The 112,202-nt window shown below is 39.6% G+C and overlaps 3 protein-coding genes across 6 annotated transcripts; 2 read left to right on the top strand and 1 right to left on the bottom strand.

The window, feature by feature from the left end:
- Positions 1 to 6,375: 6,375 nt before the first annotated feature.
- Positions 6,376 to 31,942, bottom strand: SOX30 (SRY-box transcription factor 30). 2 transcript variants are annotated; one of them, XM_026510870.2, is made up of 5 exons: positions 30,931 to 31,942; positions 28,854 to 29,093; positions 27,215 to 27,394; positions 20,353 to 20,845; positions 6,376 to 6,757 (listed from the first exon to the last, which is right to left on the bottom strand). In XM_026510870.2, the coding sequence occupies exons 1-5, from the start codon at positions 31,940 to 31,942 to the stop codon at positions 6,376 to 6,378; spliced, it is 2,307 nt and encodes a 768-aa protein (XP_026366655.1). The 2 variants fall into 2 exon arrangements, with proteins under 2 accessions (XP_026366655.1, XP_026366656.1); XM_026510871.2 differs by lacking the exon at positions 20,353 to 20,845 and having other exon boundaries at positions 6,639 to 6,757.
- A 31,065-nt stretch (positions 31,943 to 63,007) lies between these two features.
- Positions 63,008 to 70,407, top strand: THG1L (tRNA-histidine guanylyltransferase 1 like). 3 transcript variants are annotated; one of them, XM_026510872.4, is made up of 6 exons: positions 63,008 to 63,255; positions 64,004 to 64,180; positions 64,916 to 65,085; positions 65,900 to 65,988; positions 67,643 to 67,750; positions 68,744 to 70,407. In XM_026510872.4, exons 1-6 carry the CDS (start codon positions 63,065 to 63,067, stop codon positions 68,903 to 68,905), a joined length of 897 nt encoding a protein of 298 aa, XP_026366657.1. In that variant the 5' UTR covers positions 63,008 to 63,064; the 3' UTR covers positions 68,906 to 70,407. The 3 variants fall into 3 exon arrangements, with proteins under 3 accessions (XP_026366657.1, XP_044244483.1, XP_026366658.1); XM_044388548.3 differs by lacking the exon at positions 63,008 to 63,255 and having other exon boundaries at positions 64,089 to 64,180; positions 64,920 to 65,085; XM_026510873.4 differs by lacking the exon at positions 63,008 to 63,255 and having other exon boundaries at positions 64,114 to 64,180; positions 65,011 to 65,085.
- Positions 70,408 to 72,334: 1,927 nt separating this feature from the next.
- LSM11 (LSM11, U7 small nuclear RNA associated) lies at positions 72,335 to 87,195 on the top strand. The gene is made up of 4 exons (XM_026510874.4): positions 72,335 to 72,821; positions 79,336 to 79,475; positions 81,376 to 81,459; positions 81,929 to 87,195. Exons 1-4 carry the CDS (start codon positions 72,377 to 72,379, stop codon positions 82,337 to 82,339), a joined length of 1,080 nt encoding a protein of 359 aa, XP_026366659.1. The 5' UTR covers positions 72,335 to 72,376; the 3' UTR covers positions 82,340 to 87,195.
- Positions 87,196 to 112,202: the final 25,007 nt, after the last annotated feature.

The raw sequence follows: 112,202 nt of genomic DNA on the forward strand, positions 1-112,202 counted from the left end.
GAAATTGTTTCCATGCTTATATTTATTATTGGTATAAAAACCCTCTGTTCAATCTCTCTCCATGCCTTTATCTATGTGTTGGGACCCATTCTCAAGGAGTTCAACATTTATAGTAAGCTTGAACTTGGAAAGGCATTAAGCTATTCGCTCCTAAGTGACATGAAGAGGAAAGGAAAATGGACTGTTGATGGGAGGAAAATCCTGACACTCTCCTCCAGGATGTCCAAGTGCCATTTTGTCAACCAGTGCCCAGTGGGCTTCAGAATCACCTGGGGGAGGCTTTAAAAGGTACAGTGCCCAGTTCCCATCCTCAAATGTTCAAATTCTGGCGGTCTGGGGTGTTTAAGCTTTGGGGTTTTTTTTTCCTTTTAGTTTTTTTATGGGCAATCAAATGAGAAGCACTCTTGCCAGCCAGTCTATGAATTCCATCAGTCACTGAGGCTGAGAGTACAGAGCTGTGCCTATTGCTCTGCTGGTCACCATATTTTTATGTTTCCAGTTTCTAGGATATTTGACTCCATTGGCCCTCAAGGAGTTTAGAATCCAGCAGGATATATGAACAAAGGTGTTGTGGGGGAAAAAGCAGGAATAACTTAGTCTGTGAGGGTTAGAGAAGACTTTATGGAAGGGAAGAATCCTGGATAAGTTAGAATTCGGTTCAGCTGCACATGACAGAAAACATAAAATTATAGTGGGTTAAACTAGATAGAAATTTCTTTTTCTGTCATATAAAGATCTTGAGGAAAGTAATCCTGTGCTGGTATGGTGGTTTAGATTTCTCTCTTGTTTTTTCACCATTCTCAGCATGAGGCCTATACAGTCTGAGATGATTGCTCAGATTCCAGCCCTCAGTTCTGTATTCCCCTGAGCAAGAAGGACAAAGAAGCAAAGAAGGGCATAACCTCTCCATTTAAGGGTACATTCTGGAAGTTGCACATGAAAATTCCTTTGACATTTTATAGTCCAGAACTTGGGTACATTCAAGAAATGAAGCATATCTAAAAATACAGAATTCTATTACCAAAAAAGAAAAGGAAAGCATTGGGGAGACAACTGGAAGATCTCTAAGCTGAGATATGAAGAATGATCAGCGATTAGGGAGGGTAAGTCACAGAGTAGACTCAAGAAGAGCGGACTAGTGTGTCTCCTTCAGCAGGATGGGACACCATGCCACACTTTGCTTTCCACATGCCCTGGGCATCATCCTTCATATTGGGACCTGAAGTCCAGCTAGAATAAGCCTACCTACCCTGGCCATTCAGTGCTCAGTTCTAAAATGACTTTTAAAATGATATCAAAATCCCTCATGTCACTGGGATAATAGCCACTCAAAAGTACCCCCACTCCCTCTGGTCTGTAAGAGAGCTCACTTTGAAATCACATCATTGAAATTACTAGGACAAATTACTGAAACCAGTTTGGGAAAAAAAACTACAATCCTAACTCTTTCATGTGGTTAATTATGGCACATCTGCCTGAAGCAATATTGTGCAAGCATGAAAGGTAATCAATTATAAAGTCAAAGAGCATGAAAAATAGCTCATGATAAAACATTGAGGAAGTACACAATAGTGTGTGCTTGTGTCGTGATTATTATTATGTGAAAGAATGTGTATAGGGACAAATATTAGAAAGAACATCATAAAACAAAAGCAACTATTGCGTGGATGAAAGCTTTTTCTTTTCTGAAAACCAGTGTATGGTTACATTACCTTTATAGCAGATACAATTTGAACTAAGTCTCACAAACTTTACTTGCTGTCAAACGTAGGTGTGCTTAAGAATTACCCGAGGAGCTTATTAAAAGTGCCCATTTCTGGATTCTAGCCAGAGAGACTGTAATTCTATAGATCTGGAGAATGACTGCATTCTTAACAGCGTCCCAGATCGTTTTGTGGGAAGTGGTGCACTGACCACATTCGAAAAACTCTGTCCTAACCAGTGTTTCAGAGACACCTAAAAAAGTGTAGAGTTGAGACATTATTTGTGCCAAAGTAGCCCAGTTTTGTGTTGGACTGAAGACTATGCCCAGTAGGCACGTCTGGGTGGCTCAGTCAGTTAAGGGTCTGCCTCAGCTCAGGTCATGATCCCAGGATCCTGGGCATCAGTCGGTTAAGTGTCTGCCTTCGGCTCGGGTCATGATCCCAGGGTCCTGTGACCGAGTCCCACGTCAGGCTCCCTGTTTCTCCCTCTGCCTGCCACTCCCCCTGCTTGTGCTCACTCTCTCTAACAAATAAATACAATCTTAAAAAGAAAAAGACTATGGCCAATATTCCTCTACCTTTGCTGGGGAAAATAGCGAGAACATTTAAAGCAAAGACTCTATATTAACAAAAATTCTTTCCCTATCTGGATTATAAAATGAGATATCACTAAAAGGTACAGCTTTGATTATTTTTCTTTTAGTCTTCCAGGTAAACGTGGAGCTGTCTGATTAAAGCACACAGGTATTAAGAGTTACGTATCTCCAGTTCTCTCACAGACCCTACACATCCTGTAACTTACCCCACTCCATGCCTTTCTATTAAACCTGACACAAGTTCGACTGTACTCTGCTTTTGTGAGAGAAGCACCATGATCTCAAACTCTACATTCGGATAGTACAGTCTGCATAAGCCAGCCCTCTGGATGATTCTATATTCATTTTAGTCCATTGGGTGACCAGCTTATCTCCGTTTGCCAAAGACTTTCCTGGTTTTAGCACTGAAAGTCCCATGTTCTGGGACTCCCTACCCCACAGCACTGGGCAAACTGGGATTGTTGGTCACTTTACATCTTTCCATTGTCTATGGCCTACATACTTAGCAATAGCTGAAAAGACATTCCCCGGTGGGGGGCTTGTGAGCCTCCACAGACAGAGTCTCAGGGAACACAGGAAAATGCTTAGCTTTTTGAAGATACTCCCTTGAAAAAGAATACAGGCGAGATGCTGTTCAATATTTTTAGAAATAAAACATTTCCCTGGCTTCAGAAAAGGAGCCAGAGATAGAAGGGTCTAGCAAGCAGAACCCCCAACTTCCCTATAAGCATTCATCACTCAGTAAGTTTACTAGCATTTATTTATGTTAAAATCATCAGAAAGGAGACAGGTAAGGTTGCATCAAGTAGTTAGAATGCAGAGTATAGAGACAAGGGGTACATATCTGTCTAGAGGATGTGGAATTTTTCAAGAAGAATTAGACAAAATGTAACTCCTTATACGCTTGTTTTTAGAAAGCTGATTTTATTATGAAGCCTTTGGAATTTCTCTAAAATTCAAAAAAGTATAAATGATTCAGAAAGCTAAAAATATGATGTGCTTCAGCAATCTGTTCCAAAATGTAGGCCAGAAATTTTTCAGAATTACTCTGCCCACATCAAAATTATACTACTTTAAAATATTGCAAGTAGTTCAGAGACTCCCCAGAATTTCAACTTCTGTTCTAAACTACAACTTTCAAATGTAGCTTATACTTTTGGCTCAGGAATAATCCTACTGACAGCTGGTTTACACTGTAAAAATATACTTGTATGGGAATTTAGCACATTTGCCCACTTGAATTCTTGGACGCAATATCAACTTCCATTAAAGAGCCAGTTTAGTAGAGAAAGGCAACTTACAACTGTAAGTTTCAGTTCTTCACCCTTTTAAGATCATCAAATACTTAGTGCAAAAAAAAAAGTTTATTTAGCCACTGATTTCTTTCAATAAAGGATTTAAGGTGATCAATGCAAGAAACCACATGTGAAGTCAACAACTGAAAACCAAAGCTACCAGCTATAATTGTATTAGCATTTTCCGAAGTGGATTTTTTTTATTTTAATGTTTTTTTTTTATATTATGTTAGTTACCATACAGTAGCGGATTCTAAGAGATGTTAACAGGCATTGTTAAAGCAAAAAAAGGAGTCTTAAGCCAAAAAGTTTGGGTAGCACTGAGATAAACATGATTCTTCACTGCAAGACTTTTTGAGAATATTTACAATGATAACGGGCATTCACACTCTCCAAGGTGGGGGAATAGCATGTGTTTCCGAAACTTAAATATTGTCAGAATCTCTAAAAGGCTTGGGTTCCAACTAACATATTTAGAAAAACACCGCTCTTGCCTTTCTAAATTTGATAACTAAGCTACTTGGAAATTGGGATTATATTTATTTTTGTTTTATTTTCTCTGAGAGTTTTCTTAATTTGCAACTAGCCAGAGCAGCTTTGTCCTGAGCATAGAAAGTCTGACATTTTAAACATATTGACATTTCAACACACTTTCAAAGAAGGCTATTCTTATTACAAATATTACCTCTGATCTATAATAAGGACAAACAAGGCAATGAAACCTATTAGGAAGTGCTTGTGGTTCTCAGCTCAGAGAATTTCACTGTGATGACTTGGAGAGGCAGATGAATTAGTGCCAATGGGGCAGGGCTTTGTTTAGTCTGTAGATCTCGAGTCAGAGCCAACTGTGATTTAAAGAGCTAGAAATGAGCAGATATGGGCATTTGTAGCTAGGCGTGCTTATTTGCAATTGGGTTACTTTTCTACATAAGAGCTACCCATATTTTCCAGCCCAAATTATACTGTGGATCTGTACAGAATCTAAACTCCTGACTTCTGATTCCAGCACTGTTGCCCATCCTCAACAGCCATTAAGGAGAAGGAAGGAAGGAATTGGTGGTGCAGGGCTAGCCTGAAGACAGGTAGTTAGGAAACACTTAACTATGTCCTATAACATTTAGCTGCCTTACAAAGGGATTCCCCCAATCAATTTGTCTATAAGAATAAGGTCTGTCATCAAAACCCAGTTTAGTCACTATGGTGTTATTAAAATGAGATGGGATAAAATGGGTCAAACTGTCACACATATTTTTCCTTCATGGTGTAAACATCAATTGAGAAGACAACTAGATGTTGCTTTAGTTCCAACGTGAGGTTACACAGTTGCTCTCTCCACCAAGATATTCAAGTTTTGTTCTTTAACCACATTGAAATGACATTGCACAGAGTAATAAAGACTATAAAATATGAAAATAAAATTTTTATTGGGAAGAGGAAATCTTACAGTCAAATATTGGGCTGATGTATTAACAACATTTCCTTAAGGAACAAATACAGACTTAATAAAGGAAGAAGTTGGAAACTTAGAACAAGTTTCCATACAAAATTTCCAAGTAGTTTTAAGTAACAAAATCTCAATTTGCATAAATTATACAGATCATTGAGGGAAAAGTGTATTGGTTTGTGGCTATTTCCGATCCTCAGTTCAGGTGCTTTGTAGATCTCTTCTACCATGATCCCAATTCTGGTGGTCCTGATCCTGTTCTAAATAAGTTCTCTCCATCCGTAGTGGACACTTACACAAGGACACATCACAGGAAGGATTTTTATTGCTTCCTGTGAATTAAACAAATTCCATGTGCTCTTACATGAACTCCATGGTTTTAAAGACAGCTGCTTGCACCAAATCTGGAGGAGCTCTTCCATTTGGGGGGGTGCTTAAGTCCCATGTACAACATGTGTAAAGAGTTTGGAAATGGCATCAGAGTATATGCACAACATCTTTGTTGATGCAGTTTCGAGTCTCGTGTAAGCTAATAGGATCTGTGCAATTCTGGAGACTATTAAGTAAAAATAAATATCTGCACGTGGTATGGAAACCATCCTCATTTGAACAGTACTCGTTTTGCTTATTTCTATCCCCCAAACAGAAAACATCCAACAAGAACAATTTTATCTATGTTTATTTAATTATAACAAAAGTAGAACAATGCATACCAAATGGAAAAAGAAATCCAAAAAAGATGATGAAAATGTTTAGGAACAGAAATGACTAATTTAGCTGAAGGAATTACCCAAGTGCCATGAAAACACATTTGCAACTTATAATTGGTTATTAACGTAAATTAAATTTAGTAACGGAGTCTCAATTCACTACTAAAAATTATCAAAATATTTTCAAACTGTTACATAAAAACAGACAATATCGTAAGTATTACATAAACACCAAACAAAAAAAATCATATGAGTAAAATAAATAAATGTATCTGAGATAAAATACAAATCACACTTGTCATGCCAGATATATACTTCCAATCCCCTCAATATAATTGTGAGGATTCAGTATTTTGCACATTCCAAGATAAAGTAATGATAATATATGTTGATACAAATTTCAGCCACAAAAATAAACTATCTCATATCTTAAATACTCCTACGATGAAACATCAGGACTCCAGTTTCACTAATCAAAACTTTATGAAGGTATAAATTGTTTGATATGACTCCTCAAATCATGGCTGAAAACTCTCAGCAAAGTATCGTAGGCTTTTTTTTCTCACACCAACTGACCCAGAATATATTTTAAGAAATGTTTATTTTCTGTGCATATTTGTTTTAAAATTATAAATTTCTGAGCACTTTTTCTTCTTCCTCCTCATCACTGTCAGTGACATTGACTTGCTGGATGCTAGAGGGAGTTGATGTTGGGGCTGTGAAGACATTCTCCAAGGCTCCAATGTCCAGCTGAGGCATGGGACTTAAGTATTCTTCCCCACCGTGGCTATGACTGTTATAGTAAGAGGTCCCATCCATGCTCTCACAACTCCGAGAATCTTCACTGTGTGTGCGTTCATCTGGGTAGTCTCTAAAAGGATAGTCTCTATTTAAAGCTGAAAACATAGCCTCATGTTTTTGGTACCTGTCTTCATAATAACCAAGGCATTCTGGCATTGAACTTGGAAAATTTCCATAGCCAAAGGGAGGCCGACTATAAGGGCACGTGCTGTAGCAGAAAGACAAAAAAGGAATTAGATCATACCTTGCCCCCATGCTGCCTTGCATACAGACTAATTGAGCAAGTTTAACTGCATTGTCTTTGGGGCCTGGAAAGTTCCCAAGATAACTTTCTGCAACCACTTCATGTATTCATCTGCTCTTTTACTATTATCAAGTCCCAACATAAAATAAATGGCAAAGTAAGCTTGTGACTCACCAGAGCTATTATCTAGTATCAAACTTGGGCTTCTTACCTTTGACAACCTTGATAAAGAAAAATTGCTAATCTGGGCTTTCCTCTCATGACACCATGTAACGTTTTGGAAATGTAGGCATGTGTTATATTGTGCTAAAAATCAATACTTAGTAAGTAAAAACAATTGTTTTTACTAGTATTTGAAACAAAACTTACCAGGGGGATATATAATTGGGTTGGAATCAATAGCTACTCATCAACTGCATTTTTCACAAAACTAGAATAAGTAATTCTTGAAATTTGTGTGGAATGATGAAAGACTCTGTATAGCTAACACAATCTTGAGGGGAAAAAAAGCTGGAATATCACAATTCCATATTTCAAGATATACTACAAAGCTATTGTAATCAAAACAGTATGGCACTGGAGCAAAAATAGACATATAGATCAATAGAACAGAACAGAGAGCCCAGAAATAAATCCATGATTATATGGTCAATTAATTTATGACAAAAGAGACAAGAATATACAATGGGGAAAAGGCTGTATTCAATAAATGGTGCTAGGAAAACTGAACAGCTACATGTAAAGAGAATGAAACTGGGCCACCCTTGAACACCATACACAAAAATAAACTCAAAATGGATTAAAGACCTAAATGTGAGACCTGAAACCATAAAAGTCCTAGAAGAGAACACAGGCAATAATTTCTTTGACAACGGTCATAACAACATTTTTGTAGGTATGTCTCTTAAGGCAAGAGAAACAAAAGCAAAAATAAATGATCGAGACTATATCAAAATAAAAAGCTTCTACACAGCAAAGAAAACAATCAACATAACTAAAAGACAGCCTACTAAATGGGAGAAGATATTTGCAAATGACATATCCAATAGTATCCAAAATATAAAAAGAACTACAATTCAACACCAAAAAACAATCTGATTAAAAAATGGGCAGAGGACCTGAATAGGCATTTTACCAAAGAAGATATACAGATGGCCAACAGACACACAAAAAGATGCTCAACATCACTCATCACCAGGGAAATGCAAATCAAAACCACAATGAGATATCATCTTACACCTGTGAGAATGGCTAAAGTCAAAAAGACAAAAAAATAACAAGTGTTGGCAAGGATGTGGAGAAAAAGGAACCTCATATACTGTTGGTGGGAATGTAAATTGGTACAGCTACCATGAAAAACAGCATGGAGGTTCCTCAAAGATTAAAAATAGAAATACCATATGATCCAATAATTCCACTATGGGATATTTACCCAAAGAAAATGAAGACACCAATTCAAAAAGATATACACACCCCTATGTTTATTGCAGTATTATTTATAATAGCCAAGAAATGGAAACAGCCTAAGTATCCATCAACAGACGAATGGATAAAGATGATGTATTTTATCATGAATGAAAGAGGAGAGATCACAAACAACACTGGCAAAATACAATTATAAGAACATATTATAAGCAACTATATGCCAACAAATCAGGCAATCTGGAAGAAATGGATGCATTCCTAGAAACATATAAACTACCAAAACTGAAACTGGAAGAAATAGAAAACCTGAACAGACCCATAATGAGCAAGGATACTGAAGGAGTAATCAAAAATCTCCCAACAAACAAGAGCTCATGGCCAGATAGCTTCCCAGGGGAATTCTACCAAACATTTAAAGAAGAATTAATACCTACCTTCTGAAGTTGTTTGCAAAAATAGAAACAGAAGGAAAACTTCCAAACTCTTTCTATGAAGCCAGCATTACCTTGATCCCAAAGACAGACAAAGACCCACCAAAAAGGAGAATTACTGACCAATATCTCTGATGAACATGGATCCAAAAATTCTCACCAAGATACTAGCCAATAGGATCCAACAGTACATTACAAGGATTATTCACCACAACCAACTGAGATTTATTCCCAAGCTGGAAGGGTGGTTCAACACCCACAAATCAATCAATGTGATACACTACATAAAGAAAAGAAAGGACAAGAACCATATGATCCTTTCAATAGTTACAGAAAAAAACATTTGACAAAGTACAGCATCCTTTCTTGATTAAAACTCTTCACAGTGTAGGGATAGAGGGTACATACCTCAATATCATAAAAGCCATGTATGAAAAGACCACAGTGAATGTCATTCTCAATGGGGAAAAAACTGAGAGCTTTTCCACTAAGGTCAGGAACACAACAGGGATGTCCACTATCACCACTGTTTTTCAACATAGCACTAGAAGTCCTAGCCTCAGCAATCAGACAACAAAAGAAATAAAAGGCATCTGAATTGTTAACAAAGAAGTCAAACTCTCACTCTTCACAGATGACATGATACTGTATGTGGAAAACCCAAAAGACTCCACCCCAAAATTGCTAGAACTCATACAGGAATTCAACAATGTGGCAGGATATAAAATCAATGCACAGAAATGAGTGGCATTTCTATACACTAACAATGAGACAGAAGAAAGAGAAATTAAGGAGTCAATCCCATTTGTAACTGCACCCAAAACCATAAGATTCCTAGGAATAAACCTAACCAAAGACGCAAGGGATCTGTACTCAGAAAACTGTAGAACACCCATGAAAGAAATTGAGGAAGACACAAAGAAATGGAAAAACATGGAACGTTTGTTTTTTTTGGTCATGGATTGGAAGAACAAATATTGTTAAAATGTCTATGCTACCTAGAGCAATCTACACATTCAGTGCAATCCCTATCAAAATACCATCAACTTTTTTCACAGAGCTGGAACAAATAGTCTTAAAATTTGTATGGAACAAGAAAAGCCCGAATAGCCAAAGGAATGTCGAAAAAGAAAACCAAAGCTGGTGGCATCACAATTCTGGACTTCAAGCTATATTACAAAAGCTATAATCATCAAGACAGTATGGTACCAGCACAAAAACAGACATATTGATCAATGGAATAGAATAGAGAACCCAGAAATGGGTTCCAGCTTCAACTCTACGGTCAACTAATCGTTGACAAAGCAGGAAAGAACATCCAATGGAAAAAGGACAGTCTCTTCAACAAATGGTGTTGGGATAATTGGACAGCCACATGCAGAAGAATGAAGCTGGACCATTTCCTTACACCATACACAAAAATGGACTCAAAATGGATGAAAGACCTAAATGTCAGACAGGAATCCATCAAAATCCTATAGGAGAACACAGGCAACAACCTCTGTGACCTCGGCCACAGCAGCTTCTTGCTAGACATGTCTCCAAAGGCAAAGGGAACAAAAGCAAAAATGAACGACTGGGAATTCATCAAGGGAAAAAGCTTTTCCACAGCAAAGGAAACAGTCAACAAAACCAAAAGACAACTGACAGATTGGGAAAAGATATTTGCAAATGACATATCAAGTAAAGGGCTGGTATCCAAAATCTATAAAGAACTTATCAAACTCAACACCCAAAGACCAAATAATCCAATCAAGAAATGGGCAGAAGACATGAACAGACATTTCTCCAAAGAAGACATCCAAATGGACAACAGGCACATGAAAAAGTGCTCCACATTACTTGGCGTCAGGGAAACACAAATCAAAACCACAGTGAGATACCACCTCACACCAGTCAGAATGGCTAAAATTAACAAGTCAGGAAATGACAGATGTTGGCGAGGATGTGGAGAAAGGGGAACCCTCGTACACTGTTGGTAGGAACACAAGGAAAACAGTATGGAGGTTCCTCAAAAAGTTGAAAATAGATCTACCCTACGACTCAGCAATTGCACTACTGGGTATTTACTCCAAAGATTACTACAAATGTAGTAATCCGAAGGGGCACCTGCACCCCATTGTTTATAGCAGCAATGACCACAATAGCCAAACTATGGAAAGAGCCCAGATGTCTATCGACAGATGAATGGATAAAGAAGATGTGGTAATATATATACAATGGAATATTACCCATCAAAAAAATGAAACCTTGCCATTTTCAATGACATGGATGAAACTGGGGTATTATGTTAGATGACATAACTCAATCAGAGAAAGACAATTATATGATCTCACTGATACGTGGATTTTAAGAAACAAAACAGAGGATCAAAGGGAAAGGGAGGGAAAAATAAAACAAGATGAAACCAGAGGAGACAAATCATAAGAGACTCTTAATCATATGAAACAAGCTAAAGGTTGCTGGAGGGGTGGGGAGGTGGAGGATGGGGTAACTAGGTGATGGACATTAAGGAGGGCATGTGATATAATGAGCACTGGTTATTATATAAGACTGATGAATCACAGACTTGTACCTCTGAAACCAGTAATACATTATATGTTAATTTGAAAAAAGAAAATGTGTTTTACACACACACACACACACACACACACACACACACAGAGGAATATTGTGCAGCCATAAAAAAAGGATGAGATCTTGCCATTTGTGACAACATAAAGAGACCTAGAGGGCATCATGCTAAGTGAAATAAATCAGACTGAGAAAGACAAATACTATGATTTCACTTGTAAGTGGAATCTAAAAAAAATAAATAAAAAGCAGAATCAGAACTACAAATACAGAGAACAAACTAATGGTTGCCAGAAGAGACAGGGGTGGGAGGTTGGGCAAAATAAGTGAAGGGGAGTGGGAGATACAGTCTTCTAGTTATAAAGTAAATAAGTCACAGGAACAAAAGGTATAGAATATAGTCAATGATATTGTAATAGCAATGTATGGGGACAGATGGTAGCTATACTTATTATGAACATAGTATAATGTATAAACTCATGAAGTCACTTTGTTGTACATCTGAAATTAATATAACATTGTGTGCCACCTATACTTAAAAAAAAAAAAAAAAAAAAAAACAAGGGTTCCTGGGCAGGGGGGCTGTGGCATTGGAACAAAGGACAACAACTTAACTTTGTAACTGACTCTCCATAATAAGTTAAAAACAGTCTTCCTATCAGAAAGATTAGAACGGATATTAAACTGTGGTTTGAAAGATCTTTTCCAAATAAAATTTTTGCAATGTGAACAACTGAAAAGATTATTTTGCTGTTTAACAAACTGCTTTTTTAAGGCAAGTCTAAAAATTCTGCCATCCAATCCCATTTGTTTTTTGTTTTTTGGTGTTTTTTTTTTTTTTAGAGTTTTCTCCCTTTCAAAGGCACAGAATAGGAATCATAGAAAGGGGTATATAAAAGTCCAAGCTAGAGTTCCCCGGGCTCATGGACTCCATCTAGTGACAGATAACATAAACGTAATAACCACACCCAGCAAAACTTACAAGTTGAGGGTTTTACTTCATGCTCCCACATTTTTTTTAAAAAAAGGTCAACTTTGTTTTCTTCCCTTTAAAATATAAGTACAATCGACATACTAGATACTATCTCAAACTCTTTGAAAATAAGGGGTATCTTGGGTGGTTTGGTATCCCATCCCCAAATCTCCCAGGTGCTGGGGCCTTGCCCATGTTAAATATCACCATAACGAGGCTAAAGTTCCAAAATGCTTCAGATTTCCTTTCCTTTTGCCACATCTTCCTTCAGGCATTTTTACTATAACACATACATCCGGAGCGCGTTATCCTTCTAGCTAGTGTGACTTTGCTCCTGTAGCTCTTCTACCCTCAGGTCCCTCCATCCACTGGATTACACAGATTCCTCTCCTCCACAAAGCCCTCCCTTCAGCTAGAAACAATTTAACCACTATTTGTTTTCAGGACTCAATGTCCTTATTATTCAAGACTTGGTGGAGAATTTAATTTTTAAAAAAGATCTAGAATTTAGGTATATACTAGACTATATACCTATGTGCTGAAGTCTATAATGCAAACTGCAAACATTACATGGCTATAAAGGTATGGTAAAAACACGTTATGTTCAGAAAACAGATCAATTAAGATCAGAGTAATCCTAGAAGGTTGCATGGATGAAAATGAATAAGTTTAGAATCAATGTGGTGTAGTGGGAAAAGCATCAATTAGAAGTATTAGAATGATAATATTAGCCAACATGTAATAAGCATTTACTATGTTCTCTAGGCATTAGCTAAGGAGTTTATGTGCTATCTCAATCATTATTTAGAACAACCATATGAGACAGATACTATATCTCCATTTTACACATGAGGGAAGAGAACCTTCAAGAAATCGAGTAATTTGCTCAAAGTCATATAATTAGCAAGTAGTGAAATAGAATCAGGCAAGCTAACTGTAGAACTTGTTCTCCTAACTACTGAGCCACACTACCTGAGTACTAGTTCTAGCTCTGCCACTTAAAAACCTGGTAACCTTAAAAAAACCTCAATCTTTCTGAGCCTTGGGCTCCTTATATAAAACAGATAATATCACCTGTTCTGCCAACTTAAAAGATCTGTCAGGAGGAACTTGAGAAAGGATATCTATGAGTACTTTAGAAACTAGAAACACTTTTAATGTATTATTATTGAGTCTTACAAGAAGTTACGTGTAATAATGTATTCAGAAACACACACATACATGTATGTTTTACATTGATTTTCAAAAAGAAAGAATGCAAAGATAGAACAAAATCTAACTGAAATGGTGGCATGTGGGAGGCAAGATGGAAGAGGGGAAGAGACAGGCAAAGAAGCTAGACTTCTCAGAATGGACTTTGTATTATCGTTTTGACTTTGAAACCATGTAATTACTTTACATAATTTTAAAACAAATGCAGTATTTTAAAAAGTAATCCCTAAAAATTAAAAGCAAATGAAAACAAATGAACCCCAGTTATATCAAGTTATAGTTGCCTTAACTACACACAGAAATATTATTTCAAGATACTTTAAATCTGATATTTTTATTGTGCCTTCCTGGTAAGATACACCATAAAGAGAAAAGAATCACAAACAAATCTTAAACTGCATTTGGTAATTTTATTGTTCATGATAATATCATGAATATCATGGTTTTGAAACTATTGATATAACTGTTTTGAAGCTATTCTCTCTACACGTATGCACACTCACACATATATCAGAAAAAGAACATGTTTAGTAAGATAAAGCAAATATGTTATTATCATTAGGAAGCAAGATTTTTAGGAGGAAAAGATACTAGCACGTAAAATCAAAGAACTTCATTTGAAACTACAATATTAAATTTATTTTGGAAATATCAATATATACTCATGAATTATTTTTCTCATTCAAAAAAATACATGTTTTCTCATATTTTCCACTGAAAATCTTTAGAGACTTTATTAATTTAGTAGCAATAAGCATGCCTATTGCCCAAATTGTGATTTCAGTAAAAGGAACCTGGATTTCTGGGTAAAATGTCTGATTCCAGGTCTGGTACGTGCAAAATGTACAAGATAAACCTAGGACATATTGTGCCAGAGAACAAAAAAAGCTATCAAAGATTAAGGACACAGGACCCAACCTGTAGCCAACTAGACAAATAAAAGACAAAAGGATAATTTGAGCATCAAAAGATATGATAATGACTGCAATGTATCAAAACATACCAAATATACAAAAATCTACTTGTTCATAATGGTATTCCTAAAACAAAACAAAACTCAGTGATATGAGGGGAAAAATCAAGAATTTATCCTACCCTTCTGTATTTCAGAGTAACCAACTGATGAGGGTAAGTCTTTCTCCAAAAAAAGCATTCTAGTTAATGAGTGAAGGAAGACTGAATCAGAAAATCACCACTTTGCAATCCCATGGCTCTAGGCAACAATCCCCATAGCTACTAAAATCATTACACTGGTATTTCTCAACCTTAGCTGACCATTACAATCACCTGGAGAAGCTTTTAAAAAATACTGCTGCCTGGGTCCTACACCCACAAAAATTCTAATTTATTTGGTCTGAACTCTTCAAGTGATGCTACTGTACAGCCAAGAATTGAGAAGTGATAATACCTGAACCGACAGATCATTCACAACATCACTATTAGAGAAAAACAGACTTTGTGTACCTCTTGATGTGATACAATGCAAATTACACAGCACTACCCATGAGGTATCATTGCCAAGAAAAGAGAAAGCAAGAGGAAAGAAAAAGAAAGAAAAGACAGGGGGAGTAAAAGAAAAAAAATTAAAACTGAATCTAATCAAGTTGCAAGATCTATCATTTTACAGGGAGAAAAGGGTAATAAGGTAACATGTAAATAATACCCAAGGATAAAATAAGCAAAATCCAGGATGAGGATAATGTGTTTCTTCAATGAATTCATGGCATTAAAAAATAATAAAAGAGGATAGAGTATATTTTAGCATGAAAGAGGCTTAAGAAACATAATCACATCCAATGTGTGTATCTTGCTTAGATCCTGTTTTATACGAACTGATAGTAAAAAGAGAGTTTGAGACAATGGAGGAAAATTCAACAAGTCAGTTAGTGGTTAGATGATAAGGAGTTATTAATTTTTCAGGTATGAAAATAGTAGGTCATTTTTTCAAGTCCCTAACTAGTAAATGACATACTGATGTATGTATGAAATTACATGCAATTATTTGCATCTATGCATTCACTTTAAATGCATTCACTTTAAAATACTTAAAACACTTCCCCCCCAAAAGCAAAAGAAATTAATGAACTAAGAATAGCTAAACTGTTGATAATTATTGAGTGATGGTTACATGGAGATTCAATATGCTATTCTGCTTTGCATATAAAAATTTCTGTAAGGCAAAAATACAATGTTATTCATTGCTTCTCTCACTTAGTAGTATGCATGTAAGTTTCCTCCATGTCTTTTCATGGCTTGATAGTTCATTTCTTTTTAATATATCATATTAATTTTAATTATATTAATATAATGATATTCCACTGTTTATAGGTAGCAGTTTTCACCTACTGAAGGACATCTTGATTGCTTCTGTTTTGATAACTATGAATAAAACTGCTATAAGCATCTGTGTGCAGGTTTTTGTGTAAACACGTTTTCTTTCTTTCTTTCTTTCTTTCTTTCTTTCTTTCTTTCTTTCTTTCTTTCTTTCTTTCTTTTTTTTTTGGTGGTAAATACCAAGGATCATGTGGTAAGAGTATTTTTAGTTTTATAAGGAATTGCCAAACTGTCTTCCAAAGTGACTGTACCATTATGCGTTCCCACTAGCAATGAATTAGAATTTGCTTTGTTCCACATCCTGACCAGTATTTGGTGTTGTCCATATTTTGGATTTTGGCGATTCTGATAGGTTTGTAGTGGTATCCCACTTAAACTTATAATTCCCTAAAGATATATGATGTGAAACATCTTTTCACGTGCTTAAATGCCATCTGTATATGTTCTTTGGTGAGCTGTCTGTTCAGATTTTTTGTCCATTTTTAACAGGTGGTTTTATTGTTGAGTTTTAAGAATTCAATATTTTGCACATTTTATATAACAGTCCTTAATCAGATACATCTTTTGCAAATATTTCCTCCCAGTCTGTGACTTGTCTTTCATTCTCTTGATACCACATTGTTTGATATAGTACCTTTGTAGTAAGTATGAAATCAGAATTGTGAGTCCTCCAACTTTGTTCCCCTTTCTCAAGATTGTTTTAAAACTATTCTGGGTCACTTATAATTCCCTATAAACTTTAGGGTCAGCTTTTCCATTTCTGTGAAAAAAAAGTCATTGGGATTTTTGAGAGGGACTGTATTGATTCTACAAATCACTTTGGGAAGTACAGTCTTCTTAACAATATTAAGTCTTCTAATGCATGAACATAAATACTTTTGTATTTATTTAGAACTTTCTTTTAGTAATGATTTATAGTTTTCAGTTTATAAGTCTTGTACCTCTCCTTGGTTAGATATATTCCTAGGTATTTTACTCTTTTTGATGCTACTTTAAATAGAATTGTTTTCTTAATTTCCTTTTTTGGATTTCTCATTGCTAGTGTATAGAAAATTCAAGTGATTTATGTATATTGATTGTATACCTGCAACTTATCATTAACTCTAATAAACTTTTGCAGATTCTTTAGAATTTTCTATATATAGGATTTTCCATACATAGGATCATGAGCAAAAAGAGATAATTTAATTTCTTTTGTTTTGGATGTCTTTTTTTTCTTGCTTAATTTCTCTGGCTAAAACTTTTAGTACAATGTTGAATACTAATTGTGAAAGCAGACATCCTTTTCTGGTTCCCAATCTCAGGGGGAAAGCTTTTGGTCCTTCATCAATGAAGATGATATTAACTGTGGGTTTTGTTCAAAGATGCCCTTTATCACGTTGAGCAAGTTCACTTCTATTCCTAGTCTGACGATTCAGTTTTGCAATCAGGAATTGTTTTTTATAACAAAAAGGTGTTGGATTTTTATCAAATGCTTTTTTTTCTGCATCAATTGAGATGATCAGTTGGTTTTGTTCCTTCGTTCTATTTATAAGGTGTATTACACTGATTGATTTTCAGATGTTGAACCACACGTACATTCCTGGGGTAAATCTCACTTGGTCTTAGTATATAATCCTCTTAATATGCTGCTGGATTCAGTTTGCTAGCATTTTATTGAGCATATTTTACAACTATAGTCATAAGATATATTGGTCTGTAATATTCTTTCTCTTGATATCTTTGTCTGGCTTTGGTAGCAGAGTAATGCTGGTCCTAGAAGTGTTCCCTCATATTTTTGGGAAGAATTTGAGAATTGGTTTTAATACCTCTTTAAATGTTTGGTAGAATTCACCAATGAAGCTATCTAGCCCAGGGCTTTTCTTTGCTGGGAAGTTTTTGATTACTGATTCAATCTCTTAATATAGGTCTGTTCAGATTTGCTATTTCTTTTTGTGTTAGTTTGGTAATTCACTTATTTGTCCACTTTATCCAGGTATCTAACTGGTTGGTGTACAATTATCCACTGTATTCTCCTACAGTCATTTTTATTTTTGTAAAGTTGGTAGCAATGTACCCAATTTCACATCTCATTTTAGTATTTATGATTCTCTTTTTTTTTCTTAGTCAATCTGGTTAAAGTTTCATCAATTCAATTGATCTTTTTAAAAAGCTAACTTTTGTTGATTTTCTTTTATTTCATTAAACTCTCTTTTGTTTTTTATTCTTTATTTACCTCTGATCATTTCTTTTCTTCTGCAAGCTTTAGGTTTTGTTTGTTCTTCTTTTTCTAGTTCCTTAAGTGTCAAGTTGTTGTTGATTTGAGGTCTTCCTTTTTGAATGTAGGTCATTGCAGCTGTAATTTTTCTGTTATTCTATCATGGTTGGAGAATAAACTTTGCATGATTTAAATCTTTTTAAACACTTTTGAGACTTGCTTTGTGATCTAACATACGGTCTATCCTATGTGCAATTGTCAAGAATCTATATTCCGTCATTGGGTGAAGCATTATATATGCCTGTTACGTAGTTGGTTTACAGTGTTGTACAGTTTTCTATTTCCTTATAATCTTCACCCATTTTGGAGGAATGATCTATCCATTATTTAAAGTATTCATAGCTAACATCATACTCAATGGTGAAAAGCTGAAAGCTTTTTCTCTAAGATCAAGAGTAAGAGGGGCGCCTGGGTGGCTCAGTCAGTTAAGCAACCAACTCTTGATTTTCTGCTCAGGTCATGATCTCAGGGTCGTGAGATTGAGCCTGCATCAGGCTCCACACTGAGAAAGGAGCCTTAAGATTCTTTCTCTGCCTCTCCTTTGTTGAAAACTGGACATTTGGAGTATTATAATTTAGTATTTCTAAAAATCAGATTTCTGCCCCTCCCCAGGGTATGATACTGTTGCTTCTTTGGAGTTGTACTTATGTGTTTCATTGGTGACTTGTCTAAACTACTTTTGTAAAGACTTCATTCTTTGCCTTTTGTGATTATTTAAGTCTCTGTTCTACTAACTTAGTGATTTGGCAGAGGTTTCCTTAAACATGTAGAGCCAAATGAAACAAACCAGAGCAAAAAACACCCTCCCAGTCTTTGCAGATTGGTTCTGAGTTAGGGCACTCCTTCAGTGCTTAGCCAGGCTGTTTACAGTCCTTTCTTAGACTTGATTTCCTACTCATACAGAGCCTAAAGATCAGTCAGAGGTGAAAGCTTACAGTCTTCTCAGGTGTTTGCTGAATATGTGTCTAGCCCCGGACATGTGTGTGCCATTCTGGATTTCCCAGTATACAGGGGAGATTTTCAAAGCCTTTATTCCCCCATGTAACTCCATTCCCAGTCTCTTCTAGGTTTTTCAGTCTGCCTGCTGCTTGCCCCATCTGTTGAAAGCTGAGGGTAGTATATGCCTTTGAATATTTTTCACAAACACTACTTGAAAGACAACTCAGACCCTGAGAGTGTTTTGAGGTGAGTGAAACAAAAGTAAGCCCTTGAACCAATTCTTCAGGAAGCCACCAAATAAGTCAAAATGCACAACCATAATGCTTTGAGAAAAAAAAGTTCTATATTGCCTCTTCTAACAGCAAAGAGTCACACCAGAACATGAGCCACCATCCCCTTGACCATCACTAAGCTATAAAATGGGGAATGGTTGTGGCAAACTGCGTTAAGGACTTGAAAGCAAGCAATCCTATTATGAGTTGAAGTAACATAATATATACCTGAAAAGTTCTTTGTGCTATTGGTATGCCTAAGTGGGAAGTAATTTTACTTTCCTAAATAAGTAACAATGGAAGATTGGTATTAGACATGTAACACTCTGATCTCAGCAGAAACTGTCTCTGTTTATACACTTAACAGCAATTGAAAAGTAGAAGTTAGACTCTATTAGAATGTTTGCAAGGAAGCTAAATTCTATCACTCCAAAATGAAAAGTTACAAATTTGTTTTCCCTAGATGCTTTCCTATAAAAATCAATTCCTTTACTGATAATTTATATGGGAATTTTTTTGGTTAAAAAGACCACTGTATAACTTTGAACAAGTCATTTAACCTCCCAGACCAAGCATTCTCCTCTATACCATTGCTATTCAAAGTTTGGTCTACAAACCAACAGAACTGGCATCACTTAGGAACTTGTTAGAAATGCAGAGTATCAGGCCTATTATACCCTTGTATAGGACACTGCTCTAACCCAGGCCTACTGACTCAGAATCTGCATTGTAACAAGATCACATATGAATGAAATACATATAAAAGTAAGTCTGAGAAGCAGAACTCTATACAATAAGGTATGCGGGGCGGTGACTAAGTGATCTTAAAGACCCTTATAACTGATTTTTCCGAAAAATCAGATCTGATAACACCAAAGCCTGTATTATCTCATGGCAACAATCAGCTACAGCTGAGTACCAGCTACCCCATTAGATGGGGCAGTTCTTTGGCCCTCCTAGTCCTCAAATAGCCTCCTTCATGTATTTATGTTAACTGCTTGGTCCCTATTCAGCCTCTAATCTAAATCAGATTCCAACCAGAATTGAGGAAGTCCCTTTTTAAATAAAAAAGGGGTATCTTCAGAGGTAAAAATTCACTAGCTATATGTGTCTTTAGGTGAAAGAAAAAAATGTTCATTTACCTTGATGGGAAGTAGTGAGGTCCAGGTAGGAAGTAAGGGTGATGAAAAGAAAATCGCGGTGGTGTCCCAAACAACGTGGCTGGGTGGCCAAGGGGAGGAGCCTGGTAGACATGTGAGTGTGGAATAGGAGGAGCCTGGGGGATTGGAGCACTTCTGGGACAAGTGGAAACGCTGGGATACTCCTTCGGAGGTTGGATGGTTGAGGTCGCAAATCTGGCATGGGCAGTACTTGCACTAGTTGGAATCCTGTTGGTGTTCTCCAGAGAGACAGGAGTGGGTCTCTTCACAGAGCGACTGGCTCCAGAATGCAGCCGATGAGTGTCTGTTTGGGAGGGCCCAGCAAAGCGCTGGGGTGGGAGTGCCGGGCGGAGGGGCAGACTTGGAGCCTGGACGGCCACCTGGGCAGTACTGGAGACGCTGGGCTGGAAAAGTGAGATGGGGCTTGGGCGCTGGACTGCAGGTGTGGGCAGCTGGATGGCAGGTGGGGCATCACCTTTAGAAATAAAAATAGCATAGGTCTGGCATTAATTGAGTTGCTCCATGTTTTTCTTTTTTCAGAATTTAAAAAGCTGTACAACTAGAAGCCTTCACTAACCACCTCACCTAATAACGTTACCACATCACACCACTCTATCTTCTTTACAGTATTTGAACAAATTGAAATAATTTTGTTTACATATTTTACATTTTTTGTCTCTCTTTCCCATCTAGATTCTAAGTGACATGAGAGGAGAGACCTGTTTTGCTCCCTGCTGTATCTCCAGGCACTCAAAATTCTGTATGGCACAGAATAGGCAATCAATAAATATTTCTGAATGGATAAATAAATGAATAAAATTGAGTGATTGAGTGACAGATGAATACATACAAATGCTAATGTGTATGTATAAATGTTTCTTTAAAAAATAATATGAAACTATTGACAGTGGTTACTTTTAAGGAACAATCATCTGGGAGAAGGGAACAGGGCAATGGGGCAGAAAGAAAAGCTAGACTTTTATTATGTATCTATTGCTACTGTTTGAATTTTCTATTGTGTAAATATATTAACCTTATTTTGAATATTTGTATTGTGTAAATATATTAACCTTATTTTGAATATTTCTATTGTGTAAATACATTACCTTATTTCAGGGTAGTGTACAAGTCATTTTTCTACTATTTCATATAATTCTCTATATTAAACTGACATTAAAATGGTATTTAATTTTTTAATTGAAAAAATAAACAATCAGTAAAATTATTTTGCTTTATTGCATTCGATGTCAATGTCATTACAGAAGGAAATTCCCAGGTGAGAAGAGGACTTGCCACAGGTCAACAATTTATGACAGATATGAAAGTAGTATTATTGCAGCAAGGCATAACAAATATGGCAGAATTTTATAGGTAGGTGAAACAATCATGTTCTTGAACAAGAGAGGACTACTAATTGAGTTACCAAGTTATTCAAATGACACATTTAGCTTAAACTTAATTAAACTTTTCCAAAGAAATACAGAGAGAAGCCATAGCAATAGAGTCATGGTCTGGTTTATTCCCATGCAGTCAGATCTCTGTTAATATAGAAGATGCAGTCCAAGAACAGACTCTATGATAAGAAATATGTCTCTGTGAGAGGTGAAAGGAATGTGGATCTTCTCTTAGCCTTGCCCAGTGAAGATCTTTACTTCCTTCTTTCTCTCCAGATAAGGCATATAATACTCCTCTTAAACCTGCACATAGGGAATTAAGGGATCTATCTATCTGTTTCAAAGATGGCCCCTGACCCAGTGAAGCACAGACAACACAGGGGCGGGGTGTGAGTGAAGCTGTCCTGACTTGTAGTTGATAGAGTTATGGGCCCTCCCATCTGTAAGGCACAGGCCTTAGGCCCTTCCTGATTGATTAAGCATTAAGTAATTTCCCTCTTAATTTATAAATCTACAAATCTATAGCTTATCACGAAATATTATAAATCTTTCTGTTTCCTTATCTGCCACACCGACCACAATCACAAAACCGGAAGCTTGAGAGCAGGAACACTTTCATTCATGTCTGCATTCCAGTTTTTGGCATAGAACTTGGCTAATAATAGTTAAGAAACCTATGATTAGATGGAAAAGAAAACCCTGATGAATAAATCTATACCTGATAGCACTTCTACCACTGATCTGGTATAAGGAGAACTCCCTTCTCTAAACAACTGTGAAGCCAAGCTGACTTGCAATTGAATTATCACTGCACTCAAGACGTCTGCTCCTAAAATCTACCTCTGACACAGGTTTCTCTTCCCTATAGCAGTACAAGAAGCTCTTAGTTCTCAGTAAAGAAGTATGATCTTCCCAGGCAAAGTAAAGGAGCTATACAGACCAACTGATATTATTTCAGTTACTGAAGAAGGAAGGGACTCATCTTTTAGCTGACATGAAATGTTCTTTTTTACCAAAGATATTTTTATAAAAAAGCAGTACGAGGCATGAGATGATAAATCATGCATTCCTTTAATTCAATATTCACCAAGTAACTAACATATGTCAGGCACTGTTTTGGTCTGGGGTTAAAAATAAAATAGATGCATAGAGAGTTATATAGAAGTATAAGGAAGATGTCCTAAATGTCTAAATTCTGGTTGCTAAGCAGGAAGTTAAAGTCTGCAACATCCAGTCATCTCCATAAACTGTCAGTGAAGAGAGAAGACTTGTGGGAAGGGCAGAGCTCTAATGTATCAAACTTTAGAAAAGGTATGGAAAAGACTAGCCAGTCCCATGTTTTCTCTTCTTAGAGCACATAGCTAAATTGCTTTTCCCAGCCTCCCTTGCAGTCAGAGGAGTTGCTATGTGGCCAAGAGCTATCCAATGGAAGGTGGAAGAGATGTGCACCACTTCTGAGACTGGCCCCTAAAAACCTTTCATGCATTATCTTCCATGTTCTTCCCCCTTCTGCAGGTTCATGCACACTAGTCCAGTGGCCTTAGATGCCACGTATTAAAGATGGCAGTGCCACAGGGTAGAAGAAGTCTGTGCCCATGAGTCACTCCTTCAAAGACAGCCATACACTGACTAGAAATACCTATTTTAGACTTTAAATGGATAAAAATAAACCATAATTCTTTTTAAACCATTATGTTTAGGTGCTTGTAAAGCAGCTAGCATTATCCAATCATTACATGAAATAAAGAGCAGAATTCTACATCTATAGTATAGTATGACAAGAACAAAAAAAAAGTTACTAATTTTCAATACTTTCCCACCACCTTTCCCAAAGGGAAAGAATCCACTGCCTGTACTGACTGGACAAAGGGTGCACCGAGGCTTCTGTTGTGTGACTGGGATAAATAGTGAAGGAGTGAAGAATGGCAGAAACTGAAGACAGACCAAATTTCTCTACAAGAAAAAGCTATCTGGAGGTAGTAAGGAGAGAAGGATCAACATGTGGCTGAACAAAGACAAAAAGAGGCAGAGAGAGAAGGAAAGGAGAAAGAAATAGAGTAACAGGCAGAGATATAGAGAAAAAGATGTGAAATGGAGAATTGGGACAAACAGGCAACTGATTAAAAAAAAAAAAAAAGTGGTACTTTGGAGAGAACCCCGAGATGACTTACTAGATGCTGAACCATGTGATTCTTCTTTCCCTGCCCCCTCAAGAAAACCTATAATAAAGAGCAACATCTCTTTTCAAGGAATTTTTGAGCTGGATTTGTATTTCTCGTGGACATGATATTTTGCTGGAATGGATCGTAAGGCAAAGAGAAGACCAGATTTTTTTGGATTATAATAGTATCAGAATAATGGAGGTTTTTTGGTTTGTTTCAGTTAAACAAGAAGAGGTGGGTAAACCGAAGAGGCGCCATATATCTACTAACAAAGAACTGAAATAGTAGTAAACTTTTTTAATTGAAAATTTAGAGAAAATGTATGAATTCGGAAGAATGAAAGAAGTCAACTGAGTGACAGTATAATAAGGCAAACCAATTTTGGGCTTTAGAGATAAAATGTAGAGAACAGAAAATTCACCAGAAAATTCATATATGTATAAAATGACATTTAAAAGCTAGGCTAAAATAAATATAGCCTCCACTAGAGTTCTAGAAGACTTTAAAATAAACAAATTTGATATTTAATATAAAATGAAAATGCTGGCATAACCAGCATCAAAGACAGTTGATAAGAAAGATCTAAAAAGAATTCTGGACTATCATGCTGTAATCACTTTTGGAAACAAAAAACAGAAGAAGAGTGTGGGATGTGGCATTAAATGTGAAAGACAGAGTGAACATAATGCATTGGCCATAGAAATAATAACAGACAAGGTACTATAGATTCTATCAAAGAAACAGTAAAATTAGTTGTATTGGTATCTATCCTTTCTACAACTACCATATAAGCTCTTTGATAGGAGACTGTAAAGAAACCTGTGTATTCTGTCTCGAGCACAGAGTTTGACCTATGTTTGGTACTTTATAAACATTAGGTTATGGGTGGGGGGTAGGTAGGTAGGCATGCAAATATGGCAGTGGAATATACTATAGACTGAGAAAACATGTGAGATGGAAATATTCACCAAAACAAGGGAGAATACCAAATTACATTGCTAGACTTCAAATAGATTGACTTAATAAGATAAAAATGTGCTAGGATGATATAGTACATAACAAATAACTAATTAGAACAAATAGGTTTAGTAGAATACACAGTAAAATGCAATAAGCTTGATTGAGAACCAAATAATGGATAAAGACTACTAGAAAGTGCATGAATTCTGTATATGAAATATTAGGCAGTAGTGATCACAACATACTTAAACTTAAGATCCTAACAGCAACAAGAAAAGACAAAAAAGTCCATCCTGGGGTTATTAGATTTTTGGAAATACAGATGTTGGCTAGGGCAAAAAAAAAAAAAGCTAATAGGGCTAACTAAAATTAAAAATTAATTTTAAAATGAAGGTTATTTTATATGATAATGCTAAAAACCCAGAAGGAAATACTGTGCCTCAAAAATCAGAAAGTTGTTAATGGTTAACTGACCAAATCAGAGAGAACCCATCAAAAAGGAACGACAGATCCCAGAATACCGGGATCACACCCTGAGCCGAGGTTTAACCTTTTAAAGATGAAAATCTTTTCCAAATGTGTAAAACAAGAAGCCCAAGTGCATAAGTGCAAATAAAAATTAGGCAGTCCAAAGGAAAATTGAAGGAGTCACATTTGAGGAACCTTAAACTCAATGCTAAGTGACTCTTTTACAGAAGGAAGAAACCCAGTAGAATCAGTGGAATAGTCATTACAGTATAAAAGGCAACTGAAAGAAGAACAGAGAGACTCAATAAACTCCTTCTGACTCAAAAAGACTGTAAGATTTCTGAACCCCAATTCATTTTCATAGCAGATACGTTAAGAATTATACATTACTGTGGTATAACAGCAAGTTCACAGAGTGTTCTAATCCAAATTGACAAAATTAATATAACTAGATCTTAGGTGGCATACACCTAAGATTTGTAGAGGAACTCAAAGTCAGAACTGAGAAAATGTTCGATGAAGTAAATACAAATGGTCTCATATGGCATTTAACTATGGATAGAAGCAGATGGAAGAGAGGTCTTAGAAAAGGGAATAAAGAGAAAAAATTATGAAAGCAGAAATCACAAATAACATAGCAGACAAAACAAAGTAAGTTAAGAAAGGCATAATTAAGCCTAGGTTGAAATACAGGATTAAAGCAGATACTACCAAACAATGAAGTGTGGAAGTGCCTGACTGTGCTGGGAGAGAATAGGGCAATAGAATGAGCTTTCTGCATCTTTCTTTTGAGAATAGACATCTTGACTGTGGCTTTGTTGCTGTCAATTGCTATAATGATACATAGAAAAAAACACTAAAAATGTGTAATATTCTAAGAAGTCAATTTTTAAGATATCTAAACCTCTCAGCACATAGGGGTGGCTTTATTACCAGAAGGATCTGAGCAGGTGGAAACTGGAAAGAGTAGTCGTTTTAGGACAAGTAATAGTAACTAGTGAATGTATAAGGTTCTGCCTAAGAAATGGTTAAAATAGGTTCTGGAAGAACAAACCCATGATGGACAGCGCTACAACAAGTTACTAAGACACTAGTTTCTCAGCTTTAGGTTCTTAAAAGGAACAGACAAGAATGTCATAAAGAACTGATAATGGGGGCGCCTGGGTGGCGCAGTCGTTAAGCGTCTGCCCTCGGCTCAGGGCGTGATCCCGGTGTTCTGGGATCGAGCCCCACCTCAGGCTCTTCTGCTAGGAGCCTGCTTCTTCCTCTCCCACTCCCCCTGCTTGTGTTCCCTCTCTCGCTGGCTGTCTCTTTCTGTCAAATAAATAAATAAAATCTTAAAAAAAAAAAAGAACTGATAATGGAGGAGAAATTTAGGTAAAGACAATATAAAGAACCAAATACTTGGGAGAAAATAGATTACTTCCACTGCTTATCTAGAGCAGCAAGAGAATGGTCTTAACAGATCCGTCATCATTGCTAAATTCCAGAACAGGATGTTCTATATACCATTAGCAAGCCATTCTTTTATTATGGTAGTAAAAAGATACTCCTATTTCCTATTGAATTACCTCAGTCCTTTCCTTCATTATCTGCCTAATCTATGGGCTCCTCCTGATTTGGTTAAAAGGTCTGAGGTTTTATACACGGAACATTTGCTACACTGGCAAACCAAATATTTTCATATCTACTGAAATTTTTCCTTCTCTAATTTCATGTTTTTTCTTTCTTCTTGATTCCCCCCCCCCCGAATATTGTTGTTCTAAAAATTCTTAAGCTAAGAGAAACAAAATTTCAACTTAAGGTAAAATTTTCACACAGCTATTAAACAATTCATAATCCACAATAAAACAAACTCACCAACTGGATGAGTGATGGTGTTCTGTAGGCTGGGAATTACCACAGAGTAGGTAGGTGAGCGATAAGGATATATTGTTGTAGGATTTGTAGAGATGATATTCTGTGTGGTACCAGAAAATACATTGGAAACACTCAGAGGGAAGCGTTTCCGCTTCCCTGGACGAGGTTGATAAACCCAACCTATGGAGAAGATAAGCGATTTTTAATTTGAACATAAAGACCCTATTTAGCCTTTAAATAGTTATTTTCACAATAAAAATATCCAAAATACTTCTAAATTTAAAAAAATAAGTTATTGTCTATAGTGTCTGTTCCAAGTTTATTGTACGATTTTTGTGCATTTTAATATCCATATAGCTCCTAACTAGTTGTCAATATTGTAATCCATAATTCAAAGGAAGAGTGAGGTCAAATATCTTGTATCTAAAGACACATAATGAATCCATAGTAAAATCAACATTAAAGACATTGAGCTCGAATCCCAAAGCTTTTCCTTTACCTATAAAATAATGCCCCTGTAAGATATTATTCATCTCCTGCTGTTCCCTTTCTATGAGATACAATTGTCTATATCTTACAATGGAATGGTCACTAATGACCAGTCACTATTTTTATACCTAGCTTAGAAAGAGTCACTCTCCTAAACTTGGCAGTCTCAAGTCCACAAGCAATCCAATTTCCTTCCAAAGTCAGAAGACTGGAGTTTAACAGTATGCAGCGACTGTATAACCAGGGGAATCACTGGTTCTCTGTAACTGTTGCCTCTGACACCCAAAACCTTTCTGCTCACATTTTAGAAAAAAAATAATTCTTTTCCCATCATGCATGATCATGTCGGCCATATACTTTGCCTTTACCCAAACTTAATCTAAATGTCCTCATGGCTGGGGAGTAAATCAGAAATTGTTTCAAACTACGTCATGATGAGGATAAATTTGGCAGTTAGAAGACATAAGTATGGGGGCGCCTGGGTGGCACAGTGGTTAAGCGTCTGCCTTTGGCTCAGGGCGTGATCCCAGCGTTGTGGGATTGAGCCCCACATCAGGTTCCTCCGCTATGAGCCTGCTTCTTCCTCTCCCACTCCCCCTGCTTGTGTTCCCTCTCTCGCTGGCTGTCTCTATCTCTGTCAAATAAATAAATAGATAAATCTTTAAAAAAAAAAAAAGAAGACATAAGTATGTTCTGATAACCATATAACATTAAAATGAAGCATGGTGTCAATCCCTGGATTTTCATTGTCTTTTAAGGGTATGATACATATTTGTTTCTGTTGTTATGATTTTAACTCTTCATTTTCTATTATATTTGCAAAATTGTAGCCTCAAATTCTGGAGTTTTACCTTCATTAAGTTCATATCTGTATATTTAATCAAAACCACAGTAAAATTGTGTCCCCTGGTTTGTTATTAGTTGGCAAATATGAGACCACATAATCCTCTACTTGGTTCTATTTAAGAATAGACCTATGCCCAGTATCAATTCAATCATTACTATAATATTAGCCATTATTCTCTTTATTGTACATATCCGATTAGAAAAAAATACCCATTTTTGTCTTTCAATCTCAACCTAACCTAATCTTTACCTAAATAAATGTAAAAGAAATTAGGAAGAAGTTTTGTTTATTTCATTTGATTACCAGGAAATTCCTCTCTGTGCTTTTCTTTAATCTTTTGTGCTTCATCATAATAGGGTTTCTTTTGTTCCTCACTAAGTTTGTTCCACTCTAACCCGAGCTGGACGCTGATTTCTGCATTGTTGGCTGCTGGATTAGCTTTGGCTAGTGCTGGCCGGTGAATCCTTGCCCAAACCATAAATGCATTCATGGGTCGCTTCACATGACCATTTCTGTCCTTACTGAAGGGAGTATCTGGTATTCCTACATGACAAAAATTAAGAGACTGAATTAATGTGCCACACACACACACGCACACACACACACACACACAATGTTAAAGTGAAGTGCACCTTCATCTATATTTATTTTTTAACGGGAGAAACTATAGTCAAAGAACTGCCAGTATTCCAGACTGCCTCATAACCTCTGAACTCAGCATTCTAAACTATAGCTTAGAATGACTCTTTTTTTCCCCAAAAAGAATAATATTGTTGAAAATATTGTAGGAGTAGTAGTGTTGAAGACACAGTAAACTGTTGGCTTATTACTTCTTTGGGCCTTGGTAATACCTCTACCAATAATTACCATTTAGTTTCTTTCCCATTAAAAAAATTCTACTACTGGGGGACAGGAACTATGACTTATCCATGACTATAATCCTAGCAGTAGCTAGGTGTTCCCTAAATGGTTAAAGGAACTCATTTACATGCCCCTGTAGTGTCCATTCAAGTAAAAATATTTATAATATAATACTATATTCTATTTTATTATGAAGGTGAAGCTCTTGCCAAGGTGGGTCACTGACACTAATTCTATGTCCTGGGAGAAAAAATAAAAGAAAAATAATAAAAGTGACTTTTCGAAAGTCACAGAACCAGTTGAAATTACAATAAAGGTGGCTAAATTCACATCTCTTCCCTAATTCATCAGAAAAACTGTCTATAAATTTCTTTTATTGTTTCTCTTTATTTTAGTTACTTGATTACATTAATTTTTCTAAAACGCACAAAGGATTAAATAAGTATTATAAAGAAAGTTTTCCCTTTCTCTCCTTAAGAAAATGAAGTTTATAAAAGCAAGAGGGTGAGATGGAGAGAAAGGATCAGTAAGGAAAATAAGAAAACAGTAAATATAAAAGTTAATGAAAATATGAACTGATATGATTTTCCATGGCATTCATTGGCATAAAATTGTCTGAATTAAATCTTAAAATAAGAATTTTCTAACCATATATTCGTAAATAATGGGTAGCGATAAAATATCGATTTGTAGTTGATACTGCCAACTATAGTCAACTTTTTAAAAACAATTTCTAGCTTATTCTACAGTTTTCATTTTCTATATTTCTATAAATCCTTAGCTTTTAGAATACTGAAGTGTTACATTTAATCATGTACTATTTTCTCTTAAAAAAATGTTTACTGTTCATTTTTAAAGAAGACAAATCACCTCCAAATTCAGTATAAACTTTCCTGTTTGATTATAAACATTTTTTCATTAAACACCATTTAAAATTTTCTTTTTGGGGCGCATGGGTGGCTCAGACAGTTAAGCATCTGCCTTTGACTAGGGTCAGGATCCCAGGGTCCTGGAATGGAGCCTCAGATCCGCCTCCCTGCTCAGGGGGGAGTCTGCTTCTCCCTCTCCCTCTGCTCCTCCCCCGGTTGTGCTTTCTCTCTCTCTCTCTCAAATAAATAAAATCTTTTAAAAAAATAAAATTTTCTTCTTGATACATGTAAAAATATCGAACTACTATAATACAGTATTTTAAAGTGTAGTATAGAAACTGAGGGCAGAAATAACTGTTTATAGTGAGAATATTTCTATTTGTATATAAACATTAGTCACCTCTAAATCTCATCATTCACTGGGCCTTAAAATAGATTTTTTAAAAATGTTTGGGAATCTTGGAACATGTTAGTGTATTTTACTGGTATATGTACAAGTCAATTGGAAGTGATACCTGTGCAGCCTTTGCCCTGTAATGAATCAGTTCCATGATTTTATTTTTCTAGTTTAGGCTTCTGAACTGCTGACATGTCAGCTATGGGGCAACACAGACGAAGTTTGAAAACCAGATTCCCCTGCCGTCTAATACCTGCATCTGAGGGAAGCACGGTGAGCGGGACATCTTTGGTTTCAATTTTTACAGAAGGCTCCAGTAAAGATTGCATTTTAATAGGCACTGGTGTCAAGGGAACCTTAGTCAACCGTATCAGCTCTGAAGGTGGAGGTCCCTGAAATTGGATGCGGGCCCCAGGGGGGACTGTGTGGAGAGTCAAAGGGATCCTGAGGTCTTGCTGGTGTGGCCCAAAGGCACTGGATGGCTGAGCTAGGATGACTTCTTTGCTGCCATGGACCAGGCCATTGGACGCGGGCTCCGTGCCCAGCCTGCCGTCCTCGCGGAGTCTCTCGGGCTCCTCCGTTTTGATGACTCCTTCTCTGATGGTAGCCAGGTTTTTGCCTTCCCCGCCTTTTGCCACGTCCCTCAGGACCTCCTCCGCCTCCAACTTGCCCTTCTTCTCGTCTCCTCGGCGGCAGTCGAGAGCTGGCCCCGGGCCTTCCACCTTGGCAGCCCTGGAGGCCCTAGAGCCCGCCTCCATAGGCCTTCGCGTCCCCGCGGACGAATCCAAGCCGGGCCCCTGCTCCTGCTTCTCGGCCTTGATGTGCAGTGCCCGGGGCTGCACCGGGTGCAACTCGGGTCTGCAGGGGGCGCCGTCGGACGCGGGCGGCTGTGGTGGCAGCAGCAGCAGCTCGGGCCTCAGCTGCAGCAGCCGTGCCTGTGCGGGCGAGGCGACGACGCCTTCGTCCTGGGCCTGAGCCTGCGGTGGCCCTGGCGGCAGCAGCAACACCTGTTCCGGCTTCACCTGCAGCAGCCGCCGTGCGGCGGGCTGTACACCCGACGCCTGGGCCTCCCCGCACGACGAGGCCACGGTCGCAATGGCGGCCGCGCACGAGGTGGGCGGCGACGGAGGGAGCTCCGCGGCCGCAGCCCTAAAGGAGGCGCCCTCGACCGGCAGCTGGGGCGGAGCAGGGCGGAGCGGGCGCGGCGGGGTCGCCCGCGGCAGTTGGCGCGGCTGAGGCTGAGGCTCTGGCCTGGCTCTCTCCATGGGGGGAGGGGGACGCCCCGGCCTAGTCCCGGCCCGGATTGTGAGCTCAGCCGTTTGTTGGCGACCTTCCCCCTCCCCCTTTCGGTTAAGACCCTTCCAAGGTCCTTGCTACCCAGAACCCTACGCGGTTCAAAAGCGGCCCTCCGTCTCGGCCTCGCCCAATCACAAACGTCCCAATACCCCGGGCCCTCCAATCACAGGCGCATTCTCCGGCCCTTCCCGCCCTCCGCTCTCTCCTCGTGCTGAGCCCTCGAATCACCGGCGATGGCCTAGGCTGTGGCACGTGCTGCCCATTTTTCCCCTCTGACTTTGCCTCTCTTCCGGAGTTCTCATCCGGCCGTTGTCCTTAGTTACCCCTCCCCCGCCGGGAGAGCCCGACAATGGTGTTGCCCAGGAAACGGTGCGGTTCCACGCTACTGACCTCCGGAGGATAAAGTCGAGTGAGTCCTTTATGCGAGATGGGGAACCAGGCCTTGTATGTGCGATTTGCCCTGTGGCATAGACGAAAGGCCCCGGGCATCACTTTGAGCCTTTGGATCTGTACCAGGAGGGAAAGGGGGAGACTTTGCACCTACGCCTTTTATACAATAACTGTACTAGTTAAACTTTCAATTAATCACCAGGTTCTTTGGGCCCTACTTGCAAAAATACATCCCAAATTCGTCCACATACTTGGGCTTCCACCGCCATTACTCAGTTCCAAACTTCCATCATCTTTCACCTGGATACTGCCATCGCTGTGTGAATAGTCTCCATTTTTCTTCCTTGTTCCACTGTGTTCCAGCTGCCAGAGATCTTTTTAAAAGTGCAAATCTAGTTCTGTTACACCCCACTCTCCTAAATATTCCCCACTGACCACGTGATAAAGCTCTATATACTTGCAAAGCATATAAAGCCCCAAATGGCTTGGGCTGTATGGACTCCAGCCACACTGGCCTCTCAGCAATCTACCTAAAGGGGCTTTGAATGCTGTTTCTCTCTTGTGTCTCCTTACCTCCTCCTGCTCATTTTTTAAATTGCAGTTCAACTGTCACTTTCTCAGAGAAGTCTTATTATCTGATTCTGAAAATCAGGTCAAATCTTTATGAACTCATATGTCCATCACTTCTTTTAAAACTCTTACCACAATTCGTGATTATGTATTTCTTTATGTCATTATTCTAGTGACTCCACTATTTGACTATTAACTCCTTGAGGACAGGTAGTGTTTTGCTCATTATCGAATACTCAATGCTGACCCATAGAGCCTGGCTTTCGTAGGCATTCAATAAATACTTGTTAGATAAATAAAGACTGCCATAGTCTAATAATTACATAGTAATTACTACCTATTTTAAGAGTAAGCCCTTAAGAGTAAGACCTGTTAGGTGCTGCTTCAAGTCCTTTCCATGACTATGCTTCTCCTTTTCTAGGACTGTGCTTATTTTCATCAAGAAAAAGAAAAAGAAATATTGGATTAACATTTGCTACATTTCTAAATGATGTCCTGACTAAAAGCTATAGATTTCTCTTGAAGCAGATGATTTTTGTAACCAAGACATCTTTCAAAGAAGATGTGCCCAATTCTCTAATCCCCTGTTGTCAAATGTGGCAAACAGGAGTAGACAAGGGCACTGGTTCTCAAACTTTATTATCTTGGAACACTTCACACCCACCAAAATGATTGAAGAGTCCAAAGAGCTTTTATTTATCAATATTTGTGGTTTTACCTATCAATATGGTTTTATCTATAAATATTTGCCATATTAGAAATAAAAACTAAGGACTTTAAAAAATAGTTATCAATTCATTTAAAATATCAATAAGAAACCCATTACATTTTAACATAATGCATTTTTATGCTGAAACTGTGTTTTTCCCCAAAATTAGAAGAGTGCTTTTGTAAATTTAATGTCTGGCTTAATTTAAAAAAAAAAAGAAAAAGAAAGCAGTTGGATTCTCAAGTCTGCTTCATGCAGTTTGTTGTGATTCACATGTCATATGGAAAGCTTCAGTATGCATTCATGGGAGAATGAAGTGAAAAAGGTAAATATTCTTAGAATTATTATGAAAATATTTTTAACCTAGCAGAATTTCAGAAAGAATTAGTCCCTGAACCACCCTTTGAGAACTGCTGAGCTAAGGTTTAAATAGAAGAGCCAAGTATGTGCACAAAGAATGATAAAAGAGGCAGAGAAATAAATCAAGTTAGTGTTGATTTTGTGCAGGAATTGTTCATATTCCAATCTGAATTAGTAATTTTAAAAGGTGATGTGACAGGGTCTCCTGGGTGGCTCAGTCATTAAAGCGTCTGCCTTCGGCTCAGGGCGTGATCCTGGCGTTCTGGGATCGAGCCCTACTTCAGGCTCCTCCGCTGGGAGCCTGCTTCTTCCTCTCCCATTCCCCCTGCTTGTGTTCCCTCTCTCGCTGGATGTCTCTCTCTCTGTTGAATGAATAAATAAAATCTTTAAAAAAAAAAAAAAAGGTGGTATGACAGCCCTGTGTAACAGCAATGCAAATAGTATACAAGGAGTATATTTTAAGCAGAATGCAATCTTTTTTTTAACAAAAAATAGCTTCTTTGAGGTTTGATTCTATAAGTTTACAATTCAATGTACAATTTGATGAGTTTTAATGAATTTATAAAGTTGTGTAACCATCACTATAATCTCATTTAAGAATACTTCCATCAACTCAAAAAAGGCCAAAAATGAAACCCAAAACACTGTTTTGTTTCCATTTGCTGTAAAACTCTGCTTCCACCTCCAACCCCAGGTGCATTCTGTCTCTGTAATTTTCTCTTTTCTAGAAATTTCGTTTAAACAGAATCATGTAAGCTTAACTGTTGGCTTCTCTAACTTAGCATAATGTTTTTGAAGTTCATCCAAGTTGAATGTATTAATAATTCCTTCTTTTTTGTGTGTGTGTTACAGAGTAGTATTCCATTGTATGGAAATACCAAATTGTACATAGATATTGTGAGGTAAGATGTCTCTCACTCATCTTGTTTATCCACTCACTAGCTGATGGGTATTTGGATTATTTCTAGGTTTCGGCTGCTGTGAACATAATGTCCATTCATATACAAATATTTGTGGTACCTAGGAAGAGAATTGCTAGGTTACATGGTAAATATATATATATATATAACATTTTACAAAACTGTCAAACTGCTTTGCAAAATGTATGTACCATTTTACATTTCCACTCACAATATATGAGGGTCCCAGATTCTCTGCTTCTTCTCCAACATTTAGTATCTTAAGTCATTTAAATTTTAGCCATTCTAGTAGGGTATGTGGTATATGTAATAGTAAATAACTGTGATTTAAAATTACATTTTCACAGGGTGCCTCAGTGGCTTCAGTTGCTTAAGCATCTGTCTTTGGCCCAGGTCCTAATCCCTGGGTCCTGGGATTGAGCCCCATGTCGGGCTCCCTGATCAGTGGGGAGTTTGCTTCCCTTTCTGCTTCTTCTTTTGCCCCTTCCCCAGCTCGTTCTTGCTCTCTGCTCTCTCTCCCAAATAAATAAATAATTTAAAAAATAGATAAAATTACCTTTTCACAATGAATAATGACACTGAGTGTCTTTTCATATGCTTAGTTGCTATTCATATATTTTCATTGCCTCGTGTCTATTAAAGTCTTTTTGCCCATTTTTTTAGATTGGGTTGTTGGTTTCCTTAATTTTGGTTTTTAGGGATTATTTTTTTAAGGGGTTCTTAATATTTTCTGGATACAGATTCTTTATTAGATATATGTTTGCAAATATTTTCTTCCAGTCTATGGCTTCTTATCATTATTTTTCATTCTTAAGGGTGTCGTGCAGAGCAAAAGTTTTTAACTTTAATGGAGTCTGATTTATCAATATGACTGTCATCATATCTAAGAAATCTTTGCCTAACCTAAGGTTAAAAAGGTTTTTCTCTCAGGTTTTTCTCTGTAAGTGTTATGTTCTACTTACTGTCTTGATTACTACAGCTTTATAGTAAATTTTGAAATGAGGTCAAATAAGTCCTCAAACTTAGTTCTTTTTTAAACCCATATTAGCTATTTTTGGTCTTTTGGATTTCCATACAAATTTTAGCATTAGCTTATCAATTTTCACCAAAAAAAGTCTATTGGTATTTACATAAGAATTGAATTGAATCTGTGAATCAATTTTGAGAAAAGAGATTATCTTAACAATATTGAGTCTTCCGATTTGCAGACTTGGGGCATATCTACATTTATTTTGGTCTTTAATTTTTCTTGATAATATCCTATAATTTTATATGTACACTCTGCACTTCTTTTGTTAAATTTATTCCTGAATATTTTTATACTGTTGTGAATGTAATTTTTCTTAATTTCGTTTCTAATTGGTGTATACTGGTATTATATTCATATTTTCTTGCCTGTTGCACTGGCTAGAAGCTGCAGTCCAATGTTCAATAGCAGTGGCAAGAGTGGTTAGCTGTGTTTTATACCTAATATTGAGGGAAAGCATTGTCTTTCATCTTTAAGCATGATGTTAGTTGTAGGTTTTATATAGCTGCCTTCTATCAAATTAAAGAAGGTTTATTCTATTCCTAGTTTGTCGAGAGCTTTATTGTGTTTGTTGGATTTTATCAAATGCCTCACTTTCATTGATTTTGTCTATTGTTCTGTTGTTTTTTAAAAAATTGATTTCTGCCATGATCTTTATTATTTCCTTCATTTTAGTTACTTTGGGTTTGATTTGCTCTTCTTTTCTAATTTCTTAAGTTGAGAGCTTAGTTAATTGGATTATTTTTAGGTTATTGATTTTAAATCTTGTTTCCTTCCTAAAACAAGCATTTAAGGCTATACATTTCCCTCTGTGTACTGCTTTACCTGTATACCATTAGTTTTGATATGTCATGATTTAATGTTCATGCACTAGTTATTTTTTCTTGTTTATGTATATTTTTTAAAAATTGAATTAATGTGTAGTGTATTATTAGTTTCAGAGGTAGAATTCAGTGATTCTTTTGTTTGTTTCTTTTAATTTAAATCCAATTAATTAACATATAATATATTATTGGTTTCACAGTTAGAGGTCAGTGATTCATCAGTCTTAAATAATAACCAGTGCTCATTACATCACATACCCTCCTTAATGCCCATCACCTAGTTGCCCCATCCCCCCCCCCAGCAACCCTTAGTTTGTTTCCTATGATTAAGAGTCTCTTATGGTTTCTCTCCTTTTCTGGTTTCATCTTGTTTTATTCCCCCCCTTCCCCTATGATCCTCTGTTCTGTTTCTTAAATTCCACATATCAGTAAGAACATATAATTGCTTTTCTCTGATTGAGTTATGTCTCTTAGCATAATACCCTCTAGTTCCATCCACATCATTGAAAATAGCAAGATTTCATTTTTTGTTGGGTGAGTAATATTCCATTGTATATATATTACCACATCTTCTTTATCCATTCATCTGTCCATGGACATCTGGGTTCTTTCCATAGTTTAGCTATTGTGGTCATTGCTGCTATAAACATTGGGGTGCAGGTGCCCCGTCAGATTACCACATTTGTATCTTTGGGGTAAAGAACCAGTAGTGCAATTGCTGAGTCGTAGGGTAGATCTATTTTCAACTTTTTGAGGAACCTCCATACTGTTTTCCAGAGTGGCTGCACCAGCTTGCATTCCTACCAACAGTGTATGAGGGTTCGCCTTTCTCCACATCCTCGCCAACATCTGTCATTTCCTGACTTGTTAATTTTAGCCATTCCAACTGGTGTGAGGTGGTATCTCACTGTGGTTTTGATTGTGTTTCCCTGACGCCAAGTAATGTGGAGCACTTTTTCATGTGCCTGTTGTCCATTTGGATGTCTTCTTTGGAGAAATGTCTGTTCATGTCTTCTGCCCATTTCTTGATTGGATTATTTGGTCTTTGGGTGTTGAGTTTGATAAGTTCTTTATAGATTTTGGATACCAGCCCTTTACTTGATATGTCATTTGCAAATATCTTTTCCCAATCTGTCAGTTGTCTTTTGGTTTTGTTGACTGTTTCCTTTGCTGTGGAAAAGCTTTTTCCCTTGATGAAGTCCCAGTCGTTCATTTTTGCTTTTGTTCCCCTTGCCTTTGGAGACATGTCTAGCAAGAAGCTGCTGTGGCCGAGGTCACAGAGGTTGTTGCCTGTGTTCTCCTATAGGGTTTTGATGGATTCCTGTCTGACATTTAGGTCTTTCATCCATTTTGAGTCCATTTTTGTGTATGGTGTAAGGAAATGGTCCAGCTTCATTCTTCTGCATGTGGCTGTGCAATTATCCCAACACCACTTGTTGAAGAGACTGTCCTTTTTCCATTGGATGTTCTTTCCTGCTTTGTCAACGATTAGTTGACCATAGAGTTGAAGGTCCATTTCTGGGTTCTCTATTCTATTCCATTGATCAATATGTCTGTTTTTGTGCTGGTACCATACTGTCTTGATGATTATAGCTTTTGTAATATAGCTTGAAGTCCAGAATTGTGATGCCACCAGCTTTGGTTTTCTTTTTCGACATTCCTTTGGCTATTCGGGCTTTTCTTGTTCCATACAAATTTTAAGACTATTTGTTCCAGCTCTGTGAAAAAAGTTGATGGTATTTTGATAGGGATTGCACTAAATGTGTAGATTGCTCTAGGTAGCATAGACATTTTAACAATATTTGTTCTTCCAATCCATGAGCATGGAATATTTTTCCATTTTTTGTGTCTTCCTTAATTTCTTTCATGAGTGTTCTATAATTTTGTGAGTACAGATCCCTTGCGTCTTTGGTTAGGTTTATTCCTAGGAATCTTATGGTTTTGGGTGCAATTATAGATGGGATTGACTCCTTAATTTCTCTTTCTTCTGTCTCATTGTTCGTGTATAGAAATGCCACTCATTTCTGTGCATTGATTTTATATGACTCATCATCAGGGAAATGCAAATCAAAACCACAATGAGATATCATCTTACACCTGTGAGAATGGCTAAAGTCAAAAAGACAAAAAAATAACAAGTGTTGGCAAGGATGTGGAGAAAAACGAACCTCATGTACTGTTGGTGGGAATGTAAATTGGTACAGCCACCATGGAAAACAGCATGGAGGTTCCTCAAAAAATTAAAAATAGGAATACCATACGCTCCAATAATTCCTCTATGTGGTATTTACCCAAAGAAAATGAAGACACCAATTCAAAAAGATATACGCACCCCTATGTTTATTGCAGTATTATTTATAATAGCCAGGAAATGAAAACAACCTAAGTGTCCATCAATAGGTGAATGGATAAAGAAGATGTGTTTTATCATGAATGAAAGAAGAGAGATCACAAACAACACTGGTGAAATACAAACAATTATGAGAACATGTCATAAACAACTATATGCCAACAAATTAGGCAATCTGGAAGAAATGGATGCATTCCTAGAAACAAATAAACTACCAAAATTGAAACTGGAAGAAATAGAAAACCTGAACAGACCCATAACCGGCAAGGAAATTGATGCAGTAATCAAAAATCTGCCAACAAACAAGAGTCCAGTGTCAGATGGCTTCCTAGGGGAATTCTACCAAACATTTAAAGAAGAATTAATACTTATTCTTCTGAAGCTGTTTCCAAAAATAGAAATGGAAGTAAAACTTCCAAACTCTTTCTATGAAGCCAGCATTGCCTTGATCCCAAAGACAGATAAAGACACCACCAAAAAGGAGAACTACAGACCAATATCGCTGATGAACATGGATGCAAAAATTCTCACCAAGATACTAGCCAATAAGATCCAGCAGTACATTAAAACAGGGACCAAGCAGGATTTATTCCTGGGCTTCAAGGGTGGTTCAAATCCACAAATTAATTAATGTGATATGCTGCATAAATGGAAGGTCAAGAACCATACGATCCTCTCAATAGATGCAGAAAAAGCATTTGACAAAGTACAGCATCTTTCTTGATTAAAACTCTTCACAGTGTAGGGATAGAGAGAGCATGCCTCAATATCATAAACGCCATGTATGAAAAACCCACAGCAAATGTCATTCTCAATGGGGAAAAACTGAGAGTTTTCCCCTAAGGTCAGGAACACAACAGGGATATCCACTATCACCACTGTTTTTCAACATAGCACTAGAAGTCCTAGCCTCAGCAGTCAGACAACAAAAGAAATAAAAGGCATCCAAATTGGCAAAGGAGAAGTCAAACTCTCACTCTTCACAGATGACATGATACTCCATGTGGAAAACCCAAAACACTCCACCCCAAAATTGCAGTAGAGATATTTTTAAATTTCCCTTGTGATTTCTTCTTTGATCTGTGAATTACTTAGAAGCATATTGTTTAATTTCCAACTATATAGAGATTTTCCAGATTTCCTTCTATTATTGGTTTCGAATTTAATTCCAGTATGGTCAGAGAACATACTTTGTATGATTTCAATCCATATAAATGTATGGTGACTTGTTCTATCATCTAGTATACGGTATATTCTAGAGAATCTTTCATGTGTACTAGAAAGAATGTATATTCTACTGTTGTTGGGTGGAATGTTCTAGTTGTTTAATAATATTGCTCAGGTATTCTATATCCTTTCTGATTTGCTTTCTAGTTAATTATCAATTAGTATTATCATTAGTGAGAGAGAAATATTGAAATATCCAACTGTAATAGCTGAATAGTCTGTTTTTCCTTTCAAAGTTATCAATTTTTGCTTCACATATTTTGGGGTTCTTTTGTTACATGCAAGTATATTTGGAATTGCTTTATCTTTTGGATGAATTGGCCCTGTTGTCATTATGAAATGTTCCTCTCTGTCTCTAGTGATTTTCTTAAAGTCTATTTTAATATAGCCTCTCTAGCTTTCTTGTGGATAGTGTTTCCTTGGTATATGTTTTCCCATCCTATGACTTTCAATCTATTGTATTTTTTTTAATGGTTCCATCCTATCGTTTAATAACTTTTTCTTAACCTTAAAGGAATGTATTATGGAATGATACATCTTGGGACAAAGGAAATATGTATTTGAAATTCAGCAGTTGCTTCAGTTTGTCCTCCTTATAGTTTCACTGAACTTGCATTTAATGCATTTTATTACATTTTTATAAAATGTCATCTCAGCTCCTTTGAACATGTATCTATCTGCACACTTATACACTTACAGATTTTTTGAAATTGTGCATACTTAATATAGAGATAGTCAATTTCTAAAATTTTTAATTTATTATTTTTTAATTATTATTGTTTTAATTCCAATGTAGTTAACACACAGTGTTACATTAGTTCCAGGTGTATAATATAGTGACTCAACAATTCCATACATCACCCAGTGCTCATCACGACAAGTACATCACCTTAACCCCCGTGACCTATTTCACCCATTCCCCTCCCACCTCCACTCTGGTAACCATCAGTTTGTTCTCTATAGCTAAGAGTCTGTTTCTTAGTTTCTGTTTCTCTCTCTCTTCTTTGCTCATTTGTTTTGTTTCTTAAATGACACATATGAGTGAAATCACGTGGTATTTATCCTTCTCTGACTTATTTCTCTTAGCATTATACTCTCTAGCCCCATCCTTGTTACAAATGGCAAGATTTCATTCTTTTCTATGGCTGAATAATATTCCCTTGTGTATATATACCACATCTTCTTTATCCATTCATCTATTGATGAACACAGCTGCTTCCATAGTGTGGCTATTATAAATAATGCTGCAATAAACATAGGGGTACCTGTATCCCTTTGAATTGGTGTTTTTGTATTTTTTAGGTAAATACCCAGTAGTGCAATTACTGGATAGTATGGTAGTTCTATTTTTAACTTTTTGAGGAAACTCCACACTGTTTCCACAGTGGCTGCACCAGTTTGCATTCCCAACCAATAGTGCAAGAGGGTTCCTTTTTGTCCATATCCTTGCCAACACTTGTTGTTTCTTGTGTTTTTAATTTTAGCCATTCTGACAGGTGTGAGGTAATATTTCATTGTAGTTTTGATTCTCATTTCCTTGATGATCAGTGATGTTGAGCATCTTTTCATGTGTCTGTTGGCCATCTCTATGTCTATTCATGGCTATTCATGTCTTCTGCCCCCTTTTTAATTGAATTATTTGAAATTTTTTGAGGTGTTGAGTTATATAAGTCCTTCATATACTTTGGGTACTAACCCTTTATTGGATATGTCATTTGTAAATATCTTCTCCCACTCAATAGGTTGCCTTTTTGTTTTGTTGACTGTTTCCTTCATTGTGCAGGAAATTTTTATTTTGATGTACTCTCAGTAGTTTATTTTTGCTTTTATTTCTCTTGCCTCAGGAGACATATCTCGAAAAATGTTGCTACAGCTGATGTCAGAGACATTATTGCCTCTGCTCTCTTCTAAGATTTTTATGGTTTCAGATATCACATCTAGATTTTTAATCCATTTTGAGTTTATTTTTGTATATAGTATAAGAAAGTAGTCAAATTTCATTCTTTTGCATGTAGCTGAACTGTTTTCCCAAGACCGTTTGTTGAAGAGATTGTCTTTTCCCATTGGATAGTCTTTCCTGCTTTGTCAAAGATTAATTGATCATGTAGTTGTGGGTTTATTTCTGGGTTTTCTATTCTGTTCTATTGATCTATGTGTCTATTTTTGTGCCATTACCATAACTGTTTTGATTACTGTAGCTTTGTAATATAACTTGAAGTCCAGAATTGTGATACCTCCAGTTTTGCTTTTCTTTTTCAAGATTGCTCTGGCTATTCAGAGTCTTTTGTGTTTCCATACAACTTTTAGGATTCTTTGCTCTAGTTCTGTGAAAAATGCTCTTGGTATTGTGGTAGAGAGTGCACTGAATGTGTAGATTACTATGGGTAGTATAGAAGTTTTAACAATATTTGTCTTCCAATCCATGAGCATGGCATGTCTTTACATTTCTTGGTGTCCTCTTCAATTTCTTTCATCAATGTTTTATAGTTTTCAGAATACAGGACTTTCACCTCTTTGGTTAGGTTTAGGTATCTTAGTATTATTTTTGGTGCAGTTGTAAATGGGATTGTTTTCTGAATTTCTCTTTCTGCTACTTCATAGTGTATACAAATCCAACAGATTTCTGCACATTGATTTTTTTCCAACTTTGTTGAATTCATTTATCAGTTCTAGTAGTTTTTTGGTGGAGTCCTTTGTGTTTTCTGTATATACTATCATGTCATCTGCAAATAGTGAAAGTTTTACTTCTTCCTCCCTGAAATAAAAAGCATTTCTTTTTGTTGTCTGATTGCTGTGGCTAGGACTTCCAGTACTATGATGAGTAAAAGTAGTGAGAGTGGATATCCTTGTCTTGTTCCTGTCCTTAGGGGAAAAGTTCTCAGTTTTTCCCCATTGAGTATGATGTTCACTGTGGGTTTTTCATATATGGCCTTTATTATGTCGAGGTATGTTACCTCTAAACCTACTTTGTGGAGGACTTTTATCATGAATAGATGTTGTACTTTGTCAGATGCTTTTTCTGCATCTATTGAAATGATCATACGATTTTTTCCTTTTATTGATATGATGTATCATGTTGATTGATTTGTAAACCACCCTTGCATCCTGGGAATAAATCCCACTTGATTGTGGTGAATGATTTTTTTAATGTATTATTTTTTTTTAAGATTTTATTTATTTATTTGACAGAGAGAGACACAGCCAGTGAGAGGGGGAACACAAGTAGGGAGAGTGGGAGAGGAAGAAGCAGGATCCCAGCGGAGCAGAGAACCTGATGCAGGGCTCGATCCCAGGACCCTGGGATCATGCCCTGGGCCGAAGGCAGACGTTTAATGACTGAGCCACCCAGGCGCCCCTTTTTAATGTATTATTGAATTTGGTTTGCTATTATTTTATTGAAGATTTTTGCATCTATGTTTATCACAAATATTGGCCTTTTATTCTCTTTTTTTTATGGTGTCTTTATCTGGCTTTGGTATCAGGGTAATGCTGGCCTCATAGAATGAATCTAGAAGTTTTCCCTCCACTTTTATTTTTTGAAAGTTTGAGAAGAATAGGTGTTAATTCTTTAAGTGTTTGATAGAATTCACCTGTGAAGCCATCTAGTCCTGGACTCTTGTTTGTTGGGAGTTTTTTGATTACTGATTCAATCTCCTTGTTGGTAATTGGTCTGTTCAAATTTTCTATTTCTTCCTGCTTCAGTTTTGATAAATTATATGTTTCTATGAATTTATCCATTTTTTTCTTGGTTGTCCAATTTGTTGGCATATAGTTTTTAATATTCTCTTACAACTGTTTGCATTTCTGTGGTGTTGGTTGTTTTTTGTCCTCTTTCATTTGTGATTTTGCTTCTCTCTCTCTCTTTGAGTCTGGCTAGAAGTTTATCATTTTGTTGATCTTGTCAAAGAACCAGCTCCTGGATTCATTGATCTGTTCTGTTTGCTTAGTTTCTGTGTCATTTATTTCTGCTCTAATCTTTATTGTTTCCTTCCTTCTTCTGGTTTTAGATTTTGTTTGTTGTTCTTGTTCTAGTTCTTTTAGGTGTAACATGGTTAATAGGTTTCCCAAAGATAGATTAATACTGCCTTAATTCTGATAAAATATATTTCACCAGGAGAACTCCATTTCTTCCTTTTTGCTTTATGCTAGTATTATTATATATATTATACCTATATATGTTATAAACTGAATAATACAATAATATATTTATTGCATTGAACAAACATGTTTTTCAAAGAAATTATGAAAAGAGAGAAAAATTACATGCTCTTTTATACTTACCCACATATTTACTATTTTCCATGCCCTTCTTTCCTTCCTGAAGATCAAGTTATTGTCAAGCATCATTTTCTTTAGTATTTCTTAGAAGACAGGTCTGCTAGCAACAACTTCTCTGTTTTTATTTCTCTGTAAATATCTTTCTTTACCTTCATCTTTGAAGACTAGTTTCATTGGATATAGAATTCATAGTTGATCTCTTTTGTTTTTTCTTTCAGCACTTTGAATCTGTCATTCCACTATCCTCATTTGTTTCTGAGAAGTCAGACAGTAGTTCTATTTTTATTTCCCCTACATATAATGAGTCATTTTTCTTTTGAAGCTTTTGTAATTTTTTCCTTGTTTTTGGCTTTCAGTTTGGCTACCATGAGTTTAGGTGTGGTTCTCTTTATGTTTATCTTTTTTGGGGTTTGTTGAGATTCTCTACCTGTAAGTTTTGCTTTGTTTCTCTTAAATCAAATTTGGGAAGGTTTCAGCCATTATTTCTTCAAATACTTTTCCTACTCATTTTCTTCCTCTTTTCCTTCAGGGACTCCCATTAACACATGTTGGAATCCTTACTATTATCCTGCAAGTCTCTGATGCTCTGTTCATTTTCCTCCATCCTTTTTACATCTATCTAGTCTTTGAATTGAATCATTTCTGTTGATGTGTCTTCAAGCTTACTGATTCTTCTACCATCTCAATTCTAATGTTGACCTTATCTAGTGAAACTTTCATTTCAATTGTACTTTTCAACTCTCAAATTTCAGTTTTTAGTAACTTTTATTTATTAAGATTTCCAATTTGTTTGTTATTATCATATTTTCAATTCTTTGAACATATTTATAATACTTTCTTTGAAGTTTTTGTCTGTGAAATCCAACATCTGGACCCCCCTCACAATAATTTTCTATTCACAGAAAGCTATCTTTTGCTTTGCTAATGGGTCTGATATGTTTTTGCTCTCATCTCTCATCTTTCATGAAAGGATATCAGTAATTGTCAAATAATATAGGGACTTACATAGTTGTTTTTTTGACAATTTATATAAGGCATAATATGAGGTATTATTTATTTACTTAATAATAGATAGAAATCTATCTGCAGTGACTGTTTCTATCAGATCCTTGTTGTGGGTTAAGTAGTATATCCAAAAATTCATGTCCAGAACTTCAGAATGTGACCTTGTTTGGAAATAAGTTCTTTGAAGATGTAATTTCTTAAGGATTGAGATTAAATCATTCTGGATTTGAGTGAACCTTAAATCCAATGATTGATGTCCTTATAAGAAGGGGAGAGGACACAGAGGCAGATGGAGATTATATAAAGTTGGAGGCAGAGATTGATGGATGCCTCTTGTAAGCCAAGGGATGCCAAGGATTCCTAAGAGTCACCAGAAGCTAGGAAGAGTAATTGAACTGATTTTTCCTCAGAGCCTCCAGAAGGAATCAATCTGCCTCCATTTTGATTTCAAAGTGCTAGTTTCCAGAACCATGAGAGAACAAATTTCTTTATTTTAAGCCACCCAGTTTGTGGTACTTCGTTATAGCAGCCTTGAAAACTAATATATTCCTTTTTCTTCTCTCTCTTTTCTTAATAGAGGATGTGCAACAGAAAATTCTGGGATTGGTTATTTTCTGTGACTGCTACCACTCGTTGACTGAAAGCCTAGAGCAGAGTTTCCATTCACTGATTAATTATTCATTCAGCAAATATTTAACGAACCCCCTAAAATGTGTTAAGCTCTGTGCTAGGTACTAGGAAAATAACATGGGATAAAACAAACAATTTCTCTTCCCTTATACAGCATACCTTTTTAACAGAAATTTTAAATTAATAAAAAAAACTGTCTAAGGTCATAAAAGTGTCCCTTAAGAAGGTTACTTAAAATGAATCCACTAAAGTAGTATTATAGACTGTATGTTTGTGACCCCTGCCGCCAAATTCATATACTGAAGCCCTAACTCCCAGTATAACTGTATTTGGAGATAGGGACTCTACAGAAGTAAATAAACTTAAATGGGGCCATAAGTGAGGGGCCTTGATCCCATAGAATTAGTGTCTTTATGAAAAGAGACACCAAAGAGCTCTCACCTCTTCCCCACCCTCTTTGAGAACACAGCTAGGAAAGGCCATATGAGGACAGAGCAAGAAGGTAGTCATCTATAAGCCAGGAAGGGAGCTCTTATCAAGAATGAATGCTGTCAGATCTTGATCCAGGACTTCTAGCATCCAGAACTATAAGAAAAATAAACGTGTTTTTAAGCCACCCCGCCTGTGGTATTTTGTTATAGCAGCCCAAGCAGTTGATACAAACAAGAACCAAATATCTATGGTAGTTGGTGAGAAAGGGGTACTTTTTATCCTTATAAAATTGTGAAATGGATTTGATTAAACTTACATTTTAGAAAGTTTAGGTATAATTGCCACCACATACTAATTCTTCGAACAAACACAGAATGAACCAAGTACTAATTGTTTCTGGGGGAAGATGCACATTTTTTTTTTCTTTTTGGACTTTCAGTACAGATAATTGAGTTCACTATTCTCTACTGTTCCAGCAGAATATTAGCTTTGCTCTGGGCCAGTCCCTATATAAATTTTTATTGCTGCTATAGCCATAAATTTAATGACAATACAACACAAATTTATTACCTTATAATTCTGGAAGTCAGAAGTCTGAAATAGGTCACATGGAACTAAAACTAGATGTCAGTAAAGCTTCTTTCCTTCTGGAGGCTTTAGGGAAGAATCTGTTTCTTGATTTTCCCACTGTTGAGAGGGTGCCCACATTTCTTGGCTCATGGACCTCTTCCATCTTCAAGCCAACAAATGCATCACTCTGACCTTCTAGGCCCCCCTCTTCCCATCGTTACATCATCTTTTCTAGCTCATTTATCTCCTTTTCCATCTTTTAATCCTTATGATTGCATTGGGCTCACTCAGATAATCTACAATAATATCTGCATTTTTAAATCTTTAACTTAATCATACCCACAAAGTCCCTTTTGCCATATAAGGTAACATATTCACATGTTGCTAGGATTAGTACATAGATATCTTTGGAGGGGCATTATTCTGTCTACTGCAGTCCCTATTCCTGTTTTATTTTATTATTTTATGACACTTCTTTATTCATCATTTTTCTGTTCCTATTCCAATTCTGCTTTCCCTCACCCCCATTCCCAAGCACCCACTTTAACGTATTTTGTGTGTCTTTGGTTATATAAGTATCATTGAGTGATATATACAGTGTTTGGTGAATACATGTGTTTTGTTTTTTGTAAAGATATTTGTTTGTTTATTTATGTGTTTGTTTACTTATCTGAGAGAGAGAGAGAGAGAGAGAGAAAATGCAGGCCAGGGAAGGAGCAGAGAGGGAGGGACAAGCAGACTCTGCCCATCGGGAGGCTGGATCCCATGATCTTGAGATCAAGATCTAAGATCATGATCTTGGTTGGTCTGGAAGCAAGAGTCGGACACTCAACCAACTGAGCCACCCAGGTGTCCCACATGTATTTATTTTTTAGTTTACACATATCATCTTAGATACAGACCCAATTTGTTTCTTTTTTTTCATTTAGCATAATTTTTAAAATTTCTTTGTGGTTATCTGTATTTTCTGCAGTGGATTTGTTTACTGATTTTTTTTAGCTTATTTTTTAAGTGTGCAATTTAGCATTTTTTTTGTATGGTCACAACATTGCACAGCAATCACCACTATTTGATTCCAGAGTATTTTCATTATCCCAAAAGGAAACCTCAAACCCATTAGTAATTACTCCCCACTTTCCCTTTCCCCAGCCCCTGGAAACTACTGATCTACTTTCTGTTCTTATGAAGCTGTAGAAAGATCTGTCCATGTCATACAGGTACATCTGGGTCTGAGCTCCTGAATTCTGTATTCTGTCAAGCACTTTTTACTTCTCCATTGCTCTAATGATGGACTCCTAGGGTGCCTCCAGCAAGTTCCTCCCACAAGCAGTGTTGTCATGAACATGCCCCTCCATAAACCTGTACAGCAGTTTCTCTGCAGATACACCCAAGAGTGGGATTGCTAGGTTCTAGGTGTGCACACGCACCACTTCACTAACAGATTGCTCACTCAGGTGGCTAGTCCACTTCAAACTCATCATAGCAGCACACAAGGATTTCCTGTTTTCCACTTTTTACTAACACTCGGTTTCATTCAACAAATTTTGCTAATCTTATTGGAGTCTAGAAGTATCTGATGTTTTAATTTTCACTTCTCTGATCATTAGAGAGATTGACCATCTCATCATAAGCTTACTAGTCTTTCAGCCTTCCCAATTAGTAATTATGCATATTCAAATCATTTATAATTTTATTATTGTTTCCTGTTTTTTTCCATGTTGAGCCACAGGAGTCCCTCGTTTATTATAGATATTCAAACATTGCAAACATTCTTTTCTGTGACCATCTGTTCATTGATATCCTCTGTTGAACAAAATCCTTAATTTAATGCAGTTGAATCCATCTTTTTTTTTACTTATAATTTGTGCTTTTAGAGTTTTGTTTAAGAAATAATTTCCCACTCTAACTGTCTCAAAAGAATTACTTTATATTCTCTTCCATTAGTTTTATAATTTTACCTTTTATGTTTAGGTCTTTATTCTATGTGAGATTTCCTTTATATATGATGTAAAATAAGGATCCAAGTTCATTTTGTATCTAGTTATCCTAACACCATCTAACAATCTGTGTTTCTCTGCTACTGTATCCTCTGCCTCCATGTACCAGGTAGCCCTATGAAGAGGTCACAGCTTTCTGCAAACAGCCACGTAAGTGAATTATGTGAATTATGTTGGAAGCAAATCCTCTAGCCCCATTCAAGCCTTCAGATGACTACAGACCCATCTGGCATCTTAATTACAACCTTCATAAAAGACCCTGAGCCTAAACCACCCCACTAGGCTACTCCTGAATTCCAGACTTAGAGAAACTATGTGAGACAATACATACTTATTGTTGTTTTAAGCCACTAAGATTTGGGATAATTTGTTATACAACAAAGGATGACTAATACAGTTTTAATACTGAATAAAGAGCAAATGAGCTCTTTGGTCTCTATCACATGGTATCCTACAGTTTCTATTCCATTACTGTCAGAAGAATCAAAGGTCTAACTTTTCAATTTTGGCATTCCCTAAAATAAGAGTGCAAGATAATTCATAAAGGGGGAAGATAGAAAGGGAGCTGGGAAAGAAACAAATATTTGAGGTCCCTTACAGTGTGCATACCATGTCCTTTATTATCTTATTTGGTCAAAAGGACATTTGGTCAGCTGGTAAAAATGTGGTTCTTGCATTTATATTATGTTAGACCTCCACCACATAAAATCACTATTGACTGAAGCAGAGAAGCCCAAACACTATTGGCTTTGACTTGGCTAGAGACCGGGGCCATAAAAAGGAATGAGGCAGATTTGGAAAATACTGTGAAGGGGATGTACATGTTGAATGTAATTTTTTCTGATATTCTTTAAGGTATGTTATCTCTGATATTCTGAGATATTGGTCCTTTGGTATACAGACTTCTATCTACCCTTCAATAGTCAGCTTAAAAGCACCATTCTTTAAAAAGCCATCTCTAGTTCTCATAGGCAAAGTGAAACATTTTATCTATTCTTTCCCAGCACTTTCTGTATAACTCTATTTTGGAAGAAGGGTGTGGTAACCAATATTGGTTGCCTACCTTTTAACCATTCTCCCTTTTTCCTTACTAACAAAATCCTGCTTTTGTTTAGAAGGCACTGTGCTACTGTTCCCTTAGCCTGAGATTAGTCTAAAGACGAGCATGTGACCCAGGTTCTATCCACTAAGACATAAGGAGCAATCTGTTGGATGCTTCTGAAGGACCCATTTTCCCTAATAGGAGAGAGAGCAGATATACAAAGAAAGCTTTTTTTCTATTCATCTCCTCTCTGCTTTAGATGTTATAGTATGAGGACATGATGTCTGTTACTATAGCAGCTATTTTGTGAATATGAGGAGAGAACTCTCTGATATGGTATGGACAGTGAAGCAGAAGTATTAAAAGTGTTCAAGTCCTTAATGGCTTAAACCTTGAGCTACTGCATGGGCCCCAAAATTGCCAAACTCAACTTCCCTATGTGATTTAAGTAAGTTTCCATATTGTTGAAGCTTCTCTTAGGTTCCTAGTTATTTGCAGCCAGAAGCATCCAAATAAATAGAAAAAGAATGAAAATAACATTTGTTAAACCATGGTAATATACTTTTTGTTGACATGTTTTTCTCCCTAAGTTGTTGGTGTAGGGACCTTGTCTTAATCCATTCCTAGCACCTTCTACAGTTTCTCATTTAGAATGGCTGCTTAAGAAGTGTTTGTGCAGTGGCACCTGGGTGGCTCAGTCAGTTAATCATCCGACTTTTGATTTCTGCTCAAGTCATGATCTCAGCGTCATGAGACTGAGCTCTGGGTCACGCTCTACACTGAGTGTGGAGCCTGCTTAAGATTCTCTCTCTCTCCCCTCTGCCCCTCCCCCCACCACTTGTGCTCACAAATAAATAAGTAAATAAAAGAAGTATTCATGCCATGAATAAATAAATTAATAACTAATTGAATGGATAAATCCATAAATCAATGTTATAGTGTTATTAGGAGACAGTATAGAAAAATTGATTAAGAGCATAAGCTCTGGCATTACATTTCTGGCTTCCCATCCTGGCTATACCATTTACTAGCTATATGACCTTGGACAAATAATTTAATCTCTATGTGCTATGAAACGTGGATAACAACAGTATATACATAAAAGAACTGCTGGGGTACATTAAATGTTCTACGTAAAGGGCTCAATAAAGTATTTGGCACCTAATAAACATGTTAGCCATTATTAGAGGAAAATAAAGAAGAGCCAATAATGATTCTAAACTTTCAAGCCTGTTTACTGGGAAAATGAAGATAAATCTTGCCAAAATTCAGTGTGGAAATGGAAAAGATGATGTTCTTCTTCAAACATGTATAAAACAAAGCCTAAATATAGTTCAAGAGGGAAGATACTTTGGTTGTATTTATATAGTTAGTCTGATTCTGATTTATATTTCAGTGACTCATCATGAAATTCTATAATTACAGAATTGTACTTTTAAATGTAGTAATTTAAAGAGGAGGTAACTCTCAAACTGCATCTATGATGAGTCAAAAGGGGGTAGTAATTTGTGAGGTTTTGCCTGAGAACATGTTCTTTTTTTTCTTTTACCCACATTTTATTGAGATATTTGTATTTGTATTTTTTATTTTATTTTTTTAGTACATCATTAGTTTTTGATATAGTGTTCAACGATTCATTAGTTGTGTATGACACCCAGCGCTATCACAACACACACACACACACACAAGTGCCCTCCTTAATACGCATCACCTGGTTATCCCCTCCCTTCTGTAACCCTCAGTTTGTTTCCCAGAGTCCAGAGTCTCACATGGTTTGTCTCCCTCTCTGAGTAGTAATCTTCATAAACAAAATGTCACAGAGAGAAAAGATTTCCTTAAATGGCATAAATGCATGCAGTGTCGGTGAGAGAGTGTGGTTCAGTCCTTGAAATCCTTTGAATTCTCTTCCTAATTTTATGTCTCTTCATATAAGAAGGCACATGGGAATCAATCAATAAATAAGTGTCGAAAGATTAAGATAAATAGAAGAAGCTACGTCAGAAATATTTAGAGGTGAAATTCTGGGTATTAGTGTTCAAGGAACCACTTCTGTTCCCCAGTTAGCCAGAACCAGTAATAAAAATCAAGCATGGGTGGTTTGTTATGCAGGGTTTGTTTGTTTTTTTTTTTTCATTGTTAAAATGAAAAAGAAGATCTCATTGAACTCAGATAAGGAAATAATTCTTTCCAAGCAAATTCCTCAAAAATTACTTACTGGATTTTCTTTTACCTTTGATTTCCATCATTTAGGAATGAGTAACAGTGTAAGCTAAAGAGAAAGTCAGCGCACATTCCAGATTCCACTTTTAGATAGGCATGAAGCTTTCAAATTCTTTTCTTCAATAAAGCAGCCCAGCCACTGGAAAAAATTAAATTGGAATATATCTGTCTGTATCAACTCACTACCAACTTATGGCTCATTCAGGTCCAAATCATTATGAGGCACTCAATATGCAGCCCTATAAATAACTACTAGTTATATGGTAGAATTTATACTTCAGTGAACATGACTCTGTCTCTGTACCAATAATAATATCTGTAATTATTTCAAGATATCTTAATGTCTTGGCTTTTCTAAAAAGGATTAAAGATCTTTATGATTTAGGACCTCAAAACATTTAATGGATGCCAAATTCTTTTCTCCCCCCCCCCATCCATCTCTTCCTTTTAGTCAGCACTGCATATCTGAAGTATTAAAATAGATTCTCAGTTGGCTTAGCTGCCTCCAGGCTTCTTCACTCTCATTTACCCTTCATGCCGTAGCCAGATAAATTTTCCTAAAACATCATTAGATCGATCAAGGCCAAAGTCCTTACCTTGTACTTGATATCCTCAAGTCTGATTTTGTCTGTTATAAGTTTTTTTCTTCCCACTCCCTACTTTCCAACTCTCTTTTTAAAAATATATTTTAGTTATTTGAGAGAGAGTGTGTGTGAGAGGGACAAGCAGGCTCTGCACACAGAGCCCAACGTGGGGCTCAATCCCGGGACCCTGAGATCATGATCTGAGCCTAAATCAAGAGTCGAATGCCCAACGGACTGAGCCACCCAGACACCCCCCTACTTTCCATCTCTTTGTGGCTCTCCTCATGTACCTCAATCTACCTTGCATATATTATTCATACTCCTGAATTTATTCAAAATGTCATCCTACTCTCTTTCAAGCTCATCTCTTCTATGTGAATTGCTTTTGATTTAACTCAAACTGATAAACAAGATGTTGAGTGGGATTTTTCCTGTTGTTCTTAAATTACTCCAAAGGCTCAAAGTCTAGAACATAAAGTGTGAAGTAACCCACTTCCAAGTTCCAGGAGCCCCTACCAAGACAGGTACCTTCCTGAAGGGATTGCTGAAAGAAGCCAGAACCGGACTTGCTATGTCAACCACCTCTCCACCCTGAGTTGATAGAAGAATAGGACTGAGAGGGAGAGAGCTGCCCAATTTGGATGAGCTCAGTGCTCTTGACCAACATTTGAATACCAACACTAACACGTTTCACCTACTGGGAAGTTATGGGATCTGGCTAAGATTCTTTTTTTGTTTTCTTTAAAGATTTTATTTATTTATTTGACAGAGAGAGAAAAAGAGAGAGAGCATAAGCAAGGGGAGCAGCAGGAGGGAGAGGGAGAAGCAGACTCCCCGCTGAGCAGGGAGCCAGACATGAGCTCAATCCCAGGACCCTGAGATCATAACCTGAGCTGAAGGCAGACACTTAACCAACTGAGCCACCCAGGTGCTCCTGGCCAAGATTCTTTAAGGGAGTTGCTAACCATTAATAAAAGAGAACATGAGAGAGCAGTTATTGGGGAAAATGAAGTTCTAGAAACCCAATTTCATATACAAAAAAGGAACTTATTGGCTTAATCTTTCAACATTTATTTATTGATTGCTTCCCATGTGCCAGGCACTATTCTAGGCACAGAGGATAGAACTTTGAAAAATATTAAGCAAGGCCCCTGCCTTCCTGGAACTTGTAAGAATCTAGGAGGAGCACTGGCTCCAGGCCCAGTGCTCAACTCAATGTCATCAGAAATCATTTGTTCTATTTCTTAGATTTTTTCCTTTTGTATAGGCCTAATTCATGGGCAGACTCTTCCCTCTTGAAGGCAATGTGGTCACCAGCATAGCATTTCTAATAGGAAGAGAATTTTCCTATTGTTTCCTATGTTTTTCCTAGTCATTCTAGCAGCATGTCAGACTGTCTCATTGACCTGGCTTAGGTCAGGTGCACATCTCTGAACCTTACTGGCCAGGTATCAGTTATTAGTGAGGCCATCATATTTGTGCAGGTTGGTCATTGCAAAGGGGACAAGCAGGGACTGAAATCCAGTGTGGTCATACTTACTAAGCCTTTGCATGGTATACAACTATGTGTGCTGAAAAGAGGGGCCTTTTTCTGATTCACACTGAAACATTACAATGGTCTTGGTCATGTGCTTACCTTGGAGCAAAGGTCAGATGAGGTATTCCCCACATAAAGCAAATGGTCTTGCAGGGGAAGGACAGTTGGACATTGCCATAAGAGAGAAAGAGGTATGCTGGGATGCTAGTCAAGCAAAAACAACAGCTATCCACCTTGTTTCTTAAAAACATAGCAAGGCAAGGTGGTAGAGTGGAGATACTTAGACTTGGCATCAGAAGGACTGGGTTCTAATCCTAATTCTGGAAGCCATGAGGCATTGGGCAAATCACTTAACCAGTTCCCACAAAGTTTGTTTCCTTTCTTATAAAATGGAGAGGATTATTGTTCTGCCTCCTCCACAGACTCATTGAAAGGGAAAAAATAGGATAATATATGAGAATATGGTTTGGAAACTTTAAGCTTCTTACACTTGGAAGACTTTTTTTAAAATTACTATTATTATTATTATTATTATTATTATTATTATTATTATTTATATCCTTCCGGACAGTACCTTGTCCAGTGCCCTTATGCACTGAAGGTGCCCAATAGGTGTTTATTAATTGGCTGATCCATTGTATGGAAACTCACATTATTTTGGGTTGTTTTCCAAAATTTTATACAGGCAAAATATTTTGGCAAAATGTTTATTCAACATTAAATTCAACAATTCCAGGAACATATGAAGCAAGCTGTCTTTTGACCTCATTATTCAGGTCATAATTTAAACACTGTTTTCTCAAGGAAAACTTCATGGACCATCCCCAGCTGCCCAGTCAGGGCTGGGTCTCCAACCCATTTCACAACACTTAACACAATCCTAGTCCAACAGTTACTTGTGAAACTCTTTGTTTAATGTCCATCTTCCTCAGCTGGCCATGAACTCCATTGTTTAGGCACCATGGCTGTATTGTTTGCTGTTGCATCCCGCTGAGCATAGTACATAGTAGGATATTAAGAAATACCTGCTCAATGAATGAGTAAAATCACAGGATTAAGTGGTTACAAGGTCAAGTGGACTAGGAAACATGTATCTAATTCCCCCTTTCTGTTCTCCTTTTTTTTTTTTTAAGATTTTATTTATTTATTTGACAGAGACAGAGACAGCCAGCGAGAGAGGGAACACAAGCAGGGGGAGTGGGAGAGGAAGAAGCAGGCTTCCCAGCGGAGGAGCCTGATGTGGGGCTCGCTCGCTCCATCCCAGAATGCGGGGATCACGCCCTGAGCCGAAGGCAGATGCTTAAAAACTGAGCCACCCAGGACCCCCCAACTTTCTGTTCTCCTAATGTCTTTTTCCAAGATGTCCAAGTGATCATATCCTCATGACTTCTGGAACTTCTACTAAGTAGAGAAAGAATGGGTAGTTGACAAAACATGTCCATTTTAGGACACAATTGATGACTATTTAGAAATAAAATCCATTCAGTGATCTATGCGAGCTACATCTCAAAGTACAGAACAAATGTATTATAGCAATTTCAAGGCCCTGTAATCATTAATTTATTCTAGAATAATAGTTCTAAATTTTATACCCATGTATATCCTGGTATATGTTTATGTTTTTATCTGCCTCAAAATCGTGACAGAGCTAGGCAGTCCATTCCTGGAAGTGTATACACTGCTCCCAGCCAGAAATTTGATTAGAGTGGTTCAGAGCAGGAAGGAGACTTTAGAGACAAATTATTCCTTCTTCTTACCCCCCTCCACCTTGCATTTCATTTACATAATGTAGCTCTTAGTACAAATGAAATGAGTCAGCATCAGGGAAGACAAACTGCAATATGACTTCCACACCAAAGGCAGTTATTTTTTTCTCTGTCAATCTCAGTGATAAGTGATCTTCTAAGTAATAGAAATTTTTAGAAATAGAGGTCACTGTCCAGTTAGGTCATAAATATCTGTTGTATGCAGGATTTTAGTTATTTTAATTGTGGTAAAATATGCATGACATAACATTGACCACCTTGACCACGTTTACGTGGACAGCTCCATAGTGGTGCGCGTCATTTACACTGTGGTGCGGCCAACCTCCAAATTCTTTTCGTCCTACGAAAGGGAAATTCTATATCCATTAAACAAAAAACTCTCCTTCCCCCACTTCCCTTAATCCCTAGCAACCATCATTCTACTTTCTGTCTTTATGAATTCGACTACACAACTCATCGAGTTCCAGAATCATACAATATTTGTCTTTTTGTGACAAGTGCCCCCCACCGCAGCCCCAGCACTGGCAAGGCCTGTTAGTGAAGGGCTTAGAGTAGGAGACCCTGGGTCTCCTCTTTCACTCTGCTTCCACTCCAACAACCTGAAACGGAGCAGGGAGCCTCAGTCTGGTTCTGAGATCCTCTGCATCACCCTCCCCTTTTCAAGACTTAATCCAGTGGAGGGCTAGGTTGAAGTGTAGGCAAAGCAGAGGCCTTTTTGTGTAATTGGCCTTCCACCTGGTGCTGAGAAGTCTCTCTCTCTCCTGCGTTGGCACAGTGCATGGTTATCCTGGGGCCATTTTTAGCACCACCCTGATCTCTAAGGATCCCTCTTAGGGAGGAACAGCCATAGCTGCCTTGGCCCTTCCAGCTCGCTCTGTCTCCAAATCCTCTGCAGGAGAGATGACTTTTACTTGCCCAGTGGTCTCAGAGGCAACTCCCAGCTCCTGTCACCACCACCCCCCTACTCCCACCCTAACCTCTGAGCTCTTTCTTATGGAACCAATGATGATGATGACCTTTTTCAGGCCCCAAAGGCTGAGGGGGACTGTAGTGAGGTATCTCAATCCTTTATTCAGGCATACCACATTGCTGATTCCTTCTCATCTACTCGTCTAAGCTGCTCCAGAAACCTCCAAGTATCACACAGTCACTGGTCTCTACATTCACATATACCCCCCAAACTCAAGGGGAGCAGAAGAGGTAATACCTGTCAGGATCTCCCAGTGACTCTCCTGGTACCCTGTTACGGTGACAGCACCAGGAAAACTGCAGGTCCCCAGGTGGTAAGTAAGGAAGTAGTCCCTTCTTGCCTGCCTCTGAAGCCTCCCCCAACCTACTACTACCTGTTCTGGGGGTGGGAGGTGGGGGAACTCAAGGCAGGATGAGGAGGAAAGAAAGTAACATCTCCCCTGGAATTTCCAACCAACCCTCTGTCACTTCTTTTCCTTCTCTGACTTCTTTTTTTATAGACTGGTGGGAAGAGTAGGCTGGGAGTTAGAGTTCAGGGTACAGGGCCTGTTAGGCTGCCCTTTATAACTTGTTGGCTTTTGTGGCAGAAACTTCCAGTTGCCCATGCAATAGCATTCTCCTTTCTTTCTCTCTTTCTTTCTTTCTTTCTTTCTTTCTTTCTTTCTTTCTTTCTTTCTTTCTTCCTTTCTAAAAGATTGATTGATTGATTTATAGAGCATTAACATGCATGCTCTCAAGTTGGGGGAGGGGAGGAAGGAGAGGGAGAGAATCCTCAAGCCCACTCCCCGCCAAGTGGGGAGCCTAATACAGGGCTCCACTCCAGGACCCTGAGATCATGACTTGAGCTGAAATCAAGAGTTGGATGCTTATCTGACTGAGGCACCCAAGTGCCCCTCCCTTCTTTTGGAAAGAAGGAGGGAAGGAGGGAGGAGGGGAGAGAGGGTGGAAGGAGGGAGAGAGGGAGAGAGGAAATAGCCTGTATTATTGGAGTGGCCAGGTGTCCAGCTAAAAGAACTACATTTCCCAGGCTCCCTTGTAGTTAAGGAAGAAGGAAGGCTCAAAATACATATGCAGAAGTTGTGCAGCTTTACCCCAATGTTCATAGCAGCAATGTCCACAATAGCTAAATCGTGGAAGGAGCCGAGATGCCCTGCAACAGATGACTGGATTAAGAAGTTGTGGTCCATATATACAATGGAATATTACTCAGCAATCAGAAAGAATGAGTTCTCAACATTTGCTACAACATGGACGGCACTGGAGGAGATAATGCTTAGTGAAATAAGTCAAGCAGAGAAAGACAACTATCATATGATTTCTCTCATCTATGGAACATAAGAACTAGAATGATCAGTAGGGGAAGAAAGGGATAAAGAAAGGGGGGGTAATCAGAAGGGGGAATGAAACATGAGAGACCAAGGACTATGAGAAACAAACTGAGGGCTACAGAGGGGAGGGGGGTGGGGGAATGGGATAGACCGGTGATGGGTAGTAAGGAGGGCACATATTGCATGGTGCACTGGGTGTTATACACAACTAATGAATCATCGAGCCTTACATCGAAAACCGGGGATGTACTGTATGGTGACTAACATAATATAATAAAAAATCATTATTAATAAAAAAAAAAAAAGAAGAAGTTGTGCAGCTTTAGTAAAAACCTGATAAAGATAAATGATTTGGCTTGGAGGTGTGAGCTTTGCTCTCTTCCCCTTTCTCCTTCTTCCTTCCTGGAATAGATAATGCAGTGGCTTGATAGCTCCAGCTATCAAGGATAGGAGCCACACACCAACATTGGAAAACCCAACCTCAGTGGGCAGCTATGCAGAACAAATGAGATAGTCAATGTAATGTTGCTAGTACAGTACAATGTAAAGTTGCTAGTACTTAATGAATGGTCCCTGGTGTTAGCTGATAAACCTGGGGGAGATCTCAGGAAAGTTTTTATGGCTTTTGACCTGCCCCTTCTCCTCCAGGTTTTTATATCATTGGAAGGGAAAGGGAGTTCTGAGCCGGACCAGGTTCTGCAGCTGACTTCTTGAATGACTGTGAGGTTGTCTGGTAATATTCAGCGTTTCCTTTTCCTTGTTGGTGAAATGAAAAAGAAAACAAAAATCCTAACACAAAGCATGAGCCTTATACTGGATTGCATTTATCTTAATATATTGCCACCCTCTATTGTTGGCATGTGATACTAATTTTCCATTTATGGTAATGACATAGTTTCTCTTTCAAATAAATTCACCGAAGTATTAAATAGTGAGTGAGAAAATGTGCAAGAAACTTGAACACATATTTCACAATCCAAGTGGCCAATAATATAAAATATGTTAAACATTGTTAATCATCATGGAAATGTACTCCACAAAAGATTTAATATATACAAGTCAGAATGGTGCAGCAAATTTAAAAAAAATAACAATATCAATTGTTGGTGAGGATATGGAGCAACTCACATATTGTTTTGAGGAATATAAATTGGTAAAAGCACTTCGGAAAAAGTATAACATTATAGACCAAAAATTAACAGATGCATTCTCCATGACATAGAAATTCTAGTCTTAGGTATATATACAATTCAGGCACATGTACACAAAAAGACATGTACAATAATGTTCAGAGTAGTATTTTTCATAATCACCCCCCAAATGGAAGCAACCCAAATGTCTGTTCAACAATACAGTGGATAAACTGGTATGGTTATACAATGGGATACTACAGAAGAATGAAGACAAATGAACTACAGTTACACTCCACCTTGGTTGAATTTTCCAAACATAATGTTGATCCAAAGAGACCAAATGCCAAAGAATATGTACTGCAAGATTTCATTTATACGAAGTTTAAAAATGGACATAAATGGGGTGCCTGGCTGGCTCAGTTGGTAGAGCATGCAACTCTTCATCTTGCGGTCGTGAGGTCAAGCACCACATTGGGTGTAGAGATTACTTAAAAAAAAAAAAAAGGAACATAACTAAGTTACAGATGTTAAGAAGGCCATTACCTCTGGAAAAGAGAGGGAGTAATTATTGAAATGGATTCCTGGGAACTGACAATGTTCTCTTTCTTGAGTGGGTGCTGGTTACATCTTGTTTTGTGTACTTTTCCATATGTATGTTCATTTTCAATAAAAATATTTACTTTTTCCAATAAAAAGATTTAAAAAGAAGAGAGTTGACATAAAAATATTTTTAAAATGAGGTAGAATATGCAAATGACAAAATTCACAAAGGCCATATATGAATAAATTATGTTTGAGAATTAAGGGATTGGCTGACCCATGTACCTTTATGATTTGAGGATTCAGTGAAGTACTCAATAATTGGCACAGGCAGAAACTACTGTAAGCTGGTGAATAAAAACAGAGAGAGAGAGAGAAGAGGAGGTAGTAGTGAGGAGTGGCTAAGAGCATAAGCTCTGTAGTTAAAATGCCTGGTTTGGAATTTTCCCATCACAGCTTTTGGTTCTGTGACCTTAGGCAAGTTACTTAATCTCTCTCTACTCAATTCCACATGATAGCACCTATTTCCATGCTTCTCTCCTAGCTTCTGGTGATGGCTGACAATCCTTGGCCTTCCTTGGCTTATAGATGCATCACCCAAATCTCTGCCTCCTTCTTTACATGACGCTCTTCCTCTGTGTGTTTCTGTTTTCTCTGTGCACATGAGCACTAGTCATATTGGACTAAGGGCCCACCCTAATGACCTCATCTTAATTGATCACATCTGTAAAGACCCTATTTTCAAATAAAGTTACATTCACTGTACCTTGGGTTAGGACTTCAACATATCTTTTTGGGTGACACAACCCATACCATGTAGAAAAATTGAAAAAATAATCAATACCAGTATGAACACCACTAGATTCAGTAATTGTTAATATTTTGCCACTTTTTCTTCATGTATCCCCTAAGATTAAAGTTATTCTTGTGCCTAACCACACTGCTATCGTGTGCCCATAAAATTAACAATAATTCCCTATTATCAACTAACAGTTGCAGTAGCTTGCATCATTGTTCAAAATTACTCACTTTTCCCTTCCCTGTGGGAAGATAATATATCCCTGCCCTATAATCTTTGCAGTTGACTATGCTATAATACTGTTTTAGCAGACACAATGTGTACCCTACGGTGCAGAAGCCTTTCGAATCATTGCCTGGGTTTGGGAATGAGAAGACACATAGTTCAGGCCATTTGCCCAGAGCATAGCAGTAGCCAGCCAGGAGCCTCTGAATGACTTGAGTAAGAAATAAATATTTGTTTTGTAAGCCACTAAAATTTGGAGCAGTTTGTAAATTGCAGGTTTCCCTGGTGAATTTAGAGCTATTTTTAATATTTTGGGGGCGAGTATGCATTCCAAATTTTCATATTGTATTTGGTTTTTATGTCTCTTAAATCCCTTTAATTCTGGAACAGTGTCCTACCTTTTCCCATCCTTCCTTCATTTCACTTTTTTCTTTTTTTTATTCTTCATGAAATTCATCTTTTTAAGAAGTCAGGTCAGGAATCTTATAAAAGATCCCACATTGTGAATTTGTATGATTATTTCCTTTTGGTGTGTTTTAACCTTTTCTCTAAGTACTTCCTGATCTTGGTTGCAAATTGACATCACCTTGGAATATTATTTTATCAGTGTGTTTGTATATCCATACCACAAATGGCAGCTATCATGTCCTTTGATGTTCACCATAACTTTAGAGGGAAGCAAGGAAGGAATTGGTGTCTCCACTTAAGAAAGGGATCTGAGAGAAAAGTAACTTATGTTAGACCACATAGTAAGGGCATAAATCCATGACATTCTCATCCTTCCTTTCTTCATGCTCCTTTGAAGTAGTTTGGGAGATATAGATATAGATGTAGACATATGTTTCTCTCTATTCCTAGATGGATATACAAGTAACTAGTAACAGCGATTGTCTGAAGTACAGAGTTAGGAGTCAGTGAGAGACTTTTACCATATATTCTTTTATATTATTTGAATAATTTTCGTGAGAGTAAAAAAAATAATGTAAGTAACTGAATTCAAAAGAGCTTTATAAATCATAAGGCGTCATTAAAATATTAGGATTTAATGTTACTATTATCTACCAGCAAAAAGAAATTAAAAATTAGGTGTTTGTGAAAAAGTTGAGTAAATTAATTTAGTACATCCATGTGGTCTAATAAGAGCCTATTTTTCTTTTTAAAATCACCCTTTGGAATATTTAATAACATCGGAAAGTGCTCAAGGTAAGTGGAAAAATATACAAATTACATAGGTGTATGATGACAATTTTATGTGCTCCTTGTGTAAACATAGATATACAGACTGGAAGGAACCATCCACAATGCTTCGAAGGGAGAGAGGAAGTGTTTTCTTATATTTTTCGGTATATTCCACATTTTCTACAAGTTAATAAATTCCATTTAGGAAGAAAAAAATCATGACTAAACCTTCAAATTTAGCCAGAAAGGAACTTTTTATACTTCGTAGACTGACCAGCTGCACGAGGGGAGAAGAAAAGCGAAAAACCATGCGCAGCGCGAAGGGAAGAATGGAACCCTCCTTCCGCGCTCGGAAGTGGTTGAAGGACTACAAGGAGAGTCGAGAGAGGTGCCGGCCTCCACTACGGCTAGAGCGGCCACTACGAGACGCCGGAACTTCCGGGGCGGGACTCTGTTGGTCCTTCACCTTCCGCGGGGCGAATGTGGGCCTTTTGCAACGTGAAAGTTCGCGATTGTTGGGCAGCCACTTCCGTCACTCTGAGACGGTGTTTGAAGTTGGGGGCGACCATGGCAAAGAGCAAGTTCGAGTACGTGCGGAACTTCGAGGCTGACGACACCTGCCTGGCCCACTGCTGGGTGGTGGTGCGGCTGGACGGCAGGAATTTCCATAGGTGAGCGATGTCGGCTGGCGCGCTTCCTGGGACTCGAACGCCGCACCTCTCAGCGGCCCACGGTTACCGGGTAACGCGGTAGCCAATGAGCGCGCAGCATTGAGCATCACACGACGCGCCAGAACACGAGCTGGTTTGAGTAAACTGAGGCAGAGTACGCTCGTAGTGAACTGCCGGCCTGTCGTGCCGGTGAGCAGAGACCTGTTAGCGAGGACTTAATGGAAAAAGTCACTCCCTGATGCAGTATTTCAGCTCTTTAGCCAAATGCCTATTTCGTTAGCTGTCTTTGAGGGCTGTTTAGGGGCCTGTTTAGGTCTTGCTTTGGGCAATCCTTTACAGTATGTTTTTGTTTAATTATTAGTGACTGGACTCAGCAGGAAACAAGTCAGAAAAAGGGGAGAAGTGTACCAGAAATATGGGAATTTAATTCTTAAAAGTGTTATTTTAATAATGGTTATTGTAACTAACATTTATTGAGCACTTCCAAGGAGCCAGGCATAGTTACATTTTTTACCTCTCTCTAATCTTCAGAACAGCCCTATGAAGTAAGTATACTTTATCTCCATTTCACAGAAAAGGGAATGGAGACTAAAACTAGAGTTCTTAAGGAAATGAGTCAGGTTGTGGCTAGTAGACTCACAGCACTATTACATATCTTCCTCTGTGTGCAGTCTTTTTTGATACCTGGTGTTAATGACAAGCTTTCTTCCATTCATGCCCTTTGCCCTCTTCTCTTCCCTCTATGAAGGTTTGCTGAGAAGCACAACTTTGCAAAACCTAACGACAGCCGTGCTCTCCACCTCATGACCAAATGTGCCCAGACTGTAATGAAAGAACTGGAGGATATTGTGATTGCATATGGACAGAGTGATGAGTACAGCTTTGTGTTCAAGCGGAAAAGCAATTGGTTTAAAAGAAGAGCCAGGTAATTCCATGGCCTAGATCCTTCAGAATATTTCCTACCAGCATTTGGTTTTTGCTGTTTTTAATTTCTGACTTAGAGACTGCAGATAGAGTGTGCAGTATTTGCAACTGCAGGAAGTCTGGTTTCTGTTTAGACTGTTGTACTTTTGTCTGATATTTGAACATTACATATGCTTCTTTATCTGATTCTTTCCCCTCCATTCCTCGTCAGCTTAGCTTCTAGATAGATCTGGCACTTAATATTAAGACTAGAAACAGAGACCATTAGAATATTATAATATTAATGATTCCTAGGTTGGCTCTAGCCAGTGACAGCCTATATGTGCATTACAGTATTGCTTAAATTTTTAATTAAGGAGAGTCTCAAAATAGACAGATATTTTATTTGGCTGTATATTGAAACTCTCACAGAAAACAAAGCATATAAGGAATTGGTATGTTTTTAAAACAATGGTTCCCTTCCTTCCAAGACTAAAAAAAAAAAAAAACCAACCTCTTGAGCCATAAATTCACATCACATCCTACAGAGAAAAATTTGGTATTAGTAAGTTAACTGATAGGACTGGAAAGAGGGGCGGGCTGCTTAGTTTTTCTTGGCCCAGCATGTTTTATGTCTTGGCTTGCTGGATAGTTTGTGTAATCACTCTGTTGCACTCGCAGGCCCTATCATGATTTTGAATTAATATCGTGTATTTTTTCTTTTCTTGCTACACCCAATGTGCCTTCCTTTTGCAAGTAAGTTCATGACTCACGTGGCTTCCCAGTTTGCCTCCAGCTATGTGTTTTATTGGCGAGATTACTTTGAGGACCAGCCCCTTCTGTATCCCCCAGGCTTTGATGGAAGAGTCATAGTGTATCCTAGCAACCAGACCTTAAAGGACTACCTCAGTTGGCGGCAAGCAGATTGTAAGTAAAAGCAAATAAACAGATGTAGTTAAAACCACCAATTCCATACATTAGAGGTGATGATTTGGTTCAGTTTTGGTGCATGTGTATTTTGTTCAGAATGCAATAGTGCAATTTTTTTTTAATTAGTTGAAAACAGTCGAACATTTGGAAATTTATGTAAATACTTCCTTTTTCCGGGTTTTTTGGGAAAAATCAGAAGACCTGGCAATAATATGTCATCATTCTTACTTAGTATTGGACATAACCTGTGCAGGGCAATGACTGCTGTCTTTACATACATACATACACACACACACACACACACACACACACACACACACAGAGGCCAGTGTGCCATAGTCTCTACCATTCTCTCTTGTTCCCCAGGGGTCACCTACCCTGCTTTATGCTTTTATGTTCATGGTGGCCTCAGTGGGTGATTTGAGTTGTGACCCCTGCCTCACATGACTGTGATAACATGTTTGTGAGACTTACTGATTGGCTGTATCTTGATTTTGCCAGAAGAAGAACTGAAGAAGGGCTAGGAATAATCTAAATCAAATAACTTCAAAAGTATTCCTGACTGTAATTTTCAAGTTAACCAGTTTATATAAAGCATAACTGAAATGACAGAATAAAACTTTGAGGAAATAAGTTTGTTTATACTTGACCACTTCCCCCCCATGTTCCCAGTGTATGGTTCTGGACATATCACTAAATGTCTCTGAGATTTCTCTACTTTAGAGGAGAGGGATGGAGTTCTAATATTCTTTGAAGCGCGAATATTGAATAAAGATTATGTATATTTAATAGTGCTACTCTGTTCTCACAGGTCACATCAATAATCTGTATAATACAGTTTTCTGGGCACTTGTACAACAGTCTGGACTAACACCAGTACAAGCCCAGGAGAGATTACAGGTATAAGATCTTACTGCACTAATACTTACCTGGGGGTGGTTTTCTGTACTCTTCCGTGGCATTTTGCATTCTTTTAAAGCTCTCTTTACTGCTTTGTTTTGGGAGGATATAAAGATTATACTCATAGCAGCTCTGCTGCTTGTTTGCTCTGTGACCGTGGGTGAGTTACGACTTCTCCCCGGGACTTAGTGTCCTCAGCTGGAAAATGGAATTAGTGACACTGGCTCTGCCTTCCCACATGGTAATGCTTGGCTGGGGCTTCGTATTGGTTACCTTCTTTATTTTTTTTTTTTTTTAAGATTTTATTTATTTGACAGAGATAGAGACAGCCAGCGAGAAAGGGAACACAAGCAGGGGGAGTGGGAGAGGAAGAAGCAGGCTCCCAGAGGAGGAGCCTGATGTGGGGCTCGATCCCAGAACTCCAGGATCACGCCCTGAGCCGAAGGCAGACGCTTTAACCACTGTGCCACCCAGGCGCCCCTGGTTGCCTTCTTTAGACAGGGCATGTGCTCTTCTTTTTCATCAGTCCCACTTGGCCTCTTCATCATTGCCATTCCCTGCTGGGTTTGTGTATCAGTAAGAGCATAGGCTCTGGGAGTCAAATAAATTATACTCAGGGACTTCTGTTTAATTTTATCTTCTCTGCCTTAGTTCTTTCTTTCTTTCTTTCTTTCTTTTTTCTTTTTTTTCAAAGATTTATTTATTTATTTGTGAGTGAGAGAAAGAGACAAAATGTGAGCAAGCAGGATGAGGGGCAGACAGAATCTTGAGCAGACTCCCTGATGAGTGGGGAGCCTGATGTGGGGCTTAATCCCAGAACCCTGAGATCATGACCTGAGACGAAATCAAGAGTCGGACACTTAACCAACTGAGCCACCCAGGTGCTGCCCTGCCTTAGTTCTTTATAGGTGAAACATAGGAAATAATAGTTCCCACCTCATAGGTTTATGGTGACAGTTAAGTTGCACGATCCATGGTGTGTGTAAAACACATAGCATAGTACAAAGCACATTGTAAGTACTTTAAATAAACAGTGGCTTTCATCATTGGATGACAGCACTGCTTGTAGGATGACTGACTCTGAAATGAGGTGATGTGTTGTAACAGCTCCTAACACAGTGCCTGATACGTTGCAATTACATGATAAATGATTGTCATTAACGATGATGAGGATTTACAGATACCATTAATAGGAATACTGGTAGATTTATCCAGAGTTTGGAAGAGCCGAGTTTAGATTTTGATTTTTCTTAGAAGAATAAAAGCAATCTTTAGCCTTAGGCAATTTATATAATCTTTCTAAGCTTCAGAGTTCTGTTCTCTCAAACGGAGATGGTAATTAGGGTCAAATAAGATAACATAATGTATGTAGTACAGAACAGGTACTCTTACTGCTAGTTCCTGTCACCCTGTTCACAGTTGTGACTCTTGAAGCCCGTTGTTTCCTACAGAAGACAGTTCTTTTAATTTATACATCTAAATAAGATTTAAACTGCTCTTACCATGGGAATTCATTAGTATCTATAAGAGGTTTGATAAAACCCTTCCACTTTTTGATTTGTTTGTGGAAATTTAGATAGAGGGTGGAATGGATAGGTAGGATTAGGGCGGAGAGCAGACATAAAAATCTGCTTTTATCTTTTTATTTTCTCAGGGAACTCTTGCAGCAGACAAGAATGAGATTTTGTTTTCCGAATTCAACATCAACTACAATAATGAACCACTGATGTATAGGAAAGGGACTGTGTTGATATGGCAGAAGGTAATGCTGTTGTATCCAAAGAAAAATGGAGGTCGGAAAGACAAAAGCCTGTGCCCATCCCAAACTTTGTCTTGCCTACCACATGTATGCAGATGTGATTCCAGTCACTAACATGAATTAGACCTTTTTAAAAACGAAATGCTATATGTTATTTTGGATGCTCTTTTGGTCAGTCAGTGCTAATTTTGCCAGTTAGTTGGTGATCTTTGTGGTCTAGAATTTCCTGAGTGGCATCACAGATTTTAGAATTAGTACATTTATTTTTCTGTGTCCTAAGCTCTCCAAATCAAATAAAACCCTATAAAGCGGTACACTGCAGATAGAAGGATTTTTGCATTCATAGAACATTTCTTCCACACTAGATAATATCATTAAATAGTCCATCCATCCCATGACAACTATAATATGAGGCAGTAGAAGGTGTTGTATATGAGGGTTTTGTCATTTGCAGAATATTCTGGCGATTCCCCAGATAATCATACTTACCCTTATATTCTGTGATAAGTCTGTACAGTTACCTAAATTCTTAATTCCACCAATATTTTCTCTAAGTACCAGCTTCTGAGCATGATGATTTCTCTAAATTTATCTCCTTCCATGTAAAGTAGTTTTTCTTTTTAATGAATGTTTTCAGGTGTTAAGTGGTGCCTTAAGAATTAGTCATCCCACTGGCAGCTTCAGCTTATTAGTATTTTTAAAGCACATTTGCTCTTTAGCACAGGCTTGGATACTTCTTAATGCAGATGAGAGAGCAGAAATACCTTTAACTCTATAATTATTGCTAATAATCTCCTTTCAGATTATAGCGACATAACTTTTTAAAAGTTTTTACTTGTAAACAAATTCATATATGTTGAGATATGTGTGTATATCTACCTGATAAATATATATCACTCAGAAGTATATAAAGTAAAAAAGTAAACTTCCCGCATATCCCCCCCGTTCTCTCCCCAACGCAGTTAACAATGTCAGTATTTTAACTTTTACCTGTAGGTGGGTGAAGTCACAACAAAAGAAGTTAAACTGCCAGCAGAAATGGAAGGAAAAAAGATGGAGATGACCCGGACCAGGACAAAGCCAGTGCCTTTACATTGTGATATAATCGGGGATGCTTTTTGGAAGGAACATCCAGAGATCCTAGATGAAGACAGCTGATCCTTTGCTTTTTAGCCCTGGCATGCTTAACCATGCAAGACCCCTCGCCCCCCCCGCCAAGACTCCTGGCCTTAGGTGTCCTAGGATCCCTACTACCAAGAACGGTGTGCCAGGAGTGACGCATGACTGGTTCGAAAGGGAATGGGGAAGAAGGGATGGATGGGGTGGTTATCTTGTTCTGCTTTAAGTAGAACATTTTTTTACAATGTTGGAACATGGTTCCTTCTGTAGAGTGTTTTTTTTTTTTTTAATCATGGTGCTATTATAAAGCAAGAACTATTTTATGCCTTGCAGAATGAATCATTTTTAGATTATGGCATAAGTCTTATAAAAACTTGTCAAGCTTTTTCTACCTATGATAGAATATGAATCCAAACTTTACTCTCAACCACCTGTTCTTAACTACAAAATCCACTAACCTTGAAAGTCTCACCTTTCCTACCCATGTACTTTGACATGGAGATAAATAATGGGTTGGTGGCTGCATGATGCTTTTGAATTCAGGAATTCCAGGTAGGATCAGGGTTTTGTGCCAGTTTCCAAGTTGGCAACTTTGGCTGAACAAGTGGGTAGTAGTTTGGATGTCCTTGTGTAAACATTCGATAGATTGATTTTATGGAGTTGTCAGCATGATCATTGTCTCACCATAGGTATTACCAAGGCCACTTACCTCTTTCTAAGAAGAAAGAGAATTATGTGTATATATGAGAAAAAGAAAGTGTGAGAATGAATGAAGGAGGAGGAAAAAACATTGACTCCGTGTCCTCTAAATACTTGTTTTAAAAGTTACCTTCCTGCTGGACTTCCTGAAAAGGATTCTTGGGTACCCTCTATGTAATCAGAACACTGACATTTGAATTAAGAGAGCAGAGTGGTCAACACTCCCCTTGGGGTCACAAGTGGCAGGTGTTAAAGGACACCTAATAGTTCTACCTCCTGATGGGCCAGTGTAGATGGGGGAGGAGCAGCAGAGAGTAGCAGCAGTAATTGCATGTTGCCAAATTGCTGGCCTCTGAAGTGAGGATAGGTGGTGAGAGAACATGTCCTCGTTTCGTATTTCAGAGGGAGATTATTTGGCTCTATTAAGAATTAAGGGGCACTTGGGTGGCTCAGTTGGTTAAGCGTCTGCCTCCGGCTCAGGTCATGATTTCAGGATCCTGGGATCAAGCCCCGCTCCGGCTCCCTGCTCAGTGGGAGTTTGCTTCTTCCTCTCCCTCTGGCTGCCACTCCTGCTTGTGCTCTCTCTCTCAAATAAATATTTGAAAAAAGAATTATGCGGCAGCCTACATTTTAGTGCCTGGTCTTGCATTACAGAATTTACAGCCACAAAAAAAAAAAAAAATGTATTTTTGAAGGCAACGGCTGGTCTCCTTCGCTAATTGATATCTCATCTGTCAGTCATTTTTTTCCCTTCCTGTTCTCACTACACAAGAAGAGATTTGGTGCATGTTTGGTAATTAATAAAATCTCTGAAAAAAATAATAAAGGTTTCAACTCCCTTGGCCTAGTTTTTCATTTTTTTTCTCCTACAAATCCAGGATATGAATCCGACTTTTGCATATATGTCTTTACATAAGCCAGGATAAATGTACCTTCATCACAGCAGTGGTTCAGACTTCTGCATACAAAAATTTACTTGGAATGCTTGTTTTAAGTGCTCTTGCAGCCTCCACCTCTCCCCTTATGAAGATTTGAGGTTTGCTAATCGGACTTTTAACCAAAAAGGCTTCTGATGCCTATGGTGGGTGATACATGGCACTTTGGGCAACATGGCCCTCAGTATACTGTGATAGGCCAAGTGAGGCAGTAAGGTAATGTAGCTCCTGACTGGCCAGTGTAACTTAATGGTAAGTAAATGGATAGCAATTTATGTCAAAACGTATATGGATAAATTGTTTCTATTTATATAGGTATCACTTATGTAGATGAATAATAGGTATTAAAATACAGACTTGCAGGACAAGGGGCACCTGGGTGGTGCAGTCGTTAAGCGTCTGCCTTCGGCTCAGGGCGTGATCCCGATGTTCTGGGATCGAGCCCCACATCGGGCTCCTCCGCTGGGAGCCTGCTTCTTCCTCTCCCACTCCCCCTGCCTGTGTTCCCTCTCTTGCTGGCTGTTTCTGTCAAATTAATAAATAAAATCTTTAAAAAATAATAATAAAATACAGACTTGCAGGACAAAACCACCCAAAGAAATGTGCTTTCTGTGGGGACTGTGTGATACTACAAAGGCTCAATTTTGTCATAAGATAGGGGGACAAGCACTTAATCATTGAACTGGCAGCAGTTTGCAGCTTTGTTTTTTGTTTGGGCAGGAAGTTTTGAGCAAAGGAATAGAAGTTTAACAGTCCTGCCGTAACTAAACCCGTAGTGCTCTCAGGAACACCCTTCGATGGCTTTTCTTTGTTGCAGCACGTGTTCTTTCCAGTGTGTCACAGTTGTATATTAATTTTCATCTTGCTTTCTAAGGTAGAGGAATAGCATTCTCTTGGCCTTTCCAGAGCTTAAAGAAATGTTAAAACATGAGAAACAGCTAGTATAGAATTAATACTAATTGATAGTTCAGGGAGGTGTGGCTTGTAGGTAACTGGAAATATCTTGGGTGTGCTGGGTGAGGGGGTAATATCTGGCCTTCTGTATAGACTCTCATTTTAATATCAAAAAGCAAAATGTTTTGCTGAACAGAAGCTAAAAAATAAGTGGTACAACCAGGTCTTATAAATCTTCCAACATCCTGGCTTCCAAGAGCTGGACCCTAGTTTCCTCCACTTGCCTAAGCAGCGCTTGGGAAATCAGTGATTCAATGTATTCTCTTTAATACTAAGGTCTCTCTGGTGTTAGTGCAAATTACTTTTTGCATAGGGTGCAGGAAATGGAGGACTGGGATCCATCCATCCTCCATAGTTTCATTGTCTACTTAACCAATTCTAACTAGCTAACATAGAGCATGTATATGCTCTCTATGCAGTATCTCTTCATTGTTAGGAGAATTCGGTTGGTTAGGTACTATTTCTATCATATTTCAGGTGAGAATGTAAAGACCCAAAGAAGCGAAATAATTTGAGCCAGGTAGGCTAGCCCCCAGTGGGACTCGGCAGGAAAGCACACTGGGACGCTGACTGCCCTCTTCCAGCCTCTTTCCACCAGCTCAAGTTAGGAGTATACTGCAGTTTGAGAGCAGAGAAACGCCTAGGGAAGCTTGTTAAAATGCCGATTCCAAGATCCACCCCCGGGGAATCTGGAGTATTAAACATCCTAAGTGATAATGATATAAATGGGGAAACACTGCCTTCAAACAGATTAATCCGTTATCCAAGGGCTGTGGCGGGCCCGGCGGGCTGAGCGCGGACAGATGCTGCCCTCCGGCGGCTGCGCCGGCGCAGTGCAACCCCAGGCCGCGGCTGCGCAGTGCCGCCCTCTGGCGGCTCCGCTCCTTCTTCCCATCGGCCTCGGCTTGCGGGCCTTTCAAACATGGAGGAGCGGGAGCGGGGGGCGAGGTCCGCTCGCGCCGGGAGCCCCGCGCGCCCGCCCAGCCCGCGGCTGGATGTCAGCTCTGACAGCTTCGACCCTCTGCTGGCTCTGTACGCGCCCCGCCTGCCGCCCATCCCGTACCCCAACGCGCCCTGCTTCAACAACCTGGCCGAGTACGAGAGCTTCCTCAGGACCGGAGTCCGGGGCGGCGGGCGCGGGCGGGCGCGGGGCGCGGCCGCGGGCTCAGGGGTCCCCGCCGCCGCTGCCGGGCCCTCGGCCAGAACCCGCCGCCGCCAGGACGCCCCCGCTCCAGACCCCGAGCGCATCCAGCGCCTCCGTCGCCTCATGGTGGCCAAGGAGGAAGGGGACGGGGCCGCCGGGGCGCGCCGGCGGGGTCCGGGTCGGAGCAGGAAGGCGCCGCGCAACGTGCTCACGCGAATGCCCTGTGAGTCCGGCGGACGCGGGCGGGGCGGTTGGCGGTGGGGGGGACGAGGGCCCCGCCGGCTGCCCGGAAGGTGGCGGCCCAGGGGGCGTTTGCAGGGTGCTAGGGGCTTGGCGCAGGTCCGCACGCATTAGGGGGAGGGTCTTGGTGAAGGTTGCAGAGATAATCCGCCACCGGGAGGAGGTTCTGCTTGAGTCGTGTGGATAATGGGGCGTGAGGAGGGTCTTTTGGAGTAATGAGAGGTCCGCTTGATCGGGGAGCGGGAGAAGAGTGCTAAGGCTGTAGATGTAATAAGGAGCCATGGGAAGGGTCTGCGTGGATAAGGGTGTAGGTCCGCGGAGGTAACGGGGTCCGTGCAAGTGGCTACAGTGGTGATGAGGGGCCTGCAGCGAGGGTCTGTGGGTGTGATGGGGATCTGGAGAGGTGGTGGGGCCTGGAAACGGGACATCACAGGAAGGATCTGCAGAGGTGATGAGAGGTCTTAGGGACCATAGCCAGAGGGGAGGGGCACAACCAATATTAAGGAAAGGAGAGTGTTTGATTAGTGGGATTGAGGATGATGGGATGGAGTGTGGGGAGATCTATCTGTTCAGTTAGAACAGGGGACATAATCTCATAACCCATGCACATTAAGTGACAGCTCCTTCCAGGGTACTTACAGGAGAAGGGCTATGTGGTCTTGATACACACATGTTTGCATTACCAAATCACAAGTGCTTGAATGCAGCAAGCACAAATGCCACTAAAACCCAGACACTGCTTCCCAGCCACTCTGCCAGGATGGGTGCAGGAGTGTGTCTGTCGGGCTCATATTACCATATGTGCAGGTTATTTCAGGTTCTGAAGGTGTAAATGACACAAGGGAATCTCTTGGAGCCTCCTAATAGATCCTTAGAGTAAAGCTGTAAACAGGGGAGGTTGCTAATGTGTGAATTAGGTCTTATCAAATGGAATAAAAACAGCCCAGGGTTATGTCTTTTGTCGTCTGGCAAGCATTTCTGACATCTGCCAGTGAACACAATGACCTAGTTAGCCATTCAAAGCATCTGTATCTTGATAGCTAAATTGTAACATTATTAAATCACTGCCTTTAGGATGGAGGGTTGTGCTAAGCAAGGGAATATTTTGTTTCATTCCTAGAAGTGTTTATTAAGAGAGAAACATCCTGAAAAGCTGTGTGCTGTTAGATGTATCTTTGTCAGATCATTTACTGTGACAGACAGTGCCAGAGCATTCTTGCCAAAGCTAGGGTGCACCCCAGCTTGCTTGCGGAACAGTAACACAAAGATAAAGTATGCATGTTCCTAAAATAAGAGCAGTGTGGGGGACCTTATTTTGCCTAGACTTTTTGCCACTATCAGATCTTGGAAATGCACTCTAAGTCTCAGAGTGTAACATTTATTTCCATTTTGCCAGTTGTTCCTTTGCTACAGAGATTGTCAAGGAAAGACGTATTTCTATGTGGAAAGTGGTTTTAGCTTTACCTATGGAGCACTCTGCTATATTGGTATGACAGAGCATGAAAACCAGCTTTGTTGATTTCCCATGATTAAATATATGCCTGGAATCAAGATCTCAGAATGTGCCATAGGCACTGAAAATTTTAATCACACCGCTAGAAACAATTGAGTGTGCATGATAGAGATGGGTAGACATCATAGAGAACTAATGAGCTTCAGAAAGCCAGAAAAGTACAGGGGTGTCAGGGCGGCTCAGTTAGTTGAGCATCTGACTCTTGATTTCGGCTCAGGTCATGATCTCAGGGTTGTGAGATCCAGCCTGAGCCCTGTCTTGGGCTCCCCACTCAGCAGGGAGCCTGGTACTCTCCCTTTCTCTCCCTCTGCCCCCCCCCCGTCTCTCTCTCTCTCTCTAAAATAAATAAATGAATCTTTAAAAAACAAAAAGGAAGAAAGTAAGAAAAGTACAGAAGCAAGGGTGAAGATTAAATTTATTTGGAAAGAGTTCCTGGAAGAGATTGGCTTCAGGTCTCAAAGTTAATTTAAGGAAGGGCATGGTTGAGGATAACAGTAATTATTTAAAAGTTAGGCTCTTGAGGTATAATTTACACATAACAAAATTCACCCTTTTTAAGTGAGTTTAGACAAATGTGTAGTTGTGAAATTACCACCACAATCAAGATACAGAACGAATCATCACCCCAGAAAGTTCCCTCATGGCCCTTTTTAAGTCAAGAGACAATTTTATTGTTGCTAATTATGGCTACAGTCATTTAGCTAGTAAGTGCTGTGCACTTTGCTAAGTCCTTTAGATGCACTGTACCCTATTTTACCCTTAGATACTACTTTATAAATGAAGTTGGTTGAGCTTAGCTACTTGCCCAGGATCACATAGCTAGTTAGTTTGCATCTGAGACTTAATGCTGGGTTTGTCCAACTCCAGGGCCTGTGTGCCAGGGCCATTATCCTCATCTCAAGTAAGGGAAGAGGGGAGTACATTCTCATTTTTCTTTCCTTGCTTCTTTTGTTGGCTGGAGGGTGCCACATATGTGAGGCCAAGAGTGTATGTCTAGAGCAATGAGAACTGAATTTGGGTCCAGAGAAGGATTTGTTAAAACACTTTGAAGACCAAAGAGTTTCTCTTTGATTTTGTTATGATAGATAGTGGGAACCATCGTGTATATCCTTAAGCGAAAGCACTTTTAGGGTAACGTTTCTAATAACTTACTTTCTAGTAGCAAAATGTATTTGGGGAGGTATAGACCACAAACTCAAGGGTTTGACTGCTGGGCTGGCTTTTTTAGTTTTGAACACTGGCTCCTCTACTTTCTAGCTGTTTTATAGTAGACAGGTCACTGTTAAACTCTTTGGGTCCTCAGTTTCCTCATCTGTAAAGTGAGGACAGTAATAGTATCCACCTATAGTTGTTAGGTTTATTTAGTTAACCCATTCAAAGCTTTTACACGTAGGGAAATTCTCAATGAATGTTAAATGTCACTGCGATTGTTGTAGGTTATTGTTGTGGTTATTGTTTTAGACTGTCATTATTAAAAGCTCCAGGTGAGGATGTATATATATACCCTGCCTGTATTGGGTGTTGGCTCAGCCATTTACTAGGTAAGTTACCTTGAGAAGTTATTTAAATAAACATTTCTGAGCTTCATTTTCCTCATCTGTAAAGTAGGGCAAAATAATAGTACCTATGTGTTAAAGTTGTGAGGATTAAATAAAATAACATGCATAAAGTTAAATTTACCCCAAGGCCTGGTTCATACCTAGTGCTCAGTAATTGGGGATAATGATGGTGTCGGGATGATGTGAGGGAAACTGGGAGGCTCTTGTAATAAATGAATTATCTGATAAGGCTCTGGACTGTATTATTGGTTGAGGAAGGAGAAAGGAAAGGGTACAACTTAGTTATTGAGAATCTATTGTCTGAGCTTAGTGTGGCCACAAGTAGGGAGAAGAATGGAGTTAAAAATGACCTGGCTTTAGAAGGTTGGGCCTAAGAATAGTGGCAATGAAGAAGGAGATCTGGAAGAATAACTATCTTCAAAGATAAGGCGTATATTTTTTTGTCGTATTAAATTTTAGAAGACTGGCTCATCTATCCATTTGGAGTTTGTTATACAGACTGCTGGAAGAGATGCAGAATGTGCCTTCTGCTGGTGATAGGTAGTAAGGAGGGCACGTATTGCATGGTGCACTGGGTGTTATACACAACTAATGAATCATCGAACTTTACATCAAAAACCAGGATGTACTGTATGGTGACTAACATAATATAATAAAAAAAAAGAATGTGCCTTCTGATTCACAATGTGGAGCTCATTTTTGCCTTGGCAGTTTGCTGTGATAGGTGGTGCTAGTGTGATGTTCTTGATCACACAAGGAGTGAATGCTCCCTGGAATTATGCCTTATTAAATCTTTGGAAGAAAAAAAAAATCAAGAGAAAAATAAAGATATGAGAGTTGAAAGACTTGAGTTTATCATTTGTTTACCAGAATAAGAAACTGTTGTTAAGTTGTGTGTTTGTGTTTTCTCTCTGGTTTGGGGACTCGGGGCAAAGTAGTACCTCTGTTTATTTACAAGTTAGAAAAAGAATGGTCTTTAAAAAAAAAAGAAAGAAAGAAAGAAAAAGAATGGTTTTTCCACTGTTGGTGGAAACATATTGGGGGGGGGGGGGAAGCAGGGAATTTGTATAGGCAAAGAAACTGATCCAGGCAGTATGATCAATTTCTAAGAAATTGAATGATAGAGACTTATTCCTGAAATGCATATGGAAGATAACTAGTTTAACCCCATTTTATAAATTAGGAAATTCAGACTTGTAGAGAAAAAGTTCCTCAAACATTCAAAGAATTTCAAAATATTGCTATGCTAGAGCAAGGGCGGATGCTGAAGGTCAGACCAAGGTGCTCATGTTCCTTTCCAAGGCCTCTGTTTCTGCCACACTGCCTTCAGCTGTGCCTTCCTGCTGAAGTTTCAGTCTGACATAAACTCCTACTTCTCATCTGCTAAGTTACTTTCTTCAAAGAGTGTTTTCTTTCATTAATTTATCACTGCCACCATTTATAAGCTGATCTATGAGTGAGGGATAAGGAGGTCAAAAGTAACCTGCTTAGTTATCCAAACTGAAGTGCAGGACTATTGTTCTCTTTCATGCCACTAGAAACAAAACTGATTTTTTTTTGTGTTTACTATTGATGGCAATAATCAATCTCCAAAGAATTTTGCCTTGCAAACTTGGGAGGGAAAGACTGAGACTGTGTATGTGTGAGTGTGAGTATAAGAGTGTGTGTGTGCACATGTGGTTTTCTTTTGGAAGGTTTTATATAGTATAGCCATCATATTGTGAAGGCTAAGTTAATGTAAAGCAATAAAAATAAAATTCATCCCTGTTCCCAAGCTCTGAAAAAAAGAATCCATCATAGTAAAGGCTGCAATTTATAGTCCCAGCCTTCTTCCCGTGAATTGTCATACTCTTTATGTGATGCTTATCAGCAATCTCATAGGAGCCTAATGCCTAGCAGGTGCTTTTGTATCAACCAGGCTTGGAATGCAATGAGGTCTCTTCCTCCTAGTGTAAAGATGACGTACATTGGAATCCAGCGGCTCCAGAGAGCTTAGGCATGGAGTGTCTTCAGATGGGGGCCAAAAGTCCATTCTCTCTTAGAGGACTGCACATGTTTAAGGGCAGATGCATTACATGGCTTGTTTCCTTTAAACATGTGAATAAGTTGTTTGATTTTGGGGGTTTTTTTTGTAAGAGTCAAACTGGATATGTGGTTCATGAGAATTATCCTTAAAAAAGTTGTCTTGGGACACCTGGGTGGCTCAGTCAGTTAAACGTCTGCCTTCAGCTCAGGTCATGATCCCGGGGTCCTGGGCTCAAGCTCCGCTTCAGGCTCCTTACTCAGCGGGGAGCGTGCTTCTCCCTCTGCCTGCTGCTCCCCCAGCTTGTGTGTGCACTCTCTCTCTCTCCCCCTCTCTCTGACAAATAAATCAATAATCTTAAAAAAAAAAAAAAAGTTGTCTTACCCACATACAGAACTGAGAAGAATTTTGCTGCTGCTGTGTACATTTAATGTGGGGTTCCCCCCCAAAAAATTTTTTAAATAATGGTGCATCTTAAAATCAATGACATCATAATGATCCAGCCATTGCACTACTGGGTATTTACCCCAAAGATACAGACGTAGTGAAGAGAAGGGCTATATGCACCCCAATGTTCATAGCAGCAATGTCCACAATAGCTAAATCGTGGAAGGAGCCGAGATGCCCTTCAACAGATGACTGGATTAAGAAGTTGTGGTCCATATATACAATGGAATATTACTCGGCTATCAGAAAGAACGAGTTCTCAACATTTGCTGCAACATGGACGGCACTGGAGGAGATAATGCTAAGTGAAATAAGTCAAGCAGAGAAAGACAACTATCATATGGTTTCTCTCATCTATGGAACATAAGAACTAGGATGATCGGTAGGGGAAGAAAGGGATAAAGAAAGGGGGGGTAATCAGAAGGGGGAATGAAACATGAGAGACTATGGACTATGAGAAACAAACTGAGGACTTCAGAGGGGAGGGGGGTGGGGGAATGGGATAGACCGGTGATGGGTAGTAAGGAGGGCACGTATTGCATGGTGCACTGGGTGTTATACACAACTAATGAATCATCGAGCCTTACATCGGAAACCGGGGATGTACTGTATGGTGACTAACATAATATAATAAAAAATCATTAAAAAAGAATAAAAAAATAAAAAAATAAAATAAAATCAATGACATCATAGAACACAGGATATACGAGTAGTGAAACATTTGGGTGATAGCCAGATGTATGCTTTATCTCTGTTCTGGTGGAATCTTGCCTTATTTCAGTGTATGTTGCCTGTACTACTTATGTTGCCCATTGGGCCTTCCCGTTTCCATAGTGAGGTTGCCGCTGCACCATGTTGTCTAATGTTGCTGGAGATGGTTGGGTGGTCTCAGTTGTTAATTCTGGGAATGAGAGCAGATGTTCATGCTATGCTCACTGTTCTTGTCTTGTTTCAGTGCACGAAGGCAGCCCTCTGGGTGAGCTCCATCGTTGTATCCGGGAGGGAGTGAAGGTGAATGTTCATATCCGCACTTTCAAGGGTCTTCGGGGCGTCTGTACAGGCTTCCTCGTCGCATTTGACAAGTTCTGGAATATGGTAATTAAGTCTTTCTCAAGGGGTTGGAGAACCTCCTAGGGATTAAATCTTTTGTATGTCTAAATGACCTGAATAACCTTATTTAGGAAGACCTATAGAATAACTTCCCAGAAGAACTAGAATTTTTGCATTCTCTTGGCCAACAACAAAAGAGTACTTTCTATTGCTTCCTTTTCTTTAAGGCATTGGCTTTCAACCCGGATAGTTTTGCACTTCTCTCCCTCCTAGGGACATTTGGCAATGTCTGGGGACGTTTTTTAGTTGTCATAACTGTGGCATCTAATGGGTAGAGGCCAGAGGAGCTGCTGCACATCTGACAATACACAAGATAACCCCCCAACAACAAAGACGTATCTGGTCCAAAATCCTTAGTGCTATGGTTAAGAAACCCAGCCTTAAGGAATAATTATTCATTTCAATTGTTTAGTAGTTTTGTATCAATTTCCTACTGACCATTCTTTCATTCATTTCAAAATATTTATTGATTTCCCACTTTGGTTGGTACTGTACCACAGTGCTAGGTATAGAAACTTCAGAAAGGAACTTTCATTCTACAGTTTTGGGAAGATAGATGAAGATAGAGGGGAAGCAGGCATTCTAATGAGCAAGGCACTTTGCAAGGTATTTCCTTATGAAGGAAATACACTCCCACTCTCCTAGAGGCTTACCGCCTACTAGGCATTTGTAGGAGTGACGAGATACATTATAGCGCCGCTATAATATGTGGAAGTTAAACTAGAAACACCAGGCTTTCTGGTGTTTCTTTTTCATATGGTCTCCCATCTCCAACTTTTCTTTTTCCTGCGTTTTATCTTTGTCCATGTGTTCTCCTGGGTGAATATAGTAGTTGCTGACATTTATTAAGCACTTAGCATTTGCTGGATAGTGTACTAAGGGTTTATCTCCGTAAACAAGGTTTGCTACTGTTCCATTTTACAAATGAAGAAATTGAGGCTAGAGATATTGCCTGATTGGCCCAGATTACCCTGTTAGTAAGTGGAAGTTCTAGAACTTTATCCCAGGTCTTTCTGACTCCTAAGACCATGTTTTCAACCAGTGTGGAATCAGAAGACCTAAATTTGAATCCTAGCTTTACCTAACCTTGGTAGTTGTGTTACTTTAGGCAAGGTAATTTCTCTGAGGCCCACTTTTCTTACATCTCAAATGTAGGGGAAAGTACTTTACTGTTACAGTTTTACCTTTGAAGGAAAAGTATTTAAGACAACATCTTTGATATGATGGTCATAATAATAATCCTGCCAGCTTATATTTGTAGGGTGAGTTACACTTTTCAAATTGATTTCTCATACATAATCTCATTTGATCCTAAATAGCTGTCCTATGAATTTGATCTCTCAGAGACAAAAATTCACCAACAATTCTGTATGTAACTCTGATTAATACTTGTTCATTGCTGTCATAAGACCTAGAAACTGAGGAAGGAAAAGAAGTAATAGAATAGTGTTTCTCAAAGCGTGGCTTAGGGGTATCCTATATCACAATCATGGAGTTTCTGGTTAAAACAGAAAGTTCCTGAGCTTCATCCCAGACCTACTGAGTCAGCATATCTAGGAAGTAGCCTTGGATTTATATTTTAATAAGCTTCCTAGATATTTATGCACACTGAAATTTGCAAACCTCTACCATGCATTTGTAAAGGCCCCTTACCATAGACGAAACCCATCTTACATGGTGATAGCAGCTTGGAAATCTTACTCAGAGGGTGCCAGGGATTGCCATTTTTTTCTGCCCAACAGCGGAGTCACTTGTTTAGTTCTGCCAAATGAGGTGTTTATTCTGCTTTTGAAATTTTTCCTGGAAGCTATAAAAATAATTTATGCCTAATTATGCCTTAAAATAATTCTGCCTAATTTTTTCCCCCTTTGGGCTATTTCTCTAGGCACTTACTGATGTGGATGAGACCTACCGAAAACCTGTTCTAGGCAAAGCGTATGAGCGGGATTCTTCATTGACTCTCACTAGGGTAGGCCGTTTCCCCTGACTTCCTGAGTACCCAGTGTGCTTTCAAGCTTAGAAATGAAGATCACCGAGCCTGGTGACCAGGTTTTCTTAGTGGGAGAGCTCAGTTACTGTCCACTATGCATGCCTAGACCAAGATCTTCATTAGTTTTGCTTCTCATGCATTCACCTAATTGCAAATGAGTCTGTGCTTTTGACCTGCATAGTATTTAAGCAACAAGTTACCTCTTAGAAGCCTTAGAAGTCTTTCCATTTTATACCACAGAAAAAAGCAGGTGCCTTTTCTCTTGACAGATTATTGATATATCTGTATTATGGCTACACACAGAAGATTTATTATTAACTTTTTAAAAATTGTACAGCAAGGGGTCTATAAAACCTAAGCAATCTGGTGGGGGTTTTTTTCTATATATTGAAAGAAGGATGTTGAAGGCTAAAGAGAAGGCTGATATTTATCATTGCTTTCCTTATAGCTGTTTGATCGCTTAAAACTTCAAGATTCCTCCAAAAAGGAAGCCGATTCTAAGTCTGCAGTTGAAGACTCCACTTTGTCCAGATATTCCCAGACATCTACTTGGAAGGTGGCTTCAGTGTGGGGAAGAGGAGATAGTGACCGGAGCTCACGCAGGCGTTCCCGCTCCGTCCCTTCTTCTCTGCAGGCATCTGCAAGGGAGGAGTCCAGGTCAGAGATGTCAGGGAGGACTACACGGACAGAAGGGTCAAGTGCGGGAGGTACCTTTTCCAGGGCTACCACCCTTTCCAGGGGTCAGTCCCGTAAGAAAAAGCGAAAGCCCAAAGTGGATTACCAGCAGGTATTCACTCGACACATAAATCAGATTTTCATTCGAGGCGAGAATGTCCTGCTGGTTCATCTTGCACAGTGACCAGCTCGGCCTCACTGGAGTTTTGGTTTTTAGAAATAAAATGCATGAATTGCTGCTATGCTGTATCCTAGTATCCCAGTGAAACTCGAGTTGGAATGATTCCCTCTGGTCCTGCATGCGCAGAGCATAGAGCCAGGCTCAGGCCCTCTGGAAGATGAGCTCCCTCAAGGGGACACAGGCCTTAGGAGGATGGGTATTTGCATTAATATCAAATCAAAAGCTGTACAGAGGAAACAACATACATCTTATTTGGTGTCATGGTCGACTTTAGACACTCAAACCAAATATCAAATCTCCATTTGAATTAGGGGCCATGGTATGAATTAAATTCACCCCACAGTCACTATAAGGATGGGAGGGAAAAAACACCTCAAAAAAAATGATTTCATTTCTAAAAGCTAGTGCCCTATGTACTCATGAATTTGATTCTAAGAGTAACAATGTAAATTTCCCTGTCGTCTTCCTTGTACCCACAACTTGTAACTGACCTTTGAATTTTGCTCTACACCATTCTCTCTTGATCGCGAAATGTAATTTATTACCTTTGAATATCTGTAAAACTAAGAAAGCTACCAGCTTATGAAAGAGTAAGATTTGGATGCTGATATGCTCAAAGCAGCCAACAATGAATATTCTGTTCTTACCCCTCTCCTTATTATTTAAAGGGATACAGGACTTCAGCAGTCTTCCCCCCCTTACCAGAGGTAGCTTCTGAGAATGGCATGGCAGATGGGACTAGAAGATGCTCATGAGGTGGCTTCTTGTCCTTTTCTCTCACTTCTGTGGCATGGTGCTAGTGCATGTACCCAGTGTATTGCCCTTCTGTATGTAGTGTGGACTGTTCCGTGAGCTTTATGGCAGGTGACTGTGACCTTCATGTCTGGCTTCAAAGAGTTCTGCATGAACTCAGTAGCACATACGCATCACGTGGTTGAGAGTTCCCTTTCCGGTTAGGGCTGGCCTGTGTAGACTAACTTTCAGAATGGTATTTCCGTAAAACAGGAGTGGCAGTTTTATTCCGTAATGTCATGCCGAAGAGGTTCTTACAAAGTACAGTGGGTGGCATCTATAAGGGACACTTCACTCACAGCCTGGCTTGAGTAATGGCACCTCTGATACTTCTACTTGAATCATATGCTTTTTCAGTCACTAGTACGGAATGGGCTACATCTTGACACAGACTGTTAGGCAATATTGATTTTTGTTTTGTTTATATTTGGTTTTATTTTAGAATAACTTATGTTCAAAATGAGAATAAGAAATAGCTGACTAGTTAAAATGTTTGGGGGAAAAAAGTTCCCCTGCTGTATTTTTTGTGTAACTTAGGTAAGCCTTCTGAGAAGCAGGGTGAATAATGTTGAGGAAGTTAGGACACCTGATCCTTCTGGTAGCTGGGCCACTGGCTCGTCATGCAATGAAAGGAGAGCAGACTTAACCCCTCCGTGCCTCAGTTTTTCCCATCAGACACCTACCTCACAGGGGCACTGAGACAAAGAATTTTAGGAAGGCATTTTAAAGTCTTTCAACATATTTAAGTGCCATGAGTAACTTTTACTAACTATATTTCATAGCTTGGTAAGAGTTCTATGTCTTATGAGCAAGGTGGGTGCTACATATGAAAGTCATCTCCGTAGGTGTCATAATTTTGAACTCGTCCTCAGACGGCAGTGATATCTTCAGGAACTATTTTCCATAATCCATTCTTTTCTCCTAAAGGACAGTGGAAGTGCTTAGAAGAATATCCTCATTAAAAGAAGAGTAATGTTTCTTTGCTGCTTCCCCCACATCCCAGCCCCAACCCTGTTCTGATCATCATCAGAAAGAATTCCCCTGAACTTTTCAAGGGGTTTATATGGTAGTACCAAAGGGACAATGCACATCTAAATATGACACATCCCCAAAGGGGAATTGTAGAAGATGTTTTGTTTTGTTTCATTTACTTGTTTTTATTTTAAAATGCATTGTAAATATTCCTCTATCCATATCAGATACAATAAACACTTAGAGAGGTTCCATGTTACAAAGTCAAGCGGTTATCTTTGGAATCGGCTCATCTAAATTCTCTTCTAAATAGTATGTCTAAAATCTCTGTTCCTCAAGTAATAGTTATCTTGTTTCATCCTCAGGCACCCCTGCCTCTACCTCTTTACTAGTCTTTCCTGTTAGATGTCCTCCTCTGCCTGCCTTTCTGTCCCTCAGCTAGAAGCTGCAATAGATACCAGGTTTCCCCAATAGGTAAACGTTTGGTATCAAAAGGAATATATCAGTTTCCATTCATTTTAGTGCCTAAATCTAACGTGATTTATTTTAAACACATGCTGCATTTTCATGTTTGTATATAATTTTCGTATGTCCAGATAACAATTGGTTTGCTACTTTTCTGTCCAATCTAATAATTCTGGCTCTGAAAATTATTTTAAACCCATGTGATCAGTCTCATGTGCCCATATCTCCCCATTTATTGATTTGGTTTGGACAGTGATTCTAAGAATACTATTTAGTAAATGTGCTGTTTTGTACAAAGTATGACAATTCTTTTTTAGGGAAGTCAATTTTTAAAATTATTGCCTTTTCTTTATTATTGTAGAAATTTTTCAAAAGGAAGAAAAAAATTGGTCCTAATAACCTATGTGCTGCTCAAAATATGTCATCACCTGGAACATTATAATAAGTTGCTATGAAAATAATGGAAGTCGTCTTCCTCAGGAGAAGGAAAGAAAAAGGGAAAGTAACAGCCAGAATGGTAGAGTTCTAGAGGCCCCCACAAGCCTACTTGAGGGGGCCCTGCACAGCTGAAATGCAATATAACTGGTTTCTGGTATTCCCCAGGGATTTGGGCTTAGGACAGTTGGTAGGAATAGTATTTATTTTTGAACACCCAACTGGGGTTCTTCAGAGTCATCTCTAGCATGGGAATCCGTTTCTGAGACAGTTCATGGGGCGTACCTGTGCACTTCTTGAGGTCTTTGGAGGAGCAGCCAGCTTCGTTAGATGACAACAAAGCACTGAGCCACAGGAGATGTGGTTTCACGCCCAGAATGACTTCATGTGCCATTCTTTGTACACAGAGGTGATTCTGCGCCTCTACCACCAGCAGAACTTCTGCTTTAGGTTGTTTGTTCTAGTACTTGGGAAGCGCTCTGCTCCCTTTTAGAGACCATCTTATGATGGTGGGCCATTTGTGAGATAGTTAGCCAGCGTTAGCAGTGTCTAAGGCAGATGGCTTTAGACCAGTCCGTTCCTTGCTCTCTCTGCATGGTGCATATCAAGTCAGAAAGCCGAGAAACCATTCACATTAAAGTCTAGGTGCATGAGAATCCTTGAGTTGTTAGTGGGTCAGGAGGGGCTTCATCTCTCGTTGTGGTAAAATTATCCAGGAGTACCTTTGGAGATTGTCAGGCATGAACTATGAGCTGTCTTTAATCCTCAGAAGCTGTGTGCAGAAGTCTAGGTATACCGCTTACCCCTTGAGAGAAAAATAGGACCCTAACTTGATGCTGAGGGGTTTTGTATTTGTATTTGCACTATCCCCATAGCCGCTGACATGGGCAAAATCATGAAATAGAACTGATTTTGTAAATTTTCTCTTAATTTTTGCCTTTAGGAAAAATTAAAATTATTCAAAGATGGCTAGCTGTCACTGGTGCTGCCCCAAAGCTTTCCCATCTTATATGTATTTTTTATGAATGACATGGTTGCTATGGGAAGGCCAAGGTTCACGTTAAGAGTATCATGGTGTAAATATAATGGTTTAGCAGCCATTTTAATTTTTCTTTCCCTGCGCCATATGTACACTACAGTCAACCCCTTTTCAGTAGCTTCCGTTCACCAGCCTGTGTTTTCCTGGGCAGTGACTCTCAGACGCTTTTCTTAGTGATTATAAAGCAAGAAAATCTTATCTGGGCCTATGTTGCAAAGGTGGGTGGTCTGTCATTACTTTCTGGCAAATTGAGTTGGTGAATTTTAGATAAGCCTTTGGGGTTCCTGTCACAGGTTCTTGGGCTCTGAAGAAGGGTTGCGCCTTTTTTACTCTCAGTGTTTTGAGTATTTTTCAAGTGTTTGTAAGTTCTCTTGCACTCCTCTAATAAAAACGAAAGCTATCTGTCAAGGAATGGCTTTGGATGGTTCAGAGATCTAGGGGAAAAGAAATAAATACACCTGAGACCTTCAGTTGGTCTTTTATTTATTTAGAATGAAAAGTAGTTTGATAAGCTACCAGAGTTAGTGCTGCTTGAAAAACACTCTCTGAAAAGATGGCAGCTGTCCCTCAGGAAAGCTATAAAGCTATTCCCAATGCATCGCAATTGCTTTTGATTTTTAGTCCTTTGGAGCAAATGTCTGATGTTATGTCTGATGTTATGTTTTTAGAACTGTGGGGGAAAATGTCTAAACAATTTTAGGGGGTATTATTTAAATGATTATCTGGCTGAAGTATGTGTGAGCTGGGTTCTAGGGCAGCTGTCCAGTTCTTTTTCTGTTGTCCTGACAGTAACACAGATAGTGAGCGATGTCTTGGAAAGTGATTTGCTTATTTCATACTGACATCTAAAGACATTAGCCTTCTGTTTGGCAACCCTGGGGACACCCTTCTGCACCGTGACTTATTAATGTTTTTTTAGACAAGGCTAACCTGGATGACTCTCTGTATTTATAGTTTCACTATTCATATACCAGCTGCTAAAAGAAAAACCATAACTTATAATCTTGTCTTGAAATTACTCCTAATTGTGAAGTTCACCTAAATTCTTCATGTTTAGGGAGGATTGCTGCTAGTTACGTCAGTTTGCAGTGTTCTGCTTTAGGTATGTGTCATATGGGAGTCTGGAAACTGTAATAAATACGATTGTTTTAATGTACTGACTGCTTTGTCTCTGCTGATTTTGAGGGGCGGTGGAGGGAAGGAGACATGGAAGTCTATTACCAAGAAGACACTGACCTAGAAAGTTAATGCCTTTCAAGCCTTCTGCCAGCTTATTGTTGTAACCTCGTGCCTTTTCTTTATCAAAGCACATACATCTACATCAGCTGTCCTTGGGGTGGCTTTGTTCTTCCATGTTTATTAGAAGCTCATGCTTAGAAAAGGAACGTGGCCCACATTGTGAATTATCTCTTCTAAGCTCCAAGCAATGGTAATTGCCCTGTGAATTTATTCTATCTAATAGCTCACTGGCATTAACCCCCCTCTCTTCATGATCTGCTAAGATCACACTTCACTGTGCTCCCACTGAGGGTTTGACCACATTTGACTAATTGATCCTCACATGGTTCCAGAAATATTTGAATTTGTTGCGAGCTTCCCTCTGTGCATGTACAGGAAGTTGAACTTCCCTAAGATTTGCCACACGGATTACTTGATCTCCTCTGCGTGCTTTCAGAACTTAGTCACCTGGCAAGGTAGACAAAAATCACACTGAGGCTTAGAGAGGGAAACCTCAAGTTAACCGTCAAGACCCAATCCCCCGCTTTCAAAGAATTTATTAAGCTGGGCTTAGTCGACATTCAAGAAATTTCTAACCACTACAGTGCATGGAAAGGAGGCAAGACCCACATGCTCCAATTCTTCCCCTTGCTTGGTTGTTTTGTATCTCAGACTTCTGATTAAATGAGAATGTCCTCATTAATCAAAATAAAGGCAGAACAGTCAGCTTGCTTGACATTTAAAATGTACAGTAACAAATATTGGCAGGGGGATGGAAGCCAGTGGAATGAGATATATCTATTATCTTTTCCTAAGCTTCCTGGATTCTAGAGACAAGGACAAAAAGTTTATTGCCCTACCGCGTGACTTTCCTGAATAGAAGTGAAGCACTCCTCAGTCTGCTCAGTTGCCACTAGATGGCAGTGGGTTAACGAGAACTGCTAAACCGGAGGCCCCAGAAGGACTTGAGTCTCCCGATCTCCAGTCACGGCTACAATTCATTGTTAAATGCTCACCAGTCTGAACCGAGATAATCAAGGAGAAACAAGCTATAACTAACCAACCCAAGTGGCAATATAAACGTTTCTTCCCAATATTGGATTTGCCTAATTGGGAGCCTACGAAACCTGACTGATGGCAATCAGCCACTGAATGTGTTTGGAGAAGAGTGGTGAACAGCAAGCTTGCCCAGCGTCGTCTGCTTCAGGGCGGCTGTCACCAGTCTCATGTCAAGGGCTTCCTTGTTTCTTCTCCGCAACCAGTCAGCTCCACCCAGCCTCTTCCCAGCTGCTGGCTAAGGAGTACCTTGGGAAACAGTCTCGATGCCCTGCTTTCTCAGCAGTTGTCTCACTTTTGGAAACAATTCAGTTCCAACCAATGTTGATGCCCAAGAGCCGGCTTGTAAGAAAGGTTGCATCTGTCTTGTGGTTCCATGACCAAAATTGAGTCTCCACTCCAAGACCAAGCAAATATGCTCCTGAGTCAAAGGAAAACTTATAATAGACACAGAAAAGTCTGTTGTTTTAGGCTGGATTCTGGGGGCAGAAGGGGTGGGTAGGCAATGGTAGTAAGTCTCCTAGCACTTCACGTCAAGGCCTTCAAAAGACCTTCCCCCTCTACCTCAGGAAATAATTTCTCAGCAGCTTATACTGAAGAGGAATACAGAAAGTGAAATAATAAATAGATAAGGTCTCCAAATGAATAACTAAAAGATAAGATTATATTTAAAAGCTTTATCTCATGCCTTTTTGAACCATGGCGACTTGTACCACATTTCACTCAATCATGCTATGTGAAGGGGCAGAGCACAGATCAGGCAATAAGAAATACTGTCATTTTTGAGCATTTCAGCCCTGTGCCAAGCGTATTATATGCATTACCTGATTCAAATACAACCACCATGAAAGAAAGATTTTATCCTGCTTATATGTGTGAGGCAACTAAAACAGAAGGTAACTTGGGATGCCTGCGTGGCTCAGTCAGTTAAGCGTCTGCATTCGGCTCAGGTCATGATCCCGAGGTCCTGGGCTCTCCCTGCTTTGGGTTTCCCTGCTCAGTGGCAGCCTGCTTCTCCCTCTCCCTCTGCCCCTCTCCCCTGCTTGTGCTCTCTCTCTCTCTCAAATAGATAAATAAAATCTTTAAAAAACACACAAAAACATAAAATAACTTGTCAATATCTCTTTGCTAATCAATGGCAGATTTGGGATACTATCTAGGTCTGTCTGACTCTTGAGTTTGTTATTAGTCAGCTGTAAATTAAAAATATTACGTTTCTCAGGCATTGACCAGGAAACTGACAAAGCTGAGTCATCCCCTCCGATTAATCAGAAACCAGAGGGCTGAGTTAAAATATGATTTGGTGATCTGCTTCAAGTGTCTCTAGTCCCTTCTGATTCATACTGTTCTTTAGCTGGAAGTGAATGTGCACACAGGGCTTCATGGCTTCCAAAGAGGATGAGGGTGGTGGGCACCCCCAGGGCAGCAGGCCCACTGCGGCTCTGGGAATAGTGGCTGCCAAGTGAGCACCAGTAGGTATTTCATCCACCAGTAAGTTTGGCCCTGGAAGGGGTATCGATCCAATAGCCTTGTTAAAAAGCAGATGGAGTAACAGTGGTCTTTCCTGGCTCTTCAGTATGCATTAGAAGGTCTGCTATCCCTTTCCTTCCAGTGTTCTCCAACACTTGGAAAGAATGCATTCTCTTGGCCTTGACTATACATTCATCTTATTAAAGAAACTCTCGTGAGGGCTAAACTGTGGATTTGCTAAAGCTATAGAAAAATAAAGATGACTTGAAGGCTTACACTCTTTCTCCTGAGACCTTAAAGGGGGCACAAGCAGAAAGGTTTGGAAAGCAGTCTGTCCATCTTGTAGAACTTCCCTTCAACTTGACAATGTGTTAATTTCCAGAATATAGCAGTCCTGGGAGGAGCTTGCTACCGGAGGCTCTTGCACTGGTTATCTTGGAGCCTCGATCTCCTGATCTCTAAAATAGAGATAATATCCCTACCTCACAGGGCTGGTGACAGAACGTGCTTGGTCCAGGCAGCAAGCACTTAATGTCATTTACACCGTGGTGAGCTTGCTGTGTGATGCTTAGCATTCTTCACTTCCCTGTGCTTGCATTTTGTGTCCTGAGACCTGGCCTGGCAAACAGATGGACAGAGTGGAATGCTGTTGTCATCCTTTTTTCTAGCACACAGGTGTTTGAAAGATTGTTCTCAGGCTTCTTGAGTTCTCTGTGCTTTCTTATTTGGCTTTTCCTGGGTTAAAACTTCAGAATATCATCAACTTCTCCACTGCTGGGAGAGCAGTGTGCTCCCCCAGGAATGACATTAGGCTCCACGGGACATTCATTAGTTGGGGTTACGAGAGGACCACAGGGCACTGGAATGGTAATTTCCTACATGGGACCCCAGTGACCCAGAGCGAGCTAGCTCAGCTGGTCTGAGTATGTGGCTAATGAGGGAAGGGTCATGGTTTCACTCCTGTGTGGGCCAATTAGTGTCACGTGGAAAAGCCCGCTCCTGGGGCATCAGGCAGCAGCTTCACATGTGTGTGGCACTGGTCTCCAGGATGACTCAGTGTGGCCCTCATCACGCTCAGAAACTCAACCCAAAGCCGACATCTTCGTTCTCTTTATTACCTAGCCCACTGTTTCCAAAACATGGGTCATTTGCAGAGCACTTTCACAATTTTTGTTTTATCCTAAGCAGACTACAGCTTAATCATTCAATACTTTTCTACAGATTGACTCACTTTTTAGCTTACACTTAAAAGGAAGCGGCGCATCACTACCATGAATGGCAAGTTGGAAAATTTGCCCTAAAGTGAAAGTACACATTAAAAGAAATATACAACTTTTGAAATCAAAATGTTTGTCTTCATACTATCTGCAGACACCTCCTGAGCCACAAGTGGTCGTGTACTGTGTGTTAGTAAGTGGTGCATTATATAATCTTCATGTGTTTCATAACACACACACACACGCACACTTTTCCGCAATAAAATGGCCACATCAGCAAAAACAATATTAAGCAATTGCTTCAGTGGGAAGAGTTGGGATCAGTGACTGGGGAGTTTCACACTTGAAGCGATGAAATTATTCTTGCAGGAATTTCAACACCAAGGGTCTTTCTAAATGCCGTAAATGTATAGCTATAAAACCTCAACTGAACAAATCCAGAGTTTAATTGACATCTAGCTTTTGCTCAGAAGTCATGGCTTTTGTTCGCACTCTCTACCGGCACTATCATTAACACTGTGCCTCTCACACATCCTTATCATTACCACCTGTTGTACGATAAACAAAGCACAAACACGCGAAGCAGATGCGTGGACTGCACGACGTCTTTGTTCCCTTCCAGTCATGAGCCAGTTCACACTAATCTGCCTGGCTGGCCAGTTCCTTATAGAGATCAAATTATAACCAATAGCGGTGTTGGTAATAAAAATGTAACCCCTAATTAATTGAGCATGTTACATCCAATCCAGTTATGAAAATGTGCACTGGGGGACAAACACACATAAAAAGATACGCGCGCACCTCTTCAAGGTTGAGAGAGAGCCCAGCCACTTCCGTTATTGGAGGCTCCCAATACACTAAAAAAATGAAGGAAGGTCAAAGCCAAGTTGTAAACTCTGTGGTATATTTTGAAAATTCAAGTTGAATGATAGCTTTCAATCCTCTTTGTGTGCCTGTGAGTAGGTGTGTAGCCTCATTTAAGAGCCCCAAGTTTGTATGTGAGGTCTTTGTGAAGCCAGAAGGTCCTCCCTTCCTGCCCCCATGTCCAGAGATGAGCCCTGCCAGAAAAACCGACTTATAAAGGGATCTGGGTTCAAATATACCATAAGGCAGAGCGTAACATTTTCGCAGTGTAGAAACAGAGTCATCCACGGTGTGTTTCCTTCTCCTGTCTCCTCACTTACCTTATGGACTCTTGCAAAAGACCACTCCTATTATTTCGGTGCTGCTTGGGTTTCACACTTTTACAGCTTTCTCATCATCCTTGTAAAGCCATTGATTGGTAGCAAGAGGGCCAGACCATTTTATAAGTGCTAGAACACTTACTTAGATCAGAAAATCAGAACATTAAGTAGAAGGAATGCAGTTATAGTTTACTTCCACTACACGGAGACCCGACGAGTACTTCAACCACAAGAACCACCTAATGATTGCACACGCATGCATGTGTGTGCACACACCCACACACGGTACAGAGCAAGGGAAGGACTCCATGCCGTTAACATCTACAAAGTTCTCGGTGCACGATTCTTGCAGAAACAGGAAGACTGTGTAATGGGGAGTGTTGTGTATGTATTTATGTAAAATAGTATAAAATAGTATTTACTTAAGAATATCTGTTGGGATTGTGTTTGTATGACCTTGTTCTAAGATCGATGCATACTTGTGATCTTTGCCTCTCAGGGCAGAAAGCAATTAGTGCATTTGGTATTCTGTGTGAGAAGTCTTAGGCCTGTGTAGCCTCTTCCCTACCCTTGCCAGGTCCAATTATGCCTCAGCTGAGTCCTCTTACCCCTCCTTCTCCCCCGTCCCTAGAGTTCATCTGTGTACATCTGTTGCTCCATGAAAAGGGTTTTGGCAGAAACTTCCCTCCCCTGTGCTGGGAGTCATCTGTCCTCACTGGCTTGGAATTGTTTTTGCTTATTTTATTTAAATATGTAATACACGCACACATTTATATATCCTTATATATTAATACATATGTGTCATTTTAATAGACCAACATGTAAACCCTCACATGCCAGATGAAGAGCCTGGAAGGATTCAGAATGTTTCCTTCCAGTTCTACCCTCCACTTCAGTCCTTCCTAGATATAACCTTCAGTGATCATACCTCAAATCTACGTTCTCTTACACTGAGTGGGTATTCACAATTTAATACTAACTCTTCATATTGAAAAATATTGGCAAGGACCTGGTAAACCTATTTCAGGTACAGAGATCTTCTTACCAGAACATAACATGCCTAGGAACACATCCTGCACAGGACTGCCCAAACGGTGAGCTGTGGCATCTTGAGTAATATAACTGATGCCTCAGTTCTCGGGACAGCTGGAACCCCTACACCAGTCAGTCACCTCCAGCCAGAAGCACCGACAGCTTCATCAGGGTCCCTCGAGGGTGGCTGAATGGAACAAGGTAGGAGGGTGTAGGCCATGGTCATGTGAACATTGAACCTGGTTAGCCTGATGATATCCAGATTGTTACGCTCCGTATCGAGGAGATGAACACAGAAGCTAAGAAGTTGCTTCATAACTCAAAAGCCAGCGGTAACACATGCCATTGCTCATCATGGGCAAAGGCACAGGGTGGCTGCTACCGGAGGAGCTTGTGTTCCAGGTGCCCCAGATAACGACACCAGCTACCTAACTTGCAGGGCCCAGTAAGAAAAGAAAATGAAGGGCTACTTGGTCAAAAATCATCTCAAGGGGCGCCTGGGTGGCACAACGGTTAAGCGTCTGCCTTCGGCTCAGGGCGTGATCCCGGCGATCTGGGATCGAGCCCCACATCAGGCTCTTCCGCTATGAGCCTGCTTCTTCCTCTTCCTCTCCCACTCCCCCTGCTTGTGTTCCCTCTCTCGCTGGCTGTCTCTATCTCTGTCAAATAAATAAATAAATAAAATCTTTAAAAAAAAAATCATCTCAAGATGCCAAACAACAGAGTATGAAACCAAGAATGGGGTCCTTCGGAGTGTGGGGTCCCCTATGGCTGTATGGCTCGCACACCCATGAAGCTGGCCCCGCAAGGAGCTCCGCACCAGGCCGAAGTGCAGCCGGTCACGAGTTCAGTGGGGGCGGGGAGAGGGCAGCGAGGTTCTTGGCAGGCACAGCGCTCAATCTGCCTTCACACATATTGGATTCTTCCCTCTGTGACTGACGTGCCCTTTCAGAGGTGTCCAAGTTGGCTGTGCTTAGTAACTACTCTAACTGTGCATGAGTGGTCTATGAATTGAAGCATTTTTATTGTTTTGAAATAATTTTGTTTGAAAAAGTTCCCAAAGATTTGAAACCCAGTCACACAATCTCAAGGAATTTCAATAGTACACGTCAGTGAAAGAAAAAGAACTGTTAGATTCTTTCAATATGACTCAAATATTATAAAATTTGAAATTGCTTCAAAAAATGTTTTACTTCGCTGGTATTACTAACTTGTGTGAACAAAGTTTATTGTTAGTGATGACTATCAAGCATTTGAAGAAACTGATTCAAGAGTCTTGACTGTATTACAAAAGTCTTCATCAGGAATTGCTATTTGAAGCATAAAATCTGTTGTAAAAAGCTAGAGTCATAAAAAGCAAATGCTAATTTCTCATTAAAAATTAAAGGCATTATTTTTTGGAAAGTTTGTAGAAGTTCAGTATTTAATATCTTCCCTAAATTTTGAATTTTATTTTCTTATAATTACGTAATATAAAAAAAAATAATGGAGGCTTTTGCCAAGCCCCATATAGATGCCCTAAGTCCCCTTCAGTTTCCCCCAGTGTGTACCTTAAAATATTGTCATTTTCTCTGTGTATTAGGAAGTGAAAAATGTTAGAAGCAGCAATATAGCCAGCAGCTCTCTCAAGGGGTCAGAAAAAACCCATCTGCTTTCACCTACTAGCGGTGGCAGAGGATTTGGACTTCAACTTGGCAAATCAAGGCATGACTGAAGCAGAATTCAACCATGGTGACAATTCATAGTATTTGATAGAACTGTTGAAATGATTACATGAGTACTACATGTAAAGTGCTTAGAACAATGCCTGGAACATGGGAAATGCTCAGTTGAGGGCAATTACTATTACCTGGCACCACGGATAACTAGTAAGTTGGCAAATTCTGTTGAATCTCGCCCACAATGCCTCAGCTCTGTTTTTGACCTCACTTTCCATTCCTCCTGGTCCCTCCCACCGTAGTTTAGTGTTGTATCACTGCTCAATTAGACAATTATATTAGCCTCTTAATTCGTCTTTCAGCTTTCAGTGTCTTCATTTTTGACCCATCTGGTTCAATTAAGATGCTTTAGGTGGCAAATAACAGAATATCCAACTGAAACTTACTCTTTCATATAGTAGGACATCCAAAGTTTCCAGAGGTGGTTCAGCTACTCGATATCAGAGCTCCCAGGTTTACAGTGTGTGGGGGGGGGGGGGGGGGTGCATGCGAGTGCTGTTTTGTTTGTTTTGCCTTCCCCCTCATGGTCTCAATATGGCTGCTATACCACCAAGTATTACCTTCACTAATGATGATATACAAAAGCGTGGAGGGAAGTGTGTTCTTGTGTGTCTCTTTTTATCAGAAAGGAAGATTCTTCCAGAAATCCTCTTAGAGTTCCTCAGAACATATCCACCATAAACTAATCCACTGGCAAAGGGCGATGGAATTGCAATAATAGGTTTAGACTTTTCATCATTTATCTCTGGGCCTACATTCCCTAAGCATAGTACTGTAAGTCCTGTAGCCAAACAGAACCAGGATTCTGATAGCCAGGAAAGAACAAAGGTTCTTGGGTAAACAACCACCAGCTTCAGCCTGTCCTTCCTACATACCACTGGTAGATTCAGCAAGCATTTCTTGCTGGCACAAGACTTCTCAGCCTGCTGGGTGAAGTCCCTGTCTTTTCACCTGAAAGGAAGTGTTTGGTCCCTAATTTAGCAGAGGAATTCACATTTCACCAGCAAAATCCTCTTGGAGCATCCTACGTTTCCTTCATAGCTTGGTATCCCCTTCTGTAATGTACGTGAATTTAGGGAGTGCATGACTAGTATCTCTAGGCCCTAAATTCCACCAGGACTGTGTCTGTTTGGCTCACCGTTACAAACGCTGAACACGGGTCTTGGACGCAGTGGGTATCATAAGTATTTGTTGAGTGAATGGATGTCTATACTTGTCAAAGGGAGCAAGCAGCAATTTCAACAGTTAGGTATTTTATCTGGCAAAAGCAGGTTTCTATGTAGCTATCAAACGAGCGTGAAAGAATTTGGTACCTCAACATCACCAACATTTTGTTAAAGGACTAATTGCCGAGCCCCGTGTGCACGTGGGACCATTAGTAATTCTGTAGCTATGCAAATTAAAACAGTGATGTATGATTTATAGCTTTAATAACATTCTGAAGGCTCTTAAATTTTAATCACTTGCAACATCCTTTTTAATATTCAATTACTTTATTAACTAATTAGGTCACTTGCTGAAAAAGCACATAAGGCTGGTGCTATTTTAATATCAGCTGAGCCTCACAAAATACCTTTGAAATGGTGCAAATGGTTTATTTATTTTAAACAGATCATTAAGATGCTATAATTAATAAACCAATTACGAAAAAAAGGCCCGATAGTGATAGATGAACAAGTACAATCGCAGCGTCCGATGGATGAGTCATTTTCATACACATCTATCAAGGGGCAAAACTCAAATGAAAACCCACTGTAAAAAGCGCTTTCCTAAATAATTAATTTGTGCGATGACTGATAACCCTATCACGGCAAACCTAACTTGAGGCTTGTTCATTACGCAAACCTGTAATGTGTACGTTCGTTTCGTCTAATGACACTCAGGATTTAGTGGGGCACACTAAACTTGGTGTTCCTTGATTACTTACAGAGGCCTTAATTTGCAGATGGAGCTGGGCACTTCATGACTTATCAGTGCATTGGAGTGAGCCAAGCCTCCCAGAGGAGAATCAGAAGGAGACATACACAGGGTCGGCAGCATCCCTGCTTATTGATTTCTCAGCGCCGTGTTAAGGTCTTCAAAGCAAACAATGTGAACAAAGAAAGCTGAGGCCAAGCCTGTGGGGATTTTTCACCCGATATTCTCAAAGGAGACCGTGCGTCATAGCACTAAGCCTGCATTGCTAATACGTAGATATGTTGGGACTTTGGCTGGGGGTGCCGTTCTCAGGCTCAGAGTAGGATTTTATTTCCAGGATCAGGGAGAAGCAAGAGGACACAAATCATTTTACTGGGCTGGGAAAGAACACTGTCAGATCCTAGAGGCCAAGTGATTTTTTTTTTTTTTTGCTACCAACAACTTAATCATAAAAACGTAATAACCACCATTTACTAAGTGCTTACTGTCTACTGATTAAACATGTACCGAACACCTGTACCGTCTTCCTGGATATTTCAGGGATTTTTTTAGTGGACATTTATTTCCTGAGCACCTTCTGGGACCAGGCACCATGCTAGGCACTGGAGATAGTGGGACGAACAGGACAGACAATTTCCTCTTAACGGTGTTTACATTCTGTTGGGGAAGTGAGACAAAAGCCATGCATCCCAAGGAAACAAGGTAGAGACAACTTCGGACAATGTACAGTGCCATGAGAGAATCAAGCAGGAGAGTGGGAGGCTGTGACGGGTGACTGAGCGTCAGGGAAGGCCTCTCGGAGGAAAGCGAAATTTGCGAATGGACGGGAGGGTCTGGAACAACTTAAGAGTTTGTTCTTCCTGCGGTGTCCCTGGTTGTTTTCTGCTTAGCGTCCTTTTCAAGCTAACGGGGGTGGGCGGGGAAGGCAGTTAGCAGGAGGGGAGGCAGGCTGGAGGTGAGAGCAGCGGTAGGAGAGACGGAGGGAAGGTGGGAGACGGCACGATTTCCGCGGCCGTCGGTGTCATGATGGCTCTTCTGCAAGGACGGGCACTTGTGTGCGGTCGGCCTCCAACACGATCACGTGCGGATCTTGTGAGTATGTGCTCTGGGAGGTGAGAAACTGCAGAGAGAGCAGCGTCTCATCCCTCACTTCCTCCTGCCACTGTCATGCTCTGCAAGTGGTTACAGCTCTGGTTTAGGTAGCACCAGCCTGTTCAAGCACCTTCGCAATGTGCGGATGGAATTTTGAAATATTCATCAATTTCCACTTCATCCCATGGATGCTAAGTTCTTTGGGAAGAGCAACCTCGCCCGAACAACGAATCTGATGTGGGTGCTGCTAGACTATGTGTCCCTAAGGGAAAACATCAGAAAAGGCCCCCATACTCTCTGTCAACTGTGAACAACTACACAGCACTCCAGCAAGGTGCTCCCTTCCCCTCCTGGGCCGCTTATCTAGTGGGCCACTGGGACTTGTTATGACACCCACGGGGACCGATATATAGGCAATTCCCAGCACAAGCTGAACGATCGCTGAGAGGTATATCAAAAACATTCTTTGTGAATGACACAAGAAAAGGTGAATTATAAGCAGACCCCTATATAATGAAGAGCTGCTTTGATGGATGAAGTTCTCTCCCCTCTTCACCGACACAAAATAGACCCCACCCATGAATGTAAGCAGAAAGAGGGCACTAGGGGTGCTTTAGGACTGAAGAGGAGAAGAGCTGTGAATTTGCAGTGAACCCGGACAAGAAAAAGCTAGTTGGGTCTATCTCTCATATCCTGGAAGCAGACGAGGGGACCTTTTCAAAGTGTTCACAAAAGTCTCCATTTCTCATTCTTGTGGCTTTCCCTGTGGTTCAGCATAAACTGTTCTTACCCAATTTTGGTTCCATTTAATCACTAGCGTTATAATCGCGTTATAATCTGTAAATTATCTTTGCAACTATTTCTGCCACACTGAGTATTAAATAAATCTTTTCTAAGAAAATGAATTACTAAAAGCCATTTTTATGGAAAAATAAATTCTGAGTTATAAATGAATAGCAAGAAAATTTGGGAACATGGTCCATTTGTGGCCTGGGTCGTCTTTCCTTTCTTTTAAATTTGGAACTCGAACAAGATGGTTGGGTTTTGAGATTTCCAAAGGGCTGTAAAAAGACAGCATATGATTCCTCACATGTGAGGGAGATCTCTTGCACACCCTTCTTTTCTTCAAGAGCGGATTCTTCAGAGTCTTCCCCTCCCCTCAGGAACAGAGTGAGAGAGAGCTGATGTGCCTGAAACAATAGACTGCAAACCCGCCAACAGGGCGCCACCTGGGTCTGCCGACTTTTTTCTCGTATGTGCCAGTACCCGAACCTTTTTGCCTAAACAGCTGATTCATAAGACGGTGTTCACTGTCCGACCCCCAAATGTACGTACTTACAAAATAGATATCTGTTCTGTCAGTGTGCCTATTAATCGTTAGTACAACCTATTTTTCTACACTTTAGAATAAATAAATACAAATAGATGTCTCATCCTTGTCATGCCACGATGGATCCTCTGGCGAATGCCAGGGCCTGTGTGAACCTACCTTTGATGATCACCGCCCTGAGCCGTGGAGGTAACTTAAGATAGACACGGTTTCTTACAGAAATAGGTCCCGTGTTGAGGGGGAACAGATCTGCTAGCAGCATCTTAAGAGCGTTTTGGACATTTCGTACCTATGAATCCAGGTGGAAAATGCATTAAACAAAATCTTTTCTGGCTTTTGACCTTCCCTGGAGCTTCTCTGGGGACCACTGGTCAAAATTTTCAAAGAGAGATGTGATGACGTCGAAACCAGTGTTTCCCCAAGTTCTTCCCTGCTCATGTTACTGTCACATGTTTGCCTCATCAGCACCGTGGTACTGTTATTTTAGAAATACCTCGCTTTAAATTTTCTCATTTGCACTTAAATTAACACATTCAAAAAGATCCTTTATATCAAAAAGACCATAAATGGAATGCCAACCTCACTTGCCATAAAGTGAAAGAAATAAAAAAAAATTACGTGTGTAATTATTTTAAAAAGCCACAGTGAGATATCACTTCACACTGTTAGAATGGCTGTCATCGGACAGACAAGAGATGAGCCTGAGGGGTCTTGAGGTGACGGCGACCACAACCGTGACTCCAGCAGGAGAAGGAGATGGACAAGGGGAAGGCCAGGTGATGTCGATCTTCGTCTGACATTGTCACAGAAGGGTAAAGGAGAAAGCCTTCATCTTCCGAGTCGCATGAGATAACAAAATGTTAAATGCAAAACCAGAGGATGTTCGTGTCCAGTCACCACTGTCCACACTCAGAAGGGATCTCCCTTTGCAGGGGGTAAATAAAAATGAATTTCTTTTAAGTAAAAACAAAACAACACCGAAGACAAGAGGTAAGTGTTGGTGAGGAGTTGGGGTCAGGGGAAACCTTGGGCACTGGTGGTGGGGATATAAACTGGTGCAGTCACTGTGGAAAACAGTGTGAGGTTCCTCAAAAAATTAAAACTAGAAGAGTGTATGATCCCACAATTCCACCTGTGGGTGTACGTCCAAAAGAAATGAAAGCAAGATATTGTAAAGCTATCTGCCATCCCAGGTTCACTGCCCCATTATTCACGACAGCCAAGATATGGAAACCCCCACGGGTCCGTCAGTGGGTGAGGGGGTAAGGAAGATGCGGTGTCCGTAGATCCTGAGGAACACGATTCAGCCGCGTCAAAGAAAGAGAGCCGCCATTTGCGACAACACGGATGGACCTGGAGAGCAGGATGCCTAGTGAGATAAGCCAGACAGAGGAAGACAAGTGCAACATGGTATCACTTCTGGGTGGAATTACAGAAAAAGTTAAACGCATAGAAACACAGAGTGGGAAAGTGGCCGCCAGAGGCTGGGGCTGAGGGAAATAGGGAAAGGTTGGTAACAGAATATAACCTTTCGGCTATAAGATGAATAAGGTGTGAGGATCTAATGTAAAACACGGCGACTTTAGTTGATAACACGGTATTGTATAAGTGAAAGTTGCTAAGAGAGTAAAACTTAAATGGTCTTGCAAAAAAAAAAAAAAAAGAAAGAAAAGATAAATGTATGGGGACGGATGTGTTAATGAACTAGATGGGGAATCTTTCACAATGTATATATCAAATCACCACAATGTACACTTTAAATATCTTATAATTTTATTTGTCAAATATACCTCAATAAAACTGATATTTTAAAAAGTCTTTAAAAATGTCCTCTCGCAAACAAAGTTCTTGCATATGTTGCCCAAAATGACCAAACCAACCCAAACAAGCAAAAAAGCCAAAGCACCACACATTGGGAAATATTGCCCTAAGTTATTTAAAAATTAATACAGTACTTGGATGCCTGGGTGGCTCAGTCGGTTTAGCGTCGGCCTTCGGCTCAGGTCATGATACCAGGGTCCTGGGATGGAATCTCGCATTGGGCTCCTTGCTCAGCGCCAAGCCTGCTTCTCCCTCTCCCTCTGCTGCTTTCCCAGCTTGCGCTCTCTCTCCTCTGTCAAATGAATAAATAAAATCTTAAGAAAAACATCAATGCAGTACTTGCTGGATCTTCCTGTCACGGTGTTTGCTGGCTGTCTTGGCGCCTGTAATCAAGCAACAGATTATACCTTCAGCTCCATCGCGTGCTTTCCTTTTCCATTTGGAGGCCCTACGATTTGCAGGGTTGGCCCTCTCTGCCAGGGCTCCTGGGCTTGGGCCTCACTCTGCCGCTGATTCTGATGGGTGCACTGTGCAGAGCAGGGCTCAGTCCCCCCTCCCTCCACCAGCCGTGCACAGATCTGAATCCCTGAGAAGTCAGTGTCACTCTGAGTTCTGTCAAGTGCCAATGGTTCGCTTCCCGCATCATACATTTCTGGTTTGTATTAAGAAAAATGACCTAATCTGGTGTTAGTTGCAGTAAGTATTTGAGAATTTACTTTCATATTCTCTGGAAATATTGAGTCCCAGTTTTTCTCCTGGCTTTCTCAACAAAGTTATAGGACCTCAGTTTCTCCTTTTATAAGAGGAAGCTACATACTAACCATTTTCCTCCCTCTCTACCAACCTTCCTCCCTCCCTTCTTTCCTTCCTTCCTTCCTGAAGAAAACGGTCCGCTGCCTGATGAAACAGGACCCAATCTGTGTAAGGCCCAGCCAGGCAGGATTTGGGGTAGCCCAGTCCTTGCGTGCTCTCAGCAGCTGTGTCCCACGCACTGTGGAAGGCCAGGTCCACAGGGCCTATCGCTGTCCGAATTTTCTGTGGGGACTCCAGCACAGTTCTAGGCAGCGTGTGGTGAGCGCCGTGGGAGTGCAGCTGGAAGGGGCCGCACTCCATGCAGGACTGCGCCCCGTTTCATCCCCCTCCCCCCAAGCCCCAGTTTGCTCCTCATCTGTAGAACCAGGCCTACACGGTGCATTACTGTGTCACGTAGCAGTCGAAATCATGTAGGCTCTGCTGTGGCCCCTTTTTCATTTTCATCTGGCCGCGAGGAGATGATGGGGGACCTGAGTCTGCGGTTTTCTCGAGAGTCAGTTCCACGTGCCTCTCGCAGTGTGAGCTTGGAGGGCATCTTAGCGTTTATGTCCTGGGTGCCCACGGTTATACTGCACTTAGATCTACTTTAGTGTATGTTGTGCGTAATGCTGCGTGTTTATACATCGATATCATTGCATAGGTTTCTGTGCCGAACACCATGTGCAATTGAGAAGATTTTCAAGAGCAGTTCTGACCTTACCCAGTATCAGCCATCTTCTTACTTCTACAGTCAACCTCCCACCTGTAAGTTCCCTGTAATACCAGCTCATGGGCCATCATGAGAATTCAATGGGAGAATGAATGTAAACCTCTCCGCCCAGGGCCCAGCACGGTGCTGATATCGAAAGTTGACATAACTGTGATCATTCGGTTCCTATTGTTTTCCATCCGGGGAGGGAACTATCCACGATAAGCACCTACTCTGTGGTTATTATGAATATAATCATCCAAGGAAAGAAACAGAGGGAGCTCCCTTTCTCCTAGCGTCGCTCACTCTTCACAGAGAAGAATGGGTATGTCCACTGCCAGACCCTGGGTCTGGGGGAAGGCCTCCAGGGTCCTGGGGCCGGGACTGGCCTGGACCAGTGTCAAGGGAGGAGAAACAGGCACGCAGTGCGCCAGCACTGAGGAGCGGTTTCCTTTGGTCGGCACGTGGGAGAGGAGCCAGGCATGAGAGTCTGAAAGGGTGGCCCGTGGGTAGATGGCCCTGAATGCCTGACCTTGACTCAGCTGGGGAGCCTCCGGTGGTGTCTGATCTGAGGAGACGTGAACGAGACACGGAAGGTGAAGGCGAGGCTAGAAACACGGAAACCAGTGAGGACGCTGTTACGAGACATTCGGGAAGAGTCGTTCTGAGCTTCAACAAGAGTGGTGGCCGAGGAATGGAAACGATACTAGCAGATTTAGAGCAACGATAATGGTGTATATTTTTGGAGCAGATCTCAGATATTTTATTGTCCTTTTTTGCTACAAAGAGTTATTTATTCCATCTTCTTAAAAGTTTTTACCACTCGACAATGAATTTAAAAAAAAAAAAAACCCTTTTCAAGTATAAAATATGGAATTCTGAAGCTACAACTTATGGGAATTTGCATAATGACTGAATGTTATTGAAAGATTTTATGAGCCACAGCACTGATGGCTGAATCCTGAGAATGCAACTGTTATGGGAAGCCTGTGGAAAAGTCCCCAACGTGGGGTCTGGGACCCACCCACACATGTTTTAGAACAATAAAAATATAACATATGACCTTGACCGAGAAAAACACCATCACCTCAGTCCCAACTGAAAGGAACTGAACCTATCATCTGCCCCCAATCGCTTTGAAACATGGTAAGGTAAAGGGAAAGAAGAAGAATTGAAAAATAAAAGGAAGCTGTCTTGCAAATAAGTCACGGGGGGTGAATAAATACTATTATTTACATCTCCTGAGTTGAAGCCATTTATTGGCTGGCATCTAAGATGGACCCGTCTAGGTATGGACAGGATGCCTACAAGTTTTTAAAGAAATTTTTTCTCTTAAAAAAGAAAAATTTCTTCTTTCATCATACTTCCACTGAAAATGATACAGTATTGTACCTGCCCGATAGTGTCTGCCTGAGTACAGCACCGGAATGCCTTCAAACAGCTCCCGCTGCTCAGGGTTAGGGGATATTAGTGCATATCCCGAAATGACTTCCTACTGGATTGCGCTAGAGACTATTGTCATATTTGCATGAACAATACAAACTGGGCTTCCGTACCAAACCACTTTCCTGTCACGGAGCCAACCCATCATTTAAAGTTTTGGGTGCTTGGCTTTCCATTTGTAATATGAGCATATTAGATGGGTGGTAGTTGTGGTGATAATTTTTATATAGTTTTTGGGGGAAATTGATCTTACATCCCATGAATAAGGTGTTAATCTCTGGGTAGGAATTCAAGGCGATGCTTTGTTTAATCAAGGAGCCCCTCCCACAACTGAGAGATTACACAGTCTTACATATGTATTTGATGCTGTGGGGTTTTTCAAAAACAACCGTAATTCTCAGCTTTTAATAGAACACCAGTCTGTGGTGTTGTAGGGAGTGGGTGGGCCTCAATCCCCCCCTGCCCCGTTTTAAAAAGCTTATTCCCCATGGTGTGCATTCTTGTTTATTTTCCAGGCATGAAATTAGGGAAAAAAAAAAAAAGAATAAACTCTGAGGTTGTCTTGGGTTTTTTCCTCAAAGGGGCCAAGGAGGAGAATATGGAATCTGAGCAAAGGCCCTATGTCAAGGAAAAAACCGAAATCCAAAATGAGCCAAATGACACTTCCTCAAAAATTAAACATAGAGTTACTGCATGATCCAGCAATTCCGTTTCCAGATATATGCCCAAAAGAATTAAAAGCGGGGATTTGAATTCATAACAGCATTATTCATAATGACCAAGAGGCAGAAACAATGTAGGCGTCCAACAGATGAATGGATAAACCAAATGTGGTATGGACATACAACGGAATATTTTTCAGCCTTAAAAGTAACGAAATTCTGACGTATTCTGTGATATGGATGAACCTTGAAACATACTAACCGGAAAAAAACAGACACAAAAGGACAGATCCTGTGTGATTGCACACTATGAAGAATCGAGAGTAATCACACTCATGAACAGACGTAGAATTGTTGCCGCCAGGAACTGAGGAGAGTGGGAAATGGGGGGTTCGTGCTTATTGGGTCCAGAGGTTCAGATGGGGACGATGAAAAGTTCTAGGGATAGGTGGTGGTGATGGTTTCACAACAATGTGAAGGTACCTAATACCACTGAACTATACACTTAAAAATGGTTACGATGGTGTTATTTACACTTGTACACATAAGTTTACATTATACACATAAAATAAAATAGGTATATTTCACCAAAACTTAAAGAGATCATCAAAATGAAATAGAAAAGGTAGTTGAATATACAAGAGACTTCCAGCCTTCCCCCTTGCCCTTAATATTCCCCCCAAACATACGTGTGAGCATCGGATGAGACTAGAGTAATGGGTACACATTTAGCTAAGAAAATGTAAGCTCTTCTAGGTATAATCTTCGCTTAACCGGATAACCATCTCAAGCAAGGCTTCTATGAATATGGCCCTCAAGAAATCTCAGCCAGTACACGGGGCAGGGGTGGTCCTGACTTTAGGGGACTCACTGAGACCAGTTACCAAGGTCTGAAGCGCTGCCTGCACAGGGGGTGAGGGCTTCCCTCAGGAGGACCCACCAGTTCCCAGGTTACCTGCAGACACATAGAAGTTCCGTTCTAAATATTTTCCAGTTCACTGGAAGTCCATCTCGTACCAATTTGATCCTGATATTTCCTGCCTTTCTTATCTGGAGAGGACTCTTTTGTTTTAAAGCGTCTTGGCCAGTGTGTGGTTTAGTGGAACAAAGAGGAAGGGATTTTTGAAACTGACGTTGTAAGCCTCAAATCAGGCAATCAGGAGCAAGAACTCGTAGGTCAGAAACGTGGCCACCAGTTTGGGGAGAGTATTAGCGCAAGTGGAGAGCTACAGAGACATGAGTAGCTAACAGTCGATTGTTAACCTCCCAAACTCGATTCAATGTGACAGTGACACTTCACAGCACATTGCATCCAATCTCATTTGAAGCTGACAAAGATTGTTTCTGCTTTACATCTATTGGTTTATTAATGGCCTACAGCCTCTTACCCAGATGCATATTCATTAGGTGGCCAGCTGTTAGGGGGTTCCCAGATGTCGAATGTAACTCTGTCTTGGAACATTTTTTTTTCCTTATCATGAAACAAAGTAATTGAGGACATATTAAAGAACCAGTTAATTACTAAAGCGGTACCTTATGTCACCCTTTTTATCATTCAAATCTGAGAACTCCTGGGACATCTAAAAAATTTGGTGAAGACACAGTATTTAAGAGCCAACCTTTATTATATATTTATCGAGAGAGACAGACACTGTTATGTGTGCAGACACACATACACACACTTCCATGTGGGAGGGACTAAAAAGTACGTGAAAAGTTCTTAACAACTGAAAAATTTTCAGCTACAGTATCTCTTCCTTGGCTCATTACAGGCATTAGGTCCAAAGACAACATAGATAAAGCTAGTATATTAATTAAAATTAAAGTTACTTTAACATTTCTTTTATTTAATCTTATCACTTTCCTGTAAATGATGACTTGAAAACTGGTTTTTCAACCATTCACTCATCTCAACTTTGTGTACCTTCTGCCTCGTACTTCATTTGATATTTTCCATTAAAGTTAGCATTTTTTCTATATAACGAATAATTCAACTATCGGCAATCAAACTAGTTTTCAAATCCCCACATATTTCTCAATGCCCTTAAAAATATATTAAGAGTAAATAAATAAAAACTTACTCTAAAGAAGTCAATTCAATTATTCCCTTAAGAACACCTTAAATCTAGAAATTCCATTTCTATTTTTATTTGGTAGCTGGGCATCTCAATTCTATTTCTCAAATGCAAGAATCACAGGAGCAAATAAAAAATTGCCGAGAGCACACAATCTTTAAAAAACATTGCTGTGCGCTTTTTGAAATGGATTCCTTAAACAAGCAATCCAAGGCCATCCACCTTTCCTGCAGCTTGCCCGTAACATATCTTCTGATCCCTTGAGGGGCCTTTGTGTTTTACTACTCCAAACCTGCTGGAATTTTCTGCGTCCGATTTGGCTAATGTCTTACGCTAAGTTATATCACCATTTCTACAAAACAAACAAAAGGGTTACTCTTCAGAGGAGATCAGTTTTTATTTGCTCTGTGGCTCATCTCCTGCTGGTGACCTTTAGAAAATGCAAATAGATTTCATAAACATTCAGTGCTTACTTAAAAAACGTATTATTTAACAACCATTTCCTAGCTGTCTACCCTGTGTGGAGCTTTACATGGCACCTGGGACAACGTGGTCTGAGATCAAGGATACGCAAGAAAACCCTGACAATCTGAATGGCGGGTACAATCTTTAAATTAAGAGGTCTGATATTTTAATAGAGGAGAAATAAGAGACAGTGGAATAAAACTGGGTTTGGATTCCAAAGCCCTGTCCTAGGAGACCTGGCTTCACTCACTGCTTTGCTTTCCTGGGGCTGGTTTCCTCACCAACAAGGGGCTGATGACTGTCTTACCTTCTTAGCTTAGGGTGATTGTGAAAATCAGGGAGGAAATGAGTGTGACTCCACTCTGGAAACTATAATATGCAAATGTATGTTATTACTACTTGACATAGTCCATTCGTATTTATAAATGGCCCCTTTGTATTGTTCACATATATATCAACAACTATTGACGTATTTCAGGTTGGACAGTAAACATCAAACTATTGCCATACAATTTTCCACTCAGGTTTATCCAGTGAGCCCTGTGACAACCACGGATGTGAAAGCGCGTGGGGCCTTCAGGATAGACCATCTTTGATGGGCATAATCCCCTCTGAGGAACTTTTGAGGAGAGTGAAGTAATTACTTACCTCAGCATCCTAAGCGTCGACAAGTCCCACGTCCTTGCCTATCTCCTCAATTTTTCGTTTACATCGACCTCCAGCCACAACCACAAAAAAAAAAGTGGTTTTTTTCCACTTGGAATCTTCACACACGTGGGTCAAGTTCTGCTGATCTCCGTGTAAGAGCTCCCTTCTCAGAGAGGCCTTCCGGAGTTACCTGAATTAGGCCTCTCCGTCGACTTTTGGGTAGGAGCCACTTGACGGCCGGCCCTTCAGAACACTCACGCATGCGCACACTTCCATGTGGTGATCTGATGGGCAGGTTTCTGTTGCAGTCACCACAGCACAGAACTTGAGGTAGTGCCGGCAGCAGCACCTAAGAAGTAGGAGCAGGGGCACCTGGGTGGCTCAGTTAAGTGTCTGACTCTTGGTTTCCGCTCAGGTCCTGATCTCAGGGTCATGGGATCGAGCCCCACGTCCGCCTCTGCGCTCAGCAGCTATTCTGCTTAAGAGTCTCTCTCTTCTCTCACTCTGCCCCTCACCCTGCTCCCAGGTGCGTGCGTGCGTGCTCTCTCTCTCTCAAATCAACCAATCTTTAAAAAAAGAAGTATGAATAAACACATGGAATAAAATTCAGGTAGTGGCCCATTGTCATATTGCAGCCTTGTTTCCCACCTAGGAGGGTTTAGACTTTCTACATTTTTATCATGACTGTCTTGGTATTGTTCCTCTCGATTTAATTTTTGATTGAGAAGTGAAAATACCATGAAAAATAGGAACACGGGAACCCAGTCTACTACCTAATATTTTAGTTGCATTTTAGAAAATATTTTAATAAAACTGGTTTATGAATCACCAGACACAATAGGTCACATCTCCAACGCTTCATTAACAGAAACTGATTCTGTGCCTGTTTTATATTAATTTCCAAAATGAAGCTCTTCCGAGAGGGAGAGTCCTGCCTAGGATTTCCTTCCTCTTTCTGTGGCGAAAACTCTGCCAAATGCAGTAACCGAAGGCTGACTTTGCTGATCGTTTACTGAAAATTGACAGTCTCCATTTTGGGGACCCTGCATAACCATCTTTCCAAAGCTACTTCTGGCTAGTTTTGGACGTCCCTGTTCTGTAACTGTCAGGAGGTCGTTGTTCTATAGGTATGAGAATGAAGGGAGTGGATGTATGTAAGCCAAAGGTTTCATGAACGGAGGGGAGCCTCGCTAGAGTCCTCCAGTTTGGGGGTCAGCTTTATCTAGGTTCGTAAGGAGCACTATCACTGTGGATGCACTACTTCCATAGTCTTGGGCTTCTGTAAAATATTCGGCAGAGAACACAGTACACAAAGCTGCCAGGCCCCCTTGCAAACAAGTCAGAGGTCTTCAGGTTTGACCCATTTTACTCTCTCTTCTCGAAGGACAGAAAGGGAGCCTCGAAAGGTTTACAACTCACCAAGCGCTCAACACCCGGTCTCTCAGTGTAAGCTTTTCTAAAAAACCCAAAATGGGTAAGAAACTTACTTCTTCATATTATAAAAGCTAGGAAATATGGACTACATATCAGAAGAAATAGCTTGAAAACTGAGCAAACACTGATGTCACAAAGTTCTGGTATTCAGTATCCAGGGAGCAATTTCATGTGACATTTTGCCTGTGACTGAAGTGAAAAGCAAAACTAAATTCTTTGTGCCTCAAGCAGATCACCTTATAAACAGAATAAATCAAGCAAATGGATATATAGCTACTGTGAAATAATCTTACTTATTAGTTTTCAATAGATAGCAATGTGGCCCGAGGACCACTGGGGAGCCCTGAGCAAGTTCCCACCCTTTCCGACCTCGTATCCCTGAGGCCAGACGTTTTTCATGTATTTCCCCCAAAACAACAGCACAGGACTGAATGCAGAAGTAGGTAAGAGAATTCAGCTGTATTCTATTAAGCCAGGTAATAGATTTTTCGAAAATGTGAAAAAAAAAATGCCACTCTTCTCACGAATTTTTATTTTGGAAGTTTTTAAATAAAATTATAATTTGACAGGGGCGCCTGGGTGGCTCAGTCAGTTAAGCATACGATTCTAGGTTTCAGCTCAGGTCAAGATCTCAGGGTTGCGGGTTCCAGCCCTGCATAGGCATGCTGCATGGAGCCTGCTTCAGATTCTCTCTTCCTCTCCCCCTATGCCCCGCCCCCACCCGTGCTCATTCTTTTTCCTAAAAAAAAATTATAATTTGACAGGTAATAGGGTTACTGTAAAATCAGTATTTTTAAAGTTGCTCAGTTTTTATTTCAAATACAGTAAATATCGGTATGACCCATGTAAGCATAAAAGTTCTTTGGGGTTCTCAGTTTTTAGGTGTAAAGGGGGTTCTGAGACCAAAAGGCTACAAATACCAACCCTAAGCATGCATAATAAACTGGCAGAGTGTGCTTGGAGCACTTAACGCAGCTGCAAGATGTATAGTTAAGAAAAATCAAATGGAAAAAAAAGTGCAGGGTTTCACAGTCCAGGACTCAGTTATTTAAAGTAATGACATTTATTTTAAAGAGTAACAAATAAAACCCATGTTTGCCCATCAGGACTTTCAAATCTGTCCAAAATCCCTGGGAAGCTAAGCATCTGAATTGGCTGGATGCTGATTCCCCACCCATTGGGGTAAGCAAGTGCAGTGAGAAGGGGAGCGAGGAGCTACTTACTGCGTGTGCGAGGAACAATGCATTAGCAAGGCTGCCATTAGGAAGACGCGCACATACACGCACCCACACACAAGACAAGACACACAAGAATTAAGGTCATAATGAGTAAAGGTGAAAAAAAACCCCTCTCTTTCATGGATAGATTTTTTTTCCCAGTCTTTATATCTGATTGCTTATTTGGATATAAGAATAGGAAGACCTTAGTCAACAAAACTGCAAGAAGTCAATAGAAAAATTGAGATCTCTACTGCTTCTGAAAGCTGAGAACATTCTAATGAGGGTTATTTGTGTGGCAAATCCCATACCAGTTTCGGTTTTCTCCCTCACATCTGCACTAATGTGGTTAAGTAGAAGTGAGTCAACACATTCACAAAACGGCTCATTTACAATTCCTTGTCTAAGAAACTGGAATTAAACTTAGGCAGATAGGAAAATCCTCAGTTAGGAATCGACTTAGCAGTCTCTAAGGCTTTCTGAACTACACACTGCTTCTGGGACTACAACTGGAATATGAACTTTTGGGTTTGTTGCATCAAAGGCATGCAGGTGGGGTGTTGAATAGTAACTGGCACATAGTCTTGATACGTAAGCACATTTACAAAAACATAAAAACGGGAGGCAGAGAAATATTTAGTGTGCTTATGTCCATGCTGGTAGATCTGACATATTATTTATCCACTGCTTCCAGATTTTAAGTTCATGTTAGAAAAGATGTTTTAGGGCCCAGAGAAGTCAGGTAAACCAATCAGTGTCACACAGATAGTGTGCGTGGTTGAAATGGGGGTAGATCTGCTTCCAAGTCCACGCTCCTTCCACGATGCAATGCTGGCTCCCAGCAGAGCTGAAACATGAAGCTAATTTACTTCACAAATCTATTTACTGGGTGTGCTCTGTGCTTAGGACAGGCAGCTTTATTTTACAAAGGTGCTTCATAAATTTTGTGGAAAGTATCTATAGGCCTCAACTTAGTACTGACTACCCCAAACCCAACATTATGGATATCATTCAGACAACTTATAAACGAAAAAGGGAAACACTCAAGTCCCATACGAGAACATTTATGGTTCCTGAAGATTTTATCAGAGAGGTTAAAAAACAATTCAAAAGGGAAAAAAATGAAATCTGGAGTGGCAGTGGAGACTCACCTGCAAATTTTGAGAAAAGTAACTACTTCCCTGTCCCCCAGCAAACAAAACAAAACAAACATTAGGCCGGTAAAAGGGTGAAAGTGTATAGGACTGGCAGAAGGGAGCCCAGCAGACTATTTAGAGTATTTTCTTGCCAAGTCCCAAATACTTGAGGGTATTTAGACCTTTCTTTGTAATCACTTAATAGCCCTTTCAGAAATAAATCACTGCATTGGATAGACCCCTTAAAGAGACAATTCTGTCCTTTCGTGGGCTCTGAAACAAAAATACCGATAAGACAGCAAACTGTATGCTGAGGTGCTATAATACATGAGATGGGGCTGGCTCCCTTCTGTCTTCAGAGAGATACTATAGGAAGGAGGCATAGTTCAGAAAACGCTTTACAGATAAATCTTAATTTTATTAGAAAAGAAATTTTTAAACACAAAAGTTTAGAAACAAAATATTTCCTCCAAAAATCGTTACGTATTTGAAAAGGTGATGCTACACCTCTCAGTTTAATGAAAAAA

Source organism: Ursus arctos, unplaced genomic scaffold, assembly GCF_023065955.2.
Source record: "Ursus arctos isolate Adak ecotype North America unplaced genomic scaffold, UrsArc2.0 scaffold_15, whole genome shotgun sequence".
In the NCBI taxonomy this organism is placed as follows: domain Eukaryota; kingdom Metazoa; phylum Chordata; class Mammalia; order Carnivora; family Ursidae; genus Ursus; species Ursus arctos.

Coding starts and splice junctions, on each gene's coding strand:
- SOX30 (XM_026510870.2), bottom strand. CDS start 31,942: ATGGAGAGAGCCAGGCCAGAGCCTCAGCCTCAGCCGCGCCAACTGCCG. Junction 29,094..30,930: donor CGTGCTTCCCTCAGATGCAG/GTATTAGACGGC, acceptor TTTGTCATGTAG/GAATACCAGATACTCCCTTC. Junction 27,395..28,853: donor GCACAGAGAGGAATTTCCTG/GTAATCAAATGA, acceptor TCTTCTCCATAG/GTTGGGTTTATCAACCTCGT.
- THG1L (XM_026510872.4), top strand. CDS start 63,065: ATGTGGGCCTTTTGCAACGTGAAAGTTCGCGATTGTTGGGCAGCCACT. Junction 63,256..64,003: donor GACGGCAGGAATTTCCATAG/GTGAGCGATGTC, acceptor CCCTCTATGAAG/GTTTGCTGAGAAGCACAACT. Junction 64,181..64,915: donor TGGTTTAAAAGAAGAGCCAG/GTAATTCCATGG, acceptor TCCTTTTGCAAG/TAAGTTCATGACTCACGTGG.
- LSM11 (XM_026510874.4), top strand. CDS start 72,377: ATGGAGGAGCGGGAGCGGGGGGCGAGGTCCGCTCGCGCCGGGAGCCCC. Junction 72,822..79,335: donor CGTGCTCACGCGAATGCCCT/GTGAGTCCGGCG, acceptor GTCTTGTTTCAG/TGCACGAAGGCAGCCCTCTG. Junction 79,476..81,375: donor TTGACAAGTTCTGGAATATG/GTAATTAAGTCT, acceptor CTATTTCTCTAG/GCACTTACTGATGTGGATGA.